This window comes from Manis pentadactyla, chromosome 6 (genome assembly GCF_030020395.1).
Source record: "Manis pentadactyla isolate mManPen7 chromosome 6, mManPen7.hap1, whole genome shotgun sequence".
Lineage (NCBI taxonomy): Eukaryota > Metazoa > Chordata > Mammalia > Pholidota > Manidae > Manis > Manis pentadactyla.
The window spans coordinates 146,874,400-147,011,040 of NC_080024.1; the positions used below are offsets into that span (position 1 = coordinate 146,874,400).

At 40.9% G+C, this 136,641-nt stretch overlaps 3 protein-coding genes and 1 long non-coding RNA gene across 6 annotated transcripts; 3 read left to right on the forward strand and 1 right to left on the reverse strand.

Annotated features, from left to right (window-relative positions):
* The first annotated feature begins 16,607 nt into the window (after positions 1 to 16,607).
* Positions 16,608 to 38,587, forward strand: SERPINB5 (serpin family B member 5). Its single transcript, XM_036876774.2, has 7 exons — positions 16,608 to 16,828; positions 22,706 to 22,879; positions 25,662 to 25,799; positions 27,533 to 27,650; positions 29,944 to 30,086; positions 34,138 to 34,305; positions 36,862 to 38,587. The coding sequence occupies exons 2-7, from the start codon at positions 22,712 to 22,714 to the stop codon at positions 37,252 to 37,254; spliced, it is 1,128 nt and encodes a 375-aa protein (XP_036732669.1). The 5' UTR covers positions 16,608 to 16,828; positions 22,706 to 22,711; the 3' UTR covers positions 37,255 to 38,587.
* A 10,587-nt stretch (positions 38,588 to 49,174) lies between these two features.
* Positions 49,175 to 64,900, reverse strand: LOC118907815 (uncharacterized). 2 transcript variants are annotated; one of them, XR_008998379.1, is made up of 7 exons: positions 64,675 to 64,900; positions 62,265 to 62,377; positions 59,196 to 59,379; positions 56,928 to 57,306; positions 56,748 to 56,834; positions 51,530 to 51,605; positions 49,175 to 50,564 (listed from the first exon to the last, which is right to left on the reverse strand). It is a non-coding gene; the product is annotated as an uncharacterized LOC118907815 (long non-coding RNA). The 2 variants fall into 2 exon arrangements; XR_005022970.2 differs by lacking the exons at positions 49,175 to 50,564; positions 51,530 to 51,605 and adding an exon at positions 51,612 to 52,194 and having other exon boundaries at positions 64,675 to 64,895.
* Positions 64,901 to 71,491: 6,591 nt separating this feature from the next.
* Positions 71,492 to 91,085, forward strand: SERPINB12 (serpin family B member 12). 2 transcript variants are annotated; one of them, XM_036876791.2, is made up of 8 exons: positions 71,492 to 71,608; positions 80,975 to 81,165; positions 83,196 to 83,330; positions 84,407 to 84,550; positions 85,741 to 85,858; positions 86,540 to 86,682; positions 87,593 to 87,760; positions 88,729 to 91,085. In XM_036876791.2, exons 2-8 carry the CDS (start codon positions 80,998 to 81,000, stop codon positions 89,131 to 89,133), a joined length of 1,281 nt encoding a protein of 426 aa, XP_036732686.2. In that variant the 5' UTR covers positions 71,492 to 71,608; positions 80,975 to 80,997; the 3' UTR covers positions 89,134 to 91,085. The 2 variants fall into 2 exon arrangements, with proteins under 2 accessions (XP_036732686.2, XP_036732687.2); XM_036876792.2 differs by lacking the exon at positions 71,492 to 71,608 and adding an exon at positions 74,655 to 75,001.
* A 21,100-nt stretch (positions 91,086 to 112,185) lies between these two features.
* SERPINB13 (serpin family B member 13) lies at positions 112,186 to 123,009 on the forward strand. Its single transcript, XM_036876802.2, has 8 exons — positions 112,186 to 112,271; positions 113,425 to 113,606; positions 114,112 to 114,168; positions 117,883 to 118,011; positions 118,398 to 118,515; positions 119,884 to 120,026; positions 120,236 to 120,391; positions 122,173 to 123,009. The coding sequence occupies exons 1-8, from the start codon at positions 112,199 to 112,201 to the stop codon at positions 122,575 to 122,577; spliced, it is 1,263 nt and encodes a 420-aa protein (XP_036732697.2). The 5' UTR covers positions 112,186 to 112,198; the 3' UTR covers positions 122,578 to 123,009.
* Positions 123,010 to 136,641: the final 13,632 nt, after the last annotated feature.

A 136,641-nucleotide genomic window follows, 5' to 3' on the forward strand; every position in this document is an offset into this window, starting at 1 on the left:
GTAAATTAATTTTCTTAGTTCAGTCTACCTATTAATCAACAATCCAGAAGTGTTGAAAAAGTGTTTTTCCAACAGTATGAACTATTTTGTCTTAAGTGTGGTAAGAGTGCCTTCTACTGGCCACTTGCAGAAACTACAGTGACGCAGGAATTCAAAAGTAAGCAGTTTACCTTGTGTCGTATTCCCTCTTTGAAGATTGTCGTAGCCTCAGGACAAGAACAAGAAAAAACACAGGTTAGGAAACCAGCTACAAAGTAAATCTTGGCCTGCAGTTCTCTGAGTTGCAGTGAAAAATACTTCTCTGTAGAATAATGCCGTTTGATAGGAAAATATTGCAAGCACAATTGGGAGCCATCTATGTAACTTACCATTTTCTAGTGGCCACATTTAAAAAAGTAAAACAAAAACAAGCAAAATTAATTTAAATGATGTATTTTTATTTAATTCAATATATCCAAAATATTACCACTTAAACCTGTAGTCAATATAAAAAAAAAATTAGTGAAGTATTTTACATTCTTTTGTCACACACTGTCTTTGAGATCCAGGTGTACTTTCCATTTGTAGCTGCATTTCAGGTGCTCAGTATGGCTAACTGCACGGGACTAGAGAAACTCCTAAAGCCAGGACAGGGAACGCGAAAGATGTGACACTAGCTGTTTCATAATTTACAATTCATAGCTCAGGTCTGCATCTCACAATTCTCGATCTGTTCAGAAGAGGACCATCAAACATTACTAAATTGACCTGCAAGAGCCTAGAGGTTAGTGTTTTCCTTGTGTCATTGTTGGTGAACTCTAACACTGTACAAAGGCTCTGGAATGTGGCCTGATATGTGCCCAGAGCTTTCAAAGATTTAGACCCTCTGGACCAGCAGTTACACTTGTGAGAATGGTAGCAGTGGCAAGCCACGCTGTGCCAAGCTCCTGTTGGATGGTCAGTAATGGATCTTGTCTCTCCATCTGGACGGCTCTCAGGACAGCTGCTGCCCCTAGCTGTAGGCTCTACGCATGCTCCACAGGCCTAGCTGGAGGGGACAGGGGGTTGCTTTGTCCTGGGCCCAGAACATTGACACACCTTGAGAAGGCTGGTCTTACTCTTGGCTTGCTTTCCTTCCCCCTTCCCATGGGGTCTGAGCCTGGGTGGGCTTGTTAAACATAAATGCATGCATACATAATATTAAACTAATGGATGAACATATATAATTTATAAGTATATAGTTAAACTAAATAAACTACTGATCTTGAAGGTCTTTGTCCTCAAGGGACATTTTGTTAGGTTTGATTAGAAGGCGCCATGGGTTATAAGGAAGGGGCATGGCACGAAGAGTGTCCACCTTCTATTGCCCCACAGGGGGAACCTACCCTGGTTGGGTGATCAGAGATGCAGAGCAAGTCCGTGGATGAAGCTGTTCAACATGGCCTGGCCTGAGGGAAAACCAGAAACAACTCAAATACTCAACAATAGACAATTGCTTAACAGTGTATCTCCATGTGATGAATATTATGCAGCTTTCCAAGTGAGGTTTTATTGAGTGTTTTCCTTTATTTTTGTTTTGGCAGTGACACGTATGAGTTTTGTAGCACCAGCCCCCCTTACCTTCCAGTTTTCCTCTTCCCAGAGGCCCCCTCTTTCACATCTTTGGAACTGGTCATTTTAGAACTTATTTCCAATCCTCTGAAGAGCATGCGTGTATTTCTATGTCTGGGTTTTTCAGCCCGAGTTATTTTGATCTATTGGCTTATCACTCTGGGCGCTGAGGATTTAGCCCCCTCCCTTCCCCATCCTCACCGGGAAGGCCCCCTTTCCCATTTCCAGACTCTTCCTCTCCCTGTCCTGGTCCCTCCTTAGCCTGGGCCACTGCCCTCAGCCTGCCCCAGGCGCTCCCACCGGTCTGTCGTCCCTCCAGTCCCACAGTGGGCTGTACGCATTCACCTGCTTGTCTCATCACTGGACCGGGAATCTTTGAGGATAAGGTCTACACCTTTCTATTCTGTGTCTTGAGCGTTTGACACATTCCAGGCAGTGTGTGGGGAATACATAAATTAAACAAGGCACGTGGCAGTCCACAGGCTGCTGCTGTAAGAAGGTGTGGACCACCAGTGGCAACCAAAGCCACCGCCCAGGGGAGTCATCCGGCAAGGGACTGCCGCCTCCCCACACCTGTTCCTGTATCATAACCAGCAAGCCGCCCACCCTCCCAAGACTGTGCTTCCATGTTGAGGTTCCTCTTATTTCCCTGTCTTCATGTTGGTCAACCTTGTCTCCAAGTGTGCCTCTAACTGGGAGAACTAAAAGGAAACGGTCAAGTTCCTTTAAAAGGAGTATTCTCATTGAACTCTCCCAAGTGGGATTGAGTTTTCTCCTGAAGTAAAATAGAGAATTTGGACAGTTTTAAACAGGGCCTTAACGATCAGGCACAATGCCAGCAGATGGGCATGGGGCTTCTTTGCAGAAACATGTCCCTATGAGAGAAAGCCCAGCAGGCTGTGTTCCAAGTAAAGCAACCCATTTACTTTAGCTATAAATCAACTGCATTGTAGGGAAGATCAGACCATAATACTGTGGGCGACCAGCTCTGATCTGCTCCTTCTGCCTTTATTTAACCCAGCTCACCGTGGCTGCCACACCGAGCACCACGCTCTTGTTCCTTCTCCAGAACTCCCTCCTCTGCCCCAAATGAGAGGGTCTTTTATTTCACTGGGGTGGAGGTGGGGCTAAGAGAGCCAGCTCAGCTTTATTATTTCTCTTTTCACATCTTTTCTGCCTCACTCCACTCCTTTTAACATCTTTGTTGATTAATTCTTGCCAGGCAGGGGCAGGTGGGAGGGTCTGAGAGTGTAAATGAAGATGCTCGTGAAGAGTGGGAACCACATGTAATAACATCACACAAAACTCCCTTTTGTGTTCACAAAAGAGGGGTTCTAAAGTGGCTCCGAGTGGGAGGCGGTGGATGGGGGTGATGTGGGTCTTGGGAGGGCTAGAGCTAGTTAGGACACAGAAGCGATCCTGGGAAGAAGTAGGGCCAGAGGTTTGTACCAAGAACCAAGGAAGGTGGATATTGGAACTGAGTCAGGGGGAGTGTGGGGGCAGAGAGGGAGGACTTCAGAGCACACAGAACTTAGCTTGTCTTCTATCTGGTATTTTTTACTGTGGTTCTAAAAACTCTTTTTCTTATTTTTTCATTTATTCAATTTAAGGAGTATTGTGATTGGAAACGAGCTTGCTTATTTTACTGCTTGAGCATTAAAACTTTCTTTTAACCTCGAGTAAATACCATAAACTAAATAAATGCAGTCAATTAACATTGGAGAATGCAATAAATTGAAAGCATGTGGTAGTTTGTAGAAATATTTGGTCCCACTGCCCCCCAAGCCTAGTATGTCCAAGTGGGTCCAGCTGAGTGTCTTCAATATGTGCTGATGAGGCAGCGATGATGTCACTCATTGGCAGAAACATGTGGGGCCATCCCTGGGCTGACGGAAGTTAGAAAAACGGGTTCCCAGGGAAACACATTACTCAGCTTCTAGTTCCCTAAGATATAAATACACCTCTGGAAATGAATACGTATGTGCATTATTTCTTATCACCACACAAACATTCATCCCTAAGGCAGAGGGGATGTCAGTAAGGGTCCGTATAGTCAGCATTCATTCCTAAAGGGTACAGTTCAGAAGCCCCGTTCCTGGGGTGACTGAGGACCTGAAGTATGACCCTTTTGCTGTCTCCCCAAACTCCTCAAATCCCCCCACCCCTTCCTCAAAGCACAAGTTCATTGTGTTGAGCCAAGATTCGCTGAAGACAGGGCTTGCTCCATGCCATGATGAAATGTTCTTCTCAGATATGTGACAGAATAACATTCATTTCTAGAAACTGGAATGTGGTGATTCTCCCCTAGTGGCCTGTCTGGGTGATCCTCGATTGGAACAAACCCCATGGGAACTGTGCCCGGTCCCATCCTAAAGCCAAACATCCTGCCTTCTGGGGAAATGAATGAATTCTCCTAGACATTTTATGGGAGCAGTAGATAGTAAACTAAAATATCTACAGTTATTAGTCAACTAAACAAAAAGGTATAATTCATATAATATGAAATTGTATTTTCATATAATATGAAAAAAATTAATATATATCATATATAAATTTTATATATTATATAAATATATATAAATTTTATATGTTATATAAATATATATAAATTTTAATGTATCATAACTATTAAAAAGACAAATTATTTTGAACTTTTAAATACAAACCACAGAATAAATTTCAAATTAGTGAAGCCAAAGTCAATGGAGATATTTGATTTACTGCTAATATTAAAGTAAGTATTGCTTAATCATAAAAATGACTGCTGTAAGGTCTCTGGGAGGGCATTTGAGGGGTGTTTCGCTTTCCAATGAAACAATTTGAATTCAAGAATCTCTAAGGAGATACTCTTTTGTTAGCAGTCTCACACAACAGCAACTAGTCTGAGATGACCTGTGCCCGGGGCCGTTCGAGACACTTCCCTGAGGATTTTCTGAGTGGCATTGGCAGGGAGGAGCCCTGTGCTCTCTGGTGATGGTGTATTGTGATGTGTGGCTGAAGCCACCAGGACCTGTGTCCCCGCTGGCTGGGAAGGCTCCCCCGCAGCAGGAGACTGAGGCCAACTTGCAGAGAGAGATCAAGGTGAGACTCATGGGGTAAAGTTCCGAAGGAGTCGAATCCTGGTAGACTCCTGACCTGCCCACTACTTGGCTCAGGGGCCTCTGCTGTCCCCAAAAATGGTTTAGGCAAATTTGTTCTTCTGTCAATTGCCACCAAAGGACCTGTCCAATCTAATAATACTCATTCGTATTAATTCCCTGATTTTGCAGACAGAGTTAAGGCATCTGGCATGACAGGTATGGTTACACTGGACGTTGCATCTCTAGCCTTATGGTTCTCCTACAGCTGTCCCTCTGTGTTGTTATTACTAAGGCTTTGTTAATGGCAGTGACATGCGATCTCCAAAAGCATATTGTTAAACACAGTCGGACCACTTGAAGACTTACTTCACTTGACCGGAAGGTCCATCCAGTCATTTGTGCATGCCTGATCCCTTGCTTAGGCTGGGAGCTCCTTAAGAGTAGAGTCCCGTGCTTTCCATGTTTGTATCCCCAGTGCCTGCCAACTCCGGCTGGTGACAGGCATCCAGTAGAGATTAACATTCATGGTCTTGACACTGTTGAAGATTCCAGGCCAGTTATTTGCGGAAATGTCTCTGAACTTAGTTTCTCTGACTCTCCATCGTGACTGCACTCAGGTTATGTCTTTGGCGGAAGTATTCCAGAATGAGGCTGCGCTCTCATTGCGTCCTATCAGGTGGCACATGATTTCACTTTGTCTTATTCCTGTTGATGTTGACTTTAACCCCATGATTAGGCCCATTTTCTTAATATACTATATTTTTCTCAGAGATGTTTTAGTTTCACTAAAAAATTGAGAGGAAGGTGCAGAGCGTTCCCATACACCCCCGTCCCCACACATACACAGCCTTCCCCATTGTCAACACCCCTCACGAGAGTGGCACATTTGTTACAAGTGATGCATTTACACTGGTACATCAAAATCACCCAAAGACCATAATCCATCTCAAGGTTAGCTCCTGGGTTTGTACATTCTGTGGATTTTGACAAATGTATAATGGCATGTACTGATCATATCGAATGGTATCACACAGGGTATTTTGACTGGCCTAAATATCCTCGATGCTTTGCCCATTCATCCTTCCCTGCACATGGCCATTCTCCTGCTATGTCTTTAATTGAAAGGAGCCCTGGGCAAAGAGCCCCTCCTATGCATGTTCCTGTGTCCAAATCTCCCTCGTTTCATAAGGACATGGGCCCATTCTAAAGCTCTCATCTTGATTACATCTGCAAGGACCTTATTTACCAATAAGGTCACATTTAGTCACCAGGGTTTAGGACCTCAGAATATCTTTTTTTGGGGACACAATTCAATCCACAAGATCTCATGGTTTCTTTTTATGGTAGATGAGAATTTTCTACCTCTGACACCCTCACCTCTTTTCCATCCTCACTTCCACCCAATACACTTATATCACAATTTCTGGTTAAACCCACACTTGATGTTTTCATTGTTATAACTATGTAAATATCGTTCATTACCAAAGCAAGCAGTATATATTATAATTACATTTAGAATTGCCCAGGAGCTTTTCAAAAATACTGATGCCTAGGTCCCACCCAGATCAATTACATGAGGATTTCTCCAGGTAGAACTTGGACACCATCTTTGTGAAATGCTTCCAGGTTAATTCTAACATGCAGCTTGGGCAGGAAGGACACCCTGGCAGTGTCCAAACAACCCTAGGCTACTGGAAGGTCTGGGTGAGTAAGAAAGAATCTGCCCATAGTCAAGGCCAAATCCTGTGAGTCTGGCAGCCAGTGACCTCACAGACACCCAAATGTCTAGGGTGAAGTTGGCATTCTATTGTAGACATGGGGAAAATGGTGTGTATGTACTTACAACTTAATATGTTTAGTTGACTCTCACAATTCTATGAGTTTGGTGTAACTATCCAAATTCAATAGATTAAAAAGAAAAGCTGAAGTTCAGAAAACTCATTGTTAATCTGAAGGTATATATTTATGTTGGAAACAGCAATGGATTCCTGGGGCCAAAGACCTTTTCTAATATGTCTTGTTGTCACCTTCTACCAAAAGATGCTATAAACACCCCCTACCCGACATAAATTTGTTGGATTCAATCTTGGAATTCAAATGGATGGTCAAAATCCTTGATGAAAAATTCCCCCCATTGAAATTTATTTCTAAACACTGTTTTATAATCTTAGGTAGGTCTTGATCATGTAATGTGATGAATAAATCAACCAATTGGACACAACCAACCTTGTAAACAGATAAAGACAGTGCTGCTTGCTGATTTATCAAGAATGTTGTTTATATGAAAGTGAGTGAGGGCTATTCTGCCCCACATAGACCAGTGACTTATATGAACTGTGGCCAGAGATTGCTTCCATGAATGTCAGTCAGTTCTCCCAGGCAGAGGCTGTGCAGAAAGCTTCTCTCTCATTTCTTCTGGTTTAATAGTTGTTTTTGAATTTCAGTGGAACATTATAGTTCATGTGTAAAAATTGAAAGCAGAATCAATCCCTCATCCCCTCCTTTGCAGGGTTTCACATCTGATTGGACACAACCACTGTGAAGGGGTGTGATTGCAGCAGTCAATTCCTGTGAGGTCACTGGCTGCCAGACTAATAGGATTTGGCCTTGACTTTGGGCAGATTCTTGCTTACTCACCCAGAACGTCCAGTAGCCTGGGGTTGTTTGGGCACTGCCACTGACTACCCCACCCACTGCTCCATTAACTCCTTCATTAAGGGAGGGGCTCTTTGCCCAGGGCTCCTTTCAATTAAGTATAGGAATATTTATGCTCTCTGCATTTTTCTCAGTGGATCACAATGCAAAAACTTTGATTTCAAAGGTAGATTTTGAGTTGGAAAGAGGGACTAATAATTTAGGTTTTAGATTTTTAGTAGCACTCTGAATGTTACCTAGAATGTTACCAAGTATTACTTTTGTGTGACATGTAATTGCCAAACAAGCCACTCCTTGTATATCCATGCCCTGGGTAAATTTCTCTTTCCTCCTTTGGAACAGTCTGCAGAGACCTCTTCATTGTTGAGGACTGAATGGCTGCTCCTGCTGGTGTACAATAATTAAGGGGTCTGAAGCCAGAGGAAAGCTTTCTGTCCTTGTCATACTATAGGGATATCTATAATTGCAAAATGTGGCAAATTATTTGTTTTAATTCATCTGACAAACCATCTGCTCATTACCTACCATGTGTCAGGCATTACCATTTGTAACTCTGATGGGAAAAATGTGTTCCCAGTCCAGGGCAAACACACCTTTGAAACCCAAATCAGTCAAAGGGAAAAATACAGTGGGACAAACCTGTTTATTGCTTACAAGAAGTGGCCTGCTCATGCTTCCTGATGTCTCTCCCCGACCTGGTTGGGAAGAAGTCCAAAAAACCTCTCCTCTCCTGGGGTGTGCTCCCTCTATCCCCACCCTTTGTAAGCACCTATTGATATGGAGATGGCCTACTTCTCACCATCCCTGTAAACACCTATTGATATGGAGATGCACGAAGGCCAGGCGAGAGATTCTAGAAATATTGCAACTTTACTCACACAATTGTTAGGCAGAAAGACAGCTATGAGGGGATGAAAAGAGGGTGGAGCCCACCAAGAACTCAGGGAGTGAATCAGATGAGGCCAGAGAGCCAGAGATAACTCAGAGAATGAATCAAATGAAGCCACAGGGACTGAGAGCGACTCGAAGGGCACAGGCACTTCCCAGATGACAAACATCCCCAGATAAAAACATCAGAGCTCAGCCCATGTCTTCAATCCTCCAATCTGATCAAGCCCCCAAGGCCACAGAATGTCAATCAAGGACTCTGCCTTGCCAAAAACCCCATACAAGAAGACTTACAGTAACCAGCCTGTCTGTTTAACCTTAGGCAGGCCTGCTCTGTCACAGAGTGCAATAAAATTTTTCTTTCTTGACTTTGCTTTTGCTGATTTGCCTGCATCTCCAAACTGACTTTCTCCCCAACACAATGTGATCAAGTCCAATTCATCTACTTTTTTTTGTTGCTTGTGCTTTTAATGTCATAATGAAGAAGCATATGAGATTTAGTCCTATGTTTTCTCCTAAGAATTTTAGAGCATTTGCCCTAATATAAGTCATCTTGAGTTAATTTTGGAAAATGGTGTGGTTGGGTCCAACTTTATTCTTTTGCATGTGGACATTCAGCTCTTCCAGCACCGTTTGTTGAAAAGATTCTACTTTTTCCCACTGAACCGTTGAATGGTGTGCTTTGGCTAGAGTATTTGAAAGGTGATGCTGTATACTTCCATCAAGAAATACGCCATGTCTGATTGTGTCTTTTTTGTAATGATATCAGCTATTGATGATGATAGCCTAGATGTGTTAATTCATTAGGGGTTATAAAATGGTGTTCTAATCCTATCATTTCTTATTTTTTCATGAGCTGGACTATATCCATAAAGAGAAAACTCTTTATCAACTATTTGGTTATCTGACATTTGCATAGGAAGGGCAAAATAAATGTTGGGCTCTTTCCTTTTGCATCTGTTTTCAAAACAGTAAATTGGCTAAGAGAGTGTATTCTTTAAGATAGTAGAATAATACAAGTATATATTTTGCTTGCTCAGTTGCCAAGAATTAATCATACAGGCTCTTTTACTACAGTCTCATTGGTTCTCCCAAAGAACATGCCAATGCAAATGGAAAATTCAGCTTCTTATGCCAGACGATTAGCACAAAGAGCAATGTAGCACTTTTCGTCTTCAAAGTATTTCAGAGCTAATTATTTCTTCTATCTCCTCAAGAAGTAGGTGTTATTAACCTCATTTTAAAGATAAGAAAGTGGAGGCTTGAAGATTTGACAGCAATTTGCCCAAAGCTAAAAGGGTGTTGCCGTGAAAGATGAGAATATGGTTTATGGAACTGCTTAGTGTGTGCTGATCACTTATTGTATAAAGTAAACACAGTATTTGCATTCAATTGTGACCATAGTTCATGCTGACAGATCACTGTGATTGGAAGCCTGGATCTAACAAGTGATTTTATAATTCTTGGAAATCAGTTTCTCATCACCAAGGTTTGCACTTGGGTTTTTTATTGTTGAAATACTGAAGTTAAAATAATCCCAACACTTTGGAACTGGAACATACAGAATTTGTGTTCCCCACCCAGAATAATTGCCCCAACAGCTTATAATATTGCTTTCATTTTAGGTAAGTTTGTCTCCTCCGCATAAAGCCACTGTCCTGTCCCTGGTGGGAGAGTGAGGGGAAAAGCACATTAACTTGAGGCATTGTTCAAAAGGGAGAAATCCAGGAGCCTCTTTCTGACACTAGATTTGTTGTATTAGTCACCAAACAACACCTCCTAACCTAAAACCCATTGGTGAGCTTTATGATGACTCGGTTACTTATCTCCTTCTTGAAAAGAAATGCTAATACCTCCCATGTATTAGATACTTTTAGTTGAAGAATCAAATGCTACATGTGAGAAATCTCTTGGTGTAATTTGTACTTCGCATTTCTTCTAATTCTTAACTCATGTGCTGATGACCCCATTTACTGACATTTTTTTTTTGTTGAGGAAATGCATTCCTTCTTAGCTTTTCTTCTTCCCTAACTGAAAGCTAGCTTGGATGTTATGGCTGCTCAGCTAGTTAAAGGCATCCAGGCAATGAGGAAGGAGAAGGATCCTGCCATTCGCACTCAGCCCCCCTCTACCCCAAATCTACTCCGAGATGTGCTCCACTTTCCTCAGGTTCCTCCTTCCCTGGGTAAGGATACGCTCCGGCGAAGTCATGGCTGGTAACAATGTACAAACATTAGTTTGCTACTCAACTCCTGGAATACCAAGAGCTTGAAAAATTAGGCTGAAGACTAATATCAAAGACATATTATTTTATGTAAGGAGAGCAAATACATCATCTTTGTAATATTAACATGTGGTGGAGCCGACAACATAATTCAATTTAGGGGTGTGCAAGAATCATGGCTCCCTAATAGAGGGAGGTGGGGGAGACACCCATCATGGAAGGCAGCCATGACTCCCGCCAATGAAGGCCACCCAGCACAGGGGGCGGGATGGAGCTGGATTCTAACCAAGTGAGTCAGGACATTGTGGTGACTCTGTGGGCTTCCTTCCCCCTCAAAATCTCCTTTGAAAAGAAAACTGATCATAAATATCTCTGGAGTTACTTTTGACTCATTAATTTTCATTCATTCTTGAGCTATACTTAGGACTCCACATTAATTTGTTAACTTTTTTTTTTTTAATTACTACAAAGTAGTGTGGTATTTGTATAGGCTCAGGGCTTGGAGTCTGAGTACTGGGTGTGAGCTTGACTCCATTTTACTAGCAATTACTTACATTTCTAATGTCACTTTGCCCATTTGTAAACTAGAAATCATAATACTTAGCTGACTTGAAAGAGATGATAAACAGAAAATTGCTTTGGGGACAATACTGGGTATGCAATAAAAACTTAGAAATTGCAAAGCATTGTAAGATGTTGCAGTGATAGTAATTCTAAGTATCCATTATTTAAAATGAAATTTAATATGAAATGTTAAATATATACTCCCCTCTTCAAAGTCTTCTCCTCTTCTCTTACTACTAGTAAATTCCACATTTTTTCTTATTTTTTCTGTTCTCCTGTTGCTGCTCTTTGCTGTTCATAAGAGACACAGACCTAAATGTAGAAAGTGAAAATTGCACATAAATTAGGTGTGTATGTTTGGGTGTATTTGTGTGTGAGTGTGTATATGAGTGCCAATGCTTCTTAATTCATCTCACGCTTAAAGACTATCAAATTTTCTTCCACTTGAAAAAATAATCTACCCTTTTCCTCCTGCATGTCTTCTACATAGGTAAAACTAATCGCTTCGAGCTTTTTAACCTCACTATAGCTTTTAGGGAGTAAAAATCATAGTAGTTAATATCTATTGGACACTTATTGGTGGTAGGCGCTATTCTAAGCACTTCACATGCATTATCTCATTTAGTCCTGATTATAATCCCATGAGGCATTGCTAATGTCAACCCATTTTAAAGATGAGGAGACCTAGGCAAACAGATTTAGTAATTTGCACCAGGCCACGGAGTCAGTAAATGGCAGAGCTGGGAACCAGTCAGTCTCATGCCACATTCAACACTCACCATCGGACTGCCTGTGTCAGTGGGGCCTGGACAGACGCCTGTGATTTTGAAAGTGTGATCTGTGAACAACCAGTTCTGAACCACTGGGAGGGATTCAGATTCCAAGGCCTAAGCACACTGAATCAGATCTCTGGGGATCTGGGTCTGGGAATGTGCAATTTAGTTGCACTTCTTGTCCCCCAGCCCCCCAAGATTCTGACTCACAATGGTGTTGTAGAGCCAGTAACTTAAGTATTTTGATCTAAATGGGTGAAAAAAGAAACTTTTGATTGACTTACTATGATTTTTAATTCTTTATGATTTGAAATATTAAAATAGCAACTGTCTTTCCTGGAAGTGGCACCAATTGCTTTCATAACAATCATTGTGCCAAATAACTGCTCTCTACTTCTAAATATCTGCTCACATGTCCTTTCACAAATTGAAGACATGCTTATTTAACATCGAGGGTGCAAGGTGCTGTGTGGTTGTAGGAGGGAGAGTAGGGACGTGTAGATGAATAAAGCATGGTCCTGCCCTCCACGTGGCTGAGGGTCCCTGGAGGCACTGGCTCACGTGCACAGGCTATGTGGGTGTGAATGAAAGGATACAAGTACAGGACAGGGATCAGTGAAGAAATGTCTGGTCTCAAGTTTCCACACTGAGAGGACTTGAAGCTACAACAGGCAAATCCCGGAGTCCTCCAGGTCTGGGGGGCATGAGGACACTGGGTGGAAAGTAGTACCTTCAATCTCATTTCGGGAGGCAGGGACTGGAACTCAGGAGTTCTCTGAGGAGCCTGGCACTGTGCTTTTCATGCATATGTAAGTTGATTCATACATTTCTCCATCTCCCCCCAAATTCCTTGCAAGCTTCCTTGAAAATTTCCCAAGTGAAGCCAGTTGACGTCCTATTTCTGAATGTTGTAAATGCCTACACTCTCTCTCTCTCTCTTCTCTGGTGCTGTCATTACACAGACCTAATGCTTACAGAGCAAAACAAAGAGTGCTTCTCTTCCACACAGTATGTTCCATAATCTACAGTATATGAGTGTATTTAGTCTCAGAATAAACACAAGAGGATGGTATTTAATACAAGAATGTATTGTATTATCGATACACCTTGGGGATCTAAATACGGAGTCTGGTTCCACCATTTACTAGCGTTGTGACAGGAGAAGATACTCAGTAGCCCCGTGCCTGTTTTTCCTCTTTTTTACTGATAAGGTGGAATAAAAATAGAATTTAGGTAAAATGGTTATTATGAGGCACGTAGCAGAAAATCTTACATCACTTTAAAAAATGTGCACACAAGCCGTGGTGAGCTTAAGTTTCGCCACTTGGAAACAAGGGAGGGGGACTTGGTGGTGGCCGTCTGGAGCTGACGGCTGGCTTCTCCCTGCCCGGCGCTGGTTGCATCAGGTAGCGGGGCGGAGATCCGGGCCCGCGCCTGCGGGAGCCGCTGGGCGCCGCTGCGGAGGGGGCGGCGGCGGCGGCAGCCAGAGGCTCGTTGTGGCCACTTGCGCCGCTCCGGGGCGGGATTCTCCGCAGCCGCTCCTGCGCCCGCACCCCGCGGGGCCCTGTCCTCCTCGGCTGGGCCCCTCATCTCTGGAGGGTGGGGCTGTTGCCTGTCTCGGATGTGATGACGGCTTCCGCTGGGTCGGTGGGAGGTCCTGGACCTCATCAAAGGAAGCTCTGGAATTTCTACTTCTTAAGAAACATAGTGTTTTTTTTTTTTTTTTTTTTGGAGTTGTGTAGCCTTCATTGTGCAGCACTGTTAGTAATTAATTGACTGTCGCTGAGGCTGATTATGCAAAGACCCACTTGTGGCAGATAGCTTTTCGACAGTAACTTGTCAAGAAACAAATTTTTATAACTGTAAGAAATGCTATAGAGTGACTAGAAAATTTGGAAGATAAAGGAAACTATAGAAAGACAATAAAAATCACCTTTTATTTCACCAGCCAGAAAGAACTGCTATTAGAATTATTTTATTTTAGAAATATTTTCTTTAAATCTTTTAGGTATATACACATACACAACATACGTAATTTGTTAATATAAAAATCAAGCAACCCTTAAGGGTATTACAGTAGAGACAAAAGTCCCCAAATAAATATATATGTTTCTTAACTTAGTGTTACACAACTTCATCTTGCGAGTTTTACTGTTCCAAAACATATATTTAATTATTTCCTTACTGATGGACATTCAGTTGGTGTCTAATTTTTCTGTTATAAATAATGTTACCATGGACATTTCTATACATTAATCATTGATATTTATTTGTAATCATTTCCTTATGAAAGATTTCTATAAATTGTGTTATTGGGTCAAAGGAGATGAATATTAAAATGGTAATGTGTGGTCAAATTATTTTTCAGAAGAGTTGATTAATTTGTATTCCTACCAGCTGTGTTGAAATTCTTATTTCTAGTGGATATTTTGGAAAGGTTGTATTTTGATTCTTATATTTGTTCCTTTGTCCTGTAAGAATTACATATGAAAAGAAAATTATGAAAATATGCAAATATTTGAACAACTGAATGAGAAGTCACCGGGTTGCACACATCTATTACTACCTCCTGGATTAAAATCCAGTCATTAGTGAACTACTGTGTGTAATTTTTATTTTGTTTTTGTGTCACATCCAAAGCATTTCATACTATTCATTTTCAAGAGTAATTGAGTCTCGTTTTGGCTGGACAAAGGCAGATTTGTTTCTCTTTGACATTTAGCTCTAAAAAGAACGTAAGTGCAACTGCCCCATCCCTCATCCTTTTCTCTTAGCAGGATTCTGAGGCCCAGAGAAGTTTCTTGCTGATGATTAATCCCCAGCCAGCAGGGGAGTATGGCTCAGAATCAACTCCGACGTAAATTCTCTTTCCCGTGCTGTCACCTCCCTTTTCTCTGCATCCATTAACCAAATCTAAGTGATTAGATATTGAATTTTCTGCTTGGATATGCCTTTACATGCAGTGTAAGGATTCTAAAGGCAAATCACCTCCCTTATGCTAATTGGTTGGGGTGTAACTCTGGGGTCTTATTTTCTCTCTTTTTTTTTTTCTGTCTTACTTGGGTTTTGTTTGTTTTTCAAGTTGCCTTATATATTTTTTGTGGCTTCTTCTTCAAAAAAATTTCATGCAAGTAATTTTCCATAACAGGCCATTATTTAATATAAAATTTATCATAGACAGAATTTTAGGTTTCTCAAAGACCAGATGTTGACAGGATAAAAAGCATGAAAGCATGTGAAGCTGTTGGATTCTTGAAATGGACAGAGGGTCCAGGTGGATAATTCTGCGGTTTTGAAAACTTTTTTTTTCTCTCAGAAACTCTAAGGTAAAGTTGCCTTATCTTTCCTCATTCAGTTTCTCCACATGTGGGAAGGATGGAACAGTCCTGATGGACTTGGTGGGAGATTTTGTCTGGTGATTTCTGTGAATTGTTGGAAATGTGCAAAATTCATGTTAGTCCTGTTAGATGGAGAGCTGTCATATACATCGAGAGGAATCATGCCTGTCAGTGGGGAAAAAGTAAAACTTGATGATTTGTAGGAATCTGGGGAGAGTGCTAAAGAATTTGTGGCTGAAATTTAACTTCTTGGAGAAGAAGAGAGAGAAAATGATTCTAAGCGTGCTGTAACAAAGCTCCTTTGAGTTGTTCCTGGGAGTGGCTGGGTGTGTCAAGCCATCCCTGAGCCAGAATCCTGAGTAATCAAGTTATAATGTTTGCAATGTTTCAACCTATAGCTAAGGAAAAGCAACAAAATAGTCTCCTAGGTTATTAAATATTTGGGCTGATAATTACTTTTGTTGAACTAGAGGAAATTATTGTATGATAAAATTGTATGATGAATGAATGAATGGATAACTCACTCTTTAAACTGCATTTCTTCCCTCCCTGCAGAAAACCCTATTCTTTTTAATATATGGTCAATAATATGGTTTTTGTGACCAATAAAAGAGAGAGGAGAAAATTATAGATTATTTTTGAAATTATAGGGCAAATACTTCTTCCTACAAATAAGTATATCATCTCCCACTGACTATTTTTAAATAAACATTTATTTCCAACTGTCAGAATTATGTTCAGCCTTCCTTGGGTGTTGCTGAATTCATGTCATTGCAAGTGTTTCTGACAAGGGTAGACAAACACTGGACAGGAGTGTGGAGGAGGGAATTCAGATATCAAAAGGACGAATGGACACAGCTCTCTGATTTAAGGGCAAGGTTCGGTCAATCTTAGCTTGCCAAAATGAGTCGCTCTTATTCATATAGACAACAAGCATTTATTGACTGCTTACTGTCGATGAAGTCCACACTAAGTGCTGGCGTTACAAAAATGAATGAGGCTTGGTCCTTATCTTTAAGATACTCACAGTCAGATAGAGGAGACCATACCATAAATACATTATTATGAAACAATGTGATAAATGAACAATTGGGAATGTTAGGTGAGCTCTGCAGAGAAGCAGTTGGCTCAGTTTCAGGTCTTTTCCTGAGAACAGATTTGTTAGGAAGGATGAAGGAGCTGCAGGGAGGCTGGAAAAAGTGGAATGCGCAAAAACAGGCTCTGCAAAGAGATTTCAGAGCAAAACCAGGCAATCTTAACCACCAGGAAGGCCATCAAATAGTTTCTTCCTTCTATTTCCTGTACTGTTTCACCTTCCCTTCCATGCGGGCTACTAGGGTTACCCGTATGTATATACGTATGTACGTATGTATGTATATATGCATGTATTTAGCTCAAGGCAGGATCCACCGACAGCCCCTTCCTGCCTGAGCACGTCAGAGGCCTTTGGAAGCTGTGCAGACAAAAGCAACTTCAGCTTGAATCAGTTTTTTCAATCATGGACAAGCAGCCAAGAGGCATGAGTAAGAGCTGAGCGTGCAGAAGTGGGAGGGTCAGAGGAGGGTGCAGGCTGGGCGTGGCGGCAGTGGGCGTGGTGCTGGGGTTCAGGTAAGCCCCCTGCTTCTGCCTCACAGAGGCTGGCTTCCACATCTCGAGGGCCTCCTGCGCCGTGCATCCTCTTCCCTTGCCGTGCGTGCAGCTTAGCTGTAACTCCAGGTAAGCCGAGTGCCCGTGGCAGGGCTGGTGATTTCTTTCGAGGGGAATTCTTAAAACAAAAATAATTATTTGAGCTGACTCAAGATGGTGAACAAAGTCCACATAAGTGGTTCTTTTCAAAGATAAGCTCTTGGCATCAGTACTGTTGCCTATCACCCTCCCAGAGCTTTCGGAACCAGGAATGCCATGTAGGAAGCAAAGTCCCTTACCCACAAAAGGTAAGAATATGAAGAAATAGCATGGCTGGGAGGTTCTGGTGGTGGTGACGCGGGGGCGCAACAGCGATTTGGGGAGGAGAAGTATTTCTGAGGACATAGTCAGCCCTGCCATGTAATTCAGAATAAATTTTGCAGTGCTAGTTTCAGAAAGGGTGTGGTACCCAAAACCGAGACAAAGTATTAAAGCTTTTGACTGTCTGGCTCACCTTCGCGGTTGGCCTTGTGGGGGGGCTGAGATTCAGACCTTGGAACTGCTGTACTGTTTGTCATTTGAAAACATCAGTCAGGGCGCATTAACTCGCAGCATATTTTTCTAGGCTGAACGTGTTCTCCCTCCCTATTTCTGGGTCTCAGGATACTTGAAAGAAGTTCCAGGTTTCAAATGAGTATTCTTGGGCAACTTTTCAGATAGGTTGGCTCATAGTTTTCTTCCTCACAAGCGGTATAATCTTTATGACTTCATTTAAGCATATCCTAGGAGAGATCCCCTGAACCTGCCAGGCTGTGCTGTAGGCTCATGATCAGATCGGGCTGAGATTCACAGAGCTACGGGGTCTGAGACAACCCTGAGCTCAGCCCTTTTTACTCTGCAGGCGAGGAGTAGAGATTCACAGAGGTGAAGCCTATGAACTGTGTATGTGCCAAAATAAAGTAAAATTCAGACCTTCAGACTCACAATTCGTGGACTTTTCTATGACACCATGGTTACTCTTAACAGCTTTTTTACCTCCTACATCACTCAAGAGGTTTTGTATAGAATTAGGTGGACCCCAAATCTCAGTCCCCACCATAGGTACAGTTGTTTGATGGGTTCCTTGATGGGTGGGTGGAGAAAGGATTGTCCACATGACTCACAGGTTTATTGCTTTGCTTCTTAAATGCCTTGAAGGTGGCCACTTCAGTCCCTCTGGGCTGTGTGTGACTTTGAGGGTACGCAGCCTCAGCAATATTCAGCACCCTGGTTTGGCGAGTCTGGCTTCATTGAAGCATATCATAGGAAAGATCACCTGAACCTGTCAGGCTGTGGAGTTTACTGCCCGACAGCAGTGGGATGGCTCAGTGGCTGAGATCAGGCTTCTCAAGAAATGGGGACAAGTGGGACGTCTCAATATCTGAGCAAAGCAGAGGTTCCTGCCATAGGAAATGAAGCAATTGACCTCATTACTAATAGGTGCTTCGCCTCTTTTCTGCTAACAAAGCACTTTTAACATGTTTACTCATTTATTCCTCAGGACACTTTTTCACACAGCAAAAGCTGCAAGATCGCCTAATCTGGCTCTGACTTTTGCCTCCCGAGGTTAGAATGGGGAAAGCGGAGGCTGTGTTTGCATTCCATTATAGTTATTATAACAGGCAGGGTTTCTCAAGGCATTGCCGGAAGACCAGCGGCAAAAAATGGCGATTTTTTCACATTTCTCTTCATCTGTAACGTGAGGCAGGCCAAGCCAAATGATATCCACTACAACCTGACCCAGTGAAAAATTAGTTTTTAAGGAACAAAAAAAAAGACTATACACAGAGCAGTGTGTGTGTGTGTATGTGCTTGCATGTGTGATCGATGATTTTTAGGTAGGTGAACATATCTTGTTCAAAACATGTCATGTCTGAGAGAGAAAAGGGCACTGTTGCTAATGTCGGGACAATGGACGTAATACAGGACTGTCCTATGCAAACAGGGATATATGGTCGATCTATTCATGGGGTCTCAGCAATATTGGTGAATCTGGTGAGTCTGGCTATAGCTTGCTGTCAGGCAGCAGTGGGTCTCACTACTGGTCTACAGATGAAAAGTTGAGGACTATTCATTTAGATGCAATTAAAAGCTTTAGAAGTCTTTAAGCAGGGCCAGTGACCAGCTGAAAGTCTAGAGAAGTGAGCACTTGGCTTGTGTGTCTTTGTTCATCTGGTACCACGTGCAGGCTCTGAATTGTGTCATTTCTCTCTGGCACACATTTTTTTGATACGTATTTTTAATTGAAGTATAGTTGATATATAATATTATATTGGTTTCAAGTATACAAAATAGTGATTTGATGGTTATACACATTATTAAATGCTTACCCCAACTAGTGTAATTACCATCTGTCAACATAGAAAGATGTTACAGAGCTACTGACTATATTCTTTATGCTGAATTTTCACCCATGACTAATTTACATTATGATTGAGATTCTGTGCCTCTCTATCCTCTTCACCTATTTCACTCACCCACCCTAAGGTAACCAACAGCCACTTCTCAGTGTCTATGAGTCTGTTGCTGTTTTGTTCGTTTTGTTTTTAGATTCCACATATAAGTAAAATCATGTGGTATTTGTCTTTCTCTGTCTGGCTTATTTCACTTAGTATAATATCCTCTAAGTCCATCCATGTTGTTGTAATTGGAGGATTTCTTTCTTTCTTTTAGTTAAATAATATTTCATTGTATATATGTACCACATCTTTTTTATTCATTCATTTATTGATGGACCCTTTGGTTACTTCCATAACTTGGCTTTCTAAATAATTTGGTAATAAACATAGGGGTGCACATACCTTTTTGAATCAGAGATTTTGTTTCTTCAAGTAAACTCCTAGAAGTGGATTACTGTGATTGTACGTTATTTCTATTTTCTAACACACATTTTTGCATGACCAACTCCTGCTTCTCCTTTAGGACTCTCCTTTAGTGTGAGTTGCTGAGATGTCACTGCCTCTGAGGAGACCTCGCTGAGATTTATACTGTGAGGGAGCTGTCTCCCCTGGGGGCTCCCATGGTAATTTGTGTCCCCATCAAAATGCTCATCACACTGATCACACCTATCATGCCGCTCAGCTGACGGCTGCTTGGAGGGAGGAACCATGTTGTGTTCACCTTTGATTTCTAAAAGCTTAACTCAGTGCATGACACACATTAAATAAAAGCATTATAATATTAATAGTTTGCAGCATAAATGGCAGAAAGAGACCAAGAGCTTCTTCAAGTAGGGAAGATATCTTGGTATGTCTAAAGGGGTAATTCAGGACATGCAGGAGTTTGGAACTCTAAAGGCTTCTGAGCGAGCACGTGCCAGCAGAGACACGGCTCCCGAGAGGCACGGCGGGGAGGTGTGGCTGGAAAGTGCCTGGCCGGAAGTGAGTGCCCGCTCTGGTTTCACCACTTTCACTCCCTGTGTGGGTGGCTGGGGAGAATCACTGCATCTTTGTCTGCCTCAATTTCCTCATTTGTGATGAAAGGGCTCCGAGCCAGAGTAGATCCATTATAAGATCTTGTCCCACTTGAAAGGTTTAAGATTCTAGGGCAAACTGCAAAAATGGAACTTACCTATAAATTCTTACAACTTTTTGTTTGTTTGTTGCATTTATTTTACTCTTTGACTTCCATCTCACTTTTCTCTCGTTAAAATCAAGATGCTTTTAAACTTTAAAGAGACTAGAAGATGTAGTTTCCTCCACATGGGTGCTGTAAACAAAATTCTCTTTATTTATTGTAATTGGTAGAGGGTTTTCATGAAAACAAAAGTTACCTCTGTAATGAAGTGATAATAATATGAAAAAATATTTGCAGCAATTTTAACCCTCTGAATACAAGTCATTAGACATGTAAATTGTACCCATAGGTTTTACTCTTGTACCCATACTTTTGATAGCAAGTTACTATACAAAATGGTTCATGATGCATTTTCCTGAGTGTGTATCACTAACATTTGCTGAGATTTGTCCAAATGCTTTGATTATCTTGCAACACAGTGAGGTGGAAACTGGCTGTGGCCAGTGTCACTCCTTCATCCATGCACTAGTCATCCGGGGATAGTAATATCTGTCTATGTCCCTTAGTAACTTGCTACCTTGGGTCAGGCAGAGCCCAAGGAGTCCATGGAGCTCAGCTCTGCTCCTGGAAAGGATGCCCTGACTGCTCCCTTTACTGAGGTGCCTTCAGGCCTGATCTTAACTCCTGGACTAGAAAGAAAGGCACACCTTTCACTAGAATTGCAGTTCTCAAACTTTTAAAACTCAAGACCCATTTACACAAAAGTTATTGAGGATCCCAAAGAGCTGTTTTTAAAAATTTTTTTTTAAGTCAGTTATATCCATCATTATATACTAAATTAGAAATTAAAACTGGAAACATTTTGAAGTACTTATTTACTGGTTCATTTAAAATAAGGCAACCGTTCCATATTAACATGCTTAACATTTTTATGAAAAATAACTTTTCTGAAGTAAAAAAAAAAATGTAGGGAGAAGAGCATCATTATTTTTCACTTTTGCAGCTCTCTTCAATATTTGCTTTAATAGAAGACACGTCATATAACCTCTGACAAACTCCACCGTGTATCTGTGAGAGATTCAGAGTGAAAAGGCAAATAATGTCTAAGCATTATTGCGAAAATAGTTTTGATCCCAGGGACCCGGGCAAGGGTCTCAGGGACTGCCAGGGACTCTGGAAACCACATAGAGAACTCTGCATTAGAATACAGCATTCTCAGACAAGCCAGGCGCCCACTCACTGCTCCATACTTTTAGCTGAGGCTGCTTTCTCTCCCCTCTCATCTTTAACTCCATGATACTTGTTCATATGACGAGGGTAGCTCTACATTCTACTCATTTATTTTTCTACTCATCTGTCCAAAGAGATGGCACACTCAGAGAAGCAGGGACTCCGTGGATCCTTCTAACATTGTGTGTAGTGTCTCCCACATAGTAGGAATGTCCTAACAACAAAAACAGTAACAGCTTCTGTTGATTAAATATTGCTCTGTGCTGGGTACCCTGCTGAGGCTTTACCTGCTGTCTTAGTCTCCTAGGGCTGTCGTAAAAGCACCACAAATTGGGTGGCTTAAAACAACACAAATGTATTCTCCCACAGTTCTTGGAATGCTGACATCTGAAGCCGTGGTGTCGGCTGGGCCATGTTCTTTCTGCAGGCTCTAGGGAAGAATCTGTTTCCTGGACTTCCTCTCAGTTCCTGGTGTTGCCAGCAGTCCTCGGTGTCCCTTGGCTTGTAGAAGCATCTCTCCGATCTCTGCCTCTGTTGTCACGTGGCCTCCCCTGTGTGTCTAAACACCATCTTCCCTCTGCACGTCTGTCTATGTTTTTTTCTCCTGTTCTTATAAGGACACCATCGTCTTGAATTAGGGCCACCTTAATGACTGCCACTTGATTAAATCTGCAAAGACCATTTCTGAATAAGATCATATTCACAGGTGCCAGAGGTAGGATTTCAACATATCTTTTTGAGGGGACACAATTCAACCCATTACAATTACTAAATATCAAATTGAACTACAAAAATTTTAATTTTGTATGGTTTAACCTAAATCAATAGAAACAAAGTGGATAAATAAAACCAACTGATTTTGATCAGTGCTGTCAAGGGTTCTGACCACTTGTGGAAGAGGGCTGACCTTGAGGCTCCTGAAAGTGGCCATCATGGCCGAGCAGGTCTGACTTTGGAGGTTCTGGGTAGAGCTGTATACACAGAAGACCTCACATGCTGGACCATCCGGATCTTGGGATATTTGCTCTCAAGTTTCTTTGCCACTGGCTTTTAAAATTGCATTTACTGAAAGTTCCTTCCTCTCTTCTTTTGTTGAGTAGAACTCTATTGTGTTGGCTGAATGCAGCTGAGAACACTGTAAAGACACTTTGGAAATAACCTCACCCTTGTGTTTTGTTCCAGCCCACAATGGATGCCCTGCAACTGGCAAATTCAGCTTTTGCAATCGACCTGTTCAAGCAACTGTGTGTAAAGGAGCCAGCAGGCAATGTCCTCTTCTCTCCCATCTGTCTCTCCACCTCCCTATCACTTGCTCAAGTAGGTGCCAAAGGTGACACAGCAAATGAAATTGGACAGGTAAGTCCCGCACTTTTTTTCCTACTGGGAGTGGGAATAGACTTATTAGAACACATAAGCAATGCCTAGGGAAGAACAAATTGGCCCCCATGGTCAGGACAGAGAGGTGCACCATTTCTAGCACTCTTGCAATATTTTTAAGTGTGAAAGCTCATTATATGTCCTACAAGCCACGTTCAGAACAGGTACCGTGTTGTGATGGAGAGTCAGGGGATCTGCTAGGTAATCACATGATTTCCTTGAGTGGCCTTCTGTAAGTTACATGACAATTTTATATCTGTTGTATTATAGGGATCAATCAAGATGGGGATTATTAAACATTCTACTGCAAATACTCTGACCAGAAAGAGTATAAATCTATGCCCACTGTCTTATGCACAAAATTTATTTACAGTATCATGTTTTAAGAAGCAGACTTGACTGTATTCTGCTTTATAATATATTCCATCCTATAATATATCCACATCAGATAGGTAAAATATATCCCTGCTTATTTCAATACAGAATAACATTTTAAATGATCTACTTTCAAGTGACAGAGATAAATAAGAGGATGGATTGTGCTTATGTTTGGGAATACTCCCTGGGGCTTGAGCACCCCATTTTAGAAGAATGGCCTAAGATGATGTCACACACACATGTATATAGGTGTCTATGTGTGTATATACAAATATTTATTTTGTTTTACAAATATATATTTGTAAAATATACATATATACAAATATGAATATATATATATATATATATTTAGAGTTTCTTTTCCTTTTTGGCTATGATTGACTATCTTTGTAAAAATCTTAGATCTTCAAATGAGATGATTTTTCCAGATTGTTACATTTTAAGTCATCATTTACTTTTTTATTATTATTTTTAGTTGCAGTGTAACAGACATATAACATTATATTAGTTTCAGGTGTAGAACATAATAATTTGATATTTGTATAATTACAAAATGGTCACCACAATAAGTCTAGTTGTCATCAGTCACCATAAACAGTTACAAAATTAAATTTTTTTCTTGTGATGAGAACTTTTACTCTCTTAGCAACTTTGAAATACACATTGCAGTATTGTTAACGATAGTCTCACAGTCTTACAGGTATATCCTTGGCCATGCTGCACACTTCATCCCCAGGACTTATTTACCTTGTAACTGGAAGTTTGTTCTTTTGGCACCTTTGACCCATTTCTCCCTTGCCCTGTTTTTACTTTTAGATAGAGAGGTGAGTGCCCTGCTGATTCCAATCCATTATTATTGTTAGGTTGCTGGTTCTAGGTTCCACAGAATCTTTCTTTCCAAGAGCTCATAAGCATTTAAAAAGGGAACATCTTCCTGTATCCATAAATCCCCAGAAAATATGACCCATGAAATGTTATTTGGTTCAGGAGGAAGAATTTACCCTTGAAATTGCGGGGGAATGAAAAAGAAATTTCAGCTGTGAGAAGAGGAGCGTCAGTTGGCGTCTGGGCTCCCCCAGCCGGTGATCCCGACGCTGTTTCCCATTCCCTGTTGCTCATCCCCTCCCATCGAAGGACGGACAGAAAGGAAGCTTCCTGGTGGTGCAATTGCTCATCAGTAATAATAGCAAAGGTCTTTTCAGTCCCTGCAATTGTCCCCGAGTAGTAGTTACCTGAGTTCTTTAATTTGCTGACTTTTTATCTGTCATTGGGCAGGAGAGTTATGTGCTGCCTCTGACCAGCCAGTCTGACCCTGCAATACCGAGGCTGTGTGACTCATTGGTGCCAGGGTGCCCATTTACTGGCATCAACCCGAGGTGTGGCATCAGGGCACAGTTATTATTGTTGGGAGTGAGGGGAGAGTCAGCTTATGCTGACATCTCATTTTGAGGTACCACAAAGGTACCATTGGAACAAATGGAAAGTTAGAAACAAAATAAAAGGATATAAGCCCTTTAGAAGATAGGATTCTCATTTTAAGTAGCTTAGAATATTACTATAAGAATAATTATTAACATTTTGAATCCATATGATCTTTTAGATGCTTATGTACAATATCTGTAATCCTCAAACAACTCAGGAAAGTAGCTATTCTCAGTCCATTTTAAAGAAAGTGAGACTCTGAAGAGTTGGGCAAGGTGACCATGTCTAGTAGGTACAAGCTGGGATTCAAAGGCAGGGCTTCTGACTCCAGCCCACCTAGAGGAGCCCCCATTTATGGTAGTGCCTTCCACAGATGATGCGTTAGCCCATTTGGCACTTTTTACAGCAAGGAAAGGGACTGGATAGACCCTGGCTAGAGACCCTCTGTCTTAGAATCTGATACCTGCCTAATGACTGTCTCTCTTGGTATTATTAATCTCTCTCTTCTGGTCTCTAAATTAGATAGAAATTATAACCCAGCTTCATTCTTTTCCAAGTTTGGAAAGGCTTCTGTTTGAGCATCAGAAGCATAGTCTTGAAGAAAGGGCAAATTTTCCCTATAGTTAAATCAAGAGAAGAATATCTTCACGGAAGTGTTTCTCAACTGGGGACAGTTCTGTTCTCCTTGTCCCTTTCCCTGGGGATATTTGGCATTTTTGGGTTTCATAATGGAGGAAGGAGTGTTACCCACCCCTAGTCGGTCAAGGATAGGCTATGAAACCCCTGCCATGCCCAGGATGCCACCGCCACAAGAGCCCTCCAGCCGGAAATGCTAAGAGTGCCAAGGGTGAGAAGTCTTGCTTTGTGGGGACAACTGAGCCAGGAGCCTCTGCCTCCGAGGAGGCTGGCCGTTCCATATCTGCTGCTTGGCAAGAGGGTAATGGAATTTCTCTTTTCATAGGTCCTTCATTTTGAAAACGTCAAAGATGTGCCCTTTGGATTTCAAACAGTAACATCGGATGTAAACAAACTTAGTTCCTTTTACTCACTGAAACTAATCAAACGGCTCTATGTAGACAAATCGCTGAATCCTTCCACAGTAAGTGGTTTAAAGCAATTAGCAAATATAACTTTTTACCAGGAATGGCATTTTCCCATGGTTAGACCCACAAGTTTGTTTTCACTGAAATATACTTCTAGGATGCTCACTTATGATTTGAGCCTTTAAAAAAATCAATCAGTCATAGTGGAGAGGTTGAATATCACAGGGATCAATTGCCATCACATCATCCAGCTCAAATATAGAGGGACCTGTGGACTTCTTTTCCCTATCAAACCCTCATAAATCCCACCCTTCTCTTAGCTTCCTCACTGAGAGAAATGGAAAAACGGGGTTATTAACTCTCTAGTAAATGTATCTCTGGAGATTTCGGGTAGCTCATGATTTAAACCCCTTTCTCCTTAAATGACAAGGCATATGGGACAACATTTCAAGTTCTCCACCTCATTTGTTTATCCACATAATGTTTTCCTGATGATTCTCAAATTCAGTAAGAAAAATAATAACTGGATGAATTAACAGTTTCCATCAATCACCAACTGGTTTTATTGGGTATTTATACAAGGTAGCTCTGGGTGGTGGTTTCAGCCATTTCTTCCTATCATCTGTGGTTTTGCTAGTAATAGTACAAACAAGTGTGGTCTGAGGAGGGCCACCTGCATCAGAACTACCTGGGTGTTAAAAGTGCAAATTCCTGGCCTCAGATCGCAAGATCAGTAGGGGTGGGATTCAGGGTTTAGTATTTTTAACAAGCATTACAATTAGAATCAGTGGTATGTGCCTTATAGGGCTACATTTCTAACTTTTATGCACAGATAAATCACCCAGGGATCTTGTTAAAAAAAGCACATTCTGATTTAATGGTCCTGGGGTGCGGCCTGAGATTCTGCATTCTAATAAGCTTGCAGGTGGTGCTGCAACTCTTGGTCCTTGGACCACACTTTGAGTAGCAAGGGTCTACAGATTCTCTTCTAGTGAGGATAAGATTTTCTGCTCATAGAGCTCTCCTCTGTACATTTCTTCTGTTCTGAGACACACACGTGTGTGTACACACATTTACATTTTAATGTTTCTGATATTGAAATCCATATTATAATTGTTGTGTTCATTTAGTGTAGTCTATCTTTTTATCCCCAAAGCTGATATTAAATTGATGGAGGCATCTAATAATTGATATGGTCATAGAATAGAAGCAACGAAACACTTAATACAAAAAAATTCATGGATTTCGACAGGAAATTTCAATTTATAGTGTTACAAATTTTTTTTTTTTTTTTTTTTTTTATTGAAGGGTAGTTGACAACAGCATTGCATTACATTAGTTTCAGGTGTACAACACAGCGACTCAACATTTATATACATGATATTTCTAGGTACCAGGTATCACCATACCAAGTTGTTACAATATTTTGACTATATTCCTTATGCTATACATTACATCCCGGTTACTTATTTATTTTACAATTGGAAGTGTGTTTATATATATATATATTGTGAGGGCATCTCTCATATTTATTGATCAAATAGTTGTTAACCACAACAAATCTCTGTATAGGGGGGTCAATACTCAATGCACAATCATTAATCCACCCCAAGCCCAATTTTCATCAGTCTCCAATCTTCTGATGTATAACGATAGTGTTACAAATTTTAAAAGTTATATTCATAGCCATAGACATATAAAAATTGTTTTGTTAGGATTGTGGAACAACGCAGTGGTTTGACAACAGCCTTTGAGTACTCTGTGATTTCATGAACTGGATGTTTTTCAGGAGTTTATCAGCTCTACGAAGAGACCCTATGCAAAGGAAATGGAAACTGTCGACTTCAAAGATAAATTGGAAGAAACGAAAGATCAGATCAACAGCTCCATAAAGGATCTCACAGACGGCAAGTATCTTTTCTTATTCTGCTATAAATTGCTAAGTAAACAGACTCTGCCTTCTCATGAATCTTTCAGCTAAGCATACAATTGAACATCTGGGGAATTCCTTGGGTTTTTTGGTACACAAGTGCTGGTAAAATTGTAATATTTCCAGAATATCTTGTCTGACTTTAGTGCATCTGCATATCAACAGGCGTTCCTCAGGGGTGGAGACCAGTAGTTCATCTCCATATCAGTGGGTAATTACCTGGGCAACCAAGGGCTTATCTGAACCTGAGAGGTTAGGGGGAGTGCTGATTTTGCTTCTGCCAGAGCAGGAAAAAGAGACGGCCCTGGACTGCAGTTTGTAAGCAATAAACAGGTTTTAAACTTTATTTCTCCCTTTGACTGATTTCAGTTTTAGAGGTATTTTGTCCTGGGATTCTCTCTCTCCAGAGTTACAACAAGCTAAGTTTTTGCCCAACAAGCCATTAAACCACTTGGATTTCTGAGCATTTCCTGCATCAAGCTCATCCCTGGCAGACATTCCTGGTGCTTCAAAGCTGGACTTCTTTGTCGGCTCCTCGCTGTGCTGCGGCATGCCCTCCGGGAGCCTCTGCTGTGCCTCAGTGAAGTATGGCCCTGGGCAGGTCATGAGGCCAGTTTTTAATCTGGAAGTGCAGGCCATGCTATGACTGCAGAGTCACTAAAGGCCTAGAGTCCAACCAGCCACTGTCACTTATTCACTGAGGTATTTGCACAGGGAGCCTCAGTTTCCTGAATGTAAAATGGGCCATATGTTACCTGGTTGAATTGTTACATGGTTGTCCTGAGGATCAAGTTAAATCATATTTACTAACAAATTCTGCATGATGGCTAGGAGAATATGTGGTCGCTATAGATATGTATGTCCACACACAAACGTATACATACCTATTTATTATCAAATTGAAGTTTCTTTGGCTTCCTGTGGAAAGAGAAAACTGTTATAAGTAACAGCAGGTAAAACACAATTTTAAAATTTATAAGCAGAAAGCAGCTCTTGTCTGAATTGCTATGTAACAGTTTCTCTTTTAGAATTGTTAAATAGTTGTATTGTCTTTCCAAGAGCCTTTGTTTCAAAATTCTTCATAAACGTAAAGGTTTTCTGGAGACAGTAGTTAAGTGAAAAGACATCTGAATTTGGAATTAGAGGCTTGAGATTTAAGTTGGAGTTCTGCCACTTGCTGGTCCCCTAGACCTCTGGCCTTCTGGTTTCTTCAGTAACACAATCACATGATCACACATTCAACCCATTGTAGGACATCGGCAGGACCCGTTACACAATATGCAGGCCCTGATGCAAAATGAAAACACAGGGCCTTTTATTAAATATGTAGTAAGAATTTTAAGATGGTGCCAGCAGAGAATTAAACCAGTGCAGGGTCCTTCACACACGGTTGCAGATCCATGAAATGGGGCCTGAGTGTGGTATGAGGATCTGAGATACTAGGTAAATGAAAATCCTTTGCAAAAAATCTCAGTGCTATTCAAATGTGAGGACTTCATTTTATTGAGCCATTGGACTGTTGGCATTGTTGGGGATTTGAGCTCCGTAGTAATCACAGCTGTGATCAAGCTCTTGGCAGTGATTATGACCTTGGCGCAAGCAGGCTGCCTGCAACTGTGCAATTTCAGGCAGGAGAGGAGAGCACTGTCCTGGCGTCAGCCCTGCTTTCCAGCTGAGTGAACCAGAAAAGCTACTTGGTCTCAGTTTCCTCGGTGATAAAATGGGGATAATGACCTCTGCCTTACAGAGTCCTTGTGAGATAGTACATGTGGCTGAGCGTGGAGGAAGCCCTCATGCGTTTTCATTCCCGAGCACAGATGTTGGAGTCAGATAAACCCAGCCTTGAATGCTGAACCCACCCTTGCTCATGTGTCATCTTGGGCGAGTGACTTAACACCAAGTCTCAGCTTCCCCGTCTGTAAAGTGGGGAGAAATACGCGATCTGTGCACATGGTATGTCTAGCACGTTGCCTGGCTCTGGATAGGCATTCAGATGTGGCTGCTTGTGTTTTCCTTTTTCTTCCTCCTCCTTTATTTTCCCTCCTTCCCGCCTTCATTGTCTGGCTCAGGTCTGTTTGGTGAGCCTGGTTGTGGCAAAATAGAAGGAGAGAAAGAGGTCCTTCTGAAAGGAGAAGCTGGGGCCGTCGAACCTTCCATGGTGTGGCCCCAGCAAGTGTTAAATACCCAGTGAGAGGACAGGCATGTGTATGTCAGATGTGGTTTGGAAGAATAACCCTGTGCAATTTGTGGTTTCCTAAAATTGTTCACAGGCCACTTTGAGAACATTTTAGCTGACAACAGTGTAAATGATCAGACCCAAATCCTTGTGGTTAATGCCGCCTACTTTGTTGGAAAGTGGATGAAGAAATTTCCTGAATCAGAAACCAAAGAATGTCCTTTCAGAGTCAACAAGGTATGTGGGGCAGCATGTCACGGGATCTCTCTAGATCTGAAAAAACTGTAGCAGCAGAAGGGATGGTAGCAATTCACTCCAGTGATCAAAGTGAGGGCTCAGGCAGTGGTGTGCCTTTCCTGAGATGAGCAGTTGGGAGGGAAGTCATAGAAAGAGAACCAGAATCCAGACACTCTCTTTTTTTTCCCAGAATGTCGTCAGGGTCTGAGCTGAGTGAGATCTTACAGAATTTATAACCCAGTGGGTAAAGCCAGATCACCACTAGACAATAGCTACACATATTTGGGACCATTAGCAAGAAAGAAAAAGAAAAGGAAAGAAACAAACCAAATCCTGACATCAGAGGCTTTTGGATCATCACAAAACAATGACCACTTGGGAATCTTGTTCCAGGTTAATAAGCTCCTCTGTGATGCCGTTGGTCACTTGTTCATAGTGAAGTAAATGGTTCTGACATTTTAATTTATAGGATCCTTTGAGGTACTTGTTAGTTGTGAAGGAAAAAGTATAACTTACTCATCTGCCGTGCTGGGGGTCATAATTAGAGACCTATGTGGTGGGAAAGGCTTATTTAACACTGTTAGGTGAATATTGAAGCCCTATTCCAGGTCAGAGATAATTCATATATATATAAGTTAAGTCCTCCATCTATAAATGAAACCAAAGAACTGAGACCGGAAAATGGACCCATTTCATCAAAGGACCTAGGAAGTCCCAGGAATCGATATGATCACGTGATTTGGTCTCCTTTGATGAGATCTGGCTTGAGCCGACTCAAGCCTGTTGCTTCAGTTAGCACAACACCTGGGAGTCGCCTATCCACCTCATGGTTCCTGCGCATCAGCTGTAGTTTTCAAGTTTCTCTCAGCATACCTACCATTAACCCTTCTGTTTTTGCAAACTATTATAATAGCACCTTCTTCGTGCCAGAATGCGGGAAGAAAAGACCTTCAAGATACAAGCTATGCCTGAGTGAGCTGGTCTGGTTTCCATTTCCATTACTTTTTCTTTTTGCCCTTGGAGTTTTATTCTTGTTCCTCTCTACCACCTCAAGTGTGCTTTCCACAGGGAAATCAAATTATTTATTTGCCTATCTAGATCTCACTAGTGCATGGGCTTTTTAAGGCAAGGGTACTGCCTTATTCATCTCGGTTTCTGTAATTCCTGGCCCAGTCCCCCGTATATTAAGGTGCTTAGCAAGTGTTTGTTGAATGAATGACCGATCCCTAAGGGTTAGTTTGATGCAACAGTCAATAGCAAACAAAATTACCTGTGAGACCACAGTGGGTCTCCATGCAAGATCCACCGAACATTTGCACTGGGAGAGGCCAGTGAACACTGACTGTGCCCCGGTGTGTGTGTGGGGAGGGGGCCAGCTCCTTCTTCCAATTTCTCTCCCTCAGTTTGGCTTCCCGATTGCAGTGGTCTTCTTAAAGCTGCCTTTGAGGGCCGGGACTGACCCTGCACACAGGGGCGTGTCTCAGACACCAGGCACAAAACGTTAGATTCTTCAGACTCTGGAGTTTTCCCATACAGGTCCTTGAGTTTTAAACATGGCTTTTGACTTTCTTAATATTGCCTTTTATGGAGCTGAAGTGGAACGAGACTGTATACAGCCTCTGCTGTGAGTGGGGGCTGTGCATCGGCCCCCTGACCTCCTGACATGGAGTGTCCCCCAGAGTATTTGGCTGACGGTGGCTCTCCTCCCTGGGGAGGGCTGGCAGAGGGGCCCTGAGCATGTGCAAGTGAAACCTGAAGCATGCTGCTAGTGGTGCCTCTTGTGATGGCTGCAGGGCCCGCCCAGCACACCATTCAAACCTTATAATAGTGAGTACACCATGGACTTTGTGCCCACCACCCTCAGATTTGTAGTGTGTATACTTAAGAAAGTGTTCATGGGTGTCTTTTGCAAAGGGAGGTAGAAGGTGGGCTATTCATTTATTCTCATTATCAAATCATAAAGCTAGGTCATATAGCTCCTGGAAACTCAAACTCTAGCAAGAGACTTAATAAGGATTTGAAATTACTGATCTCTCAGTGGTTCACCCGACGAAGCAATAAAACGCCACTCTAAACAGCCTGGGGACACACCCTCCTTTTGATCACAGAGGGACTACCTTCCCTTTGTTTCCTTTGAATTGCCTTTGTCAGCCCCTGAACTTTTTGAGTGATGTTACTAAATCTTTCTCTGTCCTTTGGTGTCTCCTTTAAGGGTTGGACTAAATTGTTGAAGTTGTATTATTAAAAGTTTAATATAGTGCTGACAAAGGTGGATACACACACACATTAATGTGTGTGTGTGTGTGTGTGTGTGTACTATATTTTCTGGGATGGTCTTTAGTTTTCAGTAGATATATCTCAGCTTTTGTTTCAGAAAACAGGATTATTGTATCCATATTCATTGCTGATAAGTGAAATAAATGACAGTTTTCTGGTGGCCACAACTATTATGCAGATTTAGAAACCATTAGCACTCTAACTTGATGGAGATTATAGACAAATCTCTATCTTCTTTAAAGGAAATAAATGGAAGAATTACCAGTTAATTTCAAAAATAATATGTTTTTCCATCATAATTTTGTTTTTGATTATACATAGAGTTGAAGACTTCAATTATTTACCTACCAAAGATTTGTAGCGAGTCACTGCTGTGTGTGGGGATATACCAAGACCATAACACATGGTGTCTGCCTTGACTACAGTCTAGTTGGGGTGGGGGTGGAGAGAAGTCAGATAAATATTTCTAAAATGAAGCAAGTGCTACAATAGAGGTATGTTCAAAAAGTAAACTAAGTAAGGTCTAGTTCTGCTTGGGAGAGGTGTTGGGGAAGGTTCAATTTGTTGTTCCAAGACCCCAGATAAAAGTTTTACTGCAACATTATCCCTGCAGGCCTGATATGAAGTTTGAAAATCTCCCCAAAGAGACTCAATTAATAGGCAAATATTCCAGTGGGAGGTATAGATCAAGATAAATTACTCTCAATTACTAGCAGTCTTTTACTCCTTAGTATGAATTAATTTCCCTTCAGATAATCAGTCATCTCTGTAGCAGACACAAGGTCAGATATTAAAGGGGATAGAGAGAAGAAAAGGCCTAGGATGCTGCCTGAAGAGAAAAGCCTGAATGTTAAGATCTTTTTAGAGGAGTGGAGTACATTGGGCCTAGAAGAGACTTAGAAATAATTTTCTTTGTTAACATTCTCACTTTTTAAAATTGTGAAATATTTCAAGCATATAGAAAATTATGGAGAGTAATAGAACAAACATCAATGTGCCAAACAACCATCTTTGTAAAATATTTATATTTTGCCTCCTTTATTTCAGATATTTTAAAGAAAAAATGTAGAACAGGCGGCCCTGCCCTGTGCGGCCCCTCCTGTCCTCTGCAGAGTAATGGTTGTTCTGGTTTCCAGCTCTCTCATTCCACTGACAATGAAACTGAGGCCCAGAGAGGTTATCTGACTCACTTCAGGTCGTAGCTTCTGTTCATGTCACATTTGAGACTAAAATCCAATTTTCTAATCTCTAATCCAGTCTCTCTCCATAGGCTCAGCTCAGAGTAGGTGGCCAGGCAGGGAGGAGGGAACAAAGTGTGGGGTGTGTGTGTGTGTGTGACAAAACCAAAGGTGAGCAGAGGACAAAACAAATGTGATTTTGTTCTGCTCTAGGCTAAGTTTTTGTTATTGGGTATTTTATTAGGAAAAGCTATATAAATGCATATGTGGGTTTGCATTAATGTTTTATGTAAGCAAATCAAGTATTATATATAGTTCCTATAATACATAATATGTGGAATTATAAAGCATGTGAAAAACTTTTCAAAGGAAGTCATAAACTCTTTGCGGGACACTCTTTGATGGTTGGGTGCAGTAGAGTTGGGATCCCAGTGGATGGGTCGTGAAGCCAGAATGATCTGTAACTACAACAAGAACAAATTATATGTGTGTACGTGTGTGTGTGTGTGTGTGTGTGTGTGTGTGTGTGTGTGTGTGTGTAGTAATGCTTATGTAAATTGAAAAGCAAGCCATCCAAATTTCTTCTCCTTTTACAGACAGACACCAAACCAGTGCAAATGATGAGTACAGAGGCCACATTCTGTATGGGCAACATCGACAGTATCAATTGTAAGATCATAGAGCTGCCCTTTCAAAATAAGCACCTCAGCATGCTCATCCTGCTACCCAAGGACGTGGAGGATGGGTCCACGGGTCTGGAGAAGGTGAGGAGGGAGGCGGGTGTCCACAGAGGTGCCACCTGCTGGTCCAGAGGCCTGTGGACAGCGCTGTGGGAGGCTGTGCAGAGTGGCCACGGTCCTGCCTCTTGCTGAGTCACCTCCAAGAGTTTCAGGGTCCTTTCTGTGCCTTCCTCTTTCATATGAAGTGGTTGTTTATTGAATGGTAATGTTAAAACAGCCAATATTCATTTGGCACTTCCCATGTGCTGGGAATGGTAAATTCCCTGCTGCGTGATCTCATTGAATTCTTGCAACAGGCCTTTGAGTCAGAAACTATGACCACTCTCTTGCTTACCAACGAGGGAACCGAGGCACAGGGGTAGGTACCTGGCCCGTGGTCACCCGACTCATCAGTGGTGTGTGGAATGGGAATTAGAGTCTAGGGAGTTGGAATCTGTATGGACTCCAGGCCAGAGTACCTGACCCGAGTGCGGTACATTTGTCACAGCTGATGAGCCAGTATGGCCTTATTATTCACTGAAGTCCACAGTTTGTCTTAGGGTTCATTCTGTGTTGTATACTCAGTGGGTTTTGGAAAGTTCTTCTAAGGCATATGCATAAACGAGACCTGATTGTGCTCCAGCCTTCGCACAGGTTGTTAGAGGCGCATGGGTTAGACAGCAACAGAGGTTTCATCTGCTAGGGGCGGGCATGATGTTTTAGCTTCCCCTCTGCCTCCGTCAGCCATCCCCTCCCTTCCCACTTCCCAGCTTTCCTCACATGGGCCTGGGCCCTGGGCAGGAAGGAGGGCCTTGCTGAGGAACCCAGGAAGGCCCGGATGTTCCAGGGACGGTCTGACCCAGTCCCTACCTACCCCCCTGCTTCAGTCGCCGTTCTGTGTCATCCCTCACTTTATTCAAGGAGTTATAATTCCAGCCTTCACGGTTCTATAACTGTTCTCTCTCTGTTTTACTCCACTTCATTCCTTGGCCTCATTTTCTCCTATAGTTGTCATTCAGCCACCTTCCATTTTACTTAAAATACCCTCATATCTGTTTTTTTCTTATTGGAGTTCAGAATGAAGGAAAATGACCTTCTGAGTCTCAGAAAGGGATGTTCAGGAATATATACTCTATTAGTCTCCTACGGTTGCCATGATACAGTACCACAAACTATGCGGCTTAGTTAAAAGGAATTTATTCTCTCCCAGCTCTGGAGGCTAGAAGTCTGAGATGGGGGGGTCAGCAGCGCCGGTTCCATCTGAGGGCCGTGAAGGAGAATCTGTCCGGGCTTCTCTCCTACTGGCCATCTTTGGTTTGCCTTGGCTTGTAGGCACATTACCCCAATCTCTGTCTTCATACAGCTTCCTCTCTGTGTGTCTGTGTCTGTCTGTGTGTCCAGATTTTCCCTTTTTGTAAGCACCCCAGTCATTAGGCTAGGGTCCACCCTAGGGACCTCATCTTAATTAATTACACCTACAAGGACCCGATTTCCAAATGTCACCTTCTAAGGCATTGTGGGTTAGGAGTTCAGCACATGAATTTGACCCATAACACATGTACAACAGAGGAGAAAGCTTTTTTTCCTTCCAAGGAACCTTGTTGAGTTATGGATTAATTTTCTCCCCTCTCTTCTCTCTCAGATAAAAAATGGGCAAGAGAATATACCTTTTGGCTCAAAAAATTCTAGTCACTTATGACAATCTTTTGGTCCTGATCATTTGTCTAAATGAAATAGTATCCATTGGAAAAATAACCTCTCATAGATTAGTGAGATAATCCAATGGTTCTTTCACCCATAAAAAAACAAAACAAAAAACAAAACCAACACACTGGAGACCAGCTTGTGACCTTGTCACCCCCCTGGTTTTTACAGATTTCACATGAGTGACTTCAGGGCAGGGTTGTCCCACAGCAGTCACAGTCACGGTGTCGCCATTGTCTGTTGTACAAATTTTTCTCCTGTAGCTGGGGGAGACCGGAAGGGTGGGGAGCAATTTAAGATTTGCTCAATCAAGATTTTTATGACTAAACTATTTTAAGTTTTATTGAATATCTCTCACTTTTAAAATAACCATCTGAAATGGAGATATTCATCACCTATGATCTTAAACAATGATCATAGATGGTTCAAATTCTCATTTTAAGAAGAGTTGCTTTAGCTTTGAGTTATTAAATTTGATGCCATGCCTAGTACATGAGTATTCTGGACTTCCCAGAAGAGAAATGAAAATAAGCATTCAAGAAATGTTATGCATAAAACCCTTCTAATTTTATATTTATTTAACTGTTATTTATGCAATGAGTGCCTGATCCATGCATTTGTTTCTATAGAGCTACTCTGTAATTTAAAAGAAATGCCCTTATACATTTCAGAGCACAGGGAGCATCACAGGGTGGGGAGGTGGGGAACAAGGAGAGGTGGTTGGGTGGGCCCTTTATGAGAAACTAGTCAAAGACCAAAAGTGCGGGACCGATTCCATCTCTGATGGCCCATTGTACTGCTTTGAAACTAGGCTCACAACGACACATTGTGTTTTTCATCAAGGGCAATCTTTTACAATTGGGAGTAAAAAAATAATTTCCTTTCTTCATCTTTCAGGTTGAAAAGCAACTCAACTCAGAGATGCTTTCACGGTGGACCAATGCCAGCACGATGGCCAATGCCAAAGTCAAACTCTCGATCCCCAAATTTAAGGTGGAAAAGATGATCAACCCCAAGGCTAGTCTGCAAAACCTCGGGCTGAGAAATATCTTTAATGAGAATACATCTGACTTCTCTGGAATGTCAGAGACCAAGGGAGTGGCCCTCTCCAATGTTATTCACAGAGCGTGCTTAGAAATAACTGAAGATGGTGGGGAGTCCATAGAGGTGCCAGGATCACGAATCCTGCAGCACAAGGATGAGTTCAATGCCGACCACCCATTTATTTACATCATCAGGCACAACAAAACCCGCAGCATCATTTTCTTTGGCAAGTTCTGTTCTCCATAAGTGGCAGAACCCAGGTTAAGTCCCACCTGACTTTTCTGCAAATTCTGCATCCAGAGAATCACTTTCTAAATACGATAAGTTGTTATTATTGCTGGATCAGGGGGCGGCTGGTACTTGTCCTATGCAGCCCTCACACTAAGAGGCCCTTCCTTTGCAATCTTTTCTTTTGTTCCCTTTTCCTCCCTATATAAGACCATGCTTTTAATGAAAAAACATCACCTTAGAGGAAAAATATGTATTCATTTTTTGTCACACTATCTAGCGTTATTGGCAGGAGTACAGTCTTCCACAGAGAAAAGTCCTGTAAGGAGGATCTGGAGGACTTTATTCCTAGAGTTGGGCCTTCCTTCACTGGGATACAGAATGTTCCAGACATTCTCACTTCCCAGAAAGACTGGAGAAACTGTGGTATGTGGGATCTGTTAAACTTTCCTGGCTCCCGTGAAACTTGGGCTCATATTCAGGCTTCTGTAGGTCTGCAGCTCCTTAGGCTAAGCCCCACAGGACAATGGTTTCTTCAAACTCTTGAGATTTTGGATTTTAGAAAGATAATATGTTGCACACAGTACCTGTTATGGAATTCCACTGATGGGGTCTAGAACAGCACCTTAATGTTTCTGCCACACAATGTAATCAAACAAAATGGATAAAGCTGCTTAGGTAGCCACAGTATTAGGTTTGGCTGCCAAGTGAGTGTGCCAGCAGCTTATGAAAAACCTTGTTTCCAGAACTTTCTGAAAACTTGGAATGTTGGAAAAGGAAATGCAGACCTATAGTAGCTGAAGTGCAGTACCTGAAGGGAGGTTCAGATCTTATTAGAAAGTCACGTTCGCATTTGTTAGACTGCTCCACATGGCCATTTGGTCGGCCATCGACCCCTGGCAGGGAATTCTGACTGGACGAGGTTTTGCATGTCAGACGACCAGGGACTTAAAATGCACAGCAACTTCCATACTAGGCGACAAAAGAATTTTGTGAGTGTTGAAGGAACTTGTCTCTTTTCTGATGTGAGAGTGGGAAAGGGAAAGGAGCTTAATGCCTTTAGAACTTATAACTATTATCTATGGAGGTGCTTAAGCTGCCTTGACATGTATTTATTTTCAAAGCCCATGGGTTTAGTGCTATAGATGGCTGTTTGGTAACTGACATTAGTAATAATTTTTAAAGGTGTTCTAATAAGTTATCTGTGTTGCAATTTCACAGATGAATTCAAGACCAAAAGAGCACATTTACTCTGGCATTCACTGTAAATAGGTTCAACTCTCTTCTTGCTCCGAAGGTTCAGTGTCAAATTTCTTTTATGCTATTGACAATAAAATAATATTGAGCTACATGTCTTGTTTTTTTTCTGTGAAGCTGATTCATTGTTTTGAAACAGAACCAAGCCATCCATTTATATAAACACTCTGTACATAAACGCTTTTTGAGGGGATTGAGGTAGAATAAAAAGGGATAAGAACAATTTCTGTACCCGTTCCCTGGGCTTCCTTTCTTCCTGCCCACCAGCTGGTGTCTTTCTCCCTCCCTTCCATCCGGGGAGTGCCAGTGTGATGTCCAGCTAGTGCGGAGGGAGACGAGAGGCCTGGTAAGGAGATGTGCAACTTCTCTCCAGATTGTCCCATTTTGGCCCAAGCCTCAAATCTGATTTTATTAAGTAAGCTGCATATGCTTAAAGTAGTTTCTTTTTTTTTAGATTCTACATAAGTTGTTTTGGAATTCTTTTTTTTTTTTGTAGATAATTATTTTTTATTGAAGGGTAGTTGACACACAGTATTACATTACATTAGTTTCAGGTGTACAACATAGTGATTCAACATTTATATACATGACAATTCTAGGTACCAGCTATCACCATACCAAGCTGTTACAATATCTTGACTATATTCATTACATCCTGGTTACTTATTATTTTACCATTGGAAGTGTATACTTTTTTTTTTTTTTTTTTTTTTTTGTGAGGGCATCTCTCATATTTATTGATCAAATGGTTGTTAACAACAATAAAATTCTGTATAGGGGAGTCACTGCTCAATGCACAATCATTAATCCACCCCAAGCCTAATTTTCGTCAGTCTCCAATCTTCTGAGGCATAACAAACAAGTTCTTACATGGCGAACAAATTCTTACATAGTGAATAAGTTACATAGTGAACAGTACAAGGGCAGTCATCACAGAAACCTTCGGTTTTGCTCATGCATTACGAACTATAAACAGTCAGTTCAAATATGAATACTCATTTGATTTTTATACTTGATTTATATGTGGATACCACATTTCTCTCTTTATTATTATTATTTTTAATAAAATGCTGAAGTGGTAGGTAGATACAAGATAAAGGTAGAAAACATAGTTTAGTGTTGTAAGAGAGCAAATGTAGATGATCAGGTGTGTGCCTGTAGACTATGTGTTAATCCAAGCTAGACAAGGGTAATAAAACATCCTCGTATGCAGAACATTTCTCTCAGAACAGGGGGGGTGAGGTTCTAAGCCTCACCTCTGTTGATCCCAATTTCTCACCTGATGACCCCTCTGCAACTGTGCCTGTCTTAGGTTGTTCCTCCCTTGAGGAATCTTACCCGTCTCTGGCTAACCAGTCATCTTCCGGGGCCATACAGGGAAATGTAAAGTTGATAAGTGAGAGAGAAGCCTTATTGTTTGAAATGGTTAGTTTTTTACTTCTTTGCATATTTATGCCCTCTGGCTTCTATGCCCAGCATTTGTCTTGAGGTAACTTTACCACTTGGAAGAATTATGATACTCGGTAAATTTGATATGAGGCACAAATTCTATTTAAGGGTTGTAATTAGGAAGGAAGAAGAAAAGCTATAGAAGTAGCAGGCGGCAGAAAACATGGGAAGATTGATTATTCTTTGACATATCTTCTTGTAGAGTAACTTCAGCATGTATAGGTTTTAAGCTACTACTTAAATTGCACACACACATTAACATAATAGGAGTATAGTTACATAACCAAAGCACACCTGTAATTACCAGCCATCTCCAGTGAAACCAAGAAAACCAGTTAGGCACCTTAGGCATTTGTGAAAACTAATCTATGATATGGTGGATATTGTCCAACTGAACTTGAACAGTCTGAGAGAAATCAGACAAATTAAAACAACCCATTCCTGGGGAATGCTCACATCCCTTATGTTCTTTTAACAGTAAATAGTCTGTAGTTGTAAGACTTTGGAGCGCTACAATTTGCACTTCGCCTAATTCTTGATTGAGTTCCAACAGTATAGATCCAGTCAAAATTGTTGTTTTACTGTATGCACAGGCCAGCTTAGATATCTCCTTCCTCATTCCCATGGCAAGTCCAGGAACTGGTGGAATGAGTGCATCTACAGCTGTAGCAGTGCGTGGATCTTTGTTGGGGTTTTTTGATGATCATCTTCTGGCATGAGTCTTCCAGAGAGTGCTGATGTTGGAAGTTCTTTTTCATATCGTATCTTAGTTCATTTTCGGGGTAGCCCAATTAGGCTTTGATCCTCTGTATAAACACAAACAGACCGTTTGCCTACACTTTTATATGCCCTTTATACTCTTGTGTAGAACTCGTTGGAGGTTCCCTCACAGGAACTGCCCTTTTTTTTTTTTTGGTATCACTAATCTACACTTCCATTATGAATATTATGTTTACTAGGCTCTCCCCTATACCAGGTCCCCCCTATAAACCCCTTTACAGTCACTGTCCATCAGCATAGCAAAATGTTGTAGAATCAATACTTGCCTTCTCTGTGTTGTACAGCCCTCCCCTTTCTCCCACCCCCCCCATGTATGCTAATCTTAATACCCCCCTACTTCTCCCCCCACTTATCCCTCCCTACCCACCCATCCTCCCCAGTCCCTTTCCCTTTGGTACCTGTTAGTCCATTCTTGAGTTCTGTGATTCTGCTGCTGTTTTGTTCCTTCAGTTTTTCCTTTGTTCTTATATTCCACAGATAAATGAAATCAGTAGTTTCTTATTAAGCACATTTTTCTCCACATTATGTACAGTCGTTTTAAATTAGTTGTAGTGTCCCTGAACCTAAAAATCCAGCATAGCCCGTTTTCTGTCCCTACTGCGGTGTGCTCAAATAGAGTGTGTCCCCTTTTGCAGGATATTTTGAGTACAAAAAGTGACAAATGCCTCCACATCCTCAAAAGAAAAGACCATCATGCCAGGACTTCTGGGGGCAGGGAGTGGCCTAAACCAAGTGTTGCCACTCTTGGCTCATTATCCTCTTAGTTATGAAATAGAAATTTGGGGTGGTGGGAGAAAAGCTTAGTGAGCATGTAGTGGACAGGAGAGGTTAGAGCCTCTCTAAGCCAGGAGTTTCACGGGTCCAGAGTGTGTCCCGGAATCAGAAAGCACTGAAATTCTTCATTAACTCTTGCCTGGGTTAGTCTATTCCAGTGCTTTTCAACCAGGGGCAATTTTGCCCCCCTAGGGGACCTTGGACAATGTCTGGGGACATTTTCACTGTCACGGCTGGGGGAAGGGCTACTACTGGCATCTAGGGGGTAGAGAGGCCAAGAGTTCTGCTAAACACCCTGAAATGCCCAGAGCAGGCCCCCAGAGCAAAGCATACCCACAGCATGCCAGCAGTGCCACGGTGGAGGGACTGGGACGCTTCTGGAAGGACAGATCCCAGCTGCAGGGGTCCCTCAGGAAGAGCAAGGAGAAAGGGCAGGCGAGGGAGTGCGGGGGAGGGTGCCTGCCTGCTGACAGCTACAGTGAGATTTGGAAGTGGCCAGGCTTGATTAGTTCAGCCTGGACCCTGCAGGTTGCTTGAAAGACCTGCCCAGTAAGGCTGTGGGTTCTCCAAAACCCCGCAGAGGACCAGGGAGAGAGTTAACATTTGGCACCTCCCCTGCACCTGTCAAGTAAGGTCCTTCCCACCTTCCCTCGCCTTTCCCTTTCCCCACAGGGTGGGTGTTGTAGCGACAAGCAGAAGATCAAGGTGGGTTGATGGTAGGGAAGCACCCCTCTTCTCCCCTCCCCTAAGGGTTGGTGAGCCAGAACCAGCTCCCAGCTGGGTGGATGGAGAGACTTTAAATCAAAAGAGACCGAAATCCTGATTTGGAAGAATTCTGGGCTTTCTCATTTCTGAAAATGTCTATTAATATAAGAAAGTGACTGGAGAATGCTAGTGTAGGGCACCTCATTTGAGGGGTTCGGTCTCCGGGATGGGAGGACGATGCAAGGGTGTTGGGAAGGAAGGATTAAGTTGCCTTTTTCCGAGCGCCTGCCCAGTCCAGTTCAGGTATACACCGGTTACCTCATCTCATTTAACCACCACAACAAGCAGGAAGAGGAAGGCATGACCCCATCCTATAAATGAGGACACTGAGACACAATAGATACATAATTAGCTCAAGGTCGCAGAGCTAATGAAAGCTAGTGGCTAGATTTGAACCCATGCAAGTCCAGAGCCAGAGCTCAAATCCTCTGTATTTCATGCCAGCATCTTCCAAACAGCACTGGCTCTTGACAAATGGCCACTGAACGTACCTAGAAGAATTCCTCTTTCCGCTATACGTTCTCTACTCTGGAGCTCCCCAATAGTTGTCTTCTCCTGGTGGTCCTTTTCTTGTCAAGCAAAACATCCCTGGATGTAACCAGCTCAGTTAGGTCCATTTATAGAGCGTCTTCCATAGGCAGGTGTTGTGTGTGAAGGGACTCGATGGCTGTTACTCTGTGTGCTTACCCACGATGGCCTAGAGTCAGCACTATGCTTATCTACTTCGTGAGCAAACATGGGCTCAGAGGAACCAGGTAAAGCATCCCAAATGGTAAACAGCAAGGTTTGACTGCAGCTCATTCGGACCTTAAAGCCCCCATTCCTTCTTCTGTGACTATGGCCTTTGGACCACGCATGCAGGCAGGCACCCTTGGGATGGCTTTGCTTTAGCTTGTGCATCACATGGGTCTTGGCCACACAATGTTGGCAAAGCAATTGGTGTGTGCCTGACCCTCGGGAAAACAGAAAACACAAAACTCCTTGGCTGGACTCTGTGCTTGTCCCCACCAGGACACCGGGAGCAGCCAGGCCCCTTTCCTGGCCTGTGGGGGTGCAGCACAGGCATCTGGCATCCATTGGCCGGAAATTGAGCTGCCTGAGGGGGTCGGGCCCAGGAAGCACTGAGGAGGGAGTGGGATTTTAGGAGGGCCTGGAGCCTGAGGCCATGTGGAAAGACAGAGAGAGGGCAGGCATTCACGAGTGTGTGCTCACTGGTGATGGAAGGAAAATGAGGTGATGCCTGTGAGGCTCAGAGCCGTGCAGGACCCTGGAGGAAAAATCAGGAGCGACTGAAACCAGGCCGTGCAGCGCACGCTGGCACTGGGTGGTCTGGTGACAGCGGTGGGCAGGGCTGGGGTGCTGGTGCCAGAGCTGCCTTGCCATGGCCATAGATAAAGATGCATGCATACATATATAACATATGTATTTGCACACACAGAGACACACACTGGAATGGGGTCACTGAGCCATAGGTTATGCAAGCATGTAAACATTTTTCCAGAGTGGTTCTCCTGGTGTCTCTCTATCTTTTATTGTTATTATTATTTTATTTTTTACTACTCCTATTATAATAATTACTACTATTATTATTAAATAATTGTTTTTAAGGATTAATTTTTCTAACTGTAACTTTTATCAACCCCACCGCTGATCTTGAGCTGGGCACTGTGCTAAGATGACACATATTATAATTCACCTTCCACAACCACCCTGAGGACCTGCTTCAGGTGGAAGGGAGTGGGGTTTGAGAGGCAGGAAGAAGCCTGCCGAGCACACGTGGCTGGTAGGTGGTGTCCTTAGGGTCTAAACCCCAGCTCTCTGACTCCGGAGTCCACACTTTCAGTCTCTGTCTTTGGATAGATGTAAAATGTACCTTAAAAGTTTTTACTTGACTAATTAAACCATTTACCTTCATGAGCAGGTATTTTTCTGTTTACATTACAAATGAAATATTATTTTAAATATAAGACAAATGAATGTAGATAAAGAGAAACCTTGATAAAATGTTTACATAATAAGCAAACCTTCTGGGAGTGTTTACTTTTCAAGCATTCCTGGTTCAATGTATACATATTTTGAACATTATGAGCTTTTATGGTTCTGTAACATCTTCCTATGCTGGTGATAGTGACGGCGCTAGTGCGGGTGGGGATTTAACAACGTGGGTAACTGTGGAATCGCTGTGCTGCATGCTTGAAACCAATTTAATATTGTCTATCAACTATACTTCAGTAAAAAACAAAAAAAATTAAAGAAAGGAAATTCTGAGCTTTTCCCTCAGGGATCATAGTCAGCCACCAGTGGCCCATTTGTTCTTCACAGAGATTTGAAGTTCTCCCCTCTCCTTTTATAGTTTTAGTTCTTAGACCTGAAACTGACCCAGAGATTTAGTGGGTGGGCCTTTCCCTGTTTAATGGCTTCTGTCCCTGGCACTCTTCCCTGGGGATCAAAGTGTTTTACTAATAGTAAATGACTATTCTTTAAACAAGTCCTGGAACAGAAGCAGTAGACGGCATTGATCTCCCCTAGAGGTAAGATAGATACCCACGTGTCCCTGGAAGTCCTCGCCACCTTCTAGGAGCCCTGCCAGACCCGGGCATCCTGGCGCGAGCCCTCCCTGTCTCTACCATAAGCTTCCTTGTGCCTCCCACAAAGAGTAAATAGTAAATATCAATACATAATTCTGGTGGATGGGAAAGAGCATCTGGCCGGGCAGGCAATCCTGTTTGACTTGCCTTGGCTGTCTCTTAGACCTAACACAATTATCTTGGATGACTTAAAAAAAATTCTTCCGATATTTCAGAAAGTGCTGGAGGAACAGGAGTTCTGTGGGGATGAGAGTCTGCCGGGAAAACAGGAGTCCATGGGCAAAAAGTCTCAGAAATGTTGTGTTGAACCAAGTTAGGTTCTGCAGTACTACCTGAGCTTCTGAGGAAGTCAAAGTGCTTAGCGGCTCTCTAGGGGAGGGTGTGGGAACTTGCCTCTTAAATTCGTATGACTTCTGAACTGGCTCCTCACACTCCATCTTGGAGGACCGTTGCTTCATGGAGTAAGTCTCCAGAAATGCAAACTTACCTGGGAAACAACTCGAGGAGAAAAACTCAGATCGGTCAGGTTGCCAGGTGGGTGCTGCGGAGAGAATGCAGGCATGGGAGGCAGGAAGCCCGGATTCCAGTGTCCAAGCCTCTCTCCCTTCAAGGGCTCTGATTCTGCTGAGACACCAGCGCGGGCCCTGGTCTCAGTGTCTTCTGATGCCAGTAGTCCCCTGGGCCAAGACAAGTCTCCTCTTGAGCCCGTTCTCACCCATCCATCTACGCAGAGCCACGTGTACCTCCATCCCCAAAAGTGTGGTCACGAGTCTAACTGAGCAGACTCTCCTCTTTCACATTGGGGACCGGGGTTGGCCTCCCTGAGGGGGAGAGGTATGATGGGTATGGCCCCATGTGGGCAGGAGGATAGAATCGCCTGAGACCGAGATGCCTGTGCCAATTCGGGGACCTCACACCAGTGGTCCCACAGAGGAGGGTACTGAGGAAGGTGGGAAGCATCCAGGCAATAAAACTAGCTTGTCTCACCAACATCAACATCATATGGTTGCTTTTTCTGTCAAATTATGAGCACAGTCCTGGCTCCCTTCCTGCAGGCTCCCTACCTAGCCTTTTACTTTGTTGGGTTTCCCCTACAGGAGAGCCACTGCACAGTTACGTAGGTTGATCACCGCACAAGGGCACTCTCCTGAGAGGGTGTGAGGGGGCTGACATCACACAGCAATGTGCCAGGGTGTGGGGCTCTGTCTGTCTGAAGAAGGGTCACCTCTTTTAAATTCACACAAAGGTACTGTAGAGGCCAACAGTGGCCCTGTTCAGTACTAAGGAAAAGTTGCTAAGGAAATAAGGCATCATTACATCATTATCATTCCTACTATTACCATTGCTGGTGTCATCATCAATTCAATGTTTTACTTTGTTACGATAGGGCTCCTTATGTAAAATCAGGCCAGTTAGATGTGGACAGATTTTTTTCCTTATACGCTGTTGGTGGGACTATAAAACAGTGCAGTCTCTGTGGAAAACAGTTTGGAGGGTTCTGTAAAAGTAAAAAATTGAAGAACTTCCATACGGTCCAGCAACCCCAGTTCTGGGTATATAACCCCAAAGAATTGAAATCAGCATCTTGAAGAGTATTTGCACTCCTGTGTTCATTGCAGTATTATTTATAATACCCAAGAGAGGGAAATGACCTAAAAGTTCATCAATGGATGAATGGATAAAGAAAATGTGGTCTATACATACAATGGAATATTATTCAGCCTTAGGAAAGAAGGAAATTCTGACCCCTGCTACAACATGGATAAACCTGGAGGACATCATGCTACGTGAAATGAGCCAGTCCCAGGGGACCAATGCTGAATGCTTCCACTGAATATGTGGAATCTGTAAGAATCTATAATTACAGAATGGTAGTTGCTAGGGGCTGGGAGGAGGGAAAAATGGGGAGTTGGAAAATGGGGAGCTATTGTTCAAAGGGTAAAAAGTTTCAGTTATGCAAGATGAATGAGTTCAAAAGATGTGCTGTAAACATCACGCCTATAGTTAACAATATGGCATTGTGCACGTAAATATTTGTAAAGAGGATGGACAGATCTCATTTTAAGAGATTTTACAAAAAAAAAAAAATGAAGTAGATAGATTTTAGGAGCAGACAGACTGCTGAGAAACAGACCATGCTCAGGAGGATATAGCTGTGCAGGGGGAGGGGCTGGCAAGGGGCAGGGAATCTCTGCAGGTCTCTTGGTACAGGTATAAGCTGGGACCGTCTCGATGAGCATCCTGCCTGCTGTGATGATGTGCTGAGACCTGACTCGGCCCCCTTGTTTCACCCTCGCCTCCTCCTCAGTTAACTTGTGGTCCAAAAGGGGTCAGTACCATCACCATCTGTAGTTCCATCATTTTTTAGGGAGGACATGTGGAGAAAGGGAGTTTTATGCCCAAAGATAGAAGCTTGGATGCTGTGGGAGTTGAGCACTCTGTGCCCTGCACCCAAGTAAACAGGTCTGATTTTCTTTTTCAAGAACCTAGTCTTGTTTGCTGAATTTAATCAAACACTGAAGGCAGGTCACGGGGAGCTGGGATGAGTGTTTTCTCCTGCTCTTAGTTCTTGTTTGCTGACCTAGAGGAAAAAAGAAACCAAATGGATAGGGTAATGAGGTCAATGGCTTTCCAGGTAGAGACCAGGTGTCCCCATCCTTGGGGAGGCATCATTGCCCAGCTGCTGGCAGAGAGTCAGCCTGCCCGAGCTGGGGAACTGAGACCATCCGGCGCAGTGTTCTCCTGGCCATAAAACTGATCGCAGCGGGAACACAAGCTCCAATAATGGAGTTACAGTAGGCAGTGAGTGAGCTTTATCCTTCTGTTTGCAATAATGCTAAGCACATCAGGCTCAATTGTTTATTTCCTTAAATAAAATTGCATTGAGCATCCAATAGGCAAAGCCACCGCTAAGTGGCCCTCCTAATGACGACCCGACCCAACCGAGACTCTCATTTCCTGCCTCCACCTCGTCCACAGAGTTATCAAGAAAATGTTTATCAACTCAATCATTCCTTTACTCATCGCATCAACATTTATTATGTTAGACACTGGCCCAAATGTGGGGAATAAAAGGATCATTAAGGCACAGAGGCCGTAGTCCTACGGAAAGAGCCGCCGTCAGCTGCGATGGGAGTGATGACAAGGCACTGGGGCACAGAGGGAGGGGCTCCTGCTCCATCTGAGGGACCCGGCAGGCTCTGAGTCCTCAGGGAGGAGCGGCCTTAACCAGGTGAGGGAAGCAAGGGAGGGAACCGCACGCAAAGCAGAGAGAAAGAGGTTGGGCCCGGTTGTAGGGTGGAAAGTGCAGGAGGAAACTTGAGAATGGAAGCTGCTTATTTCTCTGAGCAAAATGCTCTCAAGATCCATCCCTGTTGTCACAAAAGGCAGGGTTTCCTTTTTTTTGTCACAAAATTGCTGAAAAACTTTCCATTGTGTACATCTGTCCACCACATTGAGAAGGGACTTTTATGGAGCCCTCTGGGAAGTGCCATTTTTCCGTCATACCATGTCACTATTTTCCTGAATTAGTTGACTCATTTTGAGTTCCAAGTTTTTTGAGCACAAGGGCCAAAAGATGTTGGTTGCATTAGAAGAAGAATGCCCCAAACAGTTTAATGATGTCAACTTTCTATCAGTGTTAGAAGCTGTTTCAAATAGAAAATCATTTATGTTAAATTCAGTAACGGTTCCCTTTTCTTCCATCTAGTTCATAAAACTTCTGGAATTTCAGTCTGTCAAATGAGAGACATATATGACTTTACTCTGAATTCAATTGTAAACTGAGTTAAAAGGTTCAACATTAAAGATAAAATTATTTGTATTGTGATAACAAAAATAGAAACTTTGGTGACCTCAATGTTATAAAGAAAAGAGTTTTCTTTCCTAAATTAAAAAAACCCTCATGAAACAGTAATAAACTTGGAATTGGTTGAGATGCTCATAAAATTAATAATTGTATCCAAGTACACTATTACTCTACCAAAAAAGAGGTTGCTATTGTAAAAATTTGCAAACTTTTGAATGTGTACACGGAGGGCTTATAGAATTTTTGTGAAGTCACCATCAGTTGGATTTTAGAAATGCTTGACTCTTTGAAGAACTATGTGTAAACCGGCTCATGTTGTACAATATTCTTTTTTTTTTTTTTCTTCTTGTTTTTGGCAAAGAAATCCGTTACTTCTGGTTGCATTTTGTTCACTATGACCTGGAAGTCTAACCAAAAGTGTTTAAGGAATAGAGGACCCCAAAACTTTAGCTTTTGGTATTTTTAGCTGATCATAATTATTGAAAATAAAACTCGAAGTCAGAAAGACATTTCAATTAATTATTGAAAAAGGAAGAGGATAACTGGATACATTTAAGAACAACAGTTGCTCACATGTGTACAAGATTTAATTTTGGAATTCTGTAAACTAATACTTTAGAATTATGTCAACTTGGGGGAAGATTCTTTTGTTAGAACTTGTTTTTTTAATTTAGTACATTTGTATTTCTAACCTAAGTAGAGTTAGACTGAGGCCTTCCATTTTCCTTAATCTGACTGTGGTGAGATGTTCAAAAGAATTATAAACAGAGGTAACTTATTTGACAAGTTCTGGCTTGTTGAGTAAATGCGCTCTGAACAGAGGAAAAGAGACTGTGTCTGTGATGCTGTTAGAGCTGGATTATTTAAGTAGTGAGGTACAGAACATTTGAATTGAAAATACCCTTCACACAGCAGAATTTGCTCTGAGCTTACCAAGTACTTCGGCATCTGCAGAGATACTATTTTCTCAATACTTTCAATTTTCTTAACACTAAGTGCAACTTTGAAGAAGATTTCTGACAGTTTTATGAAAGCATCAAAAATAACCAACCATACTGAAAAACTGCATTCTTCAGAAAAATACTAGTGACACAAATCTGGAGATGAGTATGTCTAAAATACTGTTTAAATCATGCAGTAATTATTCTGCTTATGTTTATGTTATTTTTTTAATGCTCATGTGATCAAGGAAGTTTTTCTTTTTCACATTCTGCTTACTGTGCACAGATACGTACTATTTTAAGATAATTTTATTTTTGAAAATGGTTTTTGTAAAGAATTATTGTAAATAGTTTAAATAAACCAGTTTGGCCATCAAGTGAAGACTTCATATATCTATGCCTATGTCTATATATCTATCTATAGCTTTAATTGCTTTTGGTGCCTTCTTTTCAAAAGTATTCTGGTTTGTAAGATTAATTTTTAGGGTCACATTCTGCATAAAAGACAATATGAAAAGAATTGTTCCCTTTTAAAGTGTCAGGGAAGAGAAGGGCTGAGAAGGGAAACCCATGTAATACGACAGGATCGTCAAAATGCTGTCAAGACAAGGGCTTTTTAATGTCTAGTCCTCCTTCGTCTCCACGTTGGTTCAGCTGAGGTACTTCATGCTCGGTAGTGTGAGGCTGCCTGGCTTGGGTGGTTATCTCAACGCTGCACCATACCAGGGTTCGTTTTCACGTTTGGGATGATGCCAAGGCTGACATGAAGAAACAGTCCTAAGAAGTAGAGGTGCTGATGGGAATTCTCTGGAGGAAGATTCTGGAATGAGGGGTGGCTGGGAATTCACAGTCCCCTCGGGAAGGCAGTGACCATTCTGCAGGGCGGGGAATGGGGATTTGACCCAAACTTGTGGAGGTTCCACGGAACTGGGACACCCAGGGTCGCAGTCCAGGTCTGAGCGTTTCCTGTGATCTAAATGGTACAATGTAAGGAGGCTACCGGTACTGGAGAACTTGCATGACTTGTGGGGAAATCAAAGTGAGCTCCTGGGGGCTATGCTTCTTCTGTGAAATATTCTAGAGCCTCATTCCAACTCCAACTCCAACTCAACGTGATCAAGAAAACTGCTCTTCTCTCTGCTGTTCATCTTGTATTGCACTAGATGGCGCTGCTCGTCCCACTATACCCGCGCTATTCTGGGCCTCCGACTGTCAGTTATGAAATAGCTTTTCTTTAAGACACGGAAACTGGCGATGCCTTAGACCTCCAGCTTTTCTGGGGACATTCTTGAGGTGCTTTCTTCCCTTGCCTCCAGATGCAATAGTCTGCAACTCTCCCTCTGTCTGCCCCGGAGATGTTCACATTTTTTGAAGTTCTGTTTTGGGCCTGCTTGTGGTGTTGATACAATTCCTTGGCTTTGGTTAGAGCTCTGTGTTGACTGCTCTCAAATCTTTACCTCCCAGGGCTCCCAGCTGAGTTCCAGCCGCATATCCAACTTCCCTATGGACACCTACATGTGACACAGACACCCCGAGCTGAATCCACCAGCTCCTTTTTTCCCCATCCCTTTATTTGTTCTGATCACACCATCCACCCAGAGGTCCAAACTGGACTCACCATTTCCCTCCATGGCTTCCCTTCCCCTCACACAGCCAATCATCACATCCTAACATGTCTCAAATGCACCCACTTCTCCGCTGATACCATCCTGATCCCAACTGCAAACTCTGGGTGATTGAATGGACTCAAAACTGCCTCCTGTCTTTTTTTCCCTCCATTATTCTCCACATTGCAGCCATACATACATGTATGTATAAACAAACAAATAAATATGTGTACATATATATGTATATGTATACATACAAATATTCTTGTATGAGGAGAAATTTATAAGGAAATGTGTGTAATAAATATTTATTTATAGTCTCACCATAGTGTAAGAGCTATGAGGACAGAGATCTTGTCCATTTTGTTGTTTGCTCTATCTCCAGTGCCTGCAACAGTGCCTGATACATAGTAAATGCTCAGTATTTGTTGAATAGATGAATTCCCTTGTGAACCAGTAATTGTGGCTAGAGGGATGCTATAAGTTGGTTGCCTTAGATGTGGGTCATATATGCTATGTACAGGCTGGGGGTGCTTTGAGAGACCCCCACCCTCATTTTGATAACAAATATGCAGTCAGTTCTCTTTGATCACAGAGGTTCCACCACGTTTGGGAGCTAATCTTACATGTGCGTGAGTTAGGTGCTCATCTACCTCAGGAGCAACCCAGCTCAACTGAGATGAACTGAGGGCACTCAGAGGCTCTTTCTCTTCCAAATCTCTTTCTGGAGCTGTGCCTTGAATTCCAATAATTATGTCACTCTTCAAGGGACATCTGTAGTGTAAAATCATTTTAAAGCATTATGTAATGGGAAAGGCAACCATTTTAGTAGAAAATACATAAGCACAGTCTGGTTTATCTGATCATTTCATTATCATTCTCTGATATCTTGAAGGTGTTGGTTTGGAGGAGGGTGTGTGTATAATAAACTTGCATAGGCTGGGGGCAATGTGGGGAAACTGTGCATCTGGAATCTTGACAGGGGATCACTGAAAATGAGAAAGGTATTTCCAAGAATTAGTGGGGCAGAGAAGGAAACCTATTTTGTAATTTTGCTTGGGTCTGGTTCTGCTAAAAAGGATGTGCTTTTAGAATTTATGGATTCATGTATTTTGTCTGTTCTGGGAATTTCTCAGCCACTGTCTATTCAAATTTACCTCATCCATTTTCTGTGTTTTCTGCTTCTGGGACTCAAAATAGACATATAACTTTTTATTCTGTCTTCCATGTCTATTAATCTTCCTTTGATATTTTCTATTTCCATATTTATACTTCATTTTTGCTTACTTTTTCATATCTATCTTTTTATCTTACTAATTCTTTCTTCAGCTGAGTCTAATTTGTTTACCTCTCTATTCAATTTTAATTTCAATACTTGTGTATCTCATCTCTAAATTTCTGTTTGGTTCCTTATTCAAATATTCCTGGTCATATATGATGGTTTTACTACTTGTTCATTTTTGGGACTCTAACTTAACAAAAGTTTCACACAAGGTTATTATATTTTATATTTTGTATATAATCCCAAAGCCGAAAATCTTGGGTTCTAAATCTGTTGTTTTTGTTTCTGCTGACTTTCTTTTATGGTGGCTTATTTCTTTCTACGTTTGGTGATATTTTGTTGTAAAATTGTAGTTGGTTGAAATTAATCCGTGGGAATACTGAAGGCATTTATTCTCAAGTGATTCTCATTTTCCTTTTCTGACAGCCAGGGGGTGCTACTGATCTGTAACTGACGTAGCATCCTTTCAGAGTCCAGAGATTAATGTGGGAGTTCAGGGATCAGTTTTCCCACCTTTTGAGCTTGTTTACCCTTTAAAATTCAGATTTCAGTTCATAAGGTTTTATTTTTTGTTTTTCTAAAGATCCTGGAACTGTGCTGTCTAGTATGATAACCACTAGCTATATGTAGTTAGTATAATTAAATAAAATGAAAACTTTGGTTTCTCAGTCACATTAGCCACATTTCCAGAGATCAATAGCCGTGTGTAGCTAATGGCAACTGTACTGGACAGCAGAGATATAGAACATTATCATCATTGCAGGCATTTCCTTTGGACAACGCTGTTCTTGAACACTGCTTTTACATCACGGGAGCCCAGCAATGCATTAAACAGTATGCGTTATGGGAGCAAGCTGTTTTATAGAGGCAGGGACCTCCAGAGTACCCAGTATTCTGTAATGCCAGATGTACAATACAAAGATCATCTATGCGCCTTCCTCTGGACAGCAATGCAAAAAAACCGTGGAGAAAATAGTAGAGATTTTTAAATAGGAGATGGGTATGATCATCTTGTTTCTTAAGAATCACTAACATAGTACTGTGGCTAATGCATCAGAAGGGAGAAAGCTTAGGAGGAAATAGAACCAACCAGGAGCTCAGGGCAGTGCCCCAGGTGAGAAAGGTTGAGCCGCTGACAGTGACAGTGGGGGTAGGAAGGAGAGAAGAACCCTGCGTTTAAGTAAGAGCTAACACTGAGAGGATGTTTTGGATAGAAAAGAAAGAGGAAGAGGGGAGTGGACTGTTATTCAGATTTCTGGTTGAGTCAGTAGCCAAACGGTGATGCCATTAACCAGAAGAGGCAGTCCTAGAGAAGGAGCAAGTTTAGGAGAGAAGATGAGTTCAGGTTGGACATTTTGTCTTTGCGGCACTTAGCCTAACAGTTTGATGCTGGGAGAAACTCTTGTGCCACCTACAAAGAACTACAGGTCATCCTGTGCCGGGCTAAAGGGAGCCCCAGCCAGCAAGTACTGCACACCAGGAGGGGACTGAGAACTGACTGACTCCCCTCCTGTGATATGTCAGCTGCTTGACATTGAGGAAAGCTGGAAGACAGTCCCCAGGCTCATTCTGTGATGAACGCTGTTGCACATCCATCCTGGATTTCACAGCTTTTTCGCTTTCAGTCTTTCTGGACCTCATCTGTACTCTGTGTTACTCTTATTTACTTGCACAGTTCAGGGTGGGAAGAACAGAATATTTGGGAGTGGCTTGCAGAGGCCAGCAGTCCTGGGCCTTAGGGAGCAGGAGCAGTGCTGCACCCCAGAGCAGCCCCAGCTGCGTGAGCCTCCACCTCCACATGAGACCAGTGAACTCAGCACCAGAGGGTGGGCTGGGGATGGTGGGCCTCCTGGCTGAGCTTCTTTAGAACCTTCTCCAGACTCAGTAAAATGCACATGAAAGGAAAACTCCGTGGAAGGAGTCCCGGGCAGTTGACATCTGCTGAGAATCTGCTGAGTCCCAGGCACGTGCCTGCTGCTACCTATCATTACTGCATTTATCTGCAGCACAAAAACCCTATCAGGTGGGGATGAGTCCCTTGGTCCTCACTTTGCCTCTTTGACTTCTGCTAATTTCTCCTTGTTTCTTCCTCAACCCTATCCCTGCCTTAACTTTCAGCTTGACATACCAATTAATTGCCTTCCTACCTTGTTCCCTAGATTCCAGCACCATGTGGGCATTATCGGAACTCACTGATGAAAAGAATGAGTCTCCTTTACATCAGGGGATGGGTTTCCTGGGTGGAATCCAGGCTGGAAGGCTGGGTGTGGTGGGCTTGTCCTACTTCACGTGCTGTTGTGAGACACCTTACTGCTCATTCTAGGAATTCTAGAAGTATTGCGTCCATCTGAATCTCCTGAGAAAAATGCAGATTATGGGGTCTCATCCCTATAGGTTCTGATTTATTATCTAAGGTGGGGCTCAGGAGTATTGTGAAGTACCATGTGATTCTGCTGTAATTTGCAAGGATCCCACATGAGAAGCTGTGTGAGCCCCACAGGGCTGGCGCTTCTGCACGGACACCTTGTTTCCTAGCTACCCACCGGTCTCTATGAGGGGTGCTCCCTGCCCGGCCCACCATCAGAGGGCTCTCTTAGCCCCTGTGGACCTCCGTTGTCCAGACTAATGTCTTCTTCCTCAGCTCTGCTTTCCAGTGTGAGGCTCTAGCTGTTCCTCAGAGTGATGCCATGAATGCCCTCCTCCTCTGGTGAGGCCATCCCTGCCCGTGGGGAGGGCATGCCTCACCCACACTGCAGGCTCTGTGGTGACAGAATGCCCTAATTGTGGAGGAAGCATGGGACAAAAGTTCCCAAGCTGGGACAATCCTGCCGAAGTGTTGCTGCCTCCCAGCCCTGGAGGAGAGGAGGATCTCTCAGGCAGGATAAAGGTGGGGCCAGAGCTATTTCTGGCAGAGGGAAGCAAGAACAATGAAAGGGCAAGGTGTGTCTGGAGAGCAGAGAAGTGGCTGGAGTGTGCCTGTGCATGGGAGGGTGGAGAATGAGGCTTCAGGTGAGGTGGCACTGGGTGGGAGGGGGGCCTGGACAGCCATGCACGGGGATTGCCTCCAGCTGGCTGGGGTGGAGCAGGTCTTCTTCTGCAGACAAACATGCAGAGGGACAGGGGGAGACAGACTGAAATAGGGGGCTCAGGAGGGGACAGTGAAGTTGATTGGAGGTTGGATAATAATCGGAATAAAGATGATGAGGGCCTAAACTAGGGCAGTGAAGGACCAGAGGATAAGGGAGAGAATGCAGAGAAGCTTGGCAGGTAGAAGTGGATGCCCAAGTGAAGGTAGGGGCCAAACAGAAGAGGAAATCCTCAACACCTTCAAGGTTTTACACTTAAGTAAATGAACAGAGAGTGAGCATACTCTGCACGGTACATGGGAGAGGAGCCAGTTTGGAGGAAATAGATTGTATTCAGTCTTGGATGTGCTGAATTTGATGTGCTGACAGTTTTCTACTGGCCCCAACGTTGGCACTGCCATCAATACACAACCGCATATTGGAATATTCTTTCCTAAGAGGAAACAGCTGGTAAAGTGCAGGGAGGGGAGGATGGCTTGGGTGAAAGGGGGAGTCCAAATCAGTGAAAACATATTTATGCAATTGAAAGATGAAATGATTTGTCATTTAAAAACGTTTGTCTTGTTTATCAATTTGGGGCACAGAATTAGGTTACCTTTTTTTGTTTACTCTATCCAACTTAAATAAGTCTGTTATTAGTCATCTTGCTTACTAGATGAATGTCCTTTTCCCTTCCTCAGGAACTCCTTCCCATAATTTAAAACACTGCAGATGGTTCCCTGCTCCGAGGAATCATTGCTGGCTACTATACGATTGAAGAAAGAACATGAAAAAGTCATCTACGTATGTAGAGGAGTCTTATTCTACCACCAGAGTCACTGTCCCTGGTGAAACACAAGTATGCTGGCAGTCTACACTTCATCCACCATCAACTGATCTAGGTGACCTGGGTATGTAAAGCACTGGCCAGGTTACCCTGCAGCAGGACGTCATCCTTGTCCACTAAGCACAACTCTGGTGACCTGAGGCTTCAGCCGCCACTGCTGGTGTGATAGTGTTTTGGGGATAAGGTGGGAGATATCTTGGCTCCACGACCCTTCACAGTTGTGAGGACAGGTCTGGACTCTTCAGTCACACCACGATTTTGTAGCCATTGTTGTTTGTTTGCTAATTTATATACATTCACAGACATTTTTTCGATGGGATGCCGCAGGATAGCCAGATCTGGACTTACCCTTCTCCCCAAACTTCTGGGTCTCAGCCTTTGAATGGGGAAGAACCCTCCTTCCCTTGGATTCAGGGCTGGCTTCCATTTCTTGCCCTGGCATGAATAATATTTCTCTACTCAACTTGCTAGACGTCAAACAAAACAATATTGTTGAAAGACAGAAATTGCTTTCAAAATACATCTTACCTTCAAAGGGTGGCCTTCAATGTCTGGTGTCAAGTTATGTCAGTCAACACGATCAGTCAGCAACTACTTATCAGTTTCTTACAGATTATGTTCACATATCACCCTCATCAGCTCAGGCCGTCCCTCAGGGATTTACAGGGACAAGTGTGTAATTAAGTCAGGTATGTCCACAGAAGGGCAATAATTAGAAGAGACTTTTTAAATGGAAGGGGAGTTAGAGGGGGAAAACAAGCTGGTAAAGCTAATGGAGGCACTAGACTCAGAGCAGCTCAGAAGTCCAAATCATATTTAATAAACACTTACTGATTAGTTACCGTGCCAGGTCCTTCCACATAACTTATTTTTGTTTTAAGAAATAGAATTCATACTTAGGCGTATGCTGCAAGGCAGACAGAAACAATCATTTTTCAGAATCACGGGTACTACAGACTCGAGTCTTCCCTATAGAACTGTAGCCTGCAGGGCACACCATGCTCGCCCAAAGATGCAGGGGTCTGCCAGGGGTGGTGGCTGGGGTTCGCCAAACCCTAAGGACTTGGGAGAGTTCAGTCTGTGTTGTTGATAATAATGAAGCCATGTACATGAACAGATTGAGAGCGTTCCCTCGCATCCTTTAATTTTTCTCTTGCCTTACTGATCCTGAGATCTTTACACTTAAATCCCTGAAGCTTTTTATACAGTTCTAGTCAACAAATTGGTTAGCAGTTTCTGACCATCTCACAAGGACGGAGGGGAAACTGCCAAAGATACAGGCTGAATCTGTGGTTTTCAAACTTCTTCAGGGCTGGACCGCCTGTAACTCTGGGGGAAAATAAGTTCCCAGCCCAGGGCAAAATACCTTTAAAACCGAAATCAGTCAAAGGGAGAAATAAAGTGGGAGAATCTTCTTTATTGCCCACACACTGTCGTCTACTGCTGCTCATTCGTGTCTCTTGTGACTCAGATGCAAAAAGTAACCCCACCCAACCTCTCCAGTCCGGATATGCCCTCGCTCCCAATTGTAATCACCTATTGATATGGAGACGAGCTACATCTCTCCACCCCTGAGGAACACCTATTGATATGGAGACGAACTAAGGCCAGCAGAGAGATTCTGGAAATACTGCAACTTTACCCACACCACTGTACAGTTTTCACTATTAAAATCAAAGAGCATTTTTTTTTTGGATGCAAAATGCAGTTACATAGTTTTTGAGGCAGCACAAATTTCAGAGTTCAGAGAAAGGTATCTTTTCCAGTCATGCTCATTAAAGACCTTGGACAAGTAAGTCACTGAACCTCTCTGAGTTTCTGTTTCCTAATTTGTAACATAGAGATAATATTTCCTATCTCTTATTGAGTGTTAAATGAGATAAACTAACACCAAATCTTGTTTAGTGCCTGCTGAGAGTAAACATTCATCAAGTATTTATTATGTTTGCTTTTTCCATTCTTTTAAATTAAATGTCATTTTACACCTATGTGAGTAAAATTGCAATATATCCAGACTCTCTCCCTGGCCTTAGTGTGTCTCCATATCAATAGGTGTTTCCAAGGGGTGGAGAGAAGTAGTCCATCTCCATATCAATAGGTGATTACAAGGGGGAACAGGGCATATCTGGACCAGTGAGAAGTTGGGTGGAATCCCTTTTTGTAGCGGTCACAAAAGATAGGCAAGCAGAAGTGGATGACTGCTTGTAACAATAAACGGGTTTCTCCCACTTGATCTCTCCCTTTGACTGATTTCCTTTCAGAGGTATTTTGCCCCAGGCTGAGAAAATAATCCCCCTTCCTCCCCCACCCTCCAGAGGTTACAACCTATTTGTAGTATAAATTACTAGCAATAAATGCCAAAAATTAAAAAAAAGTATTCAGACCAAAACAATCAAACCTATCAATATTTCATTTGTGTGAACTGGGAAAATGTAGTTATTTAATGTAGGCAAGGAACATTTTGATCAAAACTGTGTCACCCAGGGCATTGTGGGAGTACAGCTTGAGAATACCAGCCAGTGTGATTCAGGAGTGGTGCCATTCCTCAGGGTGTGGCGACCACACGATCACATAATTTACATTGATTTAAAAGGTTGTTTTTGAGATCTTGGGAACAGTACAATTATAATGAATACAAATCCCTCATGGTTCTTAAGTCCAGTGGGATTTGAGTTCACAATTTTTTTCTCTTTATTCCTTATATTCTACTGGGTAAGACTGAAGACATCCTTTTGGACTACATAGATAAAGGACTCAATTGTATATTTTAGTTCAAGAGACTCAGGGGTTGCTTACCTCCAGCCTTTGCTTACAAGTTTGCCAAAGCCTTGACACCCTCTTTCACACGTTTGAAAACACTCCCCATTGATATGTTAATGTTGTCCATCCAGCCAGGGGTATGGAGAGAAGGTCACATACATTATAGGAAAGACTCCACTTGGAACTCACTTACCAGACCAGCTAGTTGACACACCTTCCACTTCAAAGCAAATGAAGGAAAAGCAGTTTTTAGTTATGGCCCGAATGTTGGGAGTTTGGGATAGTCTTAGACAGTGCTGACGAAGGAGATGAGTATTGCCTGGTGGAGTCCTAGGCTGGGTGTCCCCAGGAGCTGTGTGGGTTTGGGAGGTGGAGATGAAAGGCTTGGATAAAGTGTGCCTACCTACTCTCAGGTTCTGGTTTTCACTCCTCCCTGTCCTCTCAAGATCAGGGCTGTTTGAGATTAAAGAGATTGTCTCCACGGTAGATGTAAATGATTCTTGAAGCCCAGTATGAAAGAGTTTGCTAAAGGGTTGCTTTTATGAACAGCACTGTGCTACCTCTAAGCGTGTGTCTACAGATCAGGTGGTGTAAGTTCTGGTGGGTAATTTTCGAAATGAGGATGACTGAGAAATAAGAACAATGGCAACAATAATAACAATAGCAATAGCAAATTCCATTGCCCTTCTTGCTTTTTTAGGGGTCAGGATATGTTTGCAGTGTGCCCCTTAACCTTCCTGAGCCTGAAAAATTGGTCTCAGGAGTAAAAGGAGCTCCCTATAATGTAAATCTTTGGTATATAGTAAGCGTTCAGCACGTGCTTATTAGATGAATTTTAAAAAGTTAAGCTCTAGTGGTTGGGGGTGTGCAAGAAGGTTGAATCATGAATATGGCATTTAATGAGGTCTTCCAGCTGTGACATCTTGGTATGAGCATGTTAATCCAGTTGTCCTCCCATTCAATTCTTGTGTGCACAGATTTGGCACCCTACTATACCACACACAAAGTCTAAAATTACAGAATGTCAGAGCTGAGAATTCACTTTGCCCAACCCCTTAATTTTAGATAATTGAGCAGAGGCATAGTTTTAATCCTTTTGAAAACATGTTCATCCAGATACTCTCATGGCTGTAATGATCTTGTTGGCCAGAGGTGGGATTGTAGAGATCAGTTTGTGTGACTCCACCTGTAGTGGTGTATTCGTAACTTTGGCAGCCTCCCACCCTGACCTTTGGGTGCACTCTCCCAACTCCTGAATCTCCATGGCCAAAGGAATATATCTACAAGAGGAACATTATAGACATCTGCACAGATCTGTGGGAAATACACATATTTGGCTGAAGGGAGATTTTTTTTCTCTGCAATATCTTTGTAGGTCTAAACTTTTATGGCCTTTGAAATTTTTGGACTATGAAATAAGCTTAGATATAGAGAATACTGGCTGAATGAGAATGGATTGAATTCTTCAACAATTTCCACCCTGTATATCACCTCTGGAGAGAAAGCCTGAGGTGAGGTGTGTTAGGGCACTCAGAGAGGCCACTGGTTCAGTCTGGAATCACACCGACAGAGACTATGGTTCTAATTTTCCATGTGGTGGGCTCGATTCCATTTTTTCTCTGCTGCATAATATTTTAAGTTGATACCCCAATCACTAAACTCATGTCTTCTTGAAAAATTCTTCAAACTAATACCTTTACCTACATTATCAGTTCCTAACTGAAGAACAAAATCCAAAATAATGGCCCATTTATGTGTCATCAAGCTGTAAGTTAAAGAACTGGGCTTACCTTAGCCACTAGATCAATTTTTTATTTACTGAGCACATTTAAATGTGTTCTTTGATGGAAACACTTTTGCAGCTCCTTTGAGACCCTTAAGTGGGTTTGATCCTATCTTCCCTGCAGGGTCTTCCACGGTTTTTTTCTATTATATGTATGAGTTTCACCTCCCAATTGATTTTGGAACTGACCTTGAGGGAATTTTCATGCAGTCTTCTATTGCTTATTTGATGATATTTTTATTATATTTTTTTCTATCTGCGAGTCAATTAGAAAGATTCTGAAGACTTCTCTTCAAAATGTGATGGCTGAATTTTAAATGACTTTGTAAGACTTGTGGTTTTATGCGTTTAAGGAACATTTATGTACCTTATGAGAGGATTTTTATCACAAGAGAAGCATGGAGGTTCAGGTTTATTTTCATCTACAAAATAAAAATTTACTCTTAAAGGTAAATCTTTAAGTGAAGTTTAAGATTTACCCCTCTGCTTCCCTCTCAATTCCTTGGGGGACCTCCAGAGACTGCAATATATCAACCACAACTATTGATGATTTTTAGATTCTTTTGAGTTATTGTGTTTTAATTTCCTCAAAGCTTAGCTCTAGGTCAAACTCTGCTTTAAATTTCCATTTTTTAAAGAATTCATCTAAAGTCTGACTTGGAAATCCTTATTTCAAAGCATTTTGTTTCCAAAAGGTATTTGAAAAGTGATGTTGAAGTGGTAAAAAAATATGTTTTTAAAAAATATTTTGATATAACTAAGAAACTCACTGTTGAAAGAAGAGGCACTGAAAGTCCTTTTGTTTGAACATAATTTTGGTAGGAAGATGAACTATTTTGTAGGAGCACATGTTTTTTTGTATCCCCAAAAGCAATTATAAAATCCGTAGTAACTCTGTTTTTGAAGGAGACAACTTATTAAAAAACAAAACTGTTTGTGGAGACCTGTCGAGACTTCCCAAAGTGAGAGGGTCCTGAATTTTTCATCAACTGTCCTTTCTGCTTGGCTCTACTGTCAATTACACAGAAGGACCAGGTTTTCCAAATTACTTATTACTCAAAACCAGAATCTGTTTTGTTCTGTGAGCTTTCATGAATAAGCACAGTGTTGGACAACATGGAAATTGAAAGAAAAATTTGCTGATTTTGATTGTACACTTGTGTTCTGAAAATTAAATCTAATGGAGCATGGAGGGACCTTGGCATTCACAAGCATTTTTTTCTTTCTCTTTCTCCTAGCAGAAAGATGTTTAGGAGAAACGCAGCCAAGCAAAATCAACAGTAATTTGTACTCATTCATATTCTAATGTGGTATCTTCCTACCTTAGTCATCAAGGCTTGTCTTTCAAGCTGCTTTTCCAGTAGTGGCAGGAGTTTGCGTCAGCTCTTTCGTCTTAATGGCTTCTCTTGGTGTAATGACTGAGGAAGGCGAGTGCCTGTTAATAAACTTATTTGGAAACTGAAACTACTAAACACCGGCTCAAGTGCACCACACTATGACCAACTAACTAATGCAGACCTGTCCCATAATCACTGCGACATCCTTATTTTCTGTGAACAGAGCCAGTGCCCTCCCAAATGAAATCCTTCTCTTAACAAATTTTGGGTGAGAGGTTAAAACAAAATGATGATAAACTATGTTCAGTCAGGGTTTTATTCCAATGGTTTACTGATTTTAAGAATGACTTTGTAGAATACCAATGAATAAGTATAGAAGGAACACTGATTAGAAAATCACTATTTTGAGACAGTTACTGTAATAATTGATCCAAGCAAGATTCATTAATGGGTGCCAAAATTGGAAATGTTTGGTGAAGACAAGGATATTTAGTCTCAAATGTCTTCCTCAGTCATTTATATAATGGATCAACCTAGAGGACACCACTCAACCGAAGTTAAAATTACTAGTAATGAGACAAATGGACATCATGTCTGATGTGATACCCTGAGAAGGGCACATATTGCTTAAGAATTGTTCTTGCCATAAATGTTTCACTTGGATCTAATCATCAGGAAACTTGAAAAAAAAAAAAGAAAACCAACTTTAACTGAGAGACATTTTATAACACAACTGGCCTGCCCTTTTCAAAATGCCAACTCCATGAAAGTCAAAGAAAGGCAGAGGGACTGCTCCAGATTAGAAGACAACGGAGTCACAACTATTAAGAACAGTGTGTAATCCTGGATTGGATCCTGAACTGCGAAAAATGCTACAAAGGACATTTTGGGGAAAATTGGTGGAATTGGAATATGGATTGGCTAATTATATCAGTATTAAATTTCCAGGTTTCAATATTTGGGCTGTGGGTATATGAGAGAACGTCATTTTCCTTGGAAAAGATTTAACAAAATATTTAGGGGTAGAGGGACATGATGTATGCAACTTATTCACCAATAATTTAGGATATTTGTATGTGCGTACATATGTATATGTATGAGAGAAGGAGAGAAAGAGAGAGAGAGAATTATAAAGAAAATGAGACAAAATGCCAGAGATGGGTAAATCTGGGGTAAAGGTATATAGATTTCCTTTGTAACATTCAACTTTCTGCAAGTTTGAAATTTCTAAATAAAAGTTATAAATGTAAAAGCTTTCCTAGAAAAGTAGTAAAGAAAAAGACAGATAATTTAATAAAAATTAAAAATGATTATGCTCTGAAAGAAATAACAATCAAATTTAAAGATTAAATAATGGAAATGGGAAAAAACACAATAGGTAGAGCCTATAGAGTTAGATATAAAAACACTATAGAGTCTACAGAGTTATATATATAACATCAACAAGCATCTATGAAATATAAAAATAACTCAAAGTGTAATGATACAAAGATACATTTAATGGAATAAAATGCCATTAAAGAGGAATAGATTCTTATTTTATAGTTAATCAAAGAAATGCAAATTAAATAATAACAAAGGTGATTCCATTTTTACCATTTGTGGCAAATTTATAGAAATTGATAATGTTAGGAGAAATTGGAGGATTCCTTTTATCTACTCCATTGAAGGAAGCATAGAGAACTAGCACTGATCTTTTTTTACTCCAATCCATTCTACCCAATGAGGCCTGTGTAGATTGGACAGAACGTGATCTCCATTGGGTTAAAGAGATCAGTATCTTTGTTGAGAGCTTTTGTGTACTGTACATTATGTGAAGTACATTATATACATAGATTATTTCATTCAACCTTTAAAATAATCCTATAAAGCTGGCATTATAATTTGTATTTTATCAATCTTTCTGCCTTTTATATATTAGAACTAATTAGATGATAAGAGAAGCAATTCCGATCAAAGGAGGAGTTGGTAGTTCAGCAAAAAGTACTGGTGACACTGGCTAGGTATTAAGGGGGAAAGTCAATTTAGATCCCTACCCCAAACAAAGACCAGAATACATTTTTGATGGCCTACAAATAGAAAGTTAAAAATAAAACCTGTAAGAAATTATAGATGAATAATCACCTGTTCTCTGGAAGGGGAAAAACTTCATAAATATGCAATGATAAGAAATTATCTACAAGAATGTGTATTTATCACACAAAAAGACATGTTTATCAGGGATTGACCAGTACATATCTATATCATAGACTGATTACCAACTATTACTTATTCAGATAAAAAGCTGGAGTCCTGTTAAAGAACTAGTGTGCTAAGATGTGCAGGTTGACAGCCAATAAACTAATATCTCTTACGAAACTATGTATACTTCTGGGAGGAACTGTATTCTGCTTACCTATGTGTCCCTAGGGTCTTGTGCTGACCTGGTCCACCATGTGCATTCTTTTCTCTGTTTTGATAGACTGATTTAACAAGGGAGTGATATTCAGGTGTGGCCAAAGCAGACTAATAGAAAGGCACAACAGGAATGCTCCTAGACCGATGACTTAACATGAGTGATGACAGAGCTGAAACAGCTTGGTGTATTAAAGATGATTGACTGAGTTCTACGCCCACATTTCCAAATTCATTAGGAATGTGGATGAATTATATGACTGCTCCTTGTGTCCAATAAATTGTTATTGGAAGCTTGGGAGACTAAAACAAATCAATAAAACTGATTTTCAGGAGAGACAACTACATGTAATTGAATTTTAACATGATCTGAATTGAATATTGTCATATAGAAACCCTCTTGTGCATGGTTAAAAAAAAGTCCATGAAGATAGGTCACATTTATTAATTTACATTTAATAACTAATCTTTAGAAATATCTTATAACTATTATTTAGAAATAGTATTGCATTTGTGCACTTGGAGAGGCAGTTTAGATTTCAAGGGACTGAACTAGAAAGGGAACGAGAACAGGAGTGAGTGTGGCAGGATGGAGGCTACAGTTGATGCTTTTCTAATCTATAATGGAAGTTCTACCTGATGTTAACTTTGGGTCTGTCTTGTTTATTTCTAGAAGCTTCTACCTTAGTGTATAATGGATGCTTAATGATTATTTATTGAGTGATACTTTAGTATAAAAGTAACATGAAAACACTATGGAAGAAAGAAAGGACTTCAAGCACTTGGACTTCTGCTGGAAGTCTTGATCTGCTGAAAGCAACCTGATACTTTTTTCAAAAACAGCTCTATTGAGATGTAATTCACATGCGATCAAATTCACCTTTTAAAGCATATGATTCAATGGCTTTTAGTATATTTACGGAGTTGTGAAATCTTCATCACAATCAATTTTAGAACATTTCTATCACCCCCAAAGGACACTGTACACATTAGCAGTCATTCCTTATTTCCCCTTGCTCCTAGTCTGGACAACCACTAATCCACCTTCTGTCTATGGATTTGCCTATCGTGGACATTTCATGTAAATGGAATCAAATGATATGTCGCCTTTTGTGACTTGCTTCTTTCACTTAGCATTGACGTTCTCAAGGTCCATCTGTGCTGTGGTATATATCAATAATTTAGTCTTTAAGGTCAAATCATATTTCACTGTATGGATAGATAACATTCTCTTTAACTGTTTATCAGCTGATTGACATTTGAATTGTTTATACTTTTTGGCTATTATAAGTAATACTGTTATGAACACTCTTGTATGAGGCTTTGTGTGGACATACGCCTTGATTTCTCTTGAGTACATGTCTAGGAGTAAAACTGCTGGATCTGGGGTAACTGTTGTTAGAATTTTGAGGAACTGCCAGACTGTTTCCCAAAGTGACTGTACCATTTTAAGTTCCCACCAGCTCTAAGGGTTCCAGTTTTTCCTCATCTTTGCCAGTGTGTGTTATTGTCTGTCATTTTGATTATAACTATCCTAGTGGGTGTCAAGTGGTATGTCACTGTGGTTTTGATTTGCATTTCTCTACTGACTAATAATTATGGGCATCTTTTAACATGCTTGCTGGTCACTTGCATATTTCCTTTGGAAAAATTTCCATCAGAATCATTTCCCCATTTAAAAATTGGACTATTTATGTTTTTATGGTTGTTTTGTAAGAGTTCTCTGTGTATTGAGGATACTAGTCCCTTATCAGGTTATATGATTTGCAAATATCTTCTTTCATTTTGTGGGCTGTCTTTTCAGTTTCTTGATTGTGTCTTTTGTGGCATTAAAGTTTTAAATTTCATGAATTTCAGGTTAGCCAATTTGGTTTTGGTGTTGGGTTTTTGGTGTCATATCTGAGAAACCATTGCTTAACCCAAGGTTACAAAGATTTTCTTCTATCTTTTCTTCTAAGAATTCTTCAATTTAACTCATACAGTCAGGGCTTTGATCAGTTTTGAATTAATTTTTATGTATGGTGTTGGGTGGGATTCACCTTTATTCTTTTGCTTGTACAATCAAGACAGTGAAGTACTGACATCAGGATAGACATAGATCCATGGAACACAATTGAGACTCCAGAAATAAACTCTTACATATATATGGTCAATTGACTTTTGGCTAGAGTGTCAAAGCAATTTAATGGAGAAAGAATACTTTTTCAACAACTGGTGTTGGGACAACTGAGATATTTTTTATTGTCCTTGACAGTAAATTGGTCTTTCAGGTGGGTAAACTCTTTAAAGGACAAATCGTAATGTTATCTTTGCCAGGACATAACAATAACTTAGCGGTAATGTAATGAACAAGTGAATAAAAGGAGAATCAATACCGGGATTTAATTTTGACTTATTGGTACCATGGAAGCCTTAGGAATGTGAGGAAGGAAGTTAGAGGCAAAGGTAAGGACTGAAAGGACTGGTGAGGTATGTACCATAGACTGTGTAAGTACATTAAAAAAAAATCGCAAAAATATTAGTATTCTTTGCTCTGAGACATTAAAGGTCTTATGGCTCAGATGGACTAATGATTCAATTCTGATCTGTAATAACCAGGAAATCTGATGAAAGGAAAAGGTCCACAAAACTCACAAAAACATGGGCAGATACAAAGGGCTTGCGTATCAGCTCGGATTTTAAAACACCAAGTGCAACAGACAAAAGGCAGCTCCTGAAACCCAAAGCGAACACTGTACAACTTCTAAGAAAAATTCCAAGAAGTCTAATGCCAGAGAGAAGTAGAGCTTGAAGAAACGAGAGAAGAATGAGGCTGATGTACCTTTCCAGAAAAAGAACCAACAAATTTATAAAGTACTTTGTTTGCCTTTAGAAAAGAAAGTTGTGTGTGCGGGGGTTTCACTGAGTCACCGAGGGTTTTCCAAGAACAAGGAGGGCAGAGGAAAACTTTTGCAGGTGATGGAGAAGTTTATGGCACAGGCGGTAGGGACGGTTCCGCGGGTGAATTCTCATCTCCGTGCTCACCACGCTGTGCACATTCCATATGTATGGCTTTTTTGTATGTCAGTCATACCACAGTAAAATAAACAAATAAATAGAGAACTAAAAAAAAAACAAGTCAGGTCAAAAAGAATCTAATTTCTTATTGTGATCAGGTTTCTTGAGTTAGTGAGTAGAGGACAAGTGCATATTGGCCTTGGAAAAGCATTTGGTCAAGGCTCTCGTTATATCTGCACAGATCAGAGATGTGGCCTCCCCTCCTCCCTGTGCACCAACTTGGATTCGTGGCCTTCTTCTTTGCCACCCTAAATTCCACTGTTCATCCTCTTTTTTTTGGTGGTGCCAAAATTTGGAATGGACATGGCATGTCTACCTTTATGTTTCATTTGTCCTCTGGGTTTGATGAAACCAGAAGGCTCAGCAAACTGTGGTAAAGAAACCCAGACTCAGTAAGTTTCATCGCGTTAGATCCACGTGGCACAATGAGCAAGTCTGTCAGGCAATTTTCTGAAAATATCCTGACGCTCCCCTTAAATCTGAGCATAGTTATGAGACTGAACTGATACAAGAATTTTCTGTTCTTGGGGTTTTACGCACAACCATGTGCCCTTAGATTTACTGGATGTTGCCTGGGGATCTCACACCACCTGAGATCGAAGAAGTTCACTTGGGACAAATCCCCTGACTGGGCGCATCGTTCTTTACTCTTACCTCAAAAGTCCACGATAACTGGATTCAATTTCATGGGAATGAATTCTCCTTGAAAATCTCCCCTTCGCTTCTGACCAATATTTAAACTGTGGACACCCACCCAGGGTGGCCGGCACTACCGGTCACTCTCTCTGAGAAAGAACCAAGGTCCCGCAGCTGCCAGAGTCGCTGCCTCTCTCCCACCATTGTTTCCTCTTTGTGAGCACGGCCACCCTCAAGGGCTCCTGTCAGCAGCCACAGCTGAGGCCGTTCCGAAGCTCCGTGAGAGCCAGTGAGGAGGTGAGGAACAAGAAAGCACGCACGCTCTCTTACTTTCTGTGCATTTTTCAGTAAACCCAAAAATGCTTTAAAAATATGAAACCTGTTAAAAAAAGAAACAACAACAAAGAAAAGGATGCACAAAATGTTCGCACTGCTTAAACAAAACTGAGTAAGAACTAGAGGTGCTGCACGTCACATGTTTTCATCACAATTATTCTAGAAATTGGGAGGGAGTTCTAGGATATGGGAGGCGAGGGCAATGGGAGGGATGTGGGAGGGCACTAAAGGCTTGTTTTCTTGCTTTGGCTGTGTTTGTCCTCTTCATCTTTCCCTTCCTCTCACTAGGCTCCTTTCCTTCCACGTCAAATAAAATGCCAGTATAATCCGTAGCATTTGGGTACTCACATCGATGTCTAGTGCAGGGCTTTTCTAATGTGAATTATATTCCCTAAGCACGCTGGGAGACAGATGGTGGAGTGATGGCTCTCCCAGAAGCCCTCACAGTAGAAGAGAAAACCAGCTGGACCTTAGCCAGAGTATTGCCACATGGATAACCTTCATGTGCACTGTTCCTTGTAGTATAATTGTGTGCATAAATATAACCAGATAAATTCTTTGAGGCTTGTCTTCTAAGTTTTGCAATGGTGCACCCTAAGTAAGCCCTTGCTGGGTGCCACTGGGGACACTGAATGCCTGAACATATAGAATTGCAACAGGGGGAAAGAGTCATGGGGAAAAAAATACAAGAAAGGTAGGCTTCATAAAGAACACAGGAAGTTAGGTGGTCACATGCTGTTCCCGCCCCATGGTGACAGCCTTGTTGAAGGATGCTCAAATCCTGACCTGAAAGAATTATCAACGGTCTGGTCACCCATCGAATTGTGCAGAGCAGTGATTTATGTTAGAAGAGTCGCAACAAATATTCATCTTTTCCATTGCTTTCTCAGGGAGCTTTCTTAGAGAAGGTTTAGTTACCAGGTTTAGGAGAGGAGAAACTGGTTAGTAGGTAACACTGGAAATGCAGGGCCTCCTGTGCACTACCGGTGGGATTTCTCTGGTGTACACTTGACACAATGTAGTCAAGCATAAAAATGTTCACAAATTTTATCCATGAATTCAATGCCTAGATATCTATGCTAACCATCTGAGGTTCAGATAACAAGGTTAAACATAGAGATTTTTAATATTATTATGTATGTGAATTTGAAACTAAAATTGAATTAGTAAGGGAATGGATGAATTGTTTATGGCATAGTCACATAGTCAATAAAGTAATTCTTATGAACCGAATTTTAAAATATGGAGAGATATTTAGGTTGAAGTAGTAAATTTAAAAAAATGGGACACAAAACTACAAATGTAAGTGTGAGCTCAGCTATTTAAAACGGGAGTGTACAGAAAAAAGGAAAATTGTGAATGTTGACGGGCTTATAATTATTTTTTATTTATATTACTAAGTCTTCTTAATTTTCTCAAATAACACATACTATTTACAATTCATTTATAGTCTACTAGTCAAAATTTCTGACCATCTCCCTAATACAAAACTTTTATTGCTTTTTATAGTTATCTCAGTTATGCTATTATTCATTCTGTGGGTTAAATCTGACTGATGGGAACCCAATTTCTCATTTTCTAGTTATATGATACCTTAAGTTCCTTTAAATTCTCTGATTCTCTGGTTTATGGGTTATTTGTTCACAACTTTAATATTCCACAGAACTGTAGGGTTTCCTTTTGCAGCAGGGTAGGGTCTTGATTATTTATATAATTATAGACAGTATTTGTTCCTCCAATTATGATTCCCACTCAGTCATGGTCCAGGGGTGGGTTGTCATAGAACATCAAGTGTACTGTCTTGAAATTCCATAAAGAGGAAAATCCTTCCTCTGGGAATTCAATGGCCATAGCTGTGCTGTAAGGCTGCAAAATGAACTAAATGGCCTCTAAATATCTGAAAATTCCTCCAAAACATGTTATTTCCCTTAACAAAATATGAACCATGTTTTGAAAAAAGAGCCAGTGTTGTTCTATGGTGACAGGTAGTATCTGGTGAGTTTTGCAGGTGAATTAATTCCTCTGAAGTAGCCTGACTCAGAGACAGAGGTTGAGGAGGGGACGAGAGAGGCCAGGGGGAAAATGGGTTGGGTGGGGCAGAGGGGTAGGGAATGAGGAGGTGAGGGAGACAGAAGTAAGGATAAAGAGAAAGAACCAGTGACAGAAGGGAAGAGGGGAGAGAATTTATTCATTTGTTAGGTTTTGTCTGAGATGTCAGAATTAAAAATCGTAGCTGATGAAGATAACTCAGTGAATTGTGGAGCTGTAGTCAGGGCGAGTAGGTAATAGACACAGAGAAAATCGTTTGTAATACGTCACTTTTTCTCAGCTACCCTTGGCTTTGCTTCACCCTTAGCTCAGACCACAGACTTCCGTCACCACTCAATCCGTTTGCTGGGGGTGGATTTGGACACACTGTGAAATCCATTCCTCCTGGGTTTTGTGTATTCCATTTACAAACTATGAACTCACGGGGCTTCACAGTGCTTAAAGGGCTTGGTAAGTTGTTTGGGGAGAATAAGGAACAGAGATAGGAATCCTGGCCTTTTTGGAGCCTTTGTTAAAGGCTCTGTCTGTAACTTGTGGATCCGGAAAGTGGCAGGCTGTGGGTTAGCTTGTAAACAGAGGCTGTGTCAGGGGGATACTCTGTTCTAAAGGAGCGATAACACAGACTGAGGGATAATTACTTTAATTTAAAATTCATTGAGTTAATGACCACAAATGTATATCTTTTTCCCTCTCTGTCTTATGTAAGTTAATTATTCTGATTCATGGTCATTATTTAACAGACACAGAATTACTTGCTCAACACCTGTCCTTACCGTGACTGTTCCCTTCCTGGCGTGATGATGAACTGACTTCACAGAGACCAGATCTTAGCTGGCGACTGTCCTCACTGACTCCAGGTATGTGCCGGGAGGTAGCCAGCCTGTTGTTGGTAGGGGTGCCTTTGGGGCTGGTTGTCTTGGTGTTGAAGCTGTAATGTTGTGGATTTTATTCTTGGGATCAGACAGCAGGGAAAAGCTAAAATCCTGCTACTTTCTAGCATCACGACTGGGAGCAACTTCAGCTGTCTGAGTCCTGGTTTTCTCCCTTCTCCTCCTGGGGTAATAATGTCTCCCTCCCTGACTTACTGGAAGGGCTGGAGGAGGTAATGGGTGTGGGAGGGTCTGGCATGTAACAGGTCCGCCATAAATGTTTATTATATCTTGATGCAAGCGATACAGTCTGAGTTGGAAGCTTCTACTTCATGAGGTGTTACGTGTGCAGGAGCAGTCACTCTTGTTCATTGTACACCCTGTGCCTGATGCGTAGTAGTGCTCAGTGCACATTCACCACATGAATGTCTGGGCTATTGTTTCACTGCCACACTCAAGGGCCTAGAGTTTTGCCTGGGGTTAAGATCATACCAAAATGCATATTTTAAGGTTAAGAAACTGTATTTCTTCTCAGCCTATTATAATATTGGTTCTATGTAAGGAGACATTATATATGGAAATAAAACTTTCATAGGCTTTAAAAAAATATGTTCCATCATTTAAAGCAAAGATCAGCAAACTTCTCAGTAAAGGACCTGAGAGTGTTTTTGGCTTTGCAGATTGTATAATCTCTTCACAGTTACTCAACTTTGCCACTGTGGCTTGAAAACAGTCATTCATAGTGGTACATGAACAGGCCTGTCTGTGTGTCAATAAAACTTTACAAAAACAGGCAGCAGGCTGGATCTGACCTGTGGGGCTATCGTTTATGAGTCCCAATTTGAAGGATGGAGCCCTGACTTACAATTATATGAAAACTAGCTATATGACATATAGATGTGGTTAAGAAATGAAAAAAAAAGTTTATGCAGTACTAGTTCTATAGAATAATAATGATATTAACATTTGTGTAACACATTAGAGCGAGGAAATGGTATTATTATTCCTATATTCTCATAGGTGAGAAACTGGAAGTTCAAGGGGTATTTGCACCAGGTCTCAGGCTGGGAAGAGGGGAACCAGGGTCTCTGCTCTGCCTGTGGTGTCTTCTTTGCCATGTCAGGGCTCCGGTCGTCTTTGGTCCTCATGGCCAGTCACACTGGGGCAGGCAGTTCATCTTGTTTCTAAGTCCGGAGGCTTCAGGACTGTTAGGGAATGGGTAATTGTTATTTAAGGGTGATGGCAAGTTTTAAAACAAATTATTGCATTTTAATCTTTATTATTGTTCTTTCTGTTGTTTAAATGGAATTTTTTCCTTTTTTGGGTTTTATATTGCTGTTACTCAGGCTTTCAAGTTTGGAGGATAAAATACATGAATGTCAGGTCAACCATCTACTTTAGATAAAAGATACAATTTTCATTAGACAGGAGGCCTGTGTGCTGATACCTTCCCCATAAATGTACTTTGCATCCTCAGTGTTATGATGTACAATTAGATGAAGAACAGCCTTTTTACCACAGAAGCATTTTAATCATATTGCTTTGCATCACAAGCTGGTAAAGACTGACTAGCAAATGATTTTGGCATCCCTGAATTTCTAGTTCCAGCCAGAGAAAGACTAGTTACTAAGGGGTTAAATGATTGCTCCATAACTCGTGATGAGTGGTGACATAGGAGACATCTAACTCCACACTTGATGAAATCCTATTTCCACAGCTGTTGACACAGAAAACATTTCAGCTTGCCTCTGATAGCACTGTCAGGCAGCTGACCTCCAAAATTCCTTTACCCTCTAGGGTAATTCTCCAACACCTTTAAGTCACTGATCTTAGAGAAACTGACTTTCTTCAGTCACCCAGATAAGATTATGTATGCAAAGTCCGAGAGGCTGCTTGGCACATAGCAAGTGCTCAACAGATTCTCCTGCCCCTCTAGTGGTTTATCATTTTAGGTTAGGTTAGTATTTTGCTACATTTGGTGGTGAGTTTCATCATTGCTCATTGAACAAATCACATCACACCAAATTTTTAGGCTTGTAGGGCATCGTCATCTGTAGTCAGATCTTTGTTGGGTTGTTTGAGAAGACAAAGAGATACAATCCTAGATTAAATATCTTCACACAAGCTTTGATTCTGCTCAGCCACCCAGAAACCCAACACCATGTGAGTAGCCCCAGCCAACAATACCAAATGTGACAACCAGAAATCCCGGGAGGGCAAAAAGCCATCCAGTTCGAAGGGTAAATAGTGCCCTTTTTGAAAGGAGATGCTAGACAGCAACCCCATGAAGTAGTTATCAATCAACTGGCATGAAGTATTAAGTGACTCACATGTTAAGATCCTCCAATTGTTTGTAAACCATAACTGAAGAATTGTGGTTTTTTAGAAACGTGTGGAAGCATTTAGAGGGAAAACACAAACATTTTCAAGTGAAAAAGTGGAATTGTAGAATGTGAGAACCAAAAGACACATCAGAGGTTGTTTGCCTCAGTTTTAAAGCTCTTGATTTTCAGTTATGGAATATGTTTGTCCCATGAAAGCTTTATCAGAAGGAGATAGGAGTAAAAAGAAAGAAATGCAGGCAGACAGGCAGGCAGGCAGGAAGGGAAAGGAAGAAAGTAAAAATCCCTTGAGTAAATAAATAGGATAAATAGATGAGCAGGTTACTTAGTGAAGGAAGAGAAACTAGACATTTTCTGGAGATAGTGATACATAGTTGATCAGTCCTCTGGTTCCTAGCAAATTGGTTCTCCACTAGAAAGTACTCCACACTCCCCAACCCACATCTCTTTGTAGGAGTTAGTAATTTCTATCATCTGACTGGCATTCAGCTAATCTAGTCTACAAATTAAATGGCAATCCCCAGCCCCACCCCAACTCCACTGATGGAAAAAAAAACCCACAGTGTGAAAACAGCTTAAAGCACATTTGCAAGTCCTATGCAATAAATCCAAGAAAAGTTTAGAATAGTATAGAATTCAAGTACAAGAGAATGTTTAATACAATGAGTATTTGAAGTAAAATAATTCTCTGCTTTATTTACTAAGTAGAGGGATTTGGGTTGAAAGGTGTGGGTCAAATATTATGAGGCCTCCAAAAAGAGATCCAGTTGGAAAGAGCAAGGAAAATATAAACATTTTAGGTTAAATATTTACTTTAGTTGAAAGCACACAGTATGCGAATTTATTTCAAAATACATACACCACACATTCCTTTTCTTTTCTCTTTAATCGGTCAATGACAATTTTACTCTAGATTCTAAAATGGCACTTGGAAAAGTGCCACCCTGGGAGGGGCAAAGTTCTTATATTTCCATTCCCAATGGGGTGTGGATTGAAACTTACCTGGTCAGCTGGTAGCAGCAACTCTGAAGGCAAGAAGGTAAATGCTCGCATTGCCTGCTATTGTTTAAAAAAAATAAACGCTGTGTTGAAAAGTTACTTTAAATAATAAAAACCCAAAGGAGAGCAATGTGTTTTAGGATGTTTTAAATTGTTTGTGAATGTAGCTAAGCTCCCAACCACCTGGTCAGATGTCTGATGTCTCTGATTGATTTTTTTTTTTAAATGTGGGTATTGGAATAATTTTAAAAGTCTTAACATTGTTTTTATTTAACCTTCTTATTAGTTATTTCTGAAAAATAAAATGGTACAATACTTAGAATACCTACATTTTAAATGACTTTAGATTTCCCTTTTGCAACCTAAGTTGGAAATGCTCATGATTCCATCTTTCATATGTATTTGTTTTTGGAGGTTGTTTATTATTTAGTTAAAACTAGGTTTGAATATTTATTCCAGCAGAATGGCGTCTACCTACATAAAGTTAGAATTTCATTTTTTGGTTATTAACAGCTTTACAGAAATTATGGAAAATCATAAGACATGAAATATTTTTGGGTGGTAAATTTTTTTCTTCCTATTGTATAGGACAGAACAATTTCACCCAGGATATTTGGGTTGTTAAAAAAACGTCTATCTAGTGTAAACTTTTACATATTTACTATAAAGGAAACCAATTTTAATAAGCAAATTATTTCTAATGTAGTAGAAATTAATCAAAAGTTGATTCTACTATGTAACATTTCTATTGATTACAGCTGCCTGCAGAATGTATACAGTTAATATAAAATACTGAATTATCTAATATTGGAAACATTAAAATTATTTACAATAAAAAGGGGCAGGTGATAGCAAATAAATACACAAATACTTATTAAGTGCTCTTGTGTACCATCTGTATTCTTTACTGAGGGGGTACAGAGATGAATAAAAACATGGAACCTATCCTCAAGAGAATTATGCTTTGGAAGCAAAGACACAGATATAAAAAACAATTACCTTACAGTGATACAGTGATAGGGAATTCTGAATGTTGTGTGTTTCATGTATGTTTACGAACATATATGTTTTGTGTGCATATATATGTATATGTAGGATTTCAGGTTTTAAAAGCCCATGAAAAAATAAAGGTGATTCATCTGTCAACACCGTGAGAGCAAAGTAGCATTTCTGATAGTCTGTTGTCAGTACAATAAATCTGAATTTGAGAATGAAAGTCCTCCTTTTACTCCATTAGAGGTTAAATAATAAATCAGTTACTTAGGATGTAGTATAGACAAAAATATTGATATCAAAGTGAATTTTTTTTTTTTTTTTGCTAAATAACATTTGTGAGTCAGCTCCTCCCTTTAATAGCTATAGGAGGAGGTGAAAGCAGGACAGTAACTACTAAGTTATGTAAGTCAATGCTAATTTAGGATAAGGGTCTTTGCAATCTTATATTCCAATCTTCCAATCTATGTTTATAATACATTTGCACAGATTACAGTGCAATTTGAGAAAGACTTTAGAGTAACTGTTCTAAAGAGTCTAGACAGGCAACCCCCATGTAGGTCATAGGAGGCCTGGAAGGACAAACTGCTGCCTGAGACGCCAGATGGCAGAGAGTTCAGAGCGGTCCTGCTGGGCGCTGCAAGCTTGGAGGTCCTTTCTGCAGCCTATGGTCATTGGTCAGTGACACCGACAGAACCTGCCCGTGCTGGAGGCATCTTCCTGCTGTAGTGTGGTGCAGTGGCTTCCTCGGGGCATGGCCTTTTAGAGCACAAGTCTTAGCTGTTCCGGATGGCAGCATGGCGTAGGAGGAGAGAGGGTGGCTTTGAAGTTGGGCTGAACTGACCGATTTGTATGCCAGCTGTGTCACTTCATGGTTGGCTGTAAAATGAAGACGATTTCTAATTTACAGGATTGTTTGAGAAGTAGAGACAACACTAGTGAAATGGCAGGCACATCGCAAGCTCACATGAAATGGTGTAACTATTATTATAAAGTCCCTGTGGGTGGGGATAGCTCTAATTGCTGGAGCTGAATAGATTTTTCAGAGACCTTCCTATTTTAAAAGTTGAGCGCGATTGTGTTTGAAGATAGTGATGACTGAAGCAAATCATGTGCAAGTTTTTCAAGTTGTAGCTTATTAAAAGGTAGCCTGCATCAGCAATCAGCCTTCCAGACTTAGCCAGACAGTAACTTCATTGTGGGAGGAATGTTTTCCAGAGTATTTTAAAGTACCTCCTCTTAATGTTTGGGGAACATGTCCTAATTGTATGTGGAGCCGAACTTCACTGTGAGAAATAAAATGTCCTTCAACTTTCAATGTGGTCTTAGTTCTTGTGTTAAACACAAATGAACTTGCAATGCCTTAAAATTAGCTGCCGTGTTTAGTAATGCATCTGTAGTATACTTTACAATTAAATGATATATAATTATATATATAAATATAGTTATATATAGTTTTTGTAGTATTTATATATAGCTATATAGTTATATATAACATTTACATATGCATATATATGTATATATAAACTACGTATGTTACATATGTGTAATATTATATAAATAAACATGGATAAGAAATAAATATGTTTAATGTGTAACAACACCCAGATCAAGAAATTAAGCATTACCAGCTTCCTAGAAGCCGCCCTCGGGCCTGAGCCAGTGGTGTGCTCGAGCAGGCTTCTGTCAGCTCATGAATGCAGAACTGGCTCATCTTCCCCCAACTCTGCAGTGATGACTTGGTAGTTTGAAATGGACCACAGTGGGGGTATTTACATCATAGACATTGGCAAACACTTCAAACCACGCACTTTTTGCTTATTGGAGAGTTAGTTCACTAGCCTGCTACTGTCCTATCTGTTGCTAACTATGTTTACCCCGTCCACTTTCAAGGCTAGCCACTTTCTTGACTTCTAGGACTGCAAATTAGTTTTGCTAGTTTTGGAACTTTCATGAATGGAATCATACGGTAGGAAAGTTTTCCTTTATTTCACTCAACATTACACTTGTGAGGTCCATGTTATTATGTGTTGACTGTAATTCGTTCAGTCTCATTAGTGTATATACCCCATTGCATGACTAAACTGCAAGTTATTTATTTATCCTACTGATGATAGACATTTGTGTTGTTTCTGAGTTCTGTCTATTATGAAAGTGTTGCTATGAACATATTTCTACACAGAGTTCTTAAAATCTGTTTTTATATACTGCTGAAAACTATTTCTTAATTATACCTTAGTTTTATGATGATTACAACTGTACTTTCCAATCATTATTACATTGGTCCTATTTTTAAACCTAATGGATTTGGACACTGGTTTAGCTATTACTGCTTTCAAATTAGTAACAACGTAAAGGAATTTTTGATAAGGACAAGAAAACTGACCTTAAATCTCTTTTTATTTTATGGTATCTTTTGTTGTAACAATATAGCATGACTTTTACTGACCATCAAAGCTTGTATTTAGTGAATAAAAAGTGTTAAGATGCCTTAAAAATGTTGTAAGTATTATATTTTTAAATTCCTTTTGGGTCTTTATTATTAGAATAACTAAATCTTGGTGAGTGCCATTTAAATAATCTTCCTATATAATAATACTCTTTGGCCTTTTCCATTTCATTTTGTAAATTACTACTTTATTCCTCTATGCTGTTAGACTACCACTGTAGCTGCTTATATTGCAGTGTCTGCTCTGTTAGATAGTGGGCTTCTTGGAACACACTTGTCTGAAACCAGCTTTACTAGCACAAAATGAGAAATATAAGTCACAGACAAATTTGGCAGGAAAAAAATGTGAGGATAAAAACAGACTGTAAGGTGAAAAAGGGGGCAAAGTACCAATTTTTAGTGGGCATGAGTTTGCTCAGCCTATCCCACCTAGAGTCGCAACCTAGAAATAGCAGATAGAGTAGAAAGAGCAGTGATTTTGGGCCAAGTACGTGTGCAAATTTATTTGTCAGTTTTCTTATCTGGAAAAAAGGGAGCAATAATATGTGCCTTGTAGAATTGTAGGAGTAAAGCTAATATATGTAAAACATATGTCTGGCATATTTTAAAAAAGTTACCTGATGTTATCTTTTTGAGTTAGGTTTTATAGACTGAAAAACCTGTATTAAACTGGGAAGATACTAAAACCAATGTACACTGTTCAATTCAAAACAATGACTATTTCATCAAGTTTACTATGCGCCATGTGTCTGATGATGAAAATGCAAAGAAGGGGGCTCACATTTCCATCTTGGAAGTGCATGCTATCCATAGGCAAAAAGACAAAGGAAAAGACATTTCCTTTGTGAGGGATAGGTCCAAGGTGGGATCTCCCTGAGATTCTCTTGATACTTCTGGAGTGGGTCATCAGTGGGGGACAAGGAGTCTGTCAAGGAGTCACCCTCCTACTTTGCCTCTATAGTACCTGTGGTTCTACAGTGTTAAGAGGTGTTAGAAGCCTAATGACTTCTAAACCCTCAATATCTTTCAAGATCTATTATCTCTTGAACAATATCAATGCCTGATTGAAGTCCTAAACTCCTGCAGTCTGCATATGGAAGGAGTCAAAGGAGGGGAGAAGGTAACAAAGACGTGGCCCATGACAATGGGCTGGGCATACCCCCAGCCGTAGGTCACTGAGAGGAGTGGGGAGTGCAGGCAACAGACTTAAGCAGAACCCGATGGAGCCTGTGGAGAAGGAGGTGGCATGCTTTTTATGGTTGCTAACTTGGGGACGTGGTAGCCCATGACTTTCTTTTACCTGAAGAAAGGAAATTATACCACAAAGTGGGTAGAATTGTGCCCCCAAAAGATATGTTTAAGTCCTAAGCCCTGAGACCTGGAAATGGACGTTATTTGGAAATAGAGTCTTTGCAGATGTTATCACCTTACGATGGGGGCAGGTCCTACTGGTTTAGAGTGAAAGAAAAGGGAAATGTGGACCCACACGCACTCCTCAGGAGACCCAGCGAAGACCACCACGTGAAGTTGAAGGCAGAGATGAGGGAAACCTCGCCAAGCCCCAAACGCCCCAGGAGGTGGTTGAGAGGCGCAGAGCGGACTTTCCCGGAGCCTCCAGAACGAACCACTTCTGCCAACACCTTGATTTTGGACTTCTGGCCCCCAGAACTGTGAGGGAATAAATTCTTGTTGTTTAAGGCACTCCATCTGTGGTAGCTTGTTTATGGCAGCCCCGGGAAGCCAGTTCACACCGTTCAACGAAAACAGACCTTTATGTATAGACATCAAGAGCAATGTCAGTATCTGTAAACCAGATGATGGTGACCTTTTTTTTTTTCAAAGACCTTGTGCTCCTTTATTTATTTTATTTATCTATTTTTTTTTTGAGAGGGCATATCTTATATTTATTGATCAAATGGTTGTTAACAACAATAAAATTCTGTATAGGGGACTCAAGGCACAATCATTAATCAACCCCAAGTCTAATTCTCAACAGTCTCCAATCTTCTAAAGTATAATGAACAAGTTCTTACATGGTGAACAAATTCTTACAAAGTGAATAAGTTCTTACATGGTGAACAGTGCAAGGGCAGTCATCACAGAAACTTTTGGTTTTGCTCATGCATTATGAACCATAAACAATCAGGTCAAATATGAATATTCGTTTGATTTTTATACTTGATTTATATGTGGATCCCACATTTATCCCTTTATTATTATTATTATTATTATTATTATTTTTTAATAAAATGCTGAAGTGGTAGGTAGATGTAAGATAAAGGTAGAAAACATAGTTTAGTGTTGTAAGAGAGCAAATGTAGATGATCAGGTGTGTGCCTGTAGACTATGTGTTAATCCAAGCTAGACAAGGGCAATAAAACATCCACGGATGCAGAAGATTTCTCTCAAAACAGGAGGGGTGAGGTTCTAAGCCTCAGATGGTGACCTTTTTTAAATAACATATTGAATAATTCTGTATGTCTGTGTTTCAAGTATTTAAATTGAGAACGTTTTGTTTCCTTGTTTCCCTATTTTCCTCTGATCATCATTTTCTTTCTCTCTTTTTTTTAGTTTCAGGTGTCATCAGTTTCACAATGGAGTCTCTCATTGTAGCAAACTCCAAATTTTGTTTCGATTTTTTCCAAGAGATAAGCAAAGGTGACTGTCACAGAAACATCTTCTTCTGTCCTCTGAGCCTCTCGGCTGCCCTCGGCATGGTCCGCCTGGGGGCCAGAAGCGACAGCGCCCGTCAGATCGACCAGGTGGGGACCCAGCGCCAGCCCCTGGTCCTGCCTGGGCAGCCCTGGGCTTGCCTGCTTTCTTTTCAGTCCAACCGTTCTTTCAAGGCTTGGTTAAGACTCCGCCTCCTTCACGGTGCCTCCCTCCAACTGGCAGCTTCTCGTGTTCATCTCCTCTGTTCCTCTGTCCCGGTCCATCTGTCAGCAAGTCTGCTGCTCTTTCTCTCTGTAATTACAGATACCACTGTTGCTAGTGGTTTTCAGTGTGTTCCACACATTGCTCAGTCAGTCACTCATTCCATCAAATGAATGTTTAGGAAGCATCAGTTAAGCATCCGGTGGCTGAAGGTCTGGTGACCTCCTCGACTCCCCTTTTCTCTCACCGTACATCAAATTTGTCACAAAAGCCTCTTGGCTTTTGAATTATATCCAGAACCCATCTTCCTGAGGTCTGGCCCACCACCACCTCTTCTAACTCAGGCACGACTCCCTATGGGCTTCCCTGCTTCCCCTGACTGTGCTCTCAACCCCGCTTCCAGAAAGACCCTTTGAAAACGTAAGTCAGATCCTGTCTCTCATCTGCTCAAAACCGAGACTCCGCATTTTGCTGGGAGGGAAGCCTGAGCCCTTACTGTGGCCCACGAGGGCCTGGGGACCTAAATCCTAGATAACCCAGGGACCGCCTCTCGCCCTCCCCGGTTCCCACTCCTCTAGCCATGCTGAGGCTTGGCCTCCTCGGGGAAGCCACAGCCACTCCCACCTTTGGGCCTTTGCTCCATTCTCTTTGCCTGATGGCTTCCCCCCAGATTGCTGACCTATCACTCATTTCTCCTTCCACACTTTGGGTGGACTTCACCTTCTCAAAGAGGCCCCACTCAACCTCTTAATCTAATGGTGCATCCTGGCCCCTGACCCCATAAGATCCCCCTTATGCTAGCTGCTCCACCGCGCGCCCCCCCATGGCATTTTCCATCTTCTAACATACAGCAATTTATTATTATGTGTATTGCTTTTTGTATGCCTCGCCCACTAGAATATCATCTCCTGGGGGGCAGGAATCTTTGTCCTAGAACAGTGCTTGGCTTATAGTAGGCACCCAATACAAATTGTAGAATGAATGAATAAAAGTGACAAGAACAATTCCCTAAAAACCTATAGGCTCCAGGGTTTGGTCTTATATTTCCCTGGAACTAGTGCAGAACAGAGGGGTTATGTATGAACTGGGCCGTTGCCCCAAAGAGGGAGGAGTCAGGTTTTTGGATTAAGGCAGGATGTATCAGCTTTATTCATTTACTTTGATTTGGGATATTTTCCCACTCGTGAAACTTAGCTCTGGAGTGTAGTTGGCGGCTGCCAGGGCAGGTTTCAGATGTTCCTCCTTGGGGAACTTGGGTGTTACCTGCCCAGCAGTCCTACCCTGAGCAGGGTGAGAAGTGCTCTTGCCTCTACCTTTCTGCGAGAACACCCTGGATAACCTGTCTTGCTGACCTTACTCACTTGATTGATTTGAAGCTCTGGTTCAGCACTGGTCTAACACACATAGAATTTGAGGCACACATGTAATTAAAAGAATTCCAGTAGTGATACTAAGAAAGTAAAAAAATAAATAGGTCAGACAAATTTTAATAATGTATTTTATTTAACACAATACATCCAAAATATCATATCAACATGTAATCAATTAAAACATTTAAATGAGATATTTTACATTATCTTTTTCCATACTAAGTCTTCAAAATTCGGTATATATTTGACAACTAACATTCAGTTCAGACTGGCTTGATAGCCACATGTGTCTCATGCTACTTTGATTTTCTTTCAGTTTGATTACATTCATTCTAAATGCAGTCCCAGGGGGCAGCATTCAGTTTACATCCCCTCCATTCCTCATCACAACCCAACTCAAAGGAAATGACCATTTTAGTTTAAACTATTGCTGATTGTTTTGTTTGACTATATAATCATTGTCATTGACACATCATAAAAATGTTTCTGAAGCTGTCCAGTCTTCATGTTCATACTGTCTGAAAGACCCCATAATCACCATCCTGCAGGTACTACACTTCAGTGAATTGTCCCAGAATGAAAGCAAAGGACATGATTCCTGCCCGAAAAGCAAAACACAAGAAGTGCTGGCTGACAGCTCTCAGGAAGGACAGCAAGAAATCACAGGGCCTCTGACTCTGCAGGTGAGCCTCCTGCCCTGCTCCTCTTACTTACAAACTGCTCATTTTGGCTGTGCTGTGTCTGGTGATGGTTGGAACCTAATCCCCAAACCTTAGATCCTGTTTGTTATCAATAGCAGCGAAACCAGCTGTGGGTAAAATTGTAATATTTCCAGAATCTCTTGCCTGGCTTTGGTGCATCTCTGTATCAATAGGTATTTCAAGGGGTGAAGAGAAGTGGCTCATCTACATATCAATAGGTAATTACAAGGGCTCGCAGGGCATATTGGGACCGGAGGGGTTGGGTAGAGCGCTCTCTTCTGCTGCAGCCTGGACAAGAGAGAGATGCGCTGACTGCTTGTAAGAAATAAACGGGTTTCTTAAACTTTATTTCTCCCTTTGACTGATTTCGGTTTCAGAGGTATTTGGATCTGGGATTCCCCCCCATGGAGTTGCACCAGCAATAACCCCATGTGACCTACAATTCCTTTTATGTGTCATTTGTGTTCGTGGCTGTAAATCAGTTTCCTAAAGAGAGAAATCTAGTATCTTCTACTTATAATAAAGAAACAGGTCATCGCCCCATTCCTCCCTTACTATTACAGGCCACAGGTCCTTAGAATGGAGCGTGGATGAGGGGGGAAGGGCAATAAGGGGCAGGAATCAGTCGTGGGAGTCTCACTCTCTCCCTCCACTTTCGCCTGTTCTAGGTCATGCTGGAATCTGTACTGCCACACAAACCTTGTGTAGTTGTGTCCTACCAGGAGTAGGAAAGGTGTTCTCCAGGTTATAACCCCCCTACCTTAGAAAGTTTAAGAGGAGGGTGGAGAAATGATTATCTTTTTCTTATAACTTTTTGAATACATAGAAAAACAAGGTGCACTGATCTAAAATGAAGTGCACATTGCTGATCTCCAGGCGTATTGCTCCTGGATGATCTTGCTACCGATGTGGGAGCCATGATCTCCCGCGGGACCCTTTCCAACCCTGCATTCCTCTTCTCCTCCGCTTGCTCCCCCACAGGGTAACACAGCAAACTGGCAGCTTGCTTCCATGGTACTGAACTCTGCTGACATCACAGTTTATTTTGTCTCTTGTAGGATGAGTGTTGTTCAAACGATGACGGCGGACTGCTCAGCTGCTGCTTCGGGCGGCTTCTCTCCAAGTTAGGCAGGATCAGAGTTGATTGCACCCTGAGTATTGCCAACAGGCTTTATGGAGAGCGGGAGTTCCCCATCTGCCCGGTGAGTGAGGCATGACTGGTGATTAAAGCTACCGCTTAGCACACGACTTAAAGATCAATAAGAGCTGGGTACTCTGTGGACTTGTGGGATGCCCAGGACTCACCTGTCTCTCCCACACCTTCTGTTGCTCTTTACTCACTTTTCAGCTTGACCAGTTTATGAGGCCTGTTGTTACCGGACTCGAGCAACTGCCCCCTCTTGCATTTCTCTGCAATCCCCTTTTGTGCCATGACCAGGCCACCCCGTGACGACATTGTACAGTGATGTAGCAAGAGACTGCATTTGGAGCCAAAAGGCACAAATCTCATCTGGTGGCTCAGCAGCTTTGTACCTGGGCAAGACGCGTCTGGATCTGGGCTTCAGTTTCATCTCTCACCACTAGGGAGAGCCACAGGCTTAGCAATAAACCTGAGGAGTCTGACCAATGGCCAATGTGTGATACAAGGGTTAGGGTTGGCCTAAAAGATGGGGAAGTCTATTTTGACCAAAGTATGTTCTCTTGCAATGGAAATGAGATTCTATATATTGTTTAAAAATTAGCTTTACTGACATATAAATTCATATCTCATACAATTCACCTGTTAACCATGTACAAATCGGTGGTTACTCATATCTCATACAATTCCGCTGTTAACCATGTACAAATCAGTGGTTTTGGTATATGACCCTTTTAGTTTTTAAAAAACTTTGGTAAGATATCTAGCTAACAATAACATAGCCATTTTAACCATTTTAAAGTATACAACTGGATGGCTTCAATTGCATTCACAATGTTGTATAGCTATCACCCTATTTCCAAAATTTTTCATCACCCCAAACAGAAACTGTTAAGCAGGGTTTTAATTCTTAAAAATAAAAGCATTTTATTGCTAAGTCTCTCAGGTTACTTCATATTTACCTTGTGATGTGTCCACAAATGGAACGTGCAAAGAAAATGATCTGCTAGGGAAGGTTGTGCTGTTGTGATGAGGGTCTGCTTCATGAATACACATTCTATATCCCAAATTGTCACCACAACCCTAAAAAATGCCTCTGGCTAATTAAGACTGGGGACTGATAGAGACCACATGCAACCAGTTTACATGACCAGCCACATCTTTCCCATGGGACTCTTCATGACTGCCTCACTCCTAACAATTGCATAATTATATGATTACATTGCACTATTTCAATTTATTCCAATCTAACAGGAATACTTAGATGGTGTGGTTCAATTTTATCACACAACAATCGAAAGTATTGACTTCCGGAAAGACACTGAAAAGTCCAGACAAGAGATTAACTTCTGGGTTGAATCTCAATCCCAAGGTAAGAAAGACCAACCATATTATAGCTGGTGTTCCTTTCCGTTCAGAAGAAAACAAGTCAGGCGAGATTGCTAGTCTGTGAGGGACCAGAGGCTCACAAAACATTTAGACTTGAGCATCTTAATTCTTCAAAATGTAAAGCACAGTCTATAAAATCAAATAAATTGTCCTTTTAATATCTCACTTATGGTTCCATATAACATGCCAAACATTTTAACACAACTTTTCTAACAAATTAAAGATTTTCCTGTATAGGAATATGCCCTAGCCATGATCTAGATTTTTTTTAGATAAGGGGTTCTAAGACGGGTAAACCATCCTTGAACAAGGTTTGTGTCTTCTGGTTTGAAGTGTTATTTGTTGAGTCACTGCGGTTTAAGGATTAGCCTATGTATCCTGAATTGGTTTCTGAACTCAGTGCAGCCAGTAATGGAGACGCTTCAATATTTTTCTTTCCTGTTTACTTGCAGGCGTCTTGTCCACCTGCACCATATCCCCACTAGATTCATCCCCCACCATCACTTCCACCCCAGGACTATGAGTGGCTTAATTTTCTTGGGTTAGTTCTTGAATAAGACATGCACTAGCCTTGGGGATGTTTAGCTGCATTAAAAAATTCTGTCTACTTGAATACTTTTGATGCAATTTGTATTCAGTATATTCTCTGGACCTTTTCTTAAAGGTAAAATCAAGGAGCTCTTCAGCAAGGACACAATTAACAATGCCACCGTGCTGGTGCTGGTGAATGCTGTTTACTTCAAGGCCAAATGGGAAAAATATTTTGACTCTGAAAACACAGTTGATGCACTTTTCTCTGTAAATGAGGTACTGTATTAGAGCACATGTTTTTCTAGATTTTCCGTTCACAATTTCCACTGAGAATGTGCTGCAGCGTGCTTACTCGAATCTAAACGTAGGTCTCTGGGTTACAGCTTACATTTATAATAAGAACATTTTGTTATTAACAAAAATTGGTACCTGAAGTTCATGGACCATTTTTGTGCCAGGCATTATGCAGAGCATTTGCCATTCATCATTTCATTTGTCCCCCAAAATAACACTACAAAAATGGGTTTGTCATTCCCATTTAGGAGTTAAGGGGAGAAAGTTGCAAAGGTTAAGCTACTTAGCCAAATGCATGCGTTAGCATTCACGTTGGTGCATGTGTGCCCCAAACCCTGTGTTCTAAGACACCAGGCTGAAGAATGGGAGGAAGGTGGAAAGTTAGAGCCTTGCTCATCGCTGTGTTACTCTTTCTACACCCTCATCTGTGGCCTAGTGCACCACCCCCTCGGCCCCAAACACACTGCACCATGAAATTATTATGAGGTTTAAAGTGCTAGTGGTGCCCTTTCCTCTGATGAAAGCCTCTGGAGCAAGTGTTATTATTTACCGTGTGGATGATTACACTTACCCCAGGCTCCATTGGCACTGCGGTGGGCTCATTCAGGCCGAAGAGTGGGAGGAAGGGGGAAATGCGTGCAGAGGGCTGAGTGAGGCCAGTGCTGGGGCACTTGTGGGCAGGAAGGTGGAGAGCTGGCTGGGCTTGCTTCTGCTGACTCGGCTTTGGGCAGAGGTCTGGATAGGCTGCCTGCCAACATAGTCAACTAATAGCTGCAGAAGTCATTAAAACCACGGGAAGCTAAGATCACTGTTGTAGCTCACCGTGTCATCTTAACGGACCCCTGTTTTCAGGGAAGTTGGGGACTGTGACTTTCTACCTTGTCCACCACAGAATGAAAAGAAGACTGTGAAGATGATGAATCAAAAGGGTCTGTTTAGAATCGGCTTCATCGAGGAGCTGCAGGCGCAGATCCTTGAGATGAGGTACACCACGGGGGCCCTCAGCATGTTCATCCTGCTGCCAGCATGCTCCGCAGATGACCTGAAGGGCCTGGAAGAGGTAAGCCTTCATTTTCACATCTCTACAAAATACGTCACAACAGATCTTTGAGTCTGGGGCTCTGTCTGCCATTCTGGGGAAGGATGGTATGTGAGCCGTCAGAGGAATCAGAGAATATGTAAGAATCTGGATTTGATGAGATATTTACTCACCATTGCTTTAGATCTAAAGAACAAATGCCAGAAATGCAGGATAAGACCTTCCTCTTCAATCTCAAAGCTCTCTGCAATCAGTTCTCCAGCCCAAGGAGTCTGGGTGCTGGGGAACTTATGAACTGTTGCAGTGAAACAGCTTTTCCTTTTGTCTGAATATCTTGACTTCTGGCCTCCTACTCAGACCGTTTTGCTCAGTTAAAGGCCCTTTGGCTGAATCCTGTTTGGGGAGCATGTGCCTTGGCAGATGGGGAGACACTGCTGCCGGAAGAGATTGCTTGTGAGATGGGAATGAATGAAGGCTGGGGAAGCTCAGCTACAGACTGTCCTGGGGGGTAAAGGGGCAGAGGTGGGTGAGAGGGGGTGAGAGTGAGATGCTGGTACAGAAATTACAGGAAGAACCATTGTTCAAAAGGTGTTATGTGCCCACACTACATTAAGCACTTTGCCTACATTATGTTGTTTGATCCTTGTAAGAGCTTAATGGTATTATGTGTTTTATAGAAGAGGAGTTTAATTGCACAATGTTAAGGCTTGGCCACACTCATCTGGCTTAACCAACTGAGCTTTGCTGGGCTTTGGACACTGCTCTGTCAGCGCCTCTTTGGGACTGGAACCCAAATTGTCCTGTGACTTCTAAAGAGGAAAGAGACTTGTTCAGAGGAGATTTAAATGACAGAGTATTTTTGAGGATGAGGGAAAGGACCCAGAAGATTTCAATTGACTGTTGACATAGACTCGGGCTTTGTGAAGTAATCGGGGCATTCATTGCAGGCTAATAATATGAACATAAACATTATTTTCTCCTTCTCGCAGCTCGAAAAGAATATCACCTATGAAAAAATAGTGGCCTGGAGCAGCTCAGAAAATATGTCAGAAGAAAGAGTGGATGTCTCCTTTCCTCAGTTCACCCTGGAAGACAGCTACGATCTCAATTCCATTCTACGAGGCATGGGCATCACAGATATCTTTGAGGAAAGGAAGGCTGATCTGACTGGGATTTCTCTAAGTCCCAAGTTGTACCTGTCAAAAATTGTCCATAAAACCTTTGTGGAAGTGGATGAGAACGGCTCCGAGGCGGCCGCAGCCAGTGGGGTTGTGGGTGTGGAAAAGTCCCTACCGTCCTGGGTGACGTTCAATGCTAATCATCCTTTCCTCTTCTTCATCAGACACAACAAAACCCAAACCATTCTCTTCTATGGCAGGGTCTGCTGTCCTTGAAAGGGGCACGCTGCCTAGTACTTAGGAGCGGGAACAAAGGGTGACAAGTGTTCCCCTGGCTTAACATGGGGATTTGTTCCTTTGCTAATACCTAAAGCTGGCTGAATCCCAGCACAGCCCTGCGCTCCCTCCCCCAGCCACTGGCCCGTCCGTGCCTGTCCTGATCTTTCTCTTACCCTGTAGCTGGTTTTCATCTAAATCCATTAGCACTGAAAGGCCCTTGCCCCCTCCTAACCTCTCACCACCCTGAGCATTCCAGCATAGCAATTCACCCTCTGGCACTTGGAGGTCAACATAATTGAGAATAATACTGACTTTAAGTTACCTTATCTCCTGAGGAAGGAATCCTGAATGTTCAAGTCATTAGACTGCTTCTAGGAGATGGCAAACCCAGAAAACACCTTAACAGGGGTGGCAAGAGGAAATGTTTAAATGGAATGTGCTTTGGAAACTCAGCTCCCTCTCTGCAGCAGTTAAAATGGTGGTGCACCTTGGGCAGGATGCCCTGCCGCCTCCGCTTCCGTCTTCTGCATGAAAGATGTCATGTGAGGTGCTTCTCATGGGCGAAAGGAGGGCTTGGGGGTGCCTTTAAGTGATAGCTCAAGACTGCCTCAACCAGCACACATTCTGCACAGAGCAGGAGAATGGTATTTGCTTTGTGAATTTGACATTGACCCAGAAGAGTGGCAAGTGGGTTTAAGAGAGTTGGTCTCAGTTTTCCTTACCGAGTATCCTTGGCTATCACCATGAAGCAAGGTCTCTGTTTCTTCACCCCTCCCTCAGAGAAGTCTTATGTGTGGTTACTAAGAAATACTCAGCATGTTGAGGTGGGGAAGAGAAGGCTCCCTGGGGACCACTGGGCTTCCCATTCCCCTTCTCTGTCCCCTGGCCACACGGACCTAGTTGTCTTCCCAGAGGCATTGTCCCTGGTCACATCCCGAGAGCAGGCCGGGTGCATGAGGCCAGGTGCGATGCACACGGAAATCTTTGGCAGGAAGACCCTTGCTGCATATAAGTTCTGTACTGAAAGCCCGACACCTTAGAATTCAAGAGTTGAGGACCTGGGACATTTGAGTTCCCTGAGTTCTTGATCTCTGGCTTGGCTGAACACTCTGGAACGACTACGGACAGGCTTCACTCAGGAATTGGTCAGTCTCTGGTCCATGGACATGAATTTCTGGTCTTGGCTGTGGCTTAGTTTCCTTGCCCTGCCCCAGTACCGTCCGCCTCCCAGGCGCTGCTATGTTGGTTAGGTGTGGCTGTCGCAGTTTTTTCAAAAGAAGGTAGATTCACTTCACTGCTGTCAGGTTGGTCCCTGCCCCCAGGTCCCCTCTACACCAGTGGGACACAAGATCCATGCTCTTCCTACAGGCTTGTTCATGGTATAAAAACTTTCTCATTCAAAATGCAAGGCAGTTTGAGGCAGCTCTTTGCAGTCCTTTATCCAGAATGCATGTCCCATAGGTCAAATTTATCTCAGTTAATATATAGGCTTTTGTGTGGTTCTTGTTTGGTGTTGCTATTGTGAGGACTCATTTGTGCTGACCTGGCATGGCTGCTGGACACTGAGCTGGGTAACCATGACCCATCTGCAGGGGGCCATTGAGCTGGGTAACCATGACCCATTTGCAGGGGGGCATTGAGCAGGGTAACCATGACCCATCTGCAGGGGGGCATTGAGCTGGGTCACCATGACCCATCTGCAGGGGGGCATTGTCCGGCACTCCTTCTGTTCTTACTCTTTTCCTTGACAAACATATTTTCTTATTTGTACTGGAATTTTTCAGAATTTTAATTATGGGGCAAAATGTATCTTTTTATAATAATGAGAAAGAGTGAGATTCTTTAATCTTTCCATAAATCAGTGAACTTATTCTTTTCTAATCTTTGACTGATTAAAATGTTTCTTCTTAGTGAATAAAGCACTTTGTCATTAGTTAAAACACATACAATGTGTTGCCAAATGACTTTTTTTTAGTGATGTAATTCAACTTAAAAAATTTCAACCAAAAATATAGAAATACATAATCTACACAACTAACAATTCATCTCTGTTATGTATGAAACATTTATCTTGTGCTAGTAATCATTTTTCCCAAAAAACAAGGCATACAGAAAAGCTGAAAACTCCCAACAGTTCTAAAACCTGAGAGTGATGGCCAGTGGATCATCAGAATCTGAAAGTTTCTGCTGACTACAAGTTAATGGGGCCGGAGGGAAAGGCATGGTGGAGGGGTTCCGTATCATGCTGCCAGGGTGTCAGCCTGCCTTGTTTTCTTTCCACAATTGCCTTCCCTTGAGTGCAGAAACACAAGATCTCTGCCAATCTAAATTCTAGACATCCTTCTCTCTACTTGCTGCTGTCTCCCAGCCTCTTCCTTATCAGTTTGTTTTCTTTTTGCAGCCATTTGGAGACTGAATGAACTCCCCGAGTAAGACTCGGAGGAAGGGGAGGACAGGTATTGGCACTTTCTACACTCTAGAGTGTTTAGTTTTCATAAGTGAAGTACTTCTGGTGAGACAAGGACAGGGAGAGTCCTGGTGGCTGTGTTCTTGGGTTTGTATATTTCACCCACCCTCTCTGTTTTAGAGTGTCAGAGAGTCAGGACAGGCAGAGAGGAGAGGAATCTAACAGTCCAGCAGAACTACACTAGGTGGAAGCCTATGAGACACTGGTAATTATGCTCAAAATTAGGAGCTCTTGGCTTCATTCTTGCACCAGCAAGACTGATCCTTCAACAATGCAGCCTGAGGCAGAGAGCACATGCACATCAGCAGGCTTCTGTAATTGCTAGAAAACCAGCCAGAGCATGCAACCGAAAGGAGTGAGCTCTTCTATTTCTAGTTCAAGGTTCCCTCCATCCAGCACTGTTGACAGGTAGAACAAAGGAGGCAATGTAGATTCCAAAGAAATTAATTCATTTACGTGGACCATAAGCATTCTGGGAAAAGAAACTTGAATGTATAGGAACCTGCAGACTGTCTAGTACTTTGTAGTTCACAAACTCTGTTCCTTCTGTATTAGTCTGACCCAAGTCATCCTTATGCTTTTATATATTACCTAATGTTATATTTCCCCCTCAAACTCCTGCCCAGTTTGTCCCTGAGCTAGTGTAAGCCAGACATGTGTGGCTTCATCTCTGATTGCATGCTCATTTTGCATGATGGCATTTTTAGAATCACAGTATCATTAGCCTGAGGGGGAGATCCTATAGCTGGGGCCACAGGGTGGGGCGAGATTGGGCAGCGGTCTTGGGGGATTTCTTTGCTCTGCAATTGAATGTCGAGTTCAAACATGTTCTTCATCTGCATTCCTCATGCTATGTTCTTGTTTGCCAAAATTCACCACCTTTTTTCCTCAATAAAAATAACACAAAATTTATCCCCACATATGCATGCCTTTTACCAGTGTATTCTATATACTCAATATTAAAAAATTTTTTCACATTCTCGTACGATAAGTTTCCCTTCTAAACGATGTTATTCATAATGTGCATCAGATGATGCTTCAGCTGCAGAGGGTGAGAGGAGTTAAGCAGCAAGCAAATGCACAACAGTGGAGCAGATGGAAGCACACACCTCCTTAGCTGATGCACATAGGTTCTGAGTAGATCATCCCATGTCTGGGGTTAAAAATACAGGGTTATGAAAAAAAGAATAAGGTGCCAAATAAGGAATGGATATATCATGTTATAGACAAAAAAAAAAAATGAAACTTCAGAAAATGATTTGTGGCAAGAACCAGAATGGAACTTAGAAAACATTTTGGCATGATCACTAAGATTTAAGAAGGCATAACATCTATGAAACTGGAGTAGAAATCCATGAAGATAAACTGTGACAAGGTGTGAATGACTGAATGAAATATAGGGAGACTCCTAGAGCACTAAAAATACAATAGCAGAATTTAAATAGATTTTAGAGGCAGGAAAGAAGCAAAACTGATGCATTGGATAATTTAACTAGTAATGAATAGGGTGCCTTTGAGTGTATCCTTTACAATGTACAGGAAATAATAAGAGGGAAATTAGTAGATATAAAGGGAACAGAAAGTAAACCCAAGTGTTATGATGTTTCTGAGAAAGAAGATTCAGTGGCATGAAATCATTAATCAAAAACATAATTTTTAAAGAAAATTTTCTTAATTTAGACAGTAATCTGATTATACTGACTGACTTCCAAGTGAAAAAAACGACACACTAAAAAACTTTAAAAGGTTGAGAAAATAATTATATTAGCATCTGGGTAAAAAAGAAAATAGCTTACTTATAAAGAATTAAAAACTGGATGAGCCTCAGACATTTGTAGTAAAGAAATGCCTTCAGCAAAAATATGTTTTCAATTGACCAAAGGAAGAAAGGAAATTCCTTGTTTTGACTTCTAATTGTGTCTCACAATTGTTGGTAGCTATGACTCTTCCTTTAGCTCTGTTTTTTTTAATGGTAGGTCCAGGCATGGGGTAAGTTTCAATATCCAGAATGAGACTATAGCCATGAAACCTCTGAATTTCTCTTTGGCTGTACACAAAGGTTTCTCTTTGGCTGTACACAAGGACACAGAGCAATATTTTGAAGTTCTGAGAGATAAAAATTATGAAACTGAAATGTGTACCCATATAGTAACAGAAACTAATAATTATTGAATACATATTGTTTACCAGTATTTATTGAAGACCTTTATATGTGTTAATCTTCTCAGTCATCCTGTGAGGTAGGTTAATATTACCCACGTTTAACTGATAAGTAAACTGAGGTACAGAGAGATTAAGTAATTTGCCTAAGGTCCCCAGGTAGCAAATGGTTGAGCTAAGACTTAAAGCAGGCTTGCTGGCTGGAAATAATATGGTGGTATCTACACTACCCTATACATCATTCCAAGTTATATTTATTTTTTGCATGTGAAACTGAGGGCCAAGAACTGCCTCAATATAAAGTTTTGGGTGGAAGAATAGAGTCAGAATTGAGTTGAGCCAGAGTTCTTTAAGCTTGGAGGTGGAGAATTCAGGAAGCAGAGGCGGGACGAGGCAGGGGGATTGTGGTGGCTGTTTGAGTACTTCACTATAGTAGGAGTAGCCAGACAGGTGTGTGCCAGATGGTGAACAACAGAGGTCTTTGCCACAAGGTGGAGCAGTAAGTGTGTCCATTTTAGAGGCATAGTAGTGCCCGCAATACCATTGACTGTCAACATCGAAGAGGAGGATAAGCTCCCACAAAAGGGTTGTGAACTAGTAGCACCCTTGCCTGGGAGGACATGCAGCCCCTCCCCACTCCTTAACTGCCTAGGGAAGCTGTGGTAGCTACAAAACAACATTCATAGGAAGGCTAACTTGGAATCTCAAATACAAAGATAAGCATATAACCTAGACGCTAAATGAAAGGAAAAAAATTCAATCTCAGAGTTAATAGGTCAAACAAGAGACATCAAAAATGTAAGACTAGGGAATTAAGACATTCACTTGGAGTTCCTGGAAATAAACAATTAATTTAGAAAGTCAGGAAATTGATTGAAAGGCAGAATGACCACAGCAGAAGAGTCAGCTGGAGAACTACAGTGTGAAATTCTGCAAAACATGGAAAAAGGTGAAGAGATAGAAAACACTGAAAAATGTTAAGAGCCTTGTAAATTAGTTTAAGAAGTTCCAACATTCACTAATGAGCATTTGAAGAACAGAGAACTGAGTGGAGGAAGCTCTCAAAGATATAAGAAAAGAAAAATGTACGGAGCTGAAGAAAGTCATGCCCACTGAAGGGCCCATGGAGAATCCGTATTTTCACACTGTGGCAAAATGATAGAAGATCAAGGAAAAAAGAAAGTATTATAAAAGCTTTGTGAGCTAAAAGGAACAGAATCTATTAAATAGAATGAGAATCAGACTGAGTTTAGGTTTGTACACAAAGTTAGTTTTGGCTGTACACAAAGACACAGAGCAATATTTTGAAGTTCTGAGAGATAAAAATTATGAAACTAAAATGTGTACCCATACTAACTGTTACTCAAGTGTGACAGAAAAACACATGAACAAGTTTTCTAAGTTTACTATCTGTAACATTTAACCTGAAAGGATGTTTAGAAGTTCTACTCTAAAAATATTTAATGAAGTGGAGATGAATTGGAAAAATAAATGTGGGATATTAGCAACTATAATAAAAAAAAGTAAAACATGATATATGCTTAAATTAGAATTAATAGTTTAAAAATGAAGTTTCAGTTGATTTCACCATGAGAAGTAGGAGATGGTGGAGTTGGGTATGAAGAGGGAATTGGAGAGATAGAAATAAAATCTCTTGTTATATTTCAGGGGGTGGTGGGGAAAACAGATTGATACCTAAACATTAATAGAAAATGATGTACAATATTCATGTTAAGCCTAAGGATAAACAGTTGGAGAATTGAGGTAGGATGCATAATTGCCCAAACATTAAGAGTAAAAAGAAGGAGAAACATTTGATCCATTCTAAGACATGTGAAAAAGAAGAAAAAGAAATACAAAAGCCTGGTGTATACAAAATGTAAAACAGGATGGCCAGTAAGTCCAAATATGACTGGTCCCAAGAAGTGTGCATGAGTTAAACTGGACAGCTGAAAGACTGTGAATTAGAAAAAGAAAGATTTATTTATAGACTATTTATAGGAGATGACAACAGAAATACGAAGGTTAAAATAATGGTAGAGGAAAAGAGAGAGCAGGGATATATTAACAGAAGGGAAGTGAGAGTAACACCATCAGATAAAAATGTAATAAAAAGTTCAAAACAGTAGTAGGAACAAAGGTACATGTTTCACCTTGATAAAGTATGCATCTATTAAGAATATATAAAAAATAAAAATATATAAAAAAAAAAATAAAAATAAAAATAAAATAAAAAATAAAAATATCACCCAATAGTATAATTTCAAAATATAAGGTGGTATAAATAAAAGAAGAAATAGAAAAAACCCTACAAAAATAGTGAATAACTTTAGTACATCTTTTCTAGATAGCAATAATTCAAGTAGGGGAAAAATGCTACTCAGAGGAAAATTTAGAACTTTTAATGTATCTGTTAGAAAACAGGAAACAGTTAAAACACATCATTATTTTCCTCCCCCAGAAGTTTGAAAAGAGAACAACATACCTCACAAACCTAAATAAGGTGTATATACTAAAGATAAAGGCAGGAATTTTAAAAATGAAAGACAAGAACTTTAAAAAAGGTATAAGAGGTATAAAAAAAAAGAGAATAAAGTCATTAACAATGTAGGAAAAAGAAAAGGGACATACATTGTTTTTTATTTGTAAAGATTTGCATTTAGGGTAAATTCCTAGGAGCAGAATTGCTGGGACTGAGTCCAATTGCATATGTGATTTTATTAGCTGCTGCTAAATTCATATTTAAGGGTTATACTATAGTACTGCCATTTGCAATGTGTAGGTACCGGTGTCCTTATAAGCAAGCCAACAGAATGTTGTAAAGTTTTGGATTTTTGTCAAATAGGTAAGATATGGTGCATTTACATAAATTTAATTTGAATTTCTCCCATTTTAAGTGAATTTGAGCACGTTATCATATATTAAGTCATTTTCTCTATCTTTTCTTGTGTAATATCTTTTCTGTGTAGGTATATTTTTGGAATATATTCATGTAGATTTTTTCTCTTGATGGTTAAATGCTCTTTATGTGTTAGGAAGATTAACCCTTCATGTTAGGGTTGGCCAAAAAAAGGAAACCCACTGCAGTTTAAAATTTTTTTTCATAAGCTGAATTGATCAGCATTCTCTTTTATTGCTCCCGGATCTTAAATTATGCTTTCTCTATGTTCAGTTTGTAAAAGAATTTACCCATGTTTCCTTCCATTATCTGCATGATTTCGGTTTTAAAAATTAAATCTCTGATCCAAATGGAATTTATTTTGGCATATGAGGTGAATTATGGATCCGATTTTAATATTTTCCCAAATGGCTATCCAGTTGTACCAATGTCCTTTATTAAAACATCCATTTGTCCCTCAGGAACATGAGATGCCATAGAAATCATGTGCTAAGTTTCCATATGTACTTTGATCTGTTTATGGACTTTTTATCCTGTTCTATTGGTCTGTTTGTTCATGTGCCAATATCAGAGTGGTTTAATTAATTCTAGAGGTTTTTGCTTTTCCTTTTCAGTGTTTTCATATTTATTCATGTTTATTTTTCCATATGAATTCAGAATCCATTTTTACTGTTTCACCGGTTTTTCCTTTTTTGACTTCTCCTTATGATATTTAGGAAAATTTATAATTTTTGTTCTAAATATTGCTGTCCTACTATATCATTAAATAATGAAGTTATACTACTTTTTTCCCTTAAGTTTCTATCATTTTTAAATAGCATCTTTTGACGCTCATCTGTAACTTAGGCAATAATCAATGGACTCATACTACCTGCTCATTTCTTCCTATACTCTGCTCCCACTTTTTCAGTCATGTTATTTCCACTTTTATTTGATTTCTGCTTCTATCCTTTTGTCAGCATTTACATCTTCCTTTTCCACCTTTGCCCCCATATTTGCTTTAGTCTCAGAGCTACAGTAAAATATATTCATGCTTGTTACCAGTCTTTTGCTGAAGTTTCCCAATTATTTTTGTTAGATGAACAAAACTAATTGGTAGCTATCTGGTAGGTATCTTAAGAAGGGCTAACACGCACAAAATTCTCAAAATTTTTGGCTGTTTAACATTGTATCTCTATGGCCTTGGTTCATGAAAGAGAACTTGTTGGGATATAAAATCCTTAATTTGGATTTTGAATTTCTTTAAATATGTTTTACTGATACATATGTTGCTCTCAAGAAGTCTGATGTCACCCTGATATTCATTACTTTATACTGACTTTTATGATTGATTCCACCCCCACCCTCTCATCCCCCTTCCCCAAAATGTTCAAGATGAATCCTTTTTCTAGAATATGTCTTAGACTCGATCATTCAGGGTCAATTTTCCCAAGTACATTGTAGGTCCTTTCAATATACAGATTTAGGGTTTGTTTTGTTTTTGCACTGCTTTTTGAATTATGCTTTTAAATATATATATATTTTTTTTTAGATAATTATTTTTTATTGAAGGGTAGTTGACACACAGTATTACATTACATTAGTTTCAGGTGTACAACACAGTGATTCAACATTTATATACATGATAATTCTAAGTACCAGCTATCACCATACCAAGTTGTTACAATATTTTGACTATATTCCTTATGCTATACATTACATCCCGGTTGCTTATTTATTTTACAATTGGAAGTGTGTACTTTTTCTTGGTTGTTGTTGTTAGGGCATCTCTCATTTTTATTGATCAAATGGTTGTTAACAACAATAAAATTCTGTATAGAGGAGTCAATGCTCAATGCACAATCATTAATCCACCCCAAGCCTAATTTTCGTCAGTCTCCAATCTTCTGAAGCATAACGAACAAGTTCTTACATGGAGAACAAATTCTTACATAGTGAATAAGTTACATGGTGAACAGTACAAGGGCAGTCATCACAGAAACTTTTGGTTTTGCTCATGCATTATGAACTATAAACAGTCAGTTCAAATATGAATACACATTTGATTTTTATACTTGATTTATATGTGGATACCACATTTCTCTCTTTATTATTTTTAATAAGATGCTGAAGTGGTAGGTAGATACAACATAAAGGTAGAAAACATAGTTTAGTGTTGTAAGAGAGCAAATGTAGATGATCAGGTGTGTGCCTGTAGACTATGTGTTAATCCAAGCTAGACAAGGGCAATAAAACATCCACATATGCAGAAGATTTCTCTCAGTACAGGGGGGGTGAGGTTCTAAGCCTCACCTCTGTTGATCCCCAATTTCTCACCTGATGACCCCCCAGCGACTGTGCCTGTCTTAGGTTGTTCCTCCCTTGAGGAATCTTACCCGTCTCTGGCTAACCAGTCATCTTCCGGGGCCACACAGGGAAATGTTAAGTTGGTAAGTGAGAGAGAAGCCTTATTGTTTGAAATGGTTAGCTTTTTATTTCTTTGCATATTTATGCCCTGTGGCTTCTATGCCCAGCATTTGTCTTGAGGTATCTTTACCACTTGGAGGAGTTATGATACTCAGTAAATTTGATATGAGGCACGAATTCTATTTAAGAATTCGTTGTAATTAGGAAGGAAGAAGAAAAGCTATAGAAGTAGCAGGCGGGAGAAAACATGGGAAGATTGATTATTTCTTTGACATATCTTCTTGTAGAGTAACTTCAGCATGTATATATTTTAAGCTACTACTTAAATTGCGCACACACATTAACATAATAGGAGTATAGTTACATAACCAAAGCATACCTGTAATTACCAGCCATCTCCAGTGAAACCAAGAAAACCAGTTAGGCACCCTAGGCATTTGTGAAAACTTATCAATGATATGATGGTTATTATCTAACTGAATTTGAATAGTTTGAGAAAAATCAGACAAATTAAAACAACCCATTCCTGGGCACTGTTCACATCCCATATGTTCTTTTAACAGTAAATAGTCTGTAGTTGTAAGATTTTGGAGCGCTACAATTTGCACTTCTCCTAATTCTTGGTTGAGTTCCAACAGTATAGATCCAGTCAAATTTGTTGTTTTACTGTATGCACAGGCCAGCTTAGATATCTCCTTCATTCCCATGGCAAGTCCAGGAGCTGGTGGGATGAGTGCATCTACAGCTGTAGCAGTGCGTGGATCTTTGTTGGGGTTTTTTGATGATCATCTTCTGGCATGAGTCTTCCCGAGAGTGCTGATGTTGGAAGTTCTCTTTCATATCGTTTCTTAGTTCATTTTCGGGGTAGCCAAATTAGGCTTTGATCCTCTGTATAAACACAAACAGACCCTTTGCCTACACTTTTATATGTCCTTTATATTATTGTGTAGAACTCATTAGAGGTCACCACATAGGAACTGCATTTTTTTTTTTTTAATCATTAATCTACACTTACATGACGAATACTTACGAATACTTTGTTTACTAGGCTCTCCCCTATACCAGGTCCCCCCTATATACTCCTTTACAGTCACTGTCCATCAGCGTAGCAACCTGTTGTAGAATCACTACTTGTCTTCTCTGTGTTGTACAGCCCTCCCCTTTCTCCCACCCCGCTATGGATGCTAATCTTAATACCCCCCTACTTCTCCCCCCCTTATCCCTCCCTACCCACCCATCCTCCCCAGTCCCTTTCCCTTTGGTACCTGTTAGTCCATTCTTGAGTTCTGTGATTCTGCTGCTGTTTTGTTCCTTCAGTTTTTCCTTTGTTCTTATATTCCACAGATGAGTGAAATCATTTGGTATTTCTCTTTCTCTGCTTGGCTTGTTTCACTGAGCAAAATACCCTCCAGCTCCATCCATGTTGCTGCAAATGGTTGGATTTGCCCTTTTCTTATGGCTGAGTAGTATTCCATTGTGTATATGTACCACATCTTCTTTATCCATTCATCTATCGATGGACATTTAGGTTGCTTCCAATTCTTGGCTATTGTAAATAGTGCTGCGATAAACATAGGGGTGCACTGATCTTTCTCATACTTGATTGCTGCATTCTTAGGGTAAATTCCTAGGAGTGCAATTCCTGGGTCAAATGGTAAGTCTGTTTTGAGCATTTTGATGTACCTCCATACTGCTTTCCACAATGGTTGAACTAACTTACATTCCCACCAGCAGTGTAGGAGGGTTCCCCTTTCTCCACAGCCTCGCCAACATTTGTTGTTGTTTGTCTTTTGGATGGCACCCATCCTTACTGGTGTGAGGTGATACCTCATTGTAGTTTTAATTTGCATTTCTCTGATAATTAGCGATGTGGAGCATCTTTTCATGTGTCTGTTGGCCATCTGTATTTCTTTTTTGGAGAACCGTCTGTTCAGTTCCTTTGCCCATTTTTTAATTGGGTTATTTGTTTTTTGTTTGTTGAGGCGTGTGAGCTCTTTATATATTCTGGACGTCAAGCCTTTATCGGATGTGTCATTTTCAAAGATATTCTCCCATACTGTAGGGTTTCTTTTTGTTCTATTGATGGTGTCTTTTGCTGTACAGAAGCTTTTCAGCTTAATATAGTCCCACTTGTTCATTTTTGCTGTTGTTTTCCTTGCCCGGGGAGATATGTTCAAGAAGAGGTCACTCATGTTTATGTCTAAGAGGTTTGTGCCTATGTTTTCTTCCAAGAGTTTAATGGTTTCATGACTTACATTCAGGTCTTTGATCCATTTTGAGTTTACTTTTGTATATGGGGTTAGACGATGGTCCAGTTTCATTCTCCTACATGTAGCTGTCCAGTTTTGCCAGCACCATCTGTTGAAGAGACTGTCATTTCGCCATTGTATGTCCATGGCTCCTTTATCAAATATTAATTGACCATATATGTCTGAGTTAATGTCTGGATTCTCTAGTCTGTTCCATTGGTCTGTGGCTCTGTTCTTGTGCCAGTACCAAATTGTCTTGATTACTATGGCTTTATAATAGAGCTTGAAGTTGGGGAGTGAGATCCCCCCTACTTTATTCTTCTTTCTCAGGATTGCTTTGGCTATTCGGGGTCTTTGGTGGTTCCATATGAATTTTTGAATTATTTGATCCAGTTCATTGAAGAATGTTGCTGGTAGTTTCATTGGGATTGCATCAAATCTGTATATTGCTTTGGGCAGGATGGCCATTTTGACGATATTAATTCTTCCTAGCCATGAGCATGGGATGCGTTTCCATCTGTTAGTGTCCCCTTTAATTTCTTTTAAGAGTGACTTGTAGTTTTCAGAATATAAGTCTTTCACTTCTTTGGTTAGGTTTATTCCTAGGTATTTTATTTTTTTTGATGCAATTGTGAATGGAGTTGTTTTCCTGATTTCTCTTTCTGTTGGTTCATTGTTGGTATATAGGAAAGCCACAGATTTCTGTGTGTTGATTTTGTATCCTGCAACTTTGCTGTATTCCGATATCAGTTCTAGTAGTTCTGGGGTGGAGTCTTTAGGGTTTTTTATGTACAGTATCATGTCATCTGCAAATAGTGACAGTTTGACTTCTTCTTTGCCAATCTGGATTCCTTGTATTTTTTTGTTTTGTCTGATTGCCGTGGCTAGGACCTCTAGTACAATGTTAAATAACAGTGGGGAGAGTGGGCATCCCTGTCTAGTTCCCGATCTCAGCGGAAATGCTTTCAGCTTCTCGCTATTCAATATAATGTTGGCTGTGGGTTTTTCATAGATGGCCTTTATTATGTTGAGGTACTTGCCCTCTATTCCCATTTTGCTGAGAGTTTTTATCATGAATGGATGTTGAACTTTGTCAAATGCTTTTTCAGCATCTATGGAGATGATCATGTGGTTTTTGTCTTTCTTTTTGTTGATGTGGTGGATGATATTGATGGACTTTCGAATGTTGTGCCATCCTTGCATCCCTGGGATGAATCCCACTTGGTCATGGTGTACGATGGTTTTGATGTATTTTTGAATTCGGTTTGCTAAAATTTTGTTGAGTATTTTTGCGTCTACGTTCATCAGGGATATTGGTCTATAGTTTTCTTTTTTGGTGGTGTCTTTGCCTGGTTTTGGTATTAGGGTGATGTTAGCTTCATAGAATGAGTTTGGGAGTATCCCCTCCTCTTCTATTTCTTGGAAAACTTTAAGGAGAATGGGTATTATGTCTTCCCTGTATGTCTGATAAAATTCCGAGGTAAATCCATCTGGCCCGGGGGTTTTGTTCTTTGGTAGTTTTTTGATTACCGCTTCAATTTCGTTGCTGGTAATTGGTCTGTTTAGATTTTCTGTTTCTTTTTGGGTCAGTCTTGGAAGGTTGTATTTTTCTAGGAAGTTGTCCATTTCTCCTAGGTTTCCCAGCTTGTTAGCATATAGGTTTTCATAGTAGTCTCTAATAATTCTTTGTATTTCTGCGGGATCTGTTGTGATTTTTCCTTTCTCATTTCTGATACTGTTGATTTGTGTTGACTCTCTTTTCCTCTTAATAAGTCTGGCTAGAGGCTTATCTATTTTGTTTATTTTCTCGAAGAACCAGCTCTTGGTTTCATTGATTTTTGCTATTGTTTTATTCTTCTCAATTTTATTTATTTCTTCTCTGATCTTTATTATGTCCCTCCTTCTGCTGACCTTAGGCCTCATTTGTTCTTCTTTTTCCAATTTTGATAGTTGTGACATTAGACCGTTCATTTGGGATTGCTCTTCCTTTTTTAAATATGCTTGGAGTGCTATATACTTTCCTCTTAAGACTGCTTTTGCTGCGTCCCACAGAAGTTGGGGCTTAGTGTTGTTGTTGTCATTTGTTTCCATATATTGCTGGATCTCCATTTTGATTTGGTCATTGATCCATTGATTATTTAGGAGCGTGTTGTTTAGCCTCCATGTGTTTGTGAGCCTTTTTGCTTTCTTTGAACAGTTTATTTCTAGTTTAATGCCTTTGTGGTCTGAAAAGTTGGTTGGTAGGATTTCAATCTTTTGGAATTTACTGAGGCTCTTTTTGTGTCCTAGTATGTGGTCTATTCTGGAGAATGTTCCATGTGCACTTGAGAAGAACGTGTATCCTGTTGCTTTTGGATGTAGAGTTCTGTAGATGTCTATTAGGTCCATCTGTTCTAGTGTGTTGTTCAGTGCCTCTGTGTCCTTACTTATTTTCTGTCTGGTGGATCTGTCCTTTGGAGTGAGTGGTGTGTTGAAGTCTCCTAGAATGAATGCATTGCATTCTATTTCCTCCTTTAGTTCTGTTAATATTTGTTTCAGGTATGTTGGTGCTCCTGTATTGGGTGCATATATATTTATAATGGTTATATCCTCTTGATGGACTGAGCCCTTTATCATTATGTAATGTCCTTCTTTGTCTTTTGTTACTTTCTTTATTTTGAAGTCTGTTTTGTCTGATACCAGAATTGCAACACCTGCTTTCTTCTCTCTGTTGTTTGCTTGAAATATCTTTTTCCATCCCTTGACTTTAAGTCTGTGCGCGTCTTTGGGTTTGAGGTGAGTCTCTTGTAAGCAGCATATGGATGGATCTTGCTTTTTTATCCATTCTATTACTCTGTGTCTTTTGATTGGTGCATTCAGTCCATTTACATTTAGGGTGATTATTGAAAGGTATGAATTTATTGCCATTGCAGGCTTTAAGTTTGTGGTTACCAAAGGTTTAGGGTTAGCTTCTTTACTGTCTTACTGTCTAACTTAACTCGCTTGTTGAGCTATTATAAACACAATCTGATGATTCTTTATTTCTCTCCCTTCTTATTCCTCCTCCTCCCTTCTTCATATGTTGGGTGTTTTGTTGTGTGCTCTTTTTAGGAGTGCTCCCATCTAGAGCAGTCCCTGTAGGATGCCCTGTAGAGGTGGTTTGTGGGAGGCAAATTCCCTCAACTTTTGCTTGTCTGGGAATTGTTTAATCCCTCCTTCATATTTAAATGATATTCGTGCTGGATACAGTAGTCTTGGTTCGAGGCCCTTCTGTTTCATTGCATTAAGTATATCATGCCATTCTCTTCTGGCCTGTAGGGTTTCTGTTGAGAAGTCTGATGATAGCCTGATGGGTTTTCCTTTGTAGGTAACCTTTTTTTTCTCTCTGGCTGCTTGTAATACTTTGTCCTTGTCTTTGATCTTTGCCATTTTAATTATTATGTGTCTTGGTGTTGCCCTCCTTGGATCCCTTGTCATGGGAGTTCTGTGTACCTCTGTGGTCTGAGAGGCCATTTCTTCCCCTAGTTTGGGGAAATTTTCAGCAATTATTTCTTCAAAGACATTTTCTATCCCCTTTTCTCTCTCTACTTCTTCTGGAATGCCTATGATTCTTAAATTATTTCTTTTATATTGATCACTCAGCTCTCTTAAAATTCTTTCATTCCTGGAGATCCTTTTATCTCTCTCTGCATCAGCTTCTCTGCGTTCCTGTTCTCTGTTTTCTAGTCCATTAATGGTCTCTTGCATCTCGTCCATTCTGTTTTGAAGTCCTTCCAGAGCTTGTTTTATTTCTGAATTCTCCTTCCTTAGTTCTTGCATATTTCTCTGCAAGTCCATCAGCATGGTTATGACTTTTGTTTTGAATTCTTTTTCAGGTAGACTGGCTAAATCTATCTCCCCAGATTCCTTCTCAGGGGAAGATGTAGCAGATGCCGAAGCTGTCTGGGTTAGTCTTGTCTGAATCATATTTTTTTGCCTTTTCATGTTGACAGGTGCTATTGACTGTCAGCTGGGAGGGCCAAAATTTTCACTTACTACTGGCCTTTCTTTACTGGGGCAACTGCGACCCCTAGTGGCTTGTGTTGGGTAATTGCGTGTAGAGTGGGTCTTTGTGTCTTGCCTGGCCGGAAGGGAGAAATTTCCCTTTCTGTGGGCGGAATTTGTCTCAGGCTGCTTCTCTGCTTTCGCAGCGCCCGGTGGGGTGATGGATGGGGGGGCTGCTTGACTGTTTGCCTCCGTGAGGGGTCTCAGAGCTGTTGCCCAGGGGGTTAGTGCACCCGGTTTTCCCTGTAATTTCCAGCTGCTGTACTGTGACCTGGGTTGTTTCCGTCAAGCTGTTAAGTCCCTGTCCCTTTAAGACTTTCAAAAAAGCCCCCGCTTTTCTTTGTCACAGGGGCATCAGCTTCAGCACCCGCTCCGAGGTCTACCCCCTGTTCTCCCAGTATCCAGGGCCCCCTGGGCATATACTGTGTCTGCGCTCTGGCCCGGATGGCTGGGGCTGGGTGTTCGGCAGTCCTGGGCTCCGACTCCCTCCCGCTCTGCCTATTGTTCTCCCGCCGGGAGCTGGGGGGAGGGGCGCTCGCGTCCCGCAGGGCCGGGGCGTGTATCTTACCCCCTTCGCGAGGCGCTGGGTTCTCGCTGGTGTAGCTGCAGTCTGGCCACTGTCCTGCGTCTTCTGGTCTCTCTTTTAGGGCTAGTTGTGTTTGTTGTATTTTCAAAAGTATATATGTTTTTGGGAGGAGATTCCCACTGTCCTACTCACGCCGCCATGTTGGCTCCGCCTCCTATGCTTTTAAATATTACTTCTACTTCCCTGTTTTATTTTTGTAAAACTTCAGAGACTATTGTACATATTTTAGACTTCTTTGCTTGACTTTTGCTTCTATCCTTTTGTCTTTGGTGTTTTACTCCTTCCTTTATTTTGGTTTCCTTCTCTAGGCTACTGTTATTTCTCTTCTTGTTCTTCATTGTACTTTCTCCTATAAGTAACTTGTTATTAGTCTTATTACTGAGACGATGTTGTTATTTCTATACTTTATTTCCTGAATTCAAACAGATCTCATGACACATCTTTCTTTGCATCATTGTTGTTGATTTCTATTCTGAGTTTTTCAAATTGTGATTTGTAGCATTTGTCAGGGTCACAATTGCTTTTCAAATGGTATTTAGTTCATAAGGTAGTGCGATGTTGTAGCCTTTTTTTTTTTTTTGGCCTCCTGGTTGATTTCTTGGAGAATATTTCCATTAACTGGAAGGTTTTGATATTCACTATTTTGTCCTTATAGTATTTTCGAATATTGGTTGGGCATCCTTTTTCTGGTCATACTAAAATGCGCGAATTTCGGGACTAAAAATGACAGGTCACTTTAGGAGTGCAATGTTTCTTGGTTCAGGACTGCCCTCTTCTGTTGATAAAGTTAAGTGTAGCTTTTAAAATAAATGGTGCCTTAACCACTGTGCTTGTGGCTCTGAGTTACATGCACGGATAAATAAATTAGGTGGCTTCCATTGTAATGAGGAACAGTTCTCAGGAGAATAAATACTCGTAAGGAGAGACAAGCCTTTATTCAGAGATTTTATGATCGCCTTTCTGGAAATCCAAGAGTTAGCTGGCAATTTACTACATACAGTTTTTCAAGATAGTTAGCTAGATATCAAAAAAAAAAAAAGAAAACCCAAACATTCTTATACATCAGTTATAACTACTTGCAAGTTCAATGTTTTATTTAACTTGTAGTATTTAGTTTTTATTGAACTTTCTTGTTATTTGTTTATTTATAGTATGCCTCTACCTGGTAGAATATGAATTTAATGAGAGAGGGATCTTTTAAGCCTCATTCATTGCCCTACCTTGGTACCTAAACCAGTGTCTGACACACAGAAGATGCTCAAATAATATTTATTGACTAAACAAATGACTAGAAAAACCAAAGACACTATTTACAACAGTATCAATACTGTAAAATATGAAAAAATCAAAAAAGAAATGTTTTTCTGTGTGAGGAATAACACATATACAGAAACATTAAAAATAAACATATAGCTCAATGAATTATCAAAAAGTGAATATTGATGCAATCACTACCAAGGTAGAAAAATATAACATTATCATCATCCCAAAGCCCCCTTGTGTCCCTTTCCAACTATTGCTTTCTTCATCCTCTTTAAAATTATAACCATTATGCTGACTTGTAGCACTATAATTTTGCCTGCTTCTGAACTTTATATAAATAGAACCATACAGTGTTACTATTTTGCATTTGGCTTTTTTTGCTCAATACTCTTTGTGAAACTCATTCCTGTTGTTACCTGCAGCTTTTGTTCATTCACTGTTACTGCTATTTGTCATCGGTATTTCATTGTGTGAATACACCACCATTTATTTATGTTTCTTCTGTTGTACGTGTCTCTTGGTGCCCATGAGCACATATTTCTATTGGGTGTATACCTGTGGTGGAATTGCTAGTCATAGGGTATGTAAACTTTAATAATGTCTTTTGATTAATGAAAGCTTTTAACTTTTATGTAGTGCAGTTAATTAATCTTTACTATTAATGTTAATGTTTTCATTGCATTTCATTTAGCTCTGCAATTCATTGAGTATTTTTTTTGTATATGGTATAAAGCGGTAGTATTCCCATATTGTTGTCCAATTGCCTCAGCCTGATTTATTGAAAACACCACTCTTTCCCCAGTGCTTGATGGCTTTACTTTAAAAATAATCTAATGTGTTCATATGCACAGATATTTATCTGTGTCTTTATTCTGTTCTATAGTTTGCCAAAAATGCACTTAATTATTTAATGGTAAGTCTCTCTATCTGATGGAACAGGCCTCTCTTCCTTCTTCAGAGTGTTTTGGCTAGTCTTGGCCCTCTGTATCAATTGGTTCATTTTTTGAAAAACAAAATTAAAATTGGGATTTCAATTGAGATTGCAGTGATTAATTTGGAGAGAACTGACATCTTTATTATACTGAGTCTTCTAATGATAAATAAAATACAACCCTCTGTTTATTTAGGTCTTCTTAATTTCCTTATATTATGTTTGATGTTTTTCTGTGTCAAGAGGCTTGCACATCTTTCATTTTTACTCAGTATGTCATGGATTTTGGTACTTAAAAAAATCACATATTTAAAACCATTTCTTATTCTAACTGTATGTTGCTAATGCATAAAATATTTGATTTTTTCATATTGACCATGCATTCAGCACTTTGCTAAACTCACTTTTAAATTCTTATATGTATGTGTCAATTCCTTTGTAAATGATAATTTTATTTTTTTCATTTTGAGTTTTGAAACTTTTAATTAACTAATTAATTAATCTATTGCCTTCCTGTACTTGCTAAGATCTCTAGTTCAATTCTTTTTCTATTTTATTGTTTTCCCTTCTGGTTCAGTTTTGAATGGCAGCAGTGGTAGGGCATACTTGTTTTGTTTTTGATAACAAAGAAATAATTGATTGTCTGTTTCTCTTTTTCTCCAGTTTTGTCTGCAAATTCTATCGAAGGACACATAAGATAAGCATTTTCCTTGCTAGTATGGAAAGATGACAATTTCCCCCACATTAATATATCAGTTCTAAAGTGTCCCAATATAAATCCCAAGGGGATTTTTTATAGCTGTGACACACTGATTCAAAAATTTATCTAAAGAAGAATATATGTAAGAACTGCCAAGGAAGTGAAAATAATGAGAGGGCTTGGGCTAGATTTTAAGATGCATTTGTTTTAGGTCAGCAGTCTAAAGCAGAGCAGAAGATAGTGATTCTTGTTCAGGTAATTTTTAGGAGGAGGAGAGGAGAGTGTTTGAGCAAAGCAGGGTAGAGTAAGAGAAACATGGGAGTCAATCATGTGTTTGCATCTAGAGATTATCTTCAATCTGATCCCCTGGGCAAAGCTCTGCAGGACAAATTGCACCACAAGATTAGTCCTATTTTGAGGCAAGGGGTCTGTTCTGTTCTTCTATACCCTTTTGCCTAAGGGTCACACCCGAGGTATGCCATAGCTGGAGGTGGAGTGTTGTGTAGCTTCCTAGGCTGGTGGTCCCCTCTAGCTGTGAATTATCAACCAAAACAGCAACTGAATGGTGGTAGCGCTGACTGGTCAAGGGAATCCCAGCAGATCCACTGCAACATTACAGGCTGGGAGAAGAGCATCAGTAACAGACATGCCGAGGTTGTGCCAAAACAGGATGGGATATGGAACCCATTAGTGCTCTGGTCCAGGGTTTAATTATTTCCCATCCTGACCTAAACATAAGAGACATTTTTATGGTTTCAAATCATCAATATATTTTCTACCTTTGGGGCAGTTTTGATACTGGGAGGAAGACACTGATAAAATAGAAGAATACGGAGCATGTGATGACATTGAAAATTAGGTTTGAAAATTAGAACACGGATGAACATCTGCAGCCAGAGGATTTCGGTGTCTAGTGATTGACAGCATTAGCAGTTCCCAGTGATGACATCACCCAAAGCATAACTGGGCATTGGGGCTCTGAGAGGAGAGGCAAAGCAGCTCCTGGGAAATGAGAGATGCTGACAGCATGGACTGTGATGCCCATGGGGCTGGCAGAGGTTAGGATGTCCAGATGGCCATGTTCCCAGCCCTAGGGGGGCCTATGGTTGGGGTAGAGTGCACAGAGACAGGGTGAATCTCCAAAGGGAATATTGAAGGTGACTGGAGGAAGAAAAGCTTGGAAGAAGCAAGAGTGGAGAGAGGATAGGATTGGGGACCTTGGTTCCTGACCCCAAGATATGAGTAGTTGTCCCCAGTAAAGACTATGTGGAATGTGGTGGTCTTCAGGGGAAGCCAGGCTCCTTGGTGACAGGAGGGTGGTAGAGAAAATGCTTTAGGAAAAGGCAGAGAGCTTATGGAAATAGCTGGGCAATAAAACAGGGAATCCAGGGTCCCAGACAAAGAAATGAGAAGGTATAAACTAATAGGGATATTGAAATATAGAGCATTATTACCAACTGTTGGGTAAATGGAAGTTTTCAACCAGAATTCTGCTTGGCCTTGATAATATATGCATGTAAGGGCCTGTTTGCACATCAATGTGATGTTTATGCCAGTCCAGGGGTGGAGAGGAAGAACCCATTCTTTCCTCCCCTCCATTCCTGGTATGTAATTGGTCAGGTGCAGGTCAGTCCCCTGGGACCTACCCACGGAGTTCTTCCCGGAAGAAGTGAGCAGAAGGGGGTGCACGCTGCAGCTGGAGGGATGGAGCCTGGGGAGTGGAGCCAAGTGAGAGGGGCAGAGAGCACTGGCTGGAGAGAGGGAAGTGTGTGGGAGAGGAAGAGGGGCTGAGCTGGGAGAAATAAAAACACTTTCCCCATCCTCTCACCTTTGTTTTCCTTCAGTCTCACTGGATTTACAGGAATGTTGCCCTGCACAGGTAACCCCCTTCCCCCTGGAGCCACACATCTCAGAAAAATTTCATACCATTTAAAAGAAACTAACATTTTTGTTTCATTGGCATCCAGGGTTAACTGCATAACTAAATGCTAATTCTTTCTAAACCTTACTCAATTTGCATATTTCTCAGTGACAGTTACAAAGCAAGGTTATCAAGTACTGCTTTAGGTTTGTTACTTAAAGAGCTGGAATAAAAAAATTTTCCTGCCCATTCTGAGTATTAAGATGAGCACCTCTGTTTCCAATGCCCTTAGAAGTGTATCACTGAGCTTCTTCCTCAGGTGGGCACACGGGTGAGAGGGAAGAACTAAGGTGTCCTAGGATTTGCTGCAGTGATGACTCATCTTCAAGCCGCTGTAAGACTAAAATTTTGAATAACAAAAACTCTGTTTCTTTTAATGAACTAGTAGAGCCAGTAGGGATGCCCCAGGCTTGACAAGAAGTCTGGAATTTGGAGGTAGAATTTCCTACTGAGTTTTTAAAAATAGTGTTGTTTTACTGAAATCAGTGAGCTTGTTGGATGTTTATGAATTCCTGGCACTTAACTCAGTGTCTGGGACATAATAGACTCTCAACAAATGTTTATTCAGTGAATTAAAATGCGAGATTGCATAATTAACAGACTGAATACTTGTGAACAAGAGTGGTGTGTGTATGTGTTTAGTTGCCTGCCCCAACTTTTCTCACTTTTTCTTGTTGTTTTCTACAAGATAGTTTTTTTCTTTGCATTTGGCAACCTAGAATAATGCAGCTGCAAAGTTAACTTTACTACAGAGACCGGGCTTGTCAGGACATATGTTGAACATCTGTTGTAAGAGAAGTATGCAGTAATTCAGATCTTCATCAGGCTATAATGATGAAGCCAGGGCTGCACATCACAATTCCCTGGGGTCCTAAAAATTCTGATGCCTAGTTCCCATCTCAGAGAAGCTGATTTGGTTGTTTCTGGTAGGGCTTGGGCATAAATATTATTTTTAAGATTCACAGGAGATTTTAATGTGTACCCAAGGTGGAAAACCAGGGCTCTAGACAATTCTTTCCAGAAGATCCCTGATACTACTAGAGGTGAAGGCCCTCTCATGGTGTCCCCTATTGGGTCATAATTAGTTTAACTTGGCCATCCTAGTGCTGTCTTTTGGTCCTGGGTCAAGCTCCTGCTTATTTTGTTGTCTCGTTAATTTAGATTGCTTTATGCTTGGACCCCCAGAAGAATTTCTAAGGGATTTTGGAGAAGATAGAAATTCAATGTCTCTATGTCTGAAGTGCATAGTCTTTGAGCTACAGTTCCCAACATGATTGCTGACAGTGTCAAGTGTGTAACTTCATGACCGTGAATGAAAGAAATTGGAAACTCTGTCCTCAGTTTTGTCAGAAACCTTGCTGGTGAATTTTATTAGGCAAAGAATCATTGAGAAACCAAAGGCTGTTTCACTGGAAATGCAAATGTTAATGACTAGGGAGAGGCGGAGAGAGCTATAAATGAAAGATCTCAACAACTCATTTTACACCTTCCTGGTTCCTTGCCCAGCCACCCTATTTCTCCAAAAGCCAGGTAAGTTCTTCCTTCAACTCTGACTTAAGACTCCTGTATTTTGATAACACCGATGTTTGTGGATTCGAAAGAAATGCTTTAATGGTGCAAAACTTCCCTTGTGGTGGTTTTATTTACTTCAGTGCCTATAAGACAACCTAACTTCTCCATCTTGTTTGAAGTAGGTTAATTCAATTTATTTCTGAGTTAACCTGGAAGGAGACCCTGGGTTGAAATGGAAGTTTTAACAGCAGATGGGCTTCTCATAACAAACCCCCTAAGTATGTAGGCGTTCAAAAAATCTTATTCTTCATTAATCTCTTTCTTGTTTTAGGATTTTTCTTAAAGCCTTTATCAATTAGTTATAACCATAGCTGGAGATGGAGTAAATACAAACTGTATTCTATTTGTTTATATTTAATAAATATTAATGGCTCTTTAAAAATAAAATTTTTGGTGAGATAATAAAAGTAATATGACTCGTTGTACAAGTTGGGAACAATATAGGAAAGTAGGAAAAAGAAACCCTTTCACCTTCACTGATTAATCCACGGCCAGAGTGATATCATTGTACTTTAGGGAAAGTTCAGCCTAGCTGGACTTCAATTGGGGTTTAAGAAAATTAATCTACCCTGCCACTCTCTGCACCATATTTGAATCAATTGAGAAATAGGAAGTTTCAGAGAATACACTGTTGGCTTTACCGTTGCTAGGGCTGGATAGGAGACTGCCGCTGCTTGTGTGCCTGAGGCCGGCGGGGATTCCTAGCCTGCCCCTTGCCTGGTCCCCAGTGGCAGCTGGGTAAGTGGGCATCAGAGGGCCAGGGCTGGGCCTGCCTGGCGGAGCTTCCCACAGGGAGGAGGCAGCTGGCAGGCAGACGCAGACAGGTTCCGACAGAGAACAGGGAGAATAAAACCATTTGAGGTTGTAACTCTGCTCCCTGGGGAAATGAGAACCACTGGGTGATGCTAGACGGATTCACGTCTCCTGTCCAGAGAAGGTTGAGAGAAGGGGTGAGAAGCAGGCAGCAGGGACCTTTCACAGAGAGGGCGAGCATTCCTATTCCCTGAATCAATGCAGGAAGAGGAGGAGAAGCAGGGTGGGTTTCTCTGAATAAAGCAGCTCAAATATGAGAAAAATGCTGGTTCAGTTTTGATTGCTGTTGCTGTTATAGGCCTTGCAAGAATCGCCATGGATTCGCTCAGTGCAACAAACATTCGGTTTGGGTTTGATCTTTTCAAAGAGCTGGATAAAATAAAAGATGGCAACATCTTCTTTTCCCCTGCGGGCATCAGAGCTGCCATCGGCATGCTCCTCCTGGGAAGCAGAGGAGCCACGGCGGCCCAGTTTCGGAAGGTAGGGCGGGATTCCACTGCTTTGCAGGCACAGATTCGTCTCCAGCCCAAAAATGTACTCCTGTAGACCTGTGGGCCAGGAAACAGAGAAGGCATATGAAAACACAGAGCGATTTCACATGTATCAGGAAAATTCTTTTCAGTCTCCAAATGCTACTGTGCCATCTGATCCCTGGTGCTTGAAATTCCTTTGAGCAGGGGCAGGGTGAGTGGCTCTGTCCAAAGCCATCAACCTCCTAATTAAAGATGGAGCCTGAAGACCAAAGCCTACTGGAAGACGTTCCACATTCCCTACTAAGGTACAAATGGCCCATCAAAGGTGACTACGTGAATGGATGCATCCATGTAGGCTCGTCTGAAGAAAACCAGACTTTTGCTTGATTTTGCAAGGAGAGATATGCAGACCATCAAGGCTTCTTCAACAAGCCTCCACTTTACCCCGACTGATTCTGTGGGAGGTGTTCACAGCTCTAACCACTGCAGCTAATATTTTCTGTCCCTTCCAGGTGGTTTGCTTTGGAAAAAACACAGGAAGCTCAAGGATCGAAGATGAAGAGAAAGAGGTGGGGAGCATGTCTAACACCACCGGTGTGGTTGCTTTGTAGATGTGGGCTCACCGAGGAAATGGGGAGAAGGGGAAATACTTCCTGCTTGTTTTTAAGCAATAATGATCACTGCAGCCAAATAATGTTGCTATGATCACACAGCAGTGATAAACCCTTAAAGTTAGAAAGAGACCTTAACTGTCAATCACAGTGGTCACTTGGATGGAAGTACCTATGGCAGAGTGGAGGAGTTTTGGAGTTAAACCGATTTGGGTTCCAAACCTGGCTCAGTCACTTAACTGCTGTGTTACTTTGGGGAAGTCATTCACCTCTGAGCCTCTGCAAAGTGTCCAGTAGAGTGCCTGGGACACACTGGTGACTTTCCCAGTTGTGGTAGCAGTAGGTGATGTTATTACTATATTGCATTCCTTCCTTTCTCCCTTCCTTTCTTCTTATGACAACAACAAATGACCCTCCTTATATAAGCCTTGTAGTTGACCTGGGTTAGAGTCTCTCTAGTCCTGAGCTGTCAAATATAGTAGCCAACCAAGTGGCTACTGAGTTCAAACTGAGATGTGTTCTAAGTGTCAAATAAACACTGGATTTCAAGATCTTAATAGGAGAAAGGAATGTCAAAGGAAAATCATTTTTTACCCACCACACTTCTGATACCAAATGTGTCCATTTTCTCTGCACCTTAAACAATTCTGACATTAACTCCTTGGAGTCAGGGTGGACCCCGTAAGAAGGGCTCAGCCCCGCAGGACGGCCCAGCTTCAGACACCAAGCTCAGGATTCCGCGACTCCCTCCTCAAGTTCAGGGATTTGCCACAACGGCTCACAGCACAGGGGAGACGCTTATGCTTATTGTTTTTTTTATAAAGTACACAAAAGTAGAGCCAGATGAAGAGGTACATGGGGTGAGGTCTCAAATAGTCCCAAGAGCAGGGTGGGCCACCCTCCCGCACATGGAAGTGCTCACCAACCCCGGAGCTCTCCAGACTGTAGTTCGGGGATTTTTGTGGAAGCCTCATCACATAGGCATGATCGATTATTAACTCAATTTCCAGCCTCTCTTCTTCCTGCTGGTTCTCATTATGGTTTGGTCTTTATGGTGACTAGTCCCTAGTTTAAAGCTTTTCAGGAGTCCACCGAGAGTTGTTTCATTAGAACAGAAGATGCTTCTATAATCTGGAATATTCCAAGGGATTTAGGAGCTCTGCGTCAGGAACTAGGGGAAGCGGTCAAAGGTAAATTTTTTATTATGACACAGATGTCAAAAAACCTTACATCTTTTATGTATTTTTTTGTATTATGTACATATAATATTTATATTTGTTATAATTATGTAATTTTTATGTATTATTTTTATTGACATACTATATAGTACTTCTATCTTAATATATACTTATTTATTATAGTTATATGTTACAATGATGACATTCTTGATTTGGTTTGATAAAATATAAAATTAAACTTGATTGCATCTGTTTCTTTTTGCTTTTAAGAATGTAGTTACTAGAAAATTTAAGGTTATATATGTGGCTCATATTATATTTCTATGAGACAGCACTGTTCTTCAGTTTATATCTGGAAGGTAGGGTGTATGGATGTTCAACTTTATTAAATATTACCAAATTGTTTGCCAAAGGTATTACACCACTACCTTTCCCTCCCAGCAGCATATACAGGCCCAGGTCACCCAGATGTACAGAAAGAGTGAGACCTGAAATCCCACAGGCCTTGCAGTGGTCATTATTAATGTGTAGAGATGAAATTGGTTTTTTCATGTAGATTTTATACTCAGCAAATTTGCTGAGTTTATTAGTTTTAACAGTTTTGGGGGGACTCTTTACTTGCCTACTTTTCTTATTAGTTACATCTATTCAGATTTTTTATTTCTTCCTTGTTCAGCCTTGGTAGGTTGTATTTTATCCACTTCTTTGAGGTTCTTATCTGGATAAGAGTCTTTCTATTCCTGTGCTATCAAATATGGTAGCTGGAAAATTCTCAGCCACTTAATTTTTTTGGATAATGCATTTTCTTCTTTCTCTTTTTTCTTGCCTTTTGGAAGGATGTTAGTATTCTTATTCTGTCTTCTAGATTTCTTTATCATACATATTTTTCATTTTTTGTCTTTGTGTTACATTCTGAGAAAATTGTTCAGAAGATTCTAGTTCACTACCTTAGCAGCACATATATTCTTTAACTTGTCTATTGAGCTTTTAATATCAATGTTCATTGAATATTCATGTATAGAAGTTGTAGTTGATTATAAAACCAACCTGAAAATTGTTGACAGTCTCTTTTCCCTGATCACATTTTCAGTATCTTTTTTGGTTAACATTCTAAATATATTGCCTTTTAATGTGATATCTGATAATGCCTATTATCCAAAATTGCCTAAAGTCCTTGAGGGTCTAATTAGCTGTTTTGTTCTGTTGCCTTCTGATTCTTGATATAGGAGTTATTTCTTATGATTTGTAATTTTGGAGTATAAGCTAATATTTGGCTGATAATCTATGACAGTCCAGTGAAAACTGGGATGTAGTCACATTTCTAAAAAAAAAAAATATATATATATATATATATATATATATACATTTTTGTCTTGAAGAAGTTCCTGAAATGTTGTCAGTCCAGGGCCACTTTAAGTTAATTTCTTAGTTTGGGGTTTCCTAGGTCACAGGGGTGGAATACACTCAAACCCCAAGCCTATTTGACAGTCGGCATTTCCTCTCTTCCCCATATTTTCAGATTAACTCAGTCACAACTGGCTCACTAGAGAAATACTCCTATTATGTCCTTCTCTTTTTATCAACCCATTATTATTCAAAGGCTTCAATATCTTGGTCTGGTCACATTACATCCCAGTCAACCTGAGCTCCATAGAATGAACACTGTTCATTTAAAAGACTCATAGTAACAAGGAGGGAGCCAGAAGTCATATTTGACCTCAGATTTACATATTTGATTTGAATGTGTTCAAATTTTCATTAGTTATTCACAAAATTTAGGCATTGGGTAAGTAAAGACAGTAAACGAACAAACAAAAACTCATGGGCTTCATATTTTAAAGGAAGAAAGCCTTTCTGTTCTCTACTATGCTTTTCAGTTCAAAACTAAAATGCCTCTCTTTGCATCCAGTGTGAATGGAAGTAGGCAGGTATTGCTCAGGGGCAGCAGCAAGACGTTCCTCTCTGTTTCAGGGAAGTGTGCTGGGTCACTCACTCCTTAGCTCCCAATTAGAAAACTGTGAGATTCTACAGAAAATGTCCAGAGAAGTTTGTTTTTTCCCCCAGAGGCAGGGATAGATCCCACTCCAGCTCAACATATAGCTCTGACAAATGGCCACTCATACCATCTGGAGTCACTTTCTTATCCACTGTCTGGAACAGAAGTTGCCAAATTTTAGAGTGGATAAAGTGGATAAGAATCAACCAAGGAGAGTATACAGGTGCTTAGAGTCTTGTGGAAAGCCAAAAGCAAACAGGGGGAATGTTTAGTGGACAGTTACATTTGAGATAAAAAATTCAACCTGAGCCTAAAAAGTCAGATCTGGTTGTTGAGCCCAAGAAGCAGGCTTCATTGCATAGCTGAGATTATCCAGGGGCCACACCACGTTCACCGGCCACCCCTGAGGGAGAAACCCAGGAGTCACATCCTCCTGAGCAAGAATCCAGGCTTGCTTTTGCCAAGGTAACTCACTGAGCTTTTGTTTTGATTTTGAAGACTGAGGGGACAGAAGAGATACACCACGAATTCCAAGAGTTTTTGAGTGAGATAAACAGACCAACTGGTGACTACGAGATGAAAATAGCCAACAGACTATTTGGAGAAAAGACATACCTCTTCCTTCAAGTAAGTTTTGTGGCGTCTAACACATCTGTGAGTGATGGTCATGATGCCTAGATGGCCCTGGAAGGGTTATGGGCTCTAGAAGCATGTGGCCTGATTGACTGCCCACATCGCTGGGTCTGCTCCCCCTGCTTCTTCTCTAGACACCTGGGCCCTTTGGGAGCTTATTTTTAATCCTAATCATCTAACTATGATTTTTTGCCTTTAACCTTATTGCATGTGTGTAAAAATGTGTATGTAAGTGCTCAAAGTGATTTGGTTGGGCCTCAAAAATCCCTGCTGTAATGTTAGTCATCTTGCTGTACCTCTTATTAGTCCATTTAAAGATGTTAGCAATGGCCATATGGAATTTTCAACCTCTTTCTATTCTTTCCCTGTTTCTCCTAAAGAAATACTTAGATTACGTTAAAAAATATTATCATGCTGCTCTGGAACCTGTTGATTTTGTAAACGAAGCAGATGAAAGTCAAGAGAAGATCAATTCCTGGGTTGAAAGCCAAGTGGATGGTAAAGTATGAATGGGTTGTTCATCATAAAAGCACTTTTTTACTACCTGCTGTGAGAGGGGCCCTGTTCTTGACACTGTGTGGGGTGGCAAGGTGCACAAACTTTGGAAAGAGATTTGAGGTGGGTTTTCAGGGTTAGAAAGGCAGGGCTGGGCATGAAGCATGGGAAAAGGCACTTCGGGGAGTGGCCTGGTCTCAGCAAATGTGGAGAGAGCGAAGGGGAAGCAGGAAGGGGCCCACAGGAAGTGAACTTCATGGAAACACTTAGTGGAGAGTTTTTTGTACATGTTGGCCGATCACATCTTTGGGGCTCCTGAAAGTGAGCTGGTGTCTGTTCCTGGGTTCCCACTTTTCCTTTGTATCAGAGCCTTTCTTTCTGAGCCTGGGTCCCTAAGGGATATGTCAGAGAAGGTTTCTTTTCTCGTTATCAAGTGAGAAACATTAAGCTCTCCCGTTAAGACCTGTCTCTGCTACATACCAGGTGCTACCTGAGCCTCATCTCCACTTGAGCATCCTTTGGGGATGGTAACAACTTTCAGCCCTGTCCATGGCAGAGAACTTGACGAAGCCCTCGCTTCATCCTCCCCACCCAGGCCCTAGTATGAGCCAAACACACAAGGCATCCAGAGAGGAGTGTTAACATGGAACTGCGCTTTGGGGAGCAAGAGCTGGTACTTTAGTGTTAGAATTTCAGAATACATTTTTTTATTCCAGTTATTAGGGAGATGCCTGTTATTTCAGATTGCGTTTTTTTCTTCACATTTAGTCCAAAGGAAATAAAAATTTAAAAAGCAGGAATAAAGAGGTCCTATCAAAGGATTGGTTGAAGGCAATAATTTTCAAGATTTAGTGTGGATGGGCTAAACCCAGAGACAAAAACATCAACTCCTGTTTCAATAAAATAAGAAATCTCTAAATCTTGGGTGGTAACTGTATTAGATAGGTAAAAATAATCACAGCTAACACTTCCTGAGGGCTCATTCTTAGCCAGAGAGTGTTCTGCATGCTTTATACATATTTAATCATTTACTTCTTTCAACAACCCTATGAGGCAGGTTTTATTCCTGTTTTACAGATGTAGAAACTGAAGCACAGAGAGCTTCCCTAGCTGACAAGAGGCAAAACTGGATGCACACAGAGGCAGTCTGAACCCTCGCCCATCACACCTCTGTTTATCTAGTGGGATAAATAGGTGATGGGCAAAGTGAGGACCTCCCTGGACAGCCAGCAAGGCAAAGCCTTCTGGTGGTGACCTAGCCGGGTTTTTGATGATCAGTCACATTCCATCTGCCTCATACCTGCCGGGCATAGCAAAATTACAAGTGTGTAATTTTGAAAATGGACCAATTGTGTTGTTGTTTGTTTTCAGGAAAAATCAAGGACCTGCTTCCAGATGGTTCCCTAAGCAGTTCCACCAAGCTGGTGCTGGTGAACATAGTTTATTTTAAAGGGCAGTGGGACAGGGAGTTTAAGAAAGAAAACACCAAGGAGGAAAAATTTTGGCTGAATAAGGTATGGTTCTTCATTTACTTATGTGATGTGCTTCCCCATGGAATGTAAAATCTCAAGTCCTATTTGAGTGGATGTACATGGTGAATAGCAAGTGGTGGTTTTGAGGCTGTGATCTTCAGCATTGTTTTCAGCCAAGCTAATCATTTTGGTGAGCTAACTAGGTTGTCTTTTGCCTCTTGGACATTGCGTGCCATGTGAATTTGCTGCAGAGCACAAGTAAGCCTGTGCTGATGATGACTCAACGCCATTGCTTCAGCTTCACTTCCCCGGAGGACTTGCAAGCCCAAATCCTGGGGATTCCATATAAAAACCATGACCTAAGCATGTTCGTGTTGCTGCCCAATGAAATAGATGGTCTGGAGAAGGTAAAATCCTGCATCTCCCCAGTCGTGCTTTCCTTTCTTGAGGCTTTGTATCTCAAGGTTTGCTCTGGTTGAGTCTGGAAACAGTGCTTCTCATTGGGATCCAGTGTCTAGCACTGCCAAGTAGAAATATTTCCAACTCCGTGCAACAACTACAGATGGATGTCAAAAGAGGAGCATTAAATAGTATCAGGTGTAATGAAAACAACCAATACTAAAATATTTGGGGATGTGCTAATAGGAACATTTAAAATCGTATGGAAGTTCTGAAGACCATCTCTTATTCTGGGAAATAGTTGATCTCTACAGACGTTCTTTCCCAGAAAATCACATAAGCACATATACAGCAAAATTTGTGTACTATTCAGTAGGCTCTTGGACCCTCATAATTTCTTTTTGACCAATAATTCTTTATAAAGACTTAATTTTTTTTAGAGCAGTTTTAGGTTTACAGGCATAAGTGACAGGAAGGCACAGAGATTTCCCACGAACTTGTGGTCTCCACACAGGCATGGCCTTCCCCTAATCAACATCACTTACTGGAAAGGCAGTAAAAAAATTTTTTTTTTTAACCAAGGATGAACCTACATTGATGCATAATAATCACCCAAAGTCTATAGAATCCTTAACCTTGAACCCCTCAATTTAGTCGCACCTACTTTGCAGTTAAAAAATTGATGTGGCTAGTGTCCTGTATTTTTGAAATCAGGAAGACTTCCTTTCAAATCCCTATTCCTCTGTTTAATAGCTTTCTGTTTTTTGAAACTTCTTAACTCCTTGAACTTCAATATTTTCCCATTAAATGGGCTTCATAGTTCCTCCTGTGTAGCATTGTAATGATTAGAAAATGTATCTCCTAGAACGGGGCTAGGACATGGAACTCACTCAACAAATGATAGATGCTTTATTATTACAATACTGGATACTGTTCTGTTGCTGTGAAACATCTCTAGTAGTATTATATGTTGGAAAATATTTGAGGCAGCAAAATGGCAGTATATATGAAGACTTTAAGAATATTCATACAGCAACTCAAAATCCCCAGGTGAGGGAATAACCCTTGGGAAATAGTTCAAAAGAAAAATAGTGACTTTCTGAGTCAGGTGAGAAATTTATAGGTGAAAATACATTAGGATATCTAGTTTGAAATTTATAATAATAGTAATTTTTGTATCCATAGTATCTATCATAGGATTGATACATACTAGATAACTGTAAGTGAATGAATGGATGAATGTTGGGTTAAATTTATCAACTTGATGAAAATATTACCCATCAGTCTGCAGATATTTTGGAGGGAGATGCAGGAATATGAAAAAGTTTCATTATAGCAAGTAAAATGGACATTCACTCTGATTGCAACTATATATATGTATTTATATATTATAATAATGCTATATAGTATAATATAAATTATTTTATAGCATAATTAAAACATTATTGCTTAATATATATGCATAAAAGACTGGAGGGGAATAGTAAAAACTAATAATATGCATTGGATAGAATGAGAAATGTCTTGTTTTTTCACCCTTAAAAATTCATTTAATACTATTGAGTTTTCACATATACACAATTTAAATAGAGAGCTGTAAGACAAATGTCTGTTATTTAAAGACAGCAGGCTAGTGAAATGAAATTTCTACCTGTATTTGTTGCTGGTATTACTAAATTTTAATTTGTTACTATAATTAATAATTTCTGACTGATACAAATCAATGTCACACTGTTTTAACTTGTGTTGATAATCATCCCATTCTTTCCTCCTTATTTTTTCTTAATAGATTGTAGATAAAGTAACTCCCGAGAAATTAGCAGAGTGGACTAGCCCAGGGCATATGGAAGAAAGGAATGTCAACCTGCACTTGCCCCGGTTTGAAGTAGAGGATGGTTACGACCTAGAGCCAATCCTGGCAGCCATGGGGGTGGAGGATGCCTTCAGCGAGCAGAAAGCTAACTTCTCTGGCATGTCCTCTGGCTCTGGGTTGAGTGTCCAGAAGTTTCTGCACAGGGCTTTTGTGGTGGTAACGGAGGAAGGGACTGAGGCTGCAGCTGCCACCGGCGTGGGCCTTACCGCCCAATCACTACCAAGTTATGAAAATTTTCACTGCAATCATCCCTTCCTGTTCTTCATCAAGCACAATAAGTCCAATATCATCCTCTTCTTTGGTAGATTTTCTTCTCCTTAGGACAGTCATTGCCTTGGCAGAAAACCAGGGCTGGAATATTAATAGGACTATAGAAATGACCCATTCCTTTAAAATTTGTTTTACTTGCTCGCATTTCAATCTTACCATTAAAATCAGTGATTTAATGACTGCTTTAGGGTGTGTATGTTCATAATTTTCCTAAAAGAGAAATGTCCTTTTGTTTGTGCCTTGTATAAAGTGAGTTCAGCTGAGGCTCATTAATGATCTCCAGTTGATTTCTTCTGAAAGTAAGTCAACGTTTTGTTGTAATTTTGTGCATGAATGTAGTTTTGTCTCTTCAGTAAAGACAATGGACTTGTGATTTGGGGAATCCCCCAGTTCTAATATTTTGGCATACATAGGTAAAATAAACAGTAATTTACTCAATTCATGTGTTATTTTTTTGCTTTCTCAGCAGATAGTGTGGCAAACTGTACAGAGGAAAGAGAATTTAGAAACATATTAACAAAACAGAAATTAAACCTCAACAGCCAGAACAAAATAAAACTATATAACATACAGAAAAGATTCCCATATTTTTATCCTCTGTTCTAACAAAGTGTATTACCCATTGTCAGTTCTGTAAGCATTTCGATGGTGTGAAAGAAATGTGATAAATGAGAAGAAAATTATTGTAGCTGATCAATATTCCTATCCTGTCACTTTTTTGGTGATGGTGAGTATTTGGAATGACTTTTAAATGAATGAATGTTTTCTTTCTTTTTCCATATTTACATATTTCTGATTATTGTGTGAGTGAACTGTGGGTATTCCCAAATGATATTTTCTTGAAGATGCTTTTGAAAGGCTCTAAATCTATTGCTGATGTTCTTTACTGTGGGCCTGCTTTACTTCTACATTTTCAGTTTTTCGCAAGAATTCCATTATTGACTTATTTACAGCTCTATTGGGCTATAATTTACCTATCATAAAATTCACACATTGTAAATTTACAATTCAAGAGTTTTTGGTAAATTTCTAGAGTTGTGCATATACCACCACAATCTTGTTTTAGAAAATTTCCATCACCCTAAAAAGTTTCCTTATGCCTGTTCCCACCCCTAGGCGCAGGCAACCATGCATTTGTTTTCTGTCTTAATTTTTCTTTTCTTTGACATTTCATGTAAGTGGAATACTAAAATATGTAGTCTTTTGCATCTGGCTTCTTTCACTTAGCATATGCTTTTTGAAGTTTGTTTATTCTTATTATGTATCAGGTGAGCTTTTTTAAATTGCTGAATGTTATTCCATATCATTGAAAGGACAAATATTGTTTATCCATTTACCAGTTGATGGACATTTGGATGGTTCCCACTTTTTGGTTCCTGTGAATAATGTTGCTACGAACATTTGAATAAAGGTTTTTATGTAGATGTGTTTTTATTTCTCTTGGGCAGATTCCAAGGAAATGTTGGGTCATATAAGGGTTTTTTTTAGCTTTTTAAGAAACTATTTTCCAGTGTGGCCATATAATTTTACATTTCCATCAGCAGTATATAAAGGTTCTAGTTTCTCCACATCCTCACCAACATTCAGTTTCTTTATGATTGTAGCCATTCTAGAAAGTGAGAAGTGGTATTTCATTGTGGTTTAAATTTACATATACTTAATAACTAATTAGGTTAAATATATTTTCATGTGCTTACTTGTCATTTATATGACTTCTTTGGTGAAATGTATATTTAAATCATGTGCCTGTTTTTAAATTAGGTTGTCTTGTCTTACTATTGAGTTGAAAGAACTCATTATATATATTACTACAAGTCCTTTATCAAATACTTGATGTGTGAATACCTTCTCATAGTCTGTGGCTTCTTTGAATTTTCTTACTGGTGTCTTTTAAAAAAAAACATAACAGCTTTTTGAGATAATTTACATATCATGAAATTCACAATTTAAAGTGTACAATTCAGTGGTTTTAATATAGTTGCAGAGCTGTGTAAATATCTGTTACCTATTTTTGGAACATTTCCAACATCCTCTGAAGAAATCCCACCAACATTAGCATTCACTCCTCTTTCCTTTTACTCTCATCCCATGGAAGTCTTTATTCTACTTTCTGTCTCCATGGATTTGCCTATTTTGGACATTTTATATAAATGACATATCTTATGGGGTTTTTATAAGTACATTCTTTCACTGAGCATAATGAATTCAAGGTTCATCCAACTTATATACTGAATCAGTACTTCATTGTTTCTTATGGCAGAGTAATATTCTGTTATATGGGTACTTCAGATTTTGTTTATTCATTCATCAACCGATGAACACTCATATTATTTCCACTTTTTGGTTATTATGAATAATGCTGCTATGAACATTATGTATGTCAGTTTTGTGTGGACATATATTTTCATTTTCCTTAGGTATATACCTAAGATTGGAATTGCTGGGTTACATGGTATCTTTATGTTTATCATTTTGAGGAACTGCCAAATTGTTTTCCAAAGCAGCTCACCATTTTACAATCCCACAGCAGTATATGGGCGTTCCAGTTTCTACTCAGCTTTGCCAATACTTGTTATATTCTGGCTTTTAAATTTTAACCATCCTAGTGATGGTGAACTACTGTCTCATTATAGTTTCAGAGTTTAGTTTATCAATATTTTCTTTGAAAGATAAAACTTTTGGTGCTGTAGCTAAGAATTCTTTCCCTACCCAAGTTCACTAAGATCTCCTGTTTCCTTCTAGAAGTTTTATAGTTTAAACTTTTCCATTTGGGCCTGTGGTCTAATTGTATTTGTTTGTTTCTTTGTTTTGTTTGTTTTTTTGTCTGTCTTTGGGGTGAGTGTGTGTGTGTGTGGTGAGGTAAGGGTTTAAGTTCAGTTTTTTTGAGAGTGGATATGTAATCATCGCAACATCTTTTCTTAAAAAGATGATTCTTCCTATATTGAATTGTCTTGTTTTCTTTATCAAAATCAATTAATCACAAATATAAAGTTTTATCGGTAGAGTCTCAATTTCATCTTATTGCTCTATGTGCCTACTGATATACCAACACCACATTGTCTTGATTAGTGTAACTTTATAATAAGTTTTGTAATCAGGAAGTATAATTATTTTGTTCTTTTAAAAAATTGTTTTGGTTACTCTAGGTCTTGTGCCTTTTCATACAAAGTTTAGCATCAGCTTGTCCACTTATTTAAAAAACCTACTGGTAGGAACTGCATTGAACTTACAGATCAATTTGCTCAATATATTTTCCAATCCATGAAAATCAAGTATCTCTCCATTTATTTAGTAATTTATTTCTTTCAGCAATATTTTGTAGATTTCTGACTGCAAAACTTCCTTTGTTGAATTTAGTAACTTCTGATGCTTGTTGTGAATGGAAATATTTTCTTAATTTGTATATCAAATTATTATGTTGTATACCTTACATACAGTTATTAAAAATAAAATAAAATAAAATAAAAATTGTATTAAGAAGCATGAATGTAAGATGTTTTAAAATAATTTAAAAAGTGGGAGAGTAATAATATTAAGAGTAATTAATATTAATATTAATAATTAATATATGTTGTTGAGTGATACTTTTTCTAATGCTAAAGATTCTGTATTCATAAAATCTTTGAGCTTTTGGGACCAGACGCCTTCTGCTGCTTCCAACCATCACTCAGATGGCCACTCCCTTTAAAGTTTATTTTAAAAGACAAGGAAGAAAAAGAGGAGATAATCCACACAAGTTATGAGTAATAAGGTTTTAGGAAGTGCAGTGGCTCAAAATGCAGTAGGGATGGGCCACACATGTAACAGAGATGTCATTAACCACAGTTGGAGTTCAGGGTCTTGACTGGTGCTTGCCCACCAGCTACAGATAGTGGACCTTCTCACTCCACACGCGTTTGATCACGTGTTCAAGATCATCATCTTTGGTATTACAAGTGTCCTCAATGGAGGCGGGCATGCCCACAAGTGGTAAAAGGATGATAGTGGGAAAAAACCAAATGACACAGCTAAGCAACATCCTATTTGGCAAAGAGCAGAGGAGCTGCCGGTTAAGCCTTCTCTAGCGCCAACTGGTGCTGAATAATACCAAAGTAACAATAGTACCACAGGCCCTTCAAAGGTAACACGGTCCAGGCTTGGTCAATCATTATAACTCATACTTTCAGCCACAATAATGGATGTGAGGGGTGGAAATGTGGCTTGAAGCTTCATATAAAGATAGGGAGAGAGAAATTCTATTTCCTTGGGGGTTACCAGCTGGAATAAGGTAATCTAGGTATTAGCTGAAGTCAAACACTGGTCTTCTAATGATACAGGAAGCTTTCCTTTGTGCAGTTGAAGCTGTGATCAATACTGAGTGTAAGATAAATTCTAGCCGAAATAAGCAGGCAAAGAGAGGCATCAAAGGGCCAGGTAGTTTATTTGAATGCTGCTCCCGGGTGATGTTCTCACGGCCTGGGTACTACAAGCCGGAGAAGTCACGCCTGGTCAGGGAGGTGGGGCGCTTATAAGGGATTAGGAGGGGGAGGCGTGGGCAAGCTATCCTAGGGGGTGTTGAGAGGTATGATTGGCTAAAGGTGACATAACAGTCAACTAGAAACTTTTTTTCCTTCCAAGAGGGAGGAGGCTGACATCCGGGTCTTAGTTGGCACATCAGGATGGAATTCAGGGAGAGCTGTCCCCTTCCCATATACGGCACGGACTTTGGGGTCTGGTCTGTTCTCCCCCTATGGCATCTCTCTGTTCTGTTTGCATGTCCTTGTTTTTCCTTTCTCCAGCCTAACATTCCAGCCTTTTGGTCATAATGGGTGACGACTCAATCTGGCTACTTCCGGCTGACAAGGGGCGTCGTGGGGGTTTGAGGCTGGTATTAGGCTGAAGGAGGGGGTTCAGTGGGAAGAGGTGCGTAATGGTGAAGTAACATCTGGTTGGTGGCGACCCGGGTCATCTGGGTTAGCTGCTGTTGGAGGAAGTTGAGGACACAAGGGGCAACTAAGAGTAAACTACAAACTGTTATTAAGGGGCCCAGTAGGGTCATTAGCCAGGCTATTATGGGGGACTGGAGTTCTGGATTGAGTTTACATCTCAATGACTAGTATTAGGATTTAGTATAGATAAGACTGCATTATTGAAACAATACTTTTCTCTAAAATCACCCTTATTTTTATTAGAAGTAGCTAGATTAAGAAAACAATTAACAGTTGGCTTGATTATTTGCATAAGTGCAGCAAGAAGAGCAATTGATTACATAGGCTCTTTTAAATATGCTTTGCTGAAACTTTTTGTAAGGAATTTCAGATTGAACTTTTAAGGGCTTTTTGAGGCTAGAAGCCAAGCCAGACTTGCCATCAGGTTGTGCCTGCAGTACATGTAGATTTGGGTGAATTCCTCTCTTCTTGAGGTTCCTGCACCTGCCAGGAAGTGACCTTCTTTACTCACCTGGTAAGGCTTCTGGGAACTCTGTAAGCAAGGTACCAGGCCAGTTCTTCTAAGGGGCTGTGTTGGCTTTATAAAGTCAATCTTAGTTCCTTAAAGCTGTCTGTTCATATCTGAGTTTACACACATGTCTCTCGGGTATGATGTCCCAGTCAAAGCCTTGGTAATATAACCAGTGTTTTTAATTGGTCCTCTTACAAGGAAAGCACTTATTGAACTTATGCAAATAAATATACTGCCATGAAATATAAAAATAGTTACTGAGAGTTTTTAAATTCTGGAGGGATCAGGTAGAGAGAAAGATAAAGTTTCAATTCTGCTTATAAAGGCAGTCGTTTACTAAACTGTTGTCAGCTTAAGAGAAAAAGCTTAAAACACTTTATCAACAACATTTGAAACAAAAAGCCACAAAATTATCTTCCTTAGTTTACTTAATCTTATGTAACCAATACCTGTTCCACTGAAATCTAGTTCTTTACTAGCTTAAGAGTAATAAAACAGTGGCTATAAATAATAAGGGACTTACAAATGACAATGGTTAAAGATCTGATGAGAGAGCTTACTGTAAGACAGTTGACATAAGGAAATTTAGATATTTCTGTAACACAAAACATTCAGTAACAAAGTTTAGCATTATTCTTTTTGACAGTGCTTTCTAGGTAATTAAGCAGGTAATTATATATCAGATAAATAAGCTAAATTAGCCAAATACTTTCTCCAATGAGAAAAAGTTTTTCTGACATGTTCCAGGGGCCCTCTGGAAAATATCAGAGTTAACTAGAGGCAAAAGCACTTTTTTGAATTTGATTTTGGGAAGTTGTTAAAAGTTTTAAGGCACTTGCTTAAATAGGACTATAGGTTGCTATGAAGCAACACTTATCTAATTAACTAGAATGACAACAAAGTACTTCAAAGGGAAATAAAGAAGGTTACACAGTTGTTATTAAAGTTTAGCTTTTGGTCTTTTTCATATTAAGATCTCATTATCTTAAATACTCAACCCACTGAGATTTCAAGCATGAGAAACTGCTTTGATAAAACAATTAGAAGAACTTTATGCAATCTTTCAATATTAAGAGCAGACTAACAGCTAAGAAAACTTTGTTTTTTTAACTGAAAACAAAATTGTAATTTTGCTGTGTACTTGATACTGAGACTCACTTGCTTTAATTTCACATAGCATGACTATATCAACTTTTCCACAAGCTTTCTACAACTTTCCTTGTACATTCAGTGTTCTCCCCCTTTAAATAAATAGCTGTACTTTAGAACAATTACGTTCTTTTACCCTCAACAAGATGTATTTCCATTCTTTATACTTTCTCTTATTAAAACACACATCTTTAGCATACCAAAATATTTTTCTTATTATATTAAGTAGTTTTAATTAGAACTTAAAACCATTTCATACTTTGGGTTTTAGAGAACACTGAAAAATAGGCTACTGTAAACTGTTACACTAGCATTCTTCAGATTGATACATTTATGAACATATTTTATCATGTTTGGAAATGTGTTTTATAGCACAATTTCTTATTAGGCACAAAATATGTCTATATAACTTGGCAAACTTTAAGAATTTTGGTTACCACAAAAATTCTCAGGCTGTTTGCATATATATATATACACTGTTATACAGTAATACAGTATTATTATTGAGATATTTATTTGCTAGGCTTGTTTACTTATTTTTAGCAACTATGCTAGATTACTTACAAAACTTTTACTGAATGTTAGACAAAGCCAAGCTTTTAAGCATTTTATTCTTAAAAGATTTAGCAGATAACATTGACTTAAATGACCTTAGGTAAACTTAGGCAGCTGATAACAACAAGGACATGCCCGCCTCAGCTAAACTCAAATTAGCATTAATGTTTAACATTTTTTACTAGATTCTCTGGAAGTTCCAGAATGCCCAATCTTCACAAGCGCTTGTTTTTAAATAAAATATTTTTCATCTATACACTTAGACACACAAACGTACAAACTGAGATACAATGACTACAGTCAGCAACACTTTTTTTCATATAAAAACATATACACAGACAAACTGACATAAAGATTTGAGTTTCTAATATTAAATTGCCTTCTTTCTTCTTAGCTTCTTGTCTGTGGCTTCTGGAACTAGAGGGCGGGAGGGGCGTGTTCCGGTGGGGGAAGAGGGCGGTGAAGGTGGAAGGAGAGAAGGAGAGGGGGAGGGGTGGTGCAGCCACTGGAAGAGGAGAGCAGGACAACGGCATGGTTGAGAATGCAGGACTTTAAGATGGAGGCAACACGTGTGAAGACAAAGGACTGTGGTGGAGAGAGGGGGAGGGGATTGCGAGCTCAGGGAGGCGGGTGACTGAGGTTTTCTGGTGGATCTGGAAAGGAAGGACTGAGCAGAGTAAGAGGCTGACAATCTTTAACTGGAGATCGGTCTACGAGAACCTGAGTTATAGAACACTTAACATAACGGTCTTGATGGGAGTGCAAAGTCCTAAAAGCCTGCACATAGGTGATTTCATTCTACTTTCCGCTCTGGTGGCAATAATTAGTTAAGTTGGTGAGGAGGCTAAAATCAAAAGTTCCCTCAGGGGTCCAGCGAGATTGGTTTGTCCAAGGGATCCTGAGGCCCGGCCTCAGAGCAAAGGAAGACTAACTTCTGTTTGCGGACTTCCCGGAAAAAACAGAGTAGCCAGATTAGAAATGAGACACCGCAGCCGGGTCTGAGCCTCTGCTTTCATGGGCTGGTTTCCCATGTCTGCGTTCACTTCCCCCCAAAAAAAATCCCACTGAGAGGAGCGACCAGCGTCCCAAGTGCACCAAGTCAGGGGAGACGGCCTGGGAGCCTGGGTGAGGGACGTCTCCCCCACCACAGGGCCAGGGGCGAGTATCCTGGATACTCCCAATGGATGGGCTGAATGCCCGGACCTGGACGTAGCTACGGTTTCAGATGGACCAGGTGAAATGGAGTTAGGAAGGGAAGCAGATCGGGGAAAACTGAGGGACTCACCAGAAAATAGTCCATGCAGCAGAGAGCAGGCTGAGGTCCCGGGTCGGGGAAGGAGGGGGCGGGGCTGCCGGTGGCCGGTCGGGGCCCCACGCTCACACTCCTCCCGCGTTTCAGCACCATATGTAAGGTAAATTCTAGCCGAAATAAGCAGGCAAAGAGAGGCAACAAAGGGCCAGGTAGTTTATTTGAATGCAACTCCCGGGTGATGTTCTCGTGGCCTGGGTACTACAAGCCAGAGAAGTCACGCCTGGTTAGGGAGGTGGGGCGCTTATAAGGGATTAGGAGGGGGAGGCGTGGGCAAGCTATCCTAGGGGGTGTTGAGAGGTATGATTGGCTAAAGGTGACATAATAGTCAACTGGAAACTTTTTTCCTTCCAAGAGGGAGGAGGCTGACATCTGGGTCCCAGTTGGCACATCAGGATGGAATTCAGGAAGAGCTGTCCCCTTTCCATATACGGCACGGACTTTGGGGTCTGGTCTGTTCTCCCCCTATGGCATCTCTCTGTTCTGTTTGCATGTCCTTGTCTTTCCTTTGTCCAGCCTAACACTGAGATTGATCAACACTTGGCATTGATGCCAAGAAATAGAGATATTCAACTATCTAGCTAGGTATCTATGTATCCGATCACTCTGTTTTCACAGTTCTGCCAACCAGGGATGCCTGAAGTCCTAGTTGTTTTGAGGAATTCTTCTTCCTTCTCCTGCTTCCTCTGCGTTTTTGTTGTTGTTCCTAGATTGCTCCTCTATCCTCTATACTGTATTGTTGATAGCAACTGAATATACTAATTCTGTCAGTTTGTATCTCAGCAGGAAGGAGATGACACATTTAATTTTTAACTAGGATTTTTGAAGATCATTTTTTTACATAAATTTTGTATTTGGAATAATTTCATATTTAAAAAGGTTGCAAAGCGTAGAGACAAGTGGCCACAGATTCACAGGCTGCAAGGGACACCGGCTGTGGCTGGACATGTGGATACAAGGGAGTCATACAGACCACAGCGGACACATGGAAGGGGACGGAAGGACTAGATGATGACAGGGGGCAGACTCAGGCCGCGGAATGCAAGGGACAGGGATGGGGGCCTTTTGGCACGACTGCGCTGCAGTGGCGAGCAGAGGGTGGCGGGTGTGGGCTGGAGGCACTGGGCGCAGGCTGCGCAGACCCTCTTGGCTCAGCCTCTCTTCCACACTCTGTGGAGCAGCTTCACCACCTCCTTGTGGATGATGAACACACCTCTGCGTCTGGGCGGACCCGGCCAGGGTCGGGACGGTGCCCTCGCACCACCCGTCGGGGATGCCCCCGGGATCTGCCAGCCTGTGCGCCCATGCCCGCGCCGCAGGCAGGCCGGCTCTCCGCGCAGCCCCGAGGGGCGCTCTTCCGACCCTGCTGCTCGCGTGAAAGGTCAGGAGCCGCGTGCGCGGGGGGCCTTGATGTGGCCGCGCCTCCCGGCCGGGTGCGCAGGAAGGCCCCACAGGGAGGCCTGGAGCGCCCCCTGCAGCCCTTGTTCCCACCAACCTACCTGACCCGGTGGAAGAACCCTCAGTGTTTGGGGCTGGCGGGGCTGGACTGGAGGAACCTCACCTGATGGTCCCAGCAGGCTGGCACCCCGCGTCCCCGGGCGTCCTTGCAGAGGCCCTGGGAGACTGAACCTCTGCTGCGCTGGGTGGGAGCGGCGAGCGGGGCGCTGGGGCCTCCTTGGGCCTCCCCGACTGCCACGCCACCCACCCCGGGGCCCAGGTTCCAGCGGGTGCATCCTGGCCCCACCAGTGACTGACTAGTGGTTGCTGTAGAGTTTACACGTGGCATCTTTAACCCCTCAGTGGCCATCTCCAGGGGATGTTGTGCCACTTAAGTTTTAATATGACATCTTTACGACAGTGTGCTTCCATTTGTCCTGCCGTCCTTTGTGCTTTCGTAATTACACATTTTATTCCTACATTTCTTAAAAACTCCACGCTACTCTTTTAACTTTAAACAGTCAACTATCTTTTAGAAATGAGCAAAAATGTCTTTTATATGTACCCACAATTTATCATTTTGGTCATTCATTTGTGCAGATGTAAGCTTGTCTTTGGTATAATTTCGTATTGCCTGACAGAATTTTTTTGGTGGAGTTCAAGATCTGACTCCTAATGGCCCATATGATGGACCCATGGGGACCCAAAGTTGGACTTTTCTTATCTTGCATGAGAGTCCGAATTCCTAAACAGAAACAGCAAACAGCAAGCAAGCAAAATTTTTAAGCCTGTAGTGTTCAATAGTGTAGCCACCAGCTGCATGTGGTTACATTAACTTAAATTAATTAGAATTACAAATTCAGTTCCTGTATTGTTTATCTATTGGTGCCTCAAAAACGACACCAACGTAGGAGCGGAAAAAACCCAAATATTTCTGATCCTACATTTCCTATGGGTCAGAAATCTGGGCAGAGCTTAACATCAGATGCTGATAAGAAAACAGAACACCCCTCTCTTCAAAGTTATAATTGCCCCAAGCTTTTTTCTTTTGGGATATCCCATGGCAGGATTCTGGAGGGACAAAGCATACTCCCAATAATTGTGAAAAATGTTGGGGAAATACAATAAAAAATAAAATATTCTTCCAACTCAGAAATCCTCTTGACAAAGAAAACAGTTTTATCATTGAATCAGCATTAAAACAGAATGTGATGGGCATCCCAGGCAATATGCCAAGAGATCGCAGAAACAGAAGGAAGCGACATCCTATTATATAGCCAATAACCCATTATTACATATCCTCAAACAATGAACAATAAACTAGTTTTCAAGTAAGAGGACTGGACAGCACAATTTATCCAGAAGTTCACCCTGGATTCATCTGGTAATTGAGGTAACCATCTGTGTTAGCCAACCGGCTTTATCCAGACAAAAAACGAACCCCCTATCTTTTGGGTAGGAGGTAGTTTTGCAACTTCACCCTGGGAGATAGGGACATTGTGTCCTTTAAAGTTTACATTTCAAAGAGATGGCTCCCTGGTCCTTGAGAAGAGACATTCCTCAGCTCTAAAGCTGACAAAAGGCTTTACTTAGTTTCCAGATGCATTTATAGATGTTTCAAAGAGGAAGGAGAAAGTGCTTAGCATCACAAATTTGAGAAAAATGGAAAGGAGGGTGTGATCTTTTCTCTTATTGTCAACAGGGAGAATTAAGCCCTTTAAATTTGTATTTGTCCTTACAATTGCTATATTGACCTTGCGTTTTCTCATTCAGCGTTAGGGCAGTTAACCACAATCTGGTTATGACCACTGTCATATCTCACTCAAAAATACATGTAAAGTAATGTGGTCATTGGTATCCTTTCAGTTCCTTTTCTCTCTCTCTCTTTTTTGAACTCATTACCTTGCTTTCTTTACCATTGTTTTCACTGTCTTGAACTAGTATTACCAGATGTTTGGAAATAGTAGACACCAAAACCACTTATTAGAATTACAGGCTATAGAAAATAGTGCATCTTTGTAAACAGGAGGATAATTGCAGAGTTTTCTGCACTGTTTAATATGAGTCATATCTTATCCCAAGAGCAGCGAGTTATGTCGTAGTCTGTTCTTGGCTGTTGGATAAGTATATTAATGGAAATATAATATTTCTCTAAAAGCCACAGTAAGGTCATGCTAGATCCTTTAATATATAAATCATAGTTATTTTAAAATTCCTCTGTGATAGTTCCTACATTGGTATCATCCTTGCCTCTGGTTCATTGACTGCTTTGTCTCTCTGGGTTACTTTGTAATGTGTGCATGTGTTTGTGTGTGCATGTGTCTTGTAAAGTTTCACTGAAAACCAAACTTTGTGTATGGGGCAGTGGAGACCAAGGGAAATTGCGTTTATGCCTAGAATGGCCATGCCTCTTCTGCTATGCAATGAGGATGGGATATAGTGTCATTCTGTTACTGGGAAGCTACGTTTGGGGAGGTCTCTCTTTGCACACTAGGTGAAACCTCAGGCCGGATAGAGGAGGGTTCTTGACTCTGATCGAGAAAGAATTCTTGAACAGGTCGGATGAGTGTAGGTAAGGAAGGAATTCATTAAAGCGAGAGTAGCAGGGAATGGCAGCAGCCCTGCAGGCAGCAGAGAGCAAGGAGGAACAGAGGGAGGAAGGGGAAGCACAATGAACTCCTGCTCGGCACAGCACAGATCCCTTGCCAACTCCTGAAGCCTGGGTCACCTGGCTCTGGGGTCTGCTAAATCTGCAGGTGTGGAAACTAAGCTGGAGCTGCAGAGCACTGGGTGGAGTGAGATCATGTTCTGAGGACTTCCCAAAGGCAAAGGAAGGAGATTTTGGGGCAGGCCATTAAAAAGCGTGATTGTAGAGCTGCAGTCCTGTGTGGGTCACCCAGGCAACGGGAACCCACAAGCCCAAATCAGAGATCTCAGTAGCCCTTCCCTATTTGTCTCAAGTGGGACAGAGAAAGTGAAGACTTATGCATAAGTTCAGAAAATTGAATGAAATAGCAAAATATCAAAGATGCTTACCACTGGAAGAGCACAGAGACAAGACACAGTAAGCTGAGTGGTGAGAAGGTTTTATTTAAGGCAAAGTACATACTTGAAGAAAGGGAAGTGCCGACAACATCAGAGAGGAGGTGTGCTTAGGGGCTTAAGATTCTGTCTTTTAAGGCTTTCAAGAACGGGGCAAAGGGTGGTGGTGGGGTGGGGCGTAGGCTTGATATGTAGGGATCTCCAGTGACAGACATTAAGTCACCATCCATAGTCTGTACTCTAGATTTCCTATAACATAAACATAACACAAGGAATTTCTTATTCCTATTCTTCTTCAAGATAGTGCTTACCCTCTAGAGGGAACATATCATTTAAGAATACTTGCCCTGCCTTAAGATAGGGTCACTTATAGTCTGATTATGATAAAATATGTTAGGAATCTTACCTCCTAACTCCCTGGTTTTTAAAATGGAATCTTAGCCTTACCTCCTGTTCTTACTATACTATTTATGTTTCGGCATTTTCATCACAGGCAGGAAAAGTTAATCAGGTTGCTTGTCCATGTCCCTACCCCACCTCAGTCCCAGACAGGACTTGAACTGAGTTTGTATTCTGTTGCTGCAGTGGTTGCCTTCAGTGAAGCCCTTGCTTTAACTTCTGTAGGGTTACCTTGTGGTTAGGGTAGAGGCCTGATTGCTGGAAGATTTTCACCACATTCCTGCTCCACCTTGAACTTCTGGCCTTCTTATGCACCTAGGCCTCCGAGGGGGCCTTTCTGCCTGCTTGGTGCCTGCTGGCCAGGGCTGAGGGAAAGGGGTACTTTCTGGCTCCCCCTGGACACAGGAGACCTCTGTGGTCTAGGCCTGGGACAGTTTCATGCCAGTCCCCAAAGAGAAGAGGGCTTTTTCCTTTTCCTTATCCAGGCACATGAGCTTTCACCTCTAATCCAGGAATGACAGAGCTTGCTGCTCTGTCTCAGTGTCCAGGAACCACTGTGTTCTTCCTGGAGAAGAATCAGGCATGGGTCACAAACTGGCCTGCTTTTTCTTAGCAACTCTTGGTTGTCCTTCCTCAGAACGAGAGGCTGTTATTTTGGTTATGTATACGTACTGATATATTTTCATGAGAAAGACACTAGGATATCCCCCAGATCTCAGACAGGGCTAATGTGGTTGGACATACGTGGCAGTTTAAAGCAAGGAAGATTCAGATGTTAACAGGGT

What these genes read in the sequence shown, in the direction of transcription:
- SERPINB5 (XM_036876774.2), top strand. Translation starts at nt 22,712, where the DNA reads ATGGATGCCCTGCAACTGGCAAATTCAGCTTTTGCAATCGACCTGTTC. An exon ending in CAGCAAATGAAATTGGACAG is followed by an intron (nt 22,880 to 25,661) that starts GTAAGTCCCGCA and finishes CTCTTTTCATAG; the next exon opens with GTCCTTCATTTTGAAAACGT. An exon ending in GTCCTTTCAGAGTCAACAAG is followed by an intron (nt 30,087 to 34,137) that starts GTATGTGGGGCA and finishes CTCCTTTTACAG; the next exon opens with ACAGACACCAAACCAGTGCA.
- SERPINB12 (XM_036876791.2), top strand. Translation starts at nt 80,998, where the DNA reads ATGGAGTCTCTCATTGTAGCAAACTCCAAATTTTGTTTCGATTTTTTC. An exon ending in CAGGGCCTCTGACTCTGCAG is followed by an intron (nt 83,331 to 84,406) that starts GTGAGCCTCCTG and finishes TGTCTCTTGTAG; the next exon opens with GATGAGTGTTGTTCAAACGA. An exon ending in GGTTGAATCTCAATCCCAAG is followed by an intron (nt 85,859 to 86,539) that starts GTAAGAAAGACC and finishes CTTTTCTTAAAG; the next exon opens with GTAAAATCAAGGAGCTCTTC.
- SERPINB13 (XM_036876802.2), top strand. Translation starts at nt 112,199, where the DNA reads ATGAAAGATCTCAACAACTCATTTTACACCTTCCTGGTTCCTTGCCCA. An exon ending in CGGCGGCCCAGTTTCGGAAG is followed by an intron (nt 113,607 to 114,111) that starts GTAGGGCGGGAT and finishes TGTCCCTTCCAG; the next exon opens with GTGGTTTGCTTTGGAAAAAA. An exon ending in AAATAGATGGTCTGGAGAAG is followed by an intron (nt 120,392 to 122,172) that starts GTAAAATCCTGC and finishes TTTTCTTAATAG; the next exon opens with ATTGTAGATAAAGTAACTCC.